General features: G+C 45.4%; 6 protein-coding genes and 1 long non-coding RNA gene across 13 annotated transcripts in view; 4 read left to right on the plus strand and 3 right to left on the minus strand.

Annotated features, from left to right (window-relative positions):
- Positions 1-381: 381 nt before the first annotated feature.
- On the minus strand, positions 382-44660 carry LOC117076046. 2 transcript variants are annotated; one of them, XR_004434213.1, is made up of 3 exons: positions 43689-44660; positions 12008-12119; positions 382-1377 (listed from the first exon to the last, which is right to left on the minus strand). It is a non-coding gene; the product is annotated as an uncharacterized LOC117076046 (long non-coding RNA). The 2 variants fall into 2 exon arrangements; XR_004434214.1 differs by having other exon boundaries at positions 12008-12351.
- On the plus strand, positions 36658-37460 carry LOC117076045 (60S ribosomal protein L14-like). The gene has a single exon (XM_033199010.1). The coding sequence runs from the start codon at positions 36694-36696 to the stop codon at positions 37318-37320; it is 627 nt and encodes a 208-aa protein (XP_033054901.1). The 5' UTR covers positions 36658-36693; the 3' UTR covers positions 37321-37460.
- Positions 44661-44677: 17 nt separating the features above from the next.
- On the plus strand, positions 44678-47348 carry LOC117074179 (protein phosphatase 1 regulatory subunit 14B-like). The gene is made up of 2 exons (XM_033195375.1): positions 44678-45389; positions 47300-47348. The coding sequence occupies exons 1-2, from the start codon at positions 44938-44940 to the stop codon at positions 47346-47348; spliced, it is 501 nt and encodes a 166-aa protein (XP_033051266.1). The 5' UTR covers positions 44678-44937.
- A 2256-nt stretch (positions 47349-49604) lies between these two features.
- On the minus strand, positions 49605-81492 carry ZNF136 (zinc finger protein 136). Of its 2 annotated transcripts, XM_033195405.1 has the most exons (5): positions 81316-81492; positions 76582-76682; positions 52948-53074; positions 52684-52744; positions 49605-52293 (listed from the first exon to the last, which is right to left on the minus strand). In XM_033195405.1, the coding sequence occupies exons 3-5, from the start codon at positions 52979-52981 to the stop codon at positions 50862-50864; spliced, it is 1527 nt and encodes a 508-aa protein (XP_033051296.1). In that variant the 5' UTR covers positions 52982-53074; positions 76582-76682; positions 81316-81492; the 3' UTR covers positions 49605-50861. The 2 variants fall into 2 exon arrangements, with proteins under 2 accessions (XP_033051296.1, XP_033051295.1); XM_033195404.1 differs by lacking the exon at positions 76582-76682.
- Positions 81493-89492: 8000 nt separating this feature from the next.
- ZNF625 (zinc finger protein 625) lies at positions 89493-106587 on the plus strand. The gene is made up of 4 exons (XM_033195412.1): positions 89493-89752; positions 103389-103515; positions 103720-103780; positions 105251-106587. The coding sequence occupies exons 1-4, from the start codon at positions 89750-89752 to the stop codon at positions 106179-106181; spliced, it is 1122 nt and encodes a 373-aa protein (XP_033051303.1). The 5' UTR covers positions 89493-89749; the 3' UTR covers positions 106182-106587.
- A 4008-nt stretch (positions 106588-110595) lies between these two features.
- On the plus strand, positions 110596-121988 carry LOC117074208 (zinc finger protein 20). Of its 5 annotated transcripts, XM_033195411.1 has the most exons (5): positions 110596-111932; positions 117461-117596; positions 117805-117865; positions 119366-120379; positions 120464-121988. In XM_033195411.1, exons 1-5 carry the CDS (start codon positions 111930-111932, stop codon positions 120762-120764), a joined length of 1515 nt encoding a protein of 504 aa, XP_033051302.1. In that variant the 5' UTR covers positions 110596-111929; the 3' UTR covers positions 120765-121988. The 5 variants fall into 5 exon arrangements, with proteins under 5 accessions (XP_033051302.1, XP_033051297.1, XP_033051300.1 ...); XM_033195406.1 differs by having other exon boundaries at positions 110601-111932; positions 119366-121988; XM_033195409.1 differs by having other exon boundaries at positions 110602-111932; positions 117470-117596; positions 119366-121988.
- Positions 121989-138712: 16724 nt separating this feature from the next.
- LOC117074210 (zinc finger protein 878-like) overlaps positions 138713-142729 on the minus strand; it is a 79945-nt gene continuing 75928 nt past the window's right edge. The window contains exon 4 of the mRNA XM_033195413.1: positions 138713-142729. This exon is cut by the window's right edge and continues 178 nt beyond it. Within this exon, the coding sequence (XP_033051304.1) occupies positions 140387-142729 (2343 nt within the window). The 3' untranslated portion in view covers positions 138713-140386.

Below are 142729 nucleotides of genomic sequence, written 5' to 3' on the forward strand. Positions count from 1 at the left end.
CAGGGACGCACCACCATGCCCAGCTAATATTTTTTGTATTTTTAGTAAAGGCGGGGTTTCACCATGTTGGCCAGGATGGTCTCGATATCTTGACCTCGTGATCTGCCTGCCTTGGCCTCCCAAAGCGCTGGAATTACAGGCTTGAGCTGCTGTGCTCGGCCTAGTTTTTGTATTTTTAGTAGAGAATGGGGTTTCACACGTTGGCCAGGCCAGAGTGGTCTCAAACTCCTGACCTCAGGTGATTCGCCTACCTCGGCCTCTCAAAGTGCTGGGATTATAGGCGTGAGCCATCGCGCCCGGCCCCTTTTGATTTCTTTACAGAATATTGTGGTAGTATAACTCTTTTTTCCATGCACTTCATTTTTGTTCCCTTCTTGGCCATTTCCCTGAAAATGGGTAGACTGAGATAACGTGTGAGGAAGCCTTGGCCATCCCACCAGCCGCTTTTCCCAAATTCCTGATCCCCGGAAGACATCTGGGCCCTTCCTCCTGTTCCAGTTCAGTAGCTTCCAGCAAAGGTACTGCTCCATTGGACACGGAGTGTGGAATTGCCTGCTCATACTTGTCCAGGAGGAAGAAACAGAAAGGGCCCAGTGAGTACAGGAAGATGCCAGTGCCCACTGTGGAAAGCCCGGAGCAAGTTTTTCTTAAATGTGAATGCCCCAGTGTGGGGTCACGTCCAAGCTCCAGAAGGAAACCTGGCCTGGGGTGGAGGGGGGCGGCGTGGGAGGGCTGTTGCTAGAACCTGTCAGTCCAGCTCCACACTTCCGTGCTTTCCGTGGCTTCTCCTGAAACCCGGGCCTAGGGAGTGGGGCTTGATCCCTATCCTAGGGGTGCTGGGCAGGGTTGTGTAAATCATCCAATCAGGTGCTCTGCCAGGAGGGTGGGGCCAAGCTCCGCGAGTCTAAGGGGCTCTTGTTCCCCTAACCCACTGAAATCAGCGTTCCAGAGGGCGAGGTGGCTCCACCACAGCTTCTGTCCGGTGGTGACCAGCACTGATCCCCGGAGCCAAGGGAGGACCCGGGACACCTGGGAGCCGGGAAATGGTGAGTGTGCAAGGCTGGGCGGGAGGAGGCGCTGGTTGGGACCTGCTGTGGTAGGACCCGGGCCTCTTAGCAGTGATTCCAGGGTCTGCGGACCCGAGTCTCCCTGGCGCAGCTCGGCCCTGGGTCCCCTCAGCTACAGGGTGGGGCTAGGCCAGCAGCCGGACCCCAGGCAGGAGCCCTCTCGGCAGCACAGCGCTCGCAGCGCCCGCAGCCCCGCGTCTCCCCAGATTGTGTGGGGGCCACGGGAGGATCACGGCGAGAATCCAGACTCATGTGTGAGGTTCTCCTGGGAGGAGCTGTGGTCTGTGGGGTTCCCAATCCCGCCTTTCACCTGTAAAAATTAAAATGCAGCACCCTTAAATATTTAATTATTTTTAGCCAAGGGCAGTTCATGAATAACCCAACCATGGCTTGTTCTTTGGGGTCCCGTCAGGGGGCTTGAAGGAAAGGCTTTTCTAAGGTGTATGAGGAAGCAGACCAAATTCAATCTTTTGATTGGTTATGAGTCGCCTTATTTGGTCTGTCAACCAAAGGTTAAAAAAACAGCCGTTTTATTCTGAGCCAAGTTTAAGGACAATAGCCTGGGAAGGCAGACCCAGTACAAGCAATGTGTCCTGGAGTGGCTACGTGAAGTATTATACGTTGTGTTACATAGAAATGGGAGAGGTGGGCAGTGACCTTATACATAAGATAAAGCAAGTATGTGGTTAAAGTATATGAAAGGTTAACCAGTACACGGGCATCTTAGGGTTTAGAGAGGGATGACTGAATCTGTCCTGCCTTTGCTGCATCTCATAGGCAAGGTTGTCATCAGTACAGGTCAGTGAAATATTTGACTTGCAGGCTGAGAGTTCAGCTTTATTTCATGGGTCTGGTTTCTTTTTTTTTTTTTCTTTTTTTTTGAGACGGAGTCTCGCTCTATCGCCCAGGCTGGAGTGCAGTGGCCGGATCTCAGCTCACTGCAAGCTCCACCTCCCGGGTTCACGCCATTCTCCTGCCTCAGCCTCCGACCACAGGCGCCCGCCACCTCGCCCGGCTAGTTTTTTTTTTTTTTGTATTTTTTAGTAGAGACGGGGTTTCACGGTGTTAGCCAGGATGGTCTCGATCTCCTGACCTCGTGATCCGCCCGTCTCGGCCTCCCAAAGTGCTGGGATTACAGGCTTGAGCCACCGCGCCTGGCCGGGTCTGGTTTCTAGTACCTGTATGTCCAACCTGCAGCCATCTTAGGCCACTTTTTAAAAACAAATTTCTTTCAGTTTTTCCTATTTCTGACAGGTCTATCCAGGTGGAAATGTTCTGGTCCTGTAGTTGGAGGCTAAATTTCATTTTCCTCTAAATTGGTAATTTACAGGCTGCATTTGTGTTCGATTTTGATGTCCTTGGGTAGGAACTCAGGGCACTACAGCCGCTCCAATCTGATTGCCTCTTCTTTTAACACTCCCTAGGGGTACCAATTTTCCCATGTATTTGTTTGCCCTTGCATTTTCCAAATGTGTGGGACACAGGTCTCATATCCACAATTCTGTTTGCTGTACTTAACCCTTCTAGGGTTTGTATGAATTCCAAAATGTCCAATTCCTTCCCCACATTCCCAAGTGCCAGCTTTGCTTCATCGATACAAAATATTACCAACTATTTGTCCTTTACTGTACATTTCAAACAGATGCAGTACTTTATCATTTTTTCACAGAGCAACAGATGGCTCTTTGTAAAATATTTTTCTGTTTGTGAACATTTCACATGAGGAAAACAGAGTAAGTGCATGAAACTCTGCTGCAAAAAACTTTGTGCCTCTCCTCCTTTTATCTTCCCTAGGCACAGACACCTTGCCAGAATGTCTTTGGATTGAGGTTCACTTTTGGAAATTTTACAGGGTGATCTGTCCCTATTCCTGGGTTTCAGACTTCCTGGGGTTGCCCCAGGATGCTCACAGTCGCCAGGTGTCTTGGAGGATCTAGTGAATAGCAGCCCCTGGTTCACTCTGCCTTTTGGGCTCAAGCAACCCTCTCAGCCTCTCAAAGTGCTGAGATTACAGGCATGAGCCACAGCACCCAGCAATTTCTGAATTTTGAATCAGCCTTGTACACCTGTAATGATTCCCACTTGACGGTGGTGTATAGTTCTTTTTCTACATTTTCGGATTCAATCTGTGAATATTTGTTGAGAACTTTTAGGATCTATACTGAGAGTTACTGGTCTATAGTCTTCTACCTTTGTAACGTATCCGCCTAGTTTTGGCAGTAGGATTCTGTTGGCCTCATAGCATGTATTAGGAAGTGTTTACGCTTGTATGTTATAGAAAGATTGTAGTGAACTGGTGTCAGTTATTTAAATGTTTGGCAGAAATGACCAGTGAGACTGTCTTGGTCCTTGTCTGTCCTTTTTTGGACCGTTACTACGTTATTAGCTGATTCACTTTCTTTTAACACATATATACCTATTCATATTGCTTATCTCTCCTTGTGTGTGTTTTGGTAGATTGTCTCTTTCAAAGGATTGGTCCATTTCATCCAAGTTATCAAACTTGTGGGCATGGAATTGTTCATAATAATCCTTTATGGTTCTTTTAATGTCCATGGAATTAATAGTGATGAACCCTCTTTCATTTATGATCAGTAATTTTTTGGGTCTTCTCTCTTTTTTTCTTACCCTGGCTATAGGGTGTGTGTGTGTGTGTGTGTGTGTATGTGTATATATATATTTTATTGATATTTTCACAGAACCAGCTTTTGATATTGTTGATTTTCTTTTTTTTTTTTTGAGATGGAGTCTCACTGTTGCCAGACTGGAGTCCAGTGGTGCCATCTTGGCACACGGCAACCTCCACCTCCTGGGTTCAAGCTATTCTTGTGCCTCAGCCTCCCCAGTAGCTGGGATTACAGGCACGTGCCACCACACCCAGCTAATTTTTGTATTTTTAGTAGAGATGGCGTTTCACCATGTTGGCCAGGATGGTCTCAATCTCCTGACCTGGTGATCCTCCTGCCTCGGCCTCCCAAAGTACTAGGATTACAGGCATGAGCCACCGTGCCCAGCCTATATTACTGATTTTCAATTTCATTGATGTTTTCTGTAATTGTTATTTTCCTGTGTTTGATTTAGATTTATCTTGCTCTTCTTTCTCTGGTTGCCTAAACTAGAAGGTTACATTGTTGATTTTAGACTTACTCTGCTTTATTTGAGACAGGGTCTCACTCTGGCTGGCTGGACTACAATTGCATGATCTCAGCTCACTGAAGCCTCAACCTCCTGGGCTGAAGCAATCTTCCCACTTCAGTATTTACATTTGTTAAGAGGTGTTTTGTGGCTCAAAATGTGGCCTAACTTGGTGAATATTCCATGTAATCTTGGGAAGGATTTGTACTTTGCTCTTGTTGGTTGCTGTATCTTAGAAATACCTCTTAAATCCAATTGATTGATGATGCTGTTGAGTTAAAACTATACCATTAAATTCTCTTTGGGGCCGGGTGCAGTGGCTCATGCCTGTAATCCCAGCACTCTGGGAGGTCGAGGCGGGTGGATCACCTGAGGTCAGGATTTTGAGACCAGCCTGGCCAATATACTGAAACCCTGTCTCTACTAAAAATACAAAAAACAAAAAAACAACAAAAAAAAAGCTGGGTGTGCTACTTGGGAGGCTGAGGCAGGATAATCACTTGAACTCAGGAGGGGGAGGTTGAGGTGAGCCTAGATTGTGCCACTGCATGCACTACAGCCTGGGTGACAGAGCAAGACTCTGTCTTAAGGGGAAAAAAAATTATCTTTGGTACTGAAAAAAAAAAAAACCTACACCATTAATGATTTTCTTCCCACTTGATTTGTCAATTACTGATAGAGGTATGTTGGTGTGTCCCACTAAGAAAGAGAATTTCCTTATTTTTCCTCACAGTTCTAGAAGTTTTTGCCTCATGTATTTTGACTCTGTTATCGTTGCACACCTAATAAGGATTTAAGACAATTGATTTGGCTGGGCACGATGGCTCACGCCTGTACAATGGGAGGCCAAGGTGGGTGGCTCACCTGAGGTCAGGAGTTTGAGACCAGCCTGACCAACATTGTGAAACCCTGTCTCTACTAAAAATACAAAAATTAACTGGGCGTGGTGGTGGGCACCTGTAATCCCAGCTACTGGGGAGGCTGAAGCAGGAGAATCGCTTGAACCCAGGAGGTGGAGGTTGCAGTGAGCCATGAGCATGCCATTGCACTCCAGCCTGCGTGACAGAGCGAGACTCCATCTCAAAAAAAAAAAAAAAAGTTGATTTAAAGTCTTTGTCTAGTAAGTCTAATGTCTAGGGTTTTAGAAATGGTTTATCTCAAATGATTGTTTCCATTAATGAGCTATGTTTTTCTGTTTCTGTGTATTCCTCATAAATTTTGTTGAAATACGGACATTTGAATGTCATAAGGGATGACTCTAGAAGTCAGTTTCTCCCTCTTCAGTGTTGCTATTTTTGTTTGTTGACTTTTCCAAAGTATTTTTGCAGAGAGCGTATTACTTGTTGAGCACAGCCCTTGAAGTTCCTGTTCCTTTAGCTTGTGTTTAGCCTGTGTTTTGACAGCGACTTCCTTGCATCAAAGAGCTAAAGAAGCAGAAACAAAAAATCTCACGGTGGCCGAGTACAGTGGCTCACACCTGTAATTCCAGTACTTTGGGAAGCCGAGGTGGGTGGATCACGAGGTCAGGCGATCAAGACCATCCTGGCTAACACCGTGAAACTCTGTCTCTACTAAAAACACACACACACACACACACAAATTAGCTAGGTGTGGTGGCACGCACCTGTAGTCCCAGCTACTGAGGAAGCTGAGGCAGGAGAATCACTTGAACCCGGGAGGTGGAGGTTGTGGTGATCGCACCACTGCACTCCAGCCTGGGAAACAAAGCAAGACTCTGTTTCAAAAAAAAAAACCTCACACCTTCCAGTTTTTATGGATAGTTCTAGGCTGTGGCATTCCTTTAACACTTAGCAAGCCTGCTTAAAACTCTGCTTCCGCCTTCACTTTCTGCCTAACTGATCCTAGAGATTAGCCAGTGCTGAAAATGAGGGTGTTCTTGGGTCTGTGATGTTAGCTGTGGGTTTTTAATAGATGCCTTATAGCAGGTTGAGGAAGTTCTTTTCTATTCCTAGTTTACTGAGTGTTTTCATTGTGAACATGTTGAACTTTGTCAAGTGCATTTTCTTTGTATATTCTACATATTAACACCTTGGCAGTTCTGTGATTTGCAAACATTTTCTGCAGTTCCATGGGCTGCCTTTTCACTGTGTTCATGGTATCCCCTGAGGGACAGAAGTTTTTAACTTTGAAGTCAAACTTGTCTCTTCTTCCTTTTGGTGACTGGGCATGTGTGATATCGAAGAAATCATTGCCAAATTCAAGTTTGTGAAATTCCTCCCTCCATGTATTCTTCTAAGAGTAGTTTAGTTTAGGTCCTTGCCTCATTTTGATTTCATTTTTGTATATGGTGTAAAGGGTCCAGCTTCATACTTCCACATGTCAAGATTGTTTTCCCAGCACCACTTTTTGCAATAACTTCCTTTTCCCACTGAATGAACCTGGTACCTTGCTGAAAATCATTTAATCATATATGTGAGGATATCTTCTGAGTTCTCTATTCCATTGATATATCTTCTATCCTTGTGCCAGTACTACAGTGTTTTTTTTTTTTTTTGAGATAGAGTCTCGCTCTGCCGCACGGGTTGGAGTGCAGTGGCCAGATCTCAGCTCACTTCAGCTCACTGCAAGCTCCGCCTCCCGGGTTCACACCATTCTCCTGCCTCAGCCTCCCGAGTAGTTGGGACTACAGGCGCCCGCCACCACGCCCGGCTAGTTTTTTGTATTTTTTAGTAGAGACGGGGTTTCACCGTGTTAGCCAGGATAGTCTCGATCTCCTGACCTCGTGATCCACCCGTCTCGGCCTCCCAAAGTGCTGGGATTACAGGCTTGAGCCACCGCGCCTGGCCCAGTGTTTTTATCTATTGTATATTTAAGTTTAAAAAAGAAGAGTGAGACTTCCAAATTTGTTCTTTTTTGTGTTTTCTGAGATGGAGTCTCACTTTGTCACCCAGGCTGGGGTGCAGTGGTGCAATCCTGGCTCACTGCAACCCACACCTCCTGGGTTCAAGCAATTCTCTTGCCTCAGCCTCCTGAGTACCTGGGACTACAGGCACACACCACCATGCGTGGCTAATTTTTTTTTTTTTTTTTTTTTTGAGATGGAGTCTCGCTCTGCCGCCCGGGCTGGAGTGCAGTGGCCGGATCTCAGCTCACTTCAGCTCACTGCAAGCTCCGCCTCCCGGGTTCACGCCATTCTCCTGCCTCACCCTCCCGAGTAGCTGGGACTACAGGCGCCCGCCACCACACCCGGCTAGTTTTTTTTTTTGTATTTTTTAGTAGAGACGGGGTTTCACCGTGTTAGCCAGGATAGTCTCGATCTCCTGACCTCGTGATCCACCTGTCTCGGCCTCCCAAAGTGCTGGGATTACAGGCTTGAGCCACCGCGCCCGGCCTGGCTAATTTTTTTTAGATAGCGTCTCACTCTGTTGCCAGGCTGGAGTGCAGTGGCGCGATCTTGGCTCACTGCAACTTCCACCTCCCAGACTCAAGCGATCTCCTGCCTCAGCCTCCCAAGTACAGGCGTGTGTCACCACACCCAGATAATTTTTGTATTTTTAATAGAGATGAGGTTTCACCATTTTGGCCAGGATAGTCTCAATCTCTGGACCTCATGATCTGCCCACCTCGGCCTCCCAAAGTGCTGGGATTACAGGCATGAGCCACCGTACCTGGCTCAGCTAATTTTTAAAATGTTTTTAGTAGAGACCGAGTTTCACCATGCTCACCAGGCTGGTCTCAAACTCCTGACATCATCAAGTGATCTGCCTGCCTTGGCCTCCCAAAGTGCTGGGATTATAGGCGTGAGCCACTGCACCTGGCTTGTTCTTCTTTCTCAATCGTTTTGTCTATTTGGGGTTCCTAGAGATTCCCTATGAATTTTAGGATGGGCATTTCTATTTGTTTTTTTAAAAAATTCATTGGTGCCAGGTGCGGTGGCTCACACCTGTAATCCCAGCACTTTGGGAGGCCAAGGCAGGTGAATCACCTGAGGTCAGGAGTTCAAGACCAGCCTGGCCAATATGGTGAAACCTCATCTCTACTAAAATAAAAAAGCCGGGCATGGTGGCATGCACCTGTAGTCCTAGATACTTAGGAGGCTGCGACTTGAGAACTGCTTGAACCCAGGAGGTGGAGATTGCCGTGAGCTGAGATCACGCCACTGCACTCCAGCCTGGCGGATAGAGTAGAGTGAGACTGTCTCCAAAAAAAAAAAAAAAAAAAATCATTGGTATTTGGATAGGAATTGCATTGACTTTCTAGACCATCTTCAGTAGTATTGATATCTTAATATTAAATCTTAAAATCTGTGAATGAGATGTCTTTCTATTCATTTATATCTTTAATTTCTTTCAGCAACATTTTATAGTTTTCAGTGTACAAGTTTTTTGCTGCCTTTGTTATTGTTCATGGTATTGTTTCCTAATTTCCTTCTCAGATTATATGTTGTTAGTATGTATAAATGAGACTGATTTTTCTTTAAGGGATGGGGTCTCACTATGTTGTCCAGGGTGGAGTGCAGTGGCTATTCACAGGAGCAACTGTAGTGTACTACAGCCTTGAACTCCTGGGCTCAAGCAATCCTCCTGACTCAGCCTGCAAAGCAGCTTGGACTCATGCCACCACACCCAGTTGAAACTGACTTTTTCATGTTGATTTGGTATCCTGCAACTTTGTGGAATTTGTTAGTTCCAACCATTTTCGAGTGTTCTATGTGTGTTATGCACAATCTTTAGGATTTTCTACCTATAAGATTGTTTCATCTGTGGACAGAGATAATTTTATTTTTTTCTTTTCAGTTTGGATGCATTTCTTTTTCTTGCTTAATCATTATGTGTAGGACTTCCAACAGTGCATTGAGGCAGGTGGTGAAAGCAGGTATCCTGTTTTGTTCTTGATCTTAGTGAAAAGGTTTTTTGTATTTCACCACTGAGTATAATGTTTCTGTGGCTTTTTAATGTATGGCTTGTATTATATCAAGGTAGTTTCTTTCTAGCTCAAGTTCTGTGTTTTTATCATGAATGGGTTTTGTATTTTGTCAAACGCTTTTTCTACACCTACACTGAGATGGTTGTGATGTATTACCTTTTTTTTTTTTTTTGAGACGGAGTCTTGCTCTGTCGTTTGGGCTGGAGTGCAGTGGCATGATCTTGGCTCACTGCAAGCTCCACCTCCCAGGTTCACACTATTCTCCTGCCTCATCCTCCCAAGTAGCTGGGACTACAGGTGCCCACCACCACAACTGGCTAATTTTTTGTATTTTTAGTAGAGACGGGGTTTCACTGTGTTAGCCAGGATGGTCTTGATCTCCTGACCTTGTGATCCACCCGCCTCGGCCTCCCAAAGTGCTGGGATTACAGGTGTGAGCCACCGTGCCTGGCCACTATTTTTATATGTTGAACCATCCTTGCATTTTAGAGGTAAATCTCACTTGGTCATGGTGTGTAATCTTTTAATATGCTGCTGAATATGGTTTGCTAGTATTTGAGAATTTTTGTATCATATTCAAAAAGGACACTTAGCTGCAGCTTTCATTCTTGTAGTGTCTTGTCTTTGGTGTTAGTGTAATTTGGGCCCATAAAATGAGTTTGGAAGTGTTCTCTTCATTTTTTTAAGTTTGGGGAAGATGGGTATTAATATTTTAAACGTTTGGTAGATTTTAGCAGTAAAACTCTTTGGTCTTAGGTTTTTACTGTTTTGTTTTGTTTTGTTTATTACTACAACAGTCTCCTAGAACTGAAGATCTGTTCAGATTTTCTGTTTCTTCATGACAGTCTATGTACATTGTGTTTGTAGACATCTGTCCACTTCATCAGTGTTACCCAACTTATTTCTGTACCCTTAGACTTCTTTAAGTAAAAGGTCTGAGGCATAGTTTTTTCAGTTGTGTTCTGCTGTTATTATGGTATATATTCTGCTGCTATTGATGTGGTGATCAGGTGTGGGACTATGGGAAGCATTTCATGGACCTATGAGTTGACCTCATTTGTAGGAAGCCTGTGTCTCTGTGTTGTGACGCTTTAAAGTATTTCTCCCTCACGTCTGCTTAGTTGAGGCAAAAAAGAGGGCCAAGAGGTTTGCCTCTGGTAAAATCTCAATCTGGTTTTTGAGAAACAGTTTCTTTTGAAGGTAGGTCTTGTTAAGAATAGAATTCTCTAGGCATATTGCAAAATAGTGGCAGGGTGCTTTGGAAGGCAGGGGCAGGAGGATCACTTGAGGCCAGGAGTTTTAGACCAGCATGAGAAGCATAGCTAGACCTCATCTCCAAACAAATGAATAATAAATAAAAATAAATAATAAATTGATAGCTAGAGAGAGTATTGCTTGATGGATGGATGGGCCTTATTTCCTTAAAATGAAAAGGCTTATTGCTGTTTTCCTTGCCTCAGTACATTTCATACGTGCTAGTGTTTAAGGCTGTGTGCCATCCAATTCCCTCATCCATTCCAATAGTTATGGTGCTTGAGCTTCTTCAGGGTTTTTGTTTGCTCTTGGGAAAAATATTGCTCCGATAGTCTTTAAGCACAAATGCACAATAAACTACCTAGAGAAAAATTACTGGGCTGTAGATTATGGTAAAGTTCAAATTACATGAAATAGCAATGGAATGTATCTCTTGACCCCCACTCCTTCATTCATGCATACCTATTTATTTTCTATGGTCATTGCCACTTAGGATTCTCAACTTGACTAATTTTCGTCCTTCTAATCAATGAGAAATATCATCTAGTTGACATTTTATTTGGCTATTTCCTCATTACTATGGAAATGGATATTTTTTCATACATGGTCTTTCATTTTCAGTTAAGTATTTTCTTTATTTTCCTATGTTTTAATCTTGTGTTTGTTTTTACTCTACAAATTAATCCTTTTATATTGCATGTACTACAGGCATTTTTCTCCTACTTTGTTGTTCGTCTTTTACCTTCCTAATTTTAATTTATTTAAATTTATCACTCTGTTCCTTCATTGGTTACTCTTTTATTTTATTTTATTTTATTTTTTACAGAGTCTAGCTCTGTCCACCAGGCTGGAGTGCAGTGGCATGATCTCGGCTCACTGCAAGCTCCGCCTCCTGGGTTCAAGCCATTCTCCTGCCTCAGCCTCCCGAGTAGCTGGGACTACAGGCGCCCGCCACCGCGCCCGGCTAATCTTTTGTATTTTTAGTAGAGACGGGGTTTCACTGTGGTCTCGATCTCCTGACCTTCTGATCCGCCCGCCTCGGCCTCCCAAAGTGCTGGGATTACAGGCGTGAACCATCGCGCCCGGCCTATTTTTTTTTTTTTTTTTGAGATGGAGTCTTGCCGTGTTTCCAGGCTGGAGTGCAGCGGCAGGATGTCGGCTCACTGCAAGCTCCGCCCCCTGGGTTCACGCCATTCTTCTGCCTTAGCCTCCTGAGCAGCTGGGACTACAGGCACCTGCCACCACACCCGGCTAATTTTTTGTATTTTTAGTAGAGACAGGGTTTCACTGTGCTAGCCAGGATGGTCTCGATCTCTTGACCTCGTGATCCGCCTGCCTTGGCTTCCCAAAGTGCTGGGATTACAGGCGTGAGCCACCACACCTGGCCCCAACCAATCTTTTGTGTCGTATGTAAATCAGACACTGCCTCCTCAAGCTAATCTATAAAACTGTCTGCATTTCACTGTGGAAGCAGCAACCCACTTCTCTGGGACCCTTCTCTCTGCAGCAGAGAGAGCTCATGTCTTTCGCCTATTAAACTTCTGCTCAGAACCTCACTCCTGTGTGTGTCCATGTCCTAGATTTCCATGGCGGTGAGACAATGACACCGCTTCAGTGTGAACTCTCATGAACTGAGTCTAGATCCCCAGTGCTGTCCGTCTCACCTGTCCTCCTCTACACATAACTGGGATATGTCATGGCTTGGTGGTCTTTGAAGATATGGCTGTGAACTTCATCCAGGAGGAGTGGGCTTTGCTGGATTTTTCCATGAAGAATCTGTAGAGATGTGATGAGGGAAGCCATCAGCACCTGTCTTCTATAGGTGAGGATAATATTTTTTTCCTTTAGTCAATTAGAGAAGTGCTTCTTGGCCATCAGTGCTATTCCAAAATTTGGAATGTGGAAAGGGGGTATTTTGATGAATTGATCAAGCATGGCTGCAGTGCACAATGAACCTACAATCCAGTAATTCTTCCATACTTTCTAAATGATGATGATTTTTCTCAGTCTACATTTTAGGAAACAAATGGGAAAACCAGAACATTAAAGATCAACAGAAAAACTCTGGGAGAAATCTAAGGTGGTTTGCATTCAAAAGAGGGGAAAAAAAAGTCCCTGAGGGGATCTTTGCATGTTACCAATTTTTAAAACAAAATTTTCAACAAAAATATATACTTAATATAACATAGATGTTGAAGTATTTATAAAATACTTCACTTGGAAACAGAACTAAGAAACTTCATACATGGATATTATTATTTTTATAATAGCTATGGGGGAGCCTTGTTGCAGAGTAATCAGTGCATTTACTTTCAAACAATTCATACATGGCAGAAAACCTGCACCTTCTGTGATACTGGTAGCAATGTATGTTCAAAACCTATTAATGAATATAAGTCTAATTAATGAACCGCTAATAATGGGCTTGTCATTTTTTTTTTTTTAAGACCAAGTCTCACTCTGTCACCCAGGCTGGAGTGCAGTGGCACCATCTCAGCTCACTGCAACCTCCGCCTCCCGGGTTCAAGCGATTCTCCTGCCTCAGCCTTCTAAGTAGCTGGGATTACAGGCACGCATCACCACGCCCAGCTAATTTTTGTATTTTTAGTAGAGACAGGGTTTTAACATGTTGGTCAGGCTGGTCTCAAACTCCTGACCTCATGATCCACCCGCCTTGGCCTCCCAAAGTGCTGGGATTACAGGTGTGAGCCACTGTGCCTGGCCAGGCTTGTCATTTTTCACAGAAGTCATTACATTAGAAAAATTGTGAAAGTAGGGTAGTTGTTGTGGAGAAACCTTCAGCTAGATTCCAAATCTCAATGTGTTTAAGACATGCTCTTCTTTGGTTCTGTGAACATATTTATAATGTACACTTTGAAGTATTTTTCTATTAATCTGCTATCTGTTCTCACAGGCAGTTTCTATTGTCAGCTTTTCTTTTTTCTTTTCTTTTTTTTTTTTTTTTTGATGTATGGGCTGTACTTGTTGCAAATTGGACATTTTTGATAACATACCGAACATTCTCAGAGTATGTTCAATTTCTCCAGGCCTTGTTATTGTTATTTGCTTTATTTTGTTTAGTGACTGATTGGACTATTTTGGTGAAGTCTATCTCTGTAATAGTTAAAGAGGAAAGAAACACAGCTTGATGATTAAATATAGGTTTATTTTAGAAATAACCTGAGAGGGGCTTCTGGCCAATTTTGGTCAGGAGCACTTTTTCTTACAGACTAAGAGTACATATTGGTTTTAGGGTGAGGTGGCTTATTACAAGCTTGGAATGTCTCTGGGCGGAGGGAAGGTTATTTGGGGGCAGACATCTTTCTGGCCGGAGAGGGGTTTCTTGGGGCTGGCATCTTCCCAGCCAGAGTAGGGGTTATCTTGGTGCATGTCTCTGGTCAGGGAGGAGTCTGGAATGTATTTGGTCAGAGGTGTTATTTGTGGTTTATGTTCATGCTGACCTTAGCCATTAAGCTGATGCCCTTTGGATTTAGGCAGCTTTCGATTAAGGTGAATTTTAAAATGAGGTGCTTGCCCATTGGGTAGGAACACTGGCAAGCTGCTTTCTGAATAATCTTCTCTTTTTGAGAACTGAGTGTTCAGTGGTGGGGAGGGACAGCAGCCTGATGTCCTCTTGGCCTGTGTCCTGGTATGGATCCACCACCTCTATGAGCTGAGGCAAAGTTGGTCAGTGTCCTAGCAGTCTGAGCGCACCATGCTCACAAACCATATCCCCACTTTTCAAACATATGCACATAGGATGTAATCTCAGTAATGGGTAGGCGGAGGTAAGATGAGAAAAGCTGAAGTTCTACCCTTCCTAGAGAAAAGCTTTCTGACTAGAGGCTGGGTGACTGAGCAGAAGCATCAACATCATAGACAAGCATCTCATTTTAAAAGTCACCTTGGCTGGGCGCGGTGGCTCAAGCCTGTAATCCCAGCACTTTGGGAGGCCGAGACGGGCGGATCACGAGGTCAGGAGTTCGAGACCATCCTGGCTAACACGGTGAAACCCTGTCTCTACTAAAAAAATACAAAAAAAGCTAGCCGGGCGAGGTGGCTGGCGCCTGTAGTCCCAGCTACTCAGGAGGCTGAGGCAGGAGAATGGCGTAAACCCGGGAGGCGGAGCTTGCAGTGAGCTGAGATCCGGCCACTGCACTCCAGCTCGGGCGACAGAGCGAGACTCCGTCTCAAAAAAAAAAAAAAAAAAAAAAGTCACCTTAATCAAAAACTGCCTAAATCCAAAGGGCATCAGCCTAATGGCTAAGTCAGCATGATCATAAACCACAAATAATATCTCCAACCAAAAACATTCCAAACTCTTCCCTGACCACAGACATTCCAACCCTGCCATAAACTTCTCCCCCACACGGAAACATTCCAAGCTTGTAATAAGCCCCCTCACCCTAAAACCGATATACACTCAGTCTGTAAGAGAAAGCACTTCTGACGGAAATCAGCCAGAAGCCCCTCAGGTTTTTTCTAAAATAAACCTGTCTTTGACAGTCAAGCCGCATTTCGTGTTTCTTTCCTCTGACTCTTACATTTGGTGCCGAAACCCAGGACGGGTGCTGGGGGCAGAGGCTCTCTCGCAATCCAGGAAGCAGTGGGCAATGGCAGCTCGTCCTGAGTTAATTCCTGGATCCTGAAGGTCTCTGGCCACCACTCCATCTCTTCTTTGTTCGCTTTTCTCTCATCCTCCCTTTTCTCTCTCTCTCCCTTGTGCAGCTGCAGTCCAAGAGGCCAACTGGAACATCAACATGAGACACTAATCCAGCTGACTGGTAAGAGCTGCCCTCCCCTGGCTTTCTCATGGTACCCAGAAAAAGTCAGGTCTGCTGTCTTGGTCCTCAGAGGACCAGTGGGACTAAGCCAGAGGAAATCTTGGGGATGCCCAGTTTCTTCTCAGCTTGGCCATCCTCTTTAGAAAGAGGACTCTGGGTCTCTGTCTTTTGTCTGGGGATGCCTAGAACAAAAACAGACACCTTCGGCGGCTTCTTGCCAGTCCACATGGGTGCCAAACAATCCCATGTTCCCACACCTTCTCCCCTGTGCTGTCTCCTTCCTGACCTTACCAAACTTGGCTTAGTCTTTTATTGTAATATGGCCTGGCCCCAATACACATTAGATAATGACAGCTGATGGCCCAAAATGGCACCTTTAACTTCGAAGTTCTCAGGAACCTTAACAACTTGATAACCAGGAACAGCAAATGGCAAGAGGTTCTCTGTATTCACACTTTCTTCTGCTTCTACCTTAAATCCCATCTCTCCCTGTGTCAAGCTTGCACCTCTCATAACATCTTTCTTCCTGGCTGGGCACGGTGGCTCCCATCTGTAATCCCAGCACTTTGGGAGACCAGGGTGGGCGGATCATGAGGTCAGGAGATTGAGACCATCCTGGCTAACACGGTGAAACCCCATCTCTACTAAAAATACAAAAAATTAGCCGGGCGTGGTGGCAGGCACCTGTAGACCCAGCTACTCAGGAGGCTGAGGCAGGAGAATGGTGTGAATCCGGGAGGTGGAGTTTGCAGTGAGCCGAGATTGTGCTACTGCACTCCAGCCTGGGCAACAGAGGGAGACTCCATCTCAAAACAAACAAACAAACAAATCTTTCTTCCTAATGAAAACCCTCTCTAGGTCTCTCCCTCCTCCAAGCTATAAGTACATTCAAAAGGCTTCTCTTCATAAATCTTGCTTTCCTGGAAAAGATTTTTTCCCAGTTAACTGAATTACTTTTCTCCACTCTGTCTTGCCACCCTTGGTGCATGTATAAAAGACCCTAAAATGGCTTCTAGTGGCCTGGGACTCCTTGGGAGAACAGAAAAGGCGCCACAATCCCATTTTGGGGAAAATCTGTTTTCCTTATGGAACCCCTGTAATTAAAGGTAAGTACCTCTCAAAGTCTTTGTCTTCCAGCTCTACTTGTTTATTAGGCCCTGGATACTGGTTTCCTAGCTCTTTTCTTAAAGGACCCCACCCAAAGGCCAATAAGTCAACTGGGAAATTAGCAGAAAAAAAATCTTGTAACTACTAAATCTTCTAGGTTGTCTTTGTGGCTGTATGTGTGCAATGTCTATTAAAATAACTCTAATTGGCAAAAAAATAAGTGCCTAAATCAAATATTTTTAAGGGAAAAGTAAAAGCTATGGGATCTTTCAGTTCACGTGACTTTAATCTTTTTTTTTTTTTTTTTTTTTTTGAGATGGAGTCTCGCTCTGTCGCCCAGGCTGGAGTGCAGTGGCCGGATCTCAGCTCACTGCAAGCTCCGTCTCCCGGGTTTACGCCATTCTCCTGCCTCAGCCTCCCGAGTAGCTGGGACTACAGGCGCCCGCCATGTCGCCCAGCTAGTTTTTTGTATTTTTTAGTAGAGACGGGGTTTCACCAGGTTAGCCAGGATGGTCTCGATCTCCTGACCTCGTGATCCGCCCGCCTCGGCCTCCCAAAGTGCTGGGATTACAGGCTTGAGCCACCGCGCCCGGCCGACTTTAATCTTTAAAACTTACTGGTACAGTAAAGTTAGAAGTGTCTTAAGAGTTGCCAGCATACATTTTCGTTTGCATTTATTAATCAAGCAATTTCATTTTTATCTCTGCCAAATACTATAAAGTATCAAAACAAAACTATGACTCAACCCAAACAAAATAATCTTTAATTTTTTAATAAATGAAACATTAATATTGGTTTAATGAAAATAGCTACATCCTAAGATTTTCATTTAATGAAAATCCTACATCCTAAGCCGTTTAATATCCTAACTTCTACTCTTATGGCCTTAGGCAGTCTAGTCCACAGGTGTGAAGGAAGCTTGTTTTGGGAAAGGACTGTTATCTTTGATATTAAAGGAATTTATATTTTAAAATGTTGTATGGTAAATTTTTGTCCTAAAGTAAATTAACTGGTTGTTTAAAGAGAGGGATGTTTCCAACAAGTCAGAAGGTTCAGGCATGTCAGATTGTGAAAGGCAAGAAAAATTTTATAAACGGAATTTATGCAAGAAATATACAATTTAAAAGTGATTAGGCCTCCTGACTGCTTTATAAAATGCCCCTATAACTCTTACCTGTACAACTTGCCTGCTTTACAGCTAGGTAAAACTTAGGACACACAGAATTAATGCTGGACTAACACAGACCTTATCTGCACTTCTGTGTAGGTCCTAGGCTCTACACCTAGTACATAATTAAAATCCCAAACTTACCAAGGTGTTCAACAAAAGTTTGCTAAAAGTTAATTTTGTGGAAAGATATACTTTTAGTAAAAAGATTATAAGAAGGCATGAGATTGTGGATTTTTTACCTACATTAAAAAGTTAAAGAATTGTCATATGGGAACACTGTGACACTGAGGTTTGGGCTATGGATGAGCCTGTCATCCTGGCAGTGAGCACAGCACCCAACAGGCAGTCCTCAGCCCTCACTCTCCACCATCCCTCCCCCTTCAGCGGTCCCCAGTGTCCATTGCTCCCATCTTTATGTGCCTAACGATTTCTTATGATTTGCAAAAACATACTGCTCATTTCATAAAACTTCTTTAGAGGACTATAACACAGAGAACTGGTTTCCTGTTAAAAATTAGTCATCTGATTTATGAACTATTAAAATATAGTTAATGCAAATTTTCTTAATCATTGTTTATAGTCAATGTTAAGATTCAAAAATTCAGCCTGAGGCTGGGCACAGTGACTCATATCTGTTTGGGAGGCTCAGGCCAAAGGATCACTTGAGGCCACTTCAAGACCAACCTGGGAAACATGGCAAGACTTTGTCTCTACAGAAAAAAAAAAACAAAAAAAAAAACTCCTGTGTGTAAACACACACACACCCACCCACCCAAAACCCAGCCTGAGATTTAGAAGCAGTCTACCTGAAGGCTCACTCTTAGCATGTCCTCTAGCATTCCTGCCTAGTGGCCTCAGGTTCCCAAAGGTAACAATTTTATTACTTTGTCTGTTCAGCATTTACATAAAAAGTAATTTAAACTACATATTTTTCTTTCCTCACTATAAAAGGCAACGTGGTTTACGCACTTTGCTTTTTTGTTCATTTGAAAATAAATCCTGCAGCTTTTTTCATATCCACTGGTGCCTTCCCTAATTTTTATAAAGGTTCACAAGATGGTAGAAGTTGAGCCAGTTGTGGTGGCTCACATGCCTGCAGTCCCAGCGACCTGGGAGGCTGAGGTGGAAGGATCACTTGAACCCAGGATTTCAAGCCTGCAGTGAACTGTGTGTCACTATACTTCCAGCGTGGGCAACAGAGTAAGACCCTGTCTCCCCACAAAAATTTTTTAAATAAATACATTTTTTTAAAAGATGGAAGTTGGGCCAGGCGCGGTGGCTCAAGCCTGTAGTCCCAGCACTTTTGGAGGCTGAGACGGGCGGATCACGAGGTCAGGAGATCGAGACCATCCTGGCTAACACGGTGAAACCCCGTCTCTACTAAAAAATACAAAAAACTAGCCGGGCGAGGTGGCGGGCGCCTGTAGTCCCAGCTACTCGGGAGGCTGAGGCAGGAGAATGGCGTAAACCCAGGAGGCGGAGCTTGCAGTGAGCTGAGATCCGGCCACTGCACTCCAGCCTGGGTGACAGAGCGAAACTCCATCTCAAAAAAAAAAAAAAAAAAAAAAAAAAAAAAAAGATGGAAGTTTATGTAGCTAGTTCTCTATTAAACATGAGTATGTTCCCACTCTTTTACTAGTCATTTCTTGCTGAAATCAAGGTGAACAGCTATAGGTACAGTCTGAAAGACTTACAAATGTGCCCTGAACTAAGGCAGTGAACAATGAGAACTGGGAAGGTAGTTAGAAAACATAGCAAAATAAATATTTGAAAGTTGTTTTTCATGCTTAAAGAATGACTTTATTTTTTTGGTAGAGATGGGGGTCTCACTATGTTGCCCAGACTGGTCTTGAACTCCTGGCCTCAAATGATCCTCCTGCTTTGGCCTCCCAAAGTACTGGGATTACAGGCATGAGCCACCACACCCAGCTGAATTATATTTTTGTAGTGAAATACAGCATACTTACTATAGAATGCATAGGATGTTTCATGTTTAATCATAACTGTAAAATTCTATATACTGGGCACTCAGAATGAACAGACCCTGGGCATGTCTTATCTCCCAGTGCTGCTTCACCTTGACTTTGTTTCCCTCTTGTCCCCAGAGGTGACCACTGCCCTTAATTTTGTGGATATTCTTTACGGCTATACCATTATTTTTATCACCAAGCAGTGTTTTGCTTAAGTTTGCCTCTTTTGCACTTTCTATGGAAGGAAATAATGGATAGGTGTCTCCTTAGTTTTTGCCCTAGTTGTTTCACACATGCTGGTGTCTGAGGCTTAATTTGCTCATCCAGTATCTATAGGACTCATGATGCTTCAATTTTGTGTTTTGTTCTTATGGAAAATGCTGCTCTAATCATATTTCAAGTCCCCATGTGCCTGTGCACAGTAAATTCTCTATACATTAGAAAAAAACGTGCTGGGTTGTAGATCCTGAGCAACTTTTAAGATTGCCACCAAGTCCCAATGGAGTATATGAATTGACCCTCCCACCATTCTTGCGTGTGTATTTAGATAATTCCAATGTTGCTAGTCATGTGGAATAATGTATTTTTACCTATCTAGTTTGTGTGAAATGAGATCACTTTGTGATTTTTTTTTTTTTTTTGAGACAGCATCTTGCTCTGTCACCCAGGCTGGAGTGCAGTGACGTGATCTCAGCTCACTGCAACCTCTGCCATTTGAATTACCACAAAAATGAATTTTCCTTTGTTTGTATCTTTGGAAGCATTTGGTGTTTTATTTTGGAGTTTAGCCATTCTGAGGTGTGTAAATGTTATAGGAATAATGAAAAAAAGAGTTTCGCTTTCTGAAAAACAAGATGAGACCTTCCCTAACATACCTCAAATATTTTCAACTATAGAGAGGGAGCAGAGCTAGATGGCGGAATAGAAAGCTCCCCTGATCATCCTCCTGCAAGGACACCAAATTAACAACTATCACACAGAAAAAAACACCTTTATAAGAACCACAAATCAGGTAAGCACTTACAGTACCTGGTTTTAACTTCATATCGCTGAAAAAGGCACTGAAGCGATTTAAAAAACAGTCCTGAATCACCAACAGACCCCTCTCCCACCCCCAGCAGCAGCGGCATCATGCAGACAGCATCTCTAGGTGCTGTGGGAGGGAGAACACAGCAATTTTGAGGCCTTGAACTCAGTGCTGTCCTGTTACAGCAGAAAGGAAAACCAGACCAAATTCAGCTGATACCTGCCCGTGGAGGGGACATTTAAACCAGCCTTAGCCAGGGAGGAATTGCTGATCCCAGTGGTCTGAACTTAAGTGCCTGCAAACCTCATCACTGAGGGCTGCAGCACTCTCTCTCTCCAAGTCAAGTTGAAAGGCAGTCTAGCCCATAAGGACTGCAACTCTTAGGTGAGTCCCAGTGCTGAATTAGGCCCAGAGACAGTGAACTGACAGGGGCAGGGAGGGGCGGTGACATATGGCATCATCCCTCCCTTAATCCCAGGCTGCACAGCTCTCAGCCCCCAAAGAGACCCCTTCCACCTAAGGGAGGAGACAGTATCGGGGGGACTGTGTCTTACATCTCAGATACCAGTCCAGCCACAGTAGGACAGGGCACTGGTCAGAATCAGGAGGCCCCTGTTCCAGGGCCTACCTCCCAGACATTTCTAGACACACCTGGGGCCAGAAGGGAACCTGCTGCCTTGAAGGGAAGGGTCCAGTCCTGCCAGCATTCATCACCTGTTAATTGAAGAGCCCTTGGACCCTGAATAACCAGCAGCGATATCCAGGTACTACATCAAGGGCCTTTGGTGAGCCTGAGACTTGCTGGCTTCAGGTGAGACTCAGCACATAACCAGTTGTGGTGGCTACAGAGGAAAACTCCTTCCGCTTGAGAAAAGCAGAGGGAAAAGTAAGGGGACCCTGTCTTGCACCTTAGGTACCAGCATGGCCACAGAGGGACAGAGCACCAAGCAGGCTCTTGGGGCCCCTGATTCTAGAACCTGACTCTTCGATAGCATTTCTGGACCTATCCTGGGCTAGAGGGGAGCCCACTATCCTGACAAGCTAACTTAAGAGACCTTTGGCCCTCCAGGAACATCAGCAGTAGCAGTACTCTGACAGAACTCTTTGTGGCTTGGGGCAGTGGCTATGGGATGAGGCTCCTCTGCCTTTCCAGGGAAGAACTTGTATAGTTTGAGTGCCAGCTCAGCCAAGCTGCAATACAACAGGACACAAAGTAGACTTCTAAGGTGTTTTTACTCTAATCCCTGACTACTGGACAGCACTTCTGAACTCACCTGGGCCTTGGGGGACCTCGTCACCCTGAAAGGAAGGACACAGGCCTGGCTGGTTTTGCCATCTGCTGATTGTAGACCCCAGGGGCCTTGAGTGAACACAGGCAGTAGCCAGGGAGTGGTTACAGCAGGCCTTGGGCGAGACACAGCACTGGCTTCAGGTCTGACCCAGTGCAGTCATAGTGGTGGTGGCCACAGGGATGCTGGTGTCATTCCGCCCTCAACCTTGGGTGGCTCAGAACAGAGAGAGAGAGAAACTATGTTTGGGAGAACATAAGGAAAGAGAACAAGAGTCTGCCTGGTAATCCAGAGAATTCTCCCAGATTTTGTCTAAGATCATCAAGGCAGCACCTCTATGAGTCTGCAAGAACCACAGCATACTGGGTTTGGGGTGCCCCCTAAAGCAGATATAACTTAGATATCTGGAAAGTCTTCCCTAAGAAGGACAGCTACAAATAAGCCCAGACAGTGAAGACTACAATAAATACCTAACCTTTCAATGCCCAGACACCAAAGAACATCTCCTAACATTAACACCATCCAGGAAAACATAACCTAAATAAGGCACCATGGACCAATCCTGGAGAAACAGATATGTGACTTTTCAGACAGAATTCAAAATAGCTGTGCTGAGGAAACTTAAATTCAAGATAACACAGAAAAGGAATTCAGAATTCTATCAGATAAATTTAACATAGAGATTGAAATAATTAAAAATTGAGCAGAAATTCTTAAGCTGAAAAATGCAACTGGTTTACTAAAGATTGCATCAGACTCCTTTAATAGTAGAATTGATCAAACAAGAAAGAATTAGCTTGAAGACAGGTTATTTGGAAATATACAGTCAGGAGACAAAAGAAAAAAGAGTAAGAAACAAGCACACCTACAGGATCTAGAAGATAACCTCAAAAGGGCAAATCTAAGAGTTAATTAAAGAAGTAGAAAAAAGGTTGTAGAAAGTTTATTCCAAGTGATAACAGAGAACTTCCCAAACTAGAGATATATATCAGTATCCAAGTACAAGAAGGTTATAGACCACCGAGCAGATTTAACCCAAAGAAGACTACCTCAAGGCATTCCATAATCAAACTCCCACAGTTCAAGGATAAAGAAAGGATCTTAAAAAAGCAGAAAGAGAAAAGAAATAACATACAATGGAGCTCCAATACATCTGGCAGCAGACTTTTCAGTGGAAACTTTACAGGCCAGGAGAGAGTGGCAATACATATTTAAAGTGCTGAAGGAAGTAACTTTTACCCTACAATAGTATATCTGGTGAAAATATCCTTCAAGCCTGAAGGAGAAATAAAGACTTTCCCAGATAAACAAAAGTGAGGGATTTCATCAATACCAGACCAGTCCTACAAGAAATGCTAAAGGGAGCACTTCAATCAGAAAGAAAAGGACATTAATGAGCAATAAATAATCACCTGAAGATTCAAAATTCACTAGTAATAGTAAACAGGAAAACACAGAATATTGTAACATTGTAACTGTGCTATGTAAACTACTCTTTTTTTTTTTTTTAGACGGCGTCTCACTCTGTTGAAAGGATGGAGTGCAATGGTGCAATCTTGGCTCACTGCAACCTCCGACTCCCTGGTTTAAATGATTCTCCTGCCTCAGCCTCCCAAGTAGCTGGGATTACAGGCATGCACCACCACGCCCAGAAAATTTTTGTATATTTAGTAGAAATGGGGTTTCACCATGTTGGCCAGGATAGTATCGATCTCCTGATCTCGTGATCCACTCACGTCGGCCTCCCAAAGTGCCAGGATTACAGGCATGAGCCACCGCATCCAGCCTGTAAACTACTATCCTAAGTAGAAAGACTTAAACAGTGAACCACTCAAAAATAATAAACATAATTTTTCAAGGCATAGTACAATAAGATACAAATAGAAACAACTAAAAGTTTAAAAGGGGGTGAACAGGCCAGGCGTGGTGGCTCATGCCTATAACCCCAGCACTTTGGGAGGCCAAGGCAGGCAGATCATGAGGTCAGGAGATCGAGACCACCCTGGCTAACACGGTGAAACCCTGTCTCTACTAAAAATACAAAAAATTAGCCAGGCATGGTGGTGGGCACCTGTGGCCCCAGCTACTCAGGAGGCTGAGGCAGGAGAATGGTGTGAACTAGGGAAGTGGAGCTTGCAGTGAGCCGAGATTGTGCCACTGCACTCCAGCTTGGGCGACAGTAAGAGACTCCGTTAAGGAAAAAAAAGGGCGGGGGAGGGCGGTGAACCAAGTTGTAGAGTTTTTATTTTCTTTTTGCTTGTTTATGCAAATGGTGTTATCAGTTCAAAACAATGGGTTAAAAGATAGTATTTACAAGCTTCATGGTAACCTTACACCGAAGAAATAATGGATACACAAAAAATAAAAAGACACTGAATCTTATCACCAGAAAAAATCATCTTCACTAGAAGAAGAAAGGAAAAGAGTAAGAGAAGACCACTAAACAACCAGAAAACAACAAAATGGCAGGAGTAAGTCCTTATTTATCAATAATAATATAAATGGACTAAACTCTCCAATTCAAAGACACAAACTGGCTGAATGGATGAAAAAACGAAACCTATTGATATGCTGCCCATAAGAAATACACTTCACCTATAAAGACACACATAGACTGAAAATAAAGGGATGAAAAAAGATATTCCATGCTAATGGAAACCTAAGAAGAGCAGTAGTTGCTATACTTATATCAGAAAAAAAATAGATTTCAAGTCAAAAACTGTAAGAAGAAACAAAGAAGGTCACTATATAATAATAAAGGGGTCAGTTCAGCAAGAGGATATAACAGTTATAAATATATATGCACCCAACACTGGAGCACCCAGATATAAAAAGGAAATATTATTAAAGCTAAAGAGAGAGAGAGGCCCTGATACGATAACAGCTGGATACTTCAACACCCCGCTTTCAGACTTAGATCTTCCAGACAGAAAATCAATGAAGAAATACCAGATTTAATCTGCACTATAGATCAAATGGATCTAACAGATACTTACAGAACATTTCATCCAAAACCTGCAGAATATACATTCTTTCCCTCAGCACATGGATCATTCTCAAGGATAGGCCATAAGTGGGTCACAAAATGAGTTTTAAAACATTCAAAAAGGCCAGGCACAGTGGCTCACACCTGTAATTCCAGCACTTTGGGAGGCCGAGGTGGGCAGATCACGAGGTCAAGAGATTGAGACCATCCTGGCCAACATGGTGCAACCCCGTGTCTACTAAAAATACAAAAATTAGTTGGGCATGGTGGCATGAGCCTGTAGTCCCAGCTACTCGGGAGGTTGAGGCAGGAGAATCACTTGAACCCAGGAGGCAGAGTTTGCAGTGAGTCGAGATTGCACCACTACACTCTAGCCTGGTGAGAGAGTGAGACTCTGTCTAAAAATAAATAAATATTAAATTTTTTAAAAAAAACTGAAATAGGCCGGGCGCAGTGGCTCACGCCTGTAATCCCAGCACTTTGGGAGGCCGAGATGGGCGGATCACGAGGTCAGGAGATCGAGACCATCCTGGCTAACACGGTGAAACCCCGTCTGTACTAAAAATACAAAAAAATTCGGGAGGCTGAGGCAGGAGAATGGCGTGAACCTGGGAGGCGGAGCTTGTAGTGAGCTGAGGTCCGGCCACTGCACTCCAGCCCGGGCGACAGAGCGAGACTCCGTCTCAAAAACCAAACAAACAAACAAACAAAAAAGCCGGGCGTAGTGGCAGGCGCCTGTAGTCCCAGCTACTCGGGAGGCTGAGGCAGGAGAATGGCGTGAACCCGGGAGGCGGAGCTTGCAGTGAGCCGAGACCGCGCCACTGCACTCTAGCCTGGGCGGCAGAGCGAGACTCCGTCTCAAAAAAAAATAAAATAAAATAATAATATCAAGCATCTTCTCTGACCACAATAGAATAAAACTAGAAATAAATAATGAGGAATTTTGGAAACTATACAAATATATGGAAATTAAACAATATGCTCCTGAATGACCAGTAGGTCAACGAATAAATTAAGAAAATGGAACAACTTCTTGAAACAAATGATAATGGCAACTCAACATAGGAAAACCTACGGGATACAGCAAAAGCAGTACTAAGAGGGAAGTTTATAGCTACTACATGCCTATGTCAAAAAAGAGGAAGAACTTGAAACAATCTAACAATGCATCTTAAAGATCTAGAAAATAAAAGTAAACCAAACCCAAAATGGGTAGAAGAAAAGAAATAATAGATTAGAGCAGAAATAAATGAAAATACAAAAGACCAAAATTTTTTTTTTTTTCACACGGACTCTCACTCTGTCGCCCATGCTGGAATGCAGTGGTGCAATCTCCGCTCACTGCAATCTCCGCCTCCCGGGTCCCAGTTCAAGCAATTCTCCTGTCTCAGTCTCCCTAGTAGCTGGGATTACAGGAACGCACTACCACATGTGGCTAATTTTTGTATTTTTAGTAGAGACGGGGTGTTTCACCATGTTAGCCAGGCTAGTCTTGAACTCCTGACCTCAATGATCCACCCACCTCGGCCTCCTAAAGTGCTGTGATTATAGGCGTAAGTTACTGCGCCAGGCCAAAACATCAATTTTTTAAGTTAAACAAAATTGACAAACGTTTAGCCAGATAAAATAAGATAAAAAAGAGAGTCTAGATAAATCAGAAATGAAAGACAAATGATATTGCAAAAATTCAAAGCATTAGTGGCTACTATGAGTAACTATATGCCAATAAATTGGAAAATCTAGAAAAAAATGTAAAAAATTCCTAGATACATACAACCTACTGAGATTGAATCAGGAAGAAATCCAAAACCTGAACAGACCAATAACAAGTAACAAGACTGAAGCCATAATAAAAAGTCTCCCAGTAAATAAAAACTCAGAACCCAATGACTTCACTGCTAAATTCTACCAAACATTTAAAGAACTAATACCAATCTTACTCAAACTATTCCAAAAAACAGAGAAGTAGGGAATACTTCCAAACTCAATCCACAAGGTCACTATTACCTTGATGCCAAAACCAAAGGCACATCAAAAAAACCAAAACTATAGGCCAATATCACTGATGAATATTGATGTAAAAATCCTCAACAAAATACTAACCAAATTCCACAACACATCAGAAAGAGCATTCATCATGACTAAGTGGGATTTATCTCTGGGATGCAAGGATCAACCTATGCAGATGAACCAATGCGATACACTTCATGACCACAATGATGGATAAAAACCGTATGATCGGCCGGGCGCGGTGGCTCAAGCCTGTAATCCCAGCACTTTGGGAGGCCGAGACAGGCGGATCACAAGGTAAGGAGTTCGAGACCATCCTGGCTAACAGTGTGAAACCCTGTCTCTACTAAAAAATACAAAAAGCTAGCCGGGCGAGGTGGCTGGCACCTGTAGTCCCAGCTACTCGGGAGGCTGAGGCAGGAGAATGGCGTAAACCCGGGAGGCGGAGCTTGCCGTGAGCTGAGATCCGGCCAGTGCACTCCAGCCTGGGCGACAGCGAGACTCGGTCTCAAAAAAAAAAAAAAAAAAAAAACAGAACCATATGATCATTTCAACTGATCCTGAAAAAGCATTTGATAAAATTCAACATCCCTTTATAATAAAAACCCTCAAAATAGTGGATATAGAAGGAACATGCTTCAACATAATCAAAACCATATATGACAGACCCACAGCTAGTATCATACTGAATGGGGGAAAACTGAAAGCGTTTTCTCTAAGATCTGGAACACAAAAAGGATGCCCACTGTCACACTGTCATTGAACATGGTATCAGAAGTCCCAGCTAAAGCAATCAGACAAGAGGAAAATACAAAGGGCATCCAAATTGGAAAGGAAGACGTCAAATTACCTCTGTTTGCTGATTACATGATATTATATTTGGAAAAAAACTAAAGACTTCACAAGAAAACAATTAGAACGAATGAACAAATTCAGTAAAGTTGCAAGATATAAAATAACATACAAAACTAGTAGCATTTCTATGTCAACAGTGAACAATGTGAAAAAGAAATAAAAAATTAATCCCATTTACAACAGCCACATGTAAAATTAAATTTTACCGAGAAACCAACTTAACCAAATAAGTGAAAGATCTCTATAATGAAAACTATAAAACACTGAGGAAAGAAATTCAAGAGGACACCAAAAAAATGGAAAGATATTCCATGTTCATGGATTACAAGAATCAATAGTGTTAAAATGTCCATATTACTACCTAAAGCAATCTACGGATTCAATGCAATCCCTTTCAAAATACCAAGGATATTCTTCACAGAAATAGAAAAAAAAAAAATCCTAAAATGTATATGGCACCTTAAAAGACAGAGAATAGCCAAAACTATCCTAAACCAAAAGAACAAAACTGGAAGAATCACATTACCTGACTTCAAATTACACTACAGAGCCATAGTAACCACAACAGCATGGTACTGGCATGAAAGGAGACACATAGACCAATGGAACAGAAGAGAACACAAAAATAAATCCATACACCCACAGTGAACTCATTTTTGACAAAGGTGCCAAGAACATACACTGGGGAAAGGCAGTCTTTTCAGCAAATGGTGCTAAGAAAACTGGATATCCATATAGAGAAGAATGAAGCTAGATCCCGATCTCTCACCATATACAAAAATCGAAATGGATTAAAGACTTAGATATAAGACTTCTACCTATAAAACTACTACAAGAGGCCGGGCGCGGTGGCTCAAGCCTGTAATCCCAGCACTTTGGGAGGCCGAGACGGGCGGATCACGAGGTCAGGAGTTTGAGACCATCCTGGCTAACACGGTGAAACCCCGTCTCTACTAAAAAATACAAAAAAAAAAAGCTAGCCGGGCGAGGTGGCTGGCGCCTGTAGTCCCAGCTACTCGGGAGGCTGAGGCAGGAGAATGGTGTAAACCCGGGAGGTGGAGCTTGCAGTGAGCTGAGATCCGGCCACTGCACTCCAGCCCGGGCGACAGAGCAAGACTCCGTCTCAAAAAAAAAAAACAAAAACTACTACAAGAAAACACTGGGCAAAATCTCCAGGACATTGGTCTAGGCAAAGATTTATTGGGCATACATCACAAGCACAGGCAACCAAAGCAAAAATGGACAAATGGTATCACTTCAGGTTACAAAAGCTTCTGCACAGCAAAAGATACAATCAATAAAGTGAATGTACAATGCACAGAATGGGAGAAAATATTTATTTGCAAACTACCTCTCTGACAAGGGGTTAATCAGAATATATACGGAGTTCAAACAACTCTATAGGAAGAAAACCTAATAATCTGGTCAAAAAATGGGCAAAATATTTGAATAGACATTTCTCAAAATAAGACATACAAATGGCAAACAGGCATATGAAAAGCAACATAGCAAGACCCTATGTCTACAAAATATACAAAAGTGTCTACAAAATACACAAAAATTTGCCAGGTATGGTGGCATGCACCTGTAGTCCCAGCTACTTGAGAAGCTGAGGTGGGAGGATTGCTTGAGCCCAGGAGTTTGGAGGCTACATTGAGTTATGATCATGCCACTGCACTCCAGCCTGGGCAATAGAGCAAGACTCCCTCTGTATTTTTAAAAAACTTCTAAACCATGATCAAGTGAGATTTATCTCCAGAATGCAAACAGTTCATCCTATGAAAATCTGTCAATATAATATAACACATTAGCCAAATGATGGGAAAAATCACAGTAATCTCAATTGATACAGAAAAGGCATTTGACAAAATTCAAGACTCATTCATGATAAACAACAAACTAGGAATGGGAGGAAACTAGGTCAATATAATAAGGCCATATATGAAGAATCTATAAGACTATTATACTTTTTTTTTTTTCTGGAGACGGAGTCTCGCTCTGTCGCCCAGGATGGAGCACAGTGGCCAGATCTCAGCTCACTGCAAGCTCCGCCTCCCGGGCTTAGGCCATTCTCCTGCCTCAGCCTCCCGAGTAGCTGGGACTACAGGCGCCTGCCACCTCGCCCGGCTAGTTTTTTGTTTTTTGTTTTTTTTTTTTAGTAGAGATGGGGTTTCACTGTGTTAGCCAGGATGGTTTCGATCTCCTGACCTCGTGATCCGCCCGCCTCGGCCTCCCAAAGTGCTGGAATTACAGGCTTGAGCCACCGCGCCCGGCCAAGACTATTATACTTATTGGTGAAATACAAAAATGGTGATCTTTTCCCCTAAGATTAGAAACAAGATAGGATAACTGCTTTCAACACTTCCATTCAACGTAGTACTGGAAGAGCTAGTCAGAGGAATTAGGTAAGAAAAAGAAAAGGCATCCAGCTGGGCACAGTGGCTCATGCCTGTAACCCTAGCACTTTAGGAGGCCGAGGCGGGTGGATCACCTCAGGCCAGGAGCTCAAGACCAGCCTGTCCAACATGGTGAAATCCCGTTTCTACTAAAATACAAAAACTACCCGAGCATGATGGTAGGTGCCTGTAATCCCAGGTACTCAGGAGGCTGAGACAGGAGAATTGCTTGAGCCCGGGAGATGGTGGTTGCAGTGAGCCAAGATTGCGCCACTGCACTCCAGCCTGGGTGGCTGAGTGAGATGCCATTTCAGGAAGAAAAAAAAAAAAAAAAGGCATCTAGATGGGCAAGGAAGACATAAAATTATGTTGGCAGATGACGTAATCCTATGTGTAGAAAATCTTAAAGATTACACACACATATATGTACACAAAAACTGAACACATAAAGGAATTCAGCAAAGTTGAAGGGTACAAAATTAACATTTAAAATTACATTTTTTTTTTTTTTTTTTTTTTTTTTTTTTTTTTGAGACAGAGTCTCGCTCTGCCACCCAGGCTGGAATGCAATGGTGTGATCTTGGTTCACTGCAACTTCCACCTCCCAGGTTCAAGCGATTCTCCTGCCTCAGCCTCCTGAGTAGCTGGGATTACAGGTGCCCACCACCAGGCCTGGATAATTTTTGTATTTTTTAGTAGAGACAGGGTTTCACCATGTTGGTCAGGCTGGTCTCAAACCCCTGACCTCATGATCCACCTGCCTCAGCCTCCGAAAGTGCTGGGATTACAGGCGTGAGCTACTGCGCCTGGCCTAAAATTACATTTCAATACAGTAACAGTGAATAATCTGAAAAGGAAATTAAGAAAACAATTACATTAGTAATAACATCAAAAAGAATAAAACAGGCCAAGCAGTGACTCACACCTGCAATCTCAGCACTTTGGAAGGCCAAGGCAGGAGGATCGCTTGAGCCCAGAAGTTCAAAACAAGCCTAAGCAACAAAGTGAGACTTCATACTACAAAAAAATCAAAAAATTGGCTGGACGTGCTGGCCTGCGCCTGTACTTCCAGCTCTGGGAGGCTGAGATGGGAGGACCACTTAAGCCCAGGAGATCAAGACTGCAGTGAGCCATGACTGCAACACTGCACTACCACCTGGTGACAGAATGCGACCCTGTCTCAAAAAAACAAAAACAAAAAAACAGCTAGCTATGGTGACACAGACATTGTAGTCCCAGCTACTGAAGATCCTGAGATGGGAGAACAGCTTGAGCCCAGCAGTTTGAGACCAACCTGGACAACACAGTAAGACGTCATGCCAAAAAATTAACCAAAAAAGCAAAAGACTTGTATACTGAAAGCTATAAAACATCACTGAAAGAAATTAAAGCTATAAATAAATGGAAAGACATTCTGTGTTCATAGTTTAAAATACTTAATTTTGTTAGGTGTCAATATATTACCTGCAAATGCTCTACAAATTCAAAGTAATCATTATCAAAATGCCATGACATTTTTTCTAGAAACAGAAACACTCATCCTAAAATTAACAGGGAATCTCAAAGGACCCCAAATAGCCAAAACAATCTTGAAAAAGAACAACAGGCTGGGCATGCTGGCTCACACCTGTAATCCCTGGCCTTTGGGAGGCCGAGGTGGTTGGATCACCTGAGGTCAGGAGTTTGAGACCAGCCTGGCCAACATGATGAAACCCCGTCTCTACTAAAAACACAAAAAATTAGCTGGGTGTGGTGGTGCATGCCTGTAATCCCAGCTACTCAGGAGGATGAGGCAGGAAAATCGACTGAACCTGGGAAGCGGAGGTTGCAGTGACATGAGATCACCCCACTGTACTCCAGCCTGTGCAACAAGAGCAAAACTCCGTCTCAAAAAAGACCAGCCTGGCCAACATGATGAAACCCCGTCTCTACTAAAAACCCAAAAAATTAGCTGGGTGTGGTGGCACATGCCTGTAATCCCAGCTACTCAGGAGGCTGAGGCAGGATAATCTACTGAACCTGGGAAGTGGAAGGTACAGTGACCCGAGATCACACCACTGTACTCCAGCCTGTGCAACAAGAGCAAAACTCCATCTCCAAAAAAAAAAAAAAAAAGAAAGAAAGAAAGAAAGAAAAAGAACAACAAAGCTGGAAGCCTCACTCTTCTAGCTTCAAAACTTAACTCTAAGTTTCGGCCAGGTGTGGTGGCTCACGCCTGTAATCCCAGCACTTTGGGAGGCTGAGGCGGGCAGATCACCTGAGGTCAGGAGTTCGAGACTAGCCTTACCAACAAGGAGAAACCCCGTCTCTACTAAAAATACAAAAAAATTAGCTGGGCATGGTGGCCTATGCTTGTAATCCCAGCTACTCGGGAGGCTGAGGCAGAAGAATCGCTTGAACCTGGGAGGCGGAGGTTGCAGTGAGCCGAGATTGAGCCATTGCACACACACAAAATTAGCTGGGTGTGGTGGCACATGTCTATAATCCCAGCTACTCAGGAGGCTGAGGCAGGATAGATTGAACCTGGGAGGCGGAGGTTGCAGTGACCCGAGATCACACCACTGCACTCCAGCCTATGCAACAAGAGCAAAACTCCATCTCAAAAAAAAAAAAAAAAAAAAAAAAACAGAAAAAGAAAGAGAACAACAAAGCTGGAAGCCTCACTCTTTCTAGTTTCAAAACTTACTCTAAGTTTCAGTAATCAAAACAGTGTGGTGTTGACATGACATAAAGGCAGACATACAGAGCAATGGAGGCCGGGTGCGGTGGCTCACACCTGTAATCCCAGCACTTTGGGAGGCCAAGGTGGGTGGATTATTAGGTCAGGAGTTCAAGACCAGCCTGGCCAACATAGTGAAACTCTGTCTCTACTAAAACTGCAAAAAAATTAGCCAGGTGTGGTGGCGGGCACCTGTAATCTCAGCTACTTGGGAGGCTGAGGCAAGGAGAATCACTTGAACCTGGGCGGCAGAGGTTGCAGTGAGCCAAGATCGCGCCACTGCACTCCAGCCCGGGCAACAGTGTGAGACTTCATCTCAAAAAAGAAAAAACAAAACAAAACAGAGCAAAGGAGTAGAATAGAGACTTCAGAGAGATACCCTTAATTTAAATCAGACTTAAGCCCACAGTCCTGAAACCCTCTAAAGCAACAACTGCCATGAGGGAGGCCCATAACCATGATGACACTGATTTGAGGCTCTCTAGATGATGAAGGATATAAATATAAGTAGGGTACACAGAACACCCCTCTCCCCTACTCTGGAATCACCAAAAGAAAAAAGAAAAAAATTGAGACAAAGGTCCATAATTTGTTCCAATTAGAAATCCAAAGATGGAGTCTCACTGTGTCGCCCAGGCTGGAGTGCAGTGGCACGACCTTGGCTCGTTGCAACCTCTGCCTCCCACATCTACCCTATTTTATGATCAGGATGAGCATCCAATTCAAAATATGCACTTATTGGCACACTCCGAGCAGTAGCCCAGACAATCCCACAGAAGTTGACTTAGCCATTATTCTCCTGTCACTTTTCTTGATAGGTGGGTCACTTTATCAACTCTTATTATCACACAAGAATTTGGATAATTAATTCTACCATCATGACCCCTGGCCATAGTAGGATTCATTTCAATGCTAGCAGAAACTAAATGAGCCCCAATTGACTTAAAACAAATCAGAACTAGTCTTGGCCTTCAATGTCTACTATCCCTATTTTTCAGAGCAAAATACACTATTATAATAAATGCCCTAACTACTACTATTGTCCTAGGAACATTACCTATCTTCACACTAGAAACATACACAATTTTAGCCAGGCATGGTGGCTCATGCCTATAATCCCAGCACTTTGGGAGGCCGAGGTGGGCAGATCACTTGAGGCCAGAAGTTCAAGACCAGCCTGGTCAAAATGGAGAAACCTCATCGCTACTAAAAATATAAAAATTGGCCGGGGGTAGTGGCATGCACCTGTAGTCCCAGCTACCCGAGAGGCTAAGGCAGGAGAATTGCTTGAACCCAGGAGGCTTGGAGGTTGCAGTGGGCTGAGATTGCACCACTGTACTCCAGCCTGGGCCACAGATCGAGCCTCCATCTCCAAACAAAAACAAAAACAAAAAACAACAAAAAGAAACATACATACACAATTTTGTTATTAAAATACTTCTATTAACAATTTTATTCTTATGAATTCAGGTATCATACTCACGATTTTGGTACGATCAACTTACGCACCTTCTGTGAAAAAGCTGTTTACGTCATATATGAGCCCTATGCATATGACATACCTCAGTGCCCAAGCTGGGCAGTGGCTCACGCCTGTAATCTCAGCACTCTGGGAGCCCAAGCTGGGCAGATCACTTGAGGTCAGGAGTTCCAGACCAGCCTGGCCAACATGGTGAAACCCCATCTCTACTAAATTATAAAAATTAGCCAAGGATGGTGGCCTGAGCCTGTAATCCCAGCTATTTGGGAGGCTGAGGCAGGCGAATCACTTGAACCCTGGATGTGGAGGCTGCAGTGAGCTGAGATGGTGCCACTGCACTCTAGCTTGATAGAGCGAGCCTCTGTCTCAAAAAAAAAAAAAAAAAAAAAAAAATTGGCCAGGTGCATTGGCTCACACCCATAATCCCAGCACTTACGGGTGAATCACCTGAGGTCAGGAGTTCGAGACTAGCTTGGCCAATATGGTGAAACCTTGTCTGTACTAATAATACAAAAAAATTAGCTGGGCGTGACGGCGTACACCTATAATCTCAGCTACTTGGGAGGGTGAGGCAGGAGAATCACTTGAACCCAGGAGGCAGAGGTTACAGCGAGCCGAGATGGCACCACTGCACTCCAGCCTGGGCAAAGAGAGAAATTCCGTCTCAAAAATAAATAAATAAATAGGCCGGGTGCTGCGGCTCACACCTGTAATCCCAGCACTTTGGGAGGCCGAGGTGGGTGGATCACAAGGTCAGGAGATTGAGACCATCCTGGCTAACACGGTGAAACCCTGTCTCTACTAAAAATACAAAAAAAAATCAGCCAGGCATGGTTGCAGGCACCTGTAATCCCAGCTACTCAGGAGGCTGAGGCAGGAGAATGGCCTGAACCTGGGGGGCAGAGCTTGCAGTGAGCCGAGATCGTGCCACTGCACTCCAGTCTGGGCGACAGAGCGAGACTCCATTTCAAAATAAATAAATAAATAAATACATAAAAATAATAAATAAAAGATAAATCAATGCCCATCCTAATATTTAGTATCCCCACCACAAACATAAACAATATGTATGATAAAACAGTTACTTTAATAGAGTAAATCAGTAAGCCATAGAGGTTTAAACCCTCTTATTACTAGCATTGTTAAAAAAAAAAAAAAAAAAAAAAAAAAAAAAAAAAAAAAAAAAAACGAGAGAGAGAGACATGGGGTCACACTAGATTCCCCAGGCTAAGAGTTTAAGAGGTCAAGGGACACCTCCCTCCCTTCCTTCCATGTTTCTTTTTCGTCAGTGCATATACTTCAAGGAAAAAGGGTATTTTCTCTAATGGGACAGTTACCATTTTTTTTCCTCCAGAGAAGCTCAGTTCAGTGTCATCAGAATTAGGGGTCTCCTCCATGGCAATGGTTCCTTCATAGGGTTTAAGAATCTCTAGCCTATGTCAGGTTTAAACTAACCCCTTCATTATGCCACTGGGGAATCATGGATATTGTCCTGTCTATGCCCCAGGGTCAGGATATTTGTTGTGATAAAGGCACCTGAAGCAGAAAGCAGCAACAGCAGAGGTCCTTAAGGTCCTGGTGAGCCCTGTGCCTTTCGGGGTGTGGACTCGGTGCGCCACCTGATGGCTGCCTTTCCTCCCTTTCTCTCTCCTCTTTAAATGAGACTGGTTTCAGGAGCACCTCTTGTACAGGGTGTATACAGACCGCCCTGCACACAGGGCCAACCCAGCATCAGGCACAGCTTCACTCTAAACACACAGATAGATCCAGCATCAACTGAAGGAGGGTTCCAATAGCATATTCCTACTCTTAAATGCCAAAGAATTATTTTTAAAAAGGCGGATTCAGTCAGCGGAATATAGAATCCATACTTGGTAGGGCTCAACATATAACACAGAGCAGCACACTTGAAGCACCAGCTCTCTAGCCAGCAGCAGCTCACCAGACATGTTGGCCATCAGGCAGGTCAGTGGGTTAGCAAATCAGAGCAAGAGAATATCTACAAAAATAACTCAGGCACGGTGATGCACACCTGTAATCCCAGCTACTTGGGAGGCTGAGGCAGGAAAACTGCTTGAACCTGGGAGGCAGAAGTTGCAGTGAGCTGAGATCACGCCACCACACTCCAGCCTGGGTGACAGAGCAAGACTCTGTCTCAAAAAATAATAATAATAATTAATTAAAAAAATAAAGGCTGGGTGCAGTGGCTTACACCTGTAATCCCAGCACTTTGGCAGGCCGAGGCAGATCACGAGGTCAGAAAATTGAGACCATCCTGGCTAACATAGTGAAACCCCATCTCTACTAAAAATACAAAAAATTAGCTGGGCGTGGTGGCACACGCCTGTAGTCCCAGCTACTCAGGAAGCTGAGTCCGGAGAATTGCTTGAACCGGGAAGGCAGAGGTTGCAGTGAGCTGAGATCGTGCCACTGCACTCCAAGCTGGGCAACAGAGCGAGACTCCGCCTCAAAAAATAATAATAAAAATAAAGAGATGGCTTCTACACATGCGCACGGTTGGGCGGGCCTCCTTCCTTCTCGCTTAACGCTGCCAACATGGTGTTCAGGCGCTTTGTGGAGGTTGGCCGGGTGGCCTACGTCTCCTTTGGACCTCATGCCGGAAAATTGGTCGCGATTGTAGGTATTACTGATCAGAACAGGGCTTTGGTCGATGGACCTTGCACTCAAGTGAGGAGACAGGCCATGCCTTTCAAGTGCATGCAGCTCACTGATTTCATCCTCAAGTTTCCACACAGTGCCCGCCAGAAGTATGTCCGACAAGCCTGGCAGAGGGCAGACATCAATACAAAATGGGCAGCCACACGATGGGCCAAGAAGATTGAAGCCAGAGAAAGGAAAGCCAAGATGACAGATTTTGATCGTTTTAAAGTTATGAAGGCAAAGAAAATGAGGAACGCAATAATCAAGAATGAAGTTAAGAAGCTTCAAAAGGCAGCTCTCCTGAAAGCTTCTCCCAAAAAAGCACCTGGTACTAAGGGTACTGCTGCTGCTGCTGCAGCTGCTGCTGAAGTTCCAGCAAAAAAGATGACCACCGCGAGTAAGAAGGTTCCTGCCCAGAAAGCCACAGGCCAGAAGGCTGCACCTGCTCCAAAAGCTCAGAAGGGTCAAAAAGCTCCAGCCCAGAAAGCACCTGCTCCAAAGGCATCTGGCAAGAAAGCATAAGTGGCAATCAAAAAAAGTAACAAAGATTCTTTTTGACATGTTGGCAAATGTATTTAAGCCTTTGGATTTAAAGCCTGTTGAGGCTGGAGTTAGGAGGCAGATTGATAATAGGATTATAATAAACATTAAATAATCAGTTCCTTAAAATAAATAAATAAAGAGATGAAGGACCAACAAGTGGCAATCCGTGTCTGGACAACATGCTCACGGCACCAATCCTTGTGGTCACCTTCAGAGACGTAGTTCTGACGAAACTGATGATGGTCTGGCATAGAGGGGTATTAAAAGGCTTATTGCTCACATTGTTGAGATCTGGGGGAGAGCAGGGCAGACCCATCAAGCATAACTGAAATGGCCTGAGAGAGCAAAGAAAGGAGCCTGGCCTGGTTGTTTACCGTGTGGTTGGGGTAGAGTTGGGCACTATAAGGGCAGGTGGTTGCGTGGTTTAAATCTGTTGCCTATGACAGAGAAGGCAGCCCTTGGACTCATCAGCTTGTCCAGGTGTGGGTCACAAGAAAAAAAGGGAAGGGTGAGTCCTATGTTGTTAGCAAACATTAAATAGGGATTCCAGACCAGGTGTGGTGGCTCACGTCTATAATCCCAGCACGTGGGGAGGCCAAGATGGGAAGATCATGTGAGGTTAGGAGTTTGAGACCAGCCTGGCCAACATGGTGAAACCCTGTCTTTACTAAATACAAAAATTTGCTGGGTGTGGTGGCGCACAGCTGTAATCCCAGCTACTGGGGAGGCTGAGGCAGGAGAGTCACTTGAACCTGGGAGGTTGCAGTGAACCAAGATTGTGCCACTGCACTCCAGCCTGGGCGACAGAGGGAGACTCTATCTCAATAAATAAATGCATTATGGATTTGGGCCTAATCCCTTAAATATAGCAGGAGTTTCAAAGATTATATAAACTTTAGTAGTTTTCCTCACATCAATTAAAACAGGAATTCAATTGTGTTTTCCTCTTACCAATGGAATCAGGAATTCATTTGTCTTAGCAACTGTATACCCTTTCAAATTTCAAAGTTCTCTATGGACATTCACATATAAAAACTGATCTAAAAATGAAAAAAGTAACTGAGAACTTAAATATACCCATCTCGTATCTTGAGGTTCTCTGGCCTCAAGAAACATTTTTAGTTCCAGAATGTTCTTGCCTTACTCCCACCATATCTAACAACCTTCATTTTCAAAGTGAAAGAAATTAAAATCTTACACACTGACACAGGCAATAGAATTATAAAATGATAAAGGAAACCAGAGTTGAAGGGCCATAATATTCAACAGATAAAATAATCCAAAGGAAACATAAGTATTCTAATTAGCTCAGATAAGTAGGCTGCTTCCCCACAATTCACAAGGAAAACCCATATTCGAGAAGTTAAACACCTTAACATGCTTGAGGTCCAGGCTTTCCCTTTGACATGTAACTTCTAGAGTGGAACAGTCCCTGGTGATGAAGGGAAGAGACACTTGAGTAGCGACAGGAATGAACTCCGGGAGCTCCGCACACCCTAACTGGCCCCTGGCAGTGTGAAAACGCTTCCTCTCCCAGGCTTCAATTCTCGGCAGAAGAAACCCTCAGCTGGATACTTTAAGGTTCTGACCCCAAAATAACCTCCGAAATTCATTAGCCCTGTGTCCTGGAGACAGCACTCCTGAATTTCACACACTTTCTCAATATGTTAAGAATTATACTCCAGGCCGGGCGCGGTGGCTCAAGCCTGTAATCCCAGCACTTTGGGAGGCCGAGACGGGCGGATCACGAGGTCAGGAGATCGAGACCATCCTGGCGAACACGGTGAAACCCGTCTCTACTAAAATACAAAAACTAGCCGGGCGACGTGGCGGGCGCCTGTAGTCCCAGCTACTCGGGAGGCTGAGGCAGGAGAATGGCGTAAACCGGGAGGCGGAGCTTGCAGTGAGCTGAGATCCGGCCACTGCACTCCAGCCTGGGCGACAGAGCGAGACTCCGCCTCAAAAAAAAAAAAAAAAAAAAAAGAGAATTATACTCTGAATGCATCAACATCGTGAATGCAAAAGAAACCTCATGTCTAAAAAACACGCCCAAGAAAACTGCAGTTACAACCTCAGAAAGCAACCCCTCCACCCAAAACATGTGCATATGGATCCCCAGCTTTCCAGTGCTCTGTAGCTTCTCTCAGTATAAAGAGTTTAGTGGTATGAACAGGGATGCTCCCCAAGAAGAACCAACACGGCCTTTAATTACTGCTCTTGGCAGGCTCAAAGATGGCCTTAGCTTGGGCAGTAATGTTACTTTGGACCACCACTGAGATTTTATTTTTATTTTGTTGTAAAGACAGGATTTTGCCATGTTGCCCAAGCTGATTTTGAACTCTTGGACTCAAGCAATCCTCCCACCTCATGAGCCACCTAAAGTTCTGGGCCACCATGAGCCATCACATCACATCACCATGAGCCACCACAGCCAGCCTAAACAGATACTTTAAATGAGACAAACCCAATGTTTGAAGAATTCAGCAAAATCTCTCAAATCAAGTATTTATGTGTAAAGTGTTAAGAAAATTGTAAGGCACCTTAGCAAACCAGCCCTAGTCCCCGAAATCCACAAGTGTCTATTGTTTTCAGAAAATGAAATGTCAGTTATTGGGCTGGGCATGGTGGCTCATGCCTGTAATCCCAGCACTTTGGGAGGCCGAGGCAGGCGGATCACAAGGTCAAGAGATCGAGACCATCCTGGCCAACATGGTGAAACCCCGTCTCTACTAAAAATACAAAAATTAGCAGGGCATGGTGGTGGCACCTGTAGTCCCAGCTACTAGGGAGGCTGAGGCAGGAGAATCACTTGAACCCGGGAGGCAGAGGTTGCAGTGAGCCGAGATTGTGCCACTGCACTCCAGCCTGACAGAGCGAGACTCCGTCTCAAAAAAAAAAAAAAAAAAAAGAAATGTCAGTTATTATTTCTATGGCAATAAATGTTCTCATAATCATATTTGGATACTTCTAGGTGTCATATGGCTATGCTCTGAAATTCCATTTGAAATCACCACAAAAAAAAGAACAGACCTCAGAAACTTACTACGCAACCTAAGGGGAAGAAAAAAAGAAAAAAGTGTTTTCCGATTTCAATGTAATACTGAAGTGTTTTATTTTTTATGAAATTCACCTCTTTCTTGCCTCTTTAAAATTTTTTTTCTTTTGATGACATGATGTCATATTTGGGAAAATCTAAAGACTCTACAGGAAAACTGTAAGAATAAACGAGTTCAGTAAAGTTGCAGGATACAAAATCAACATACAAAAATCAGTAGCAGTTCTATATGCCAACAGTGAACAATGTGAAAAATACATTTAAAAAGTAATCCCATTTATAATAGCCACACATAAAATTAAATACCTAGGAATTAACCAAAGAAGTGAGAGATCTTTATAGTGAAAACTATAAAACGCTGACGAAAGATATTGCAGAGGACACCAAAAAAATGGAAAAACATTCCATGTTTATGGATTGCAAGAATCAATATTGTTAAAATGTCCATTTACCCAAATCAATCTAGAGATTCAACGCAATCCCTACCAAAATACCAAGGATATTCTTTACAGAAATAGAAAAAAAAATCCTAAAATTGATACGGAACCCCAAAAGACACAGAATAGCCAAAGCTGTCCTAAGCAAAAAGATCAAAACTGGAAGAATCACATTACCTGACTTCAAATTATACTACAGAGCTATAGTAACCAAAACAGCATGGTACTGGCATAAAGACATACACATAGAGCAATGGAACAGAATGCAGAACCCAGAAACAAATCCACACACCTAGAGTGAACTCATTTTCGACAAAGGTGCAAAGAATACACACTGGGGAAAAGACAGTTTCTTCAATACATGGTACTGGGAACTGGATATCCATATGCAAAAGAATGAAAATAGATCTTTATCTCTTGCCAAATACAAAAATCAAATCAAAATGGATTAAAGACTTAAATCAAAGACCTCAAACCAGGAAACTACCACAAGAAATGGAAAATCTCCAGGACACTGGTCCGGGCAAAAATTTCTTGAGCAATACCCCACAAGCACAGGCAAGCAAAGCAAAAATGGTAAATGGGATCACATCAAGTTAAAAGGCTTCCACACAGCAAAGGATAACAATCAACAAAGTGGACACAACCCACAGAAGGGGAGAAAATATTTGCAAACTACCCATCTGTCAAGGGATTAATATAACCAAAATATATAAGGAGCTCAAACTCTACAGGAAAAAAAATCTAATAATCCAATCAAAAAATGCCCAAAAGATTTGAATAGACAGTTCTCAAAACAAGACATAGGAATGGTGAACAGGCATATGAAAAGGTGCTCATATGAAAAAGTGATCAGAGAAATGCAAATTAAAACTACAATAAGATACAATCTCACCCCAGTTAAAACGGCTTATGTCAAAAAGGCAGGCAATAACAAAAGCTGGAGAGGACATGGAGAAAAGGGAACCTTTGTATCCTGTTGATAGGAATGTAAATTAGTACAACCACTATGGAGAACGGTTTGGCGGTTCCTCAAAAAACTAAAAATTGAGCTACCATATGCCATGCAGCAATCCCACTGCTGGGAATATACCCAAAAGAAAGGAAATCAGTGTAGCAAAGAGATAGCTGCACTCCAATATCTGTAGTAGCACTGTTTCAATAGCTAAGATTTGGAAGCAATGGAAGTGTCCCTCAACAGATAAATGGATTTTTAAAATGTGGTACAACTTTGGGAGGCCGAGGCAGGTGATCACCTGAGATCAGGGGTTCGAGACCAGCCTGGCCAATATGACACAACCCCATCTCTACTAAAAATACAAAAATTAGCCCCGTATGGAGGCACATGCCTGTAATCCCAGTGACTCGGGAGGCTGAGGCACAAGAATCGCCTGTAGGCGGAGGTTGCAGTGAGCCAAGATCACACAGTGCACTCCAGCCTGGGCAACAGAGTGAGACTCTGCCAAAAAAAAAAAAAAAAAAAAAGTGGTACACATACACAATGGAGTACTATTCAGCCATAAAAAAGAATGAAATCCAGTCATTTGCAACATGGATGGAATTGGAGATCATTATGTTACGCGAAATCAGCCACGCACAGAAAGATAAACACCACATCTTCTCACTTATGTGTGGGATCTATTATAAAAATCAAACAACTGAACTCATAGACTTAGAGAGTAAGGTGGTTATTAGAAGCTGGGAAAGGTAGTGGGAGCCTGAGAGAAAGGAGAGTATAGTTAATGGGTGAAAAAAAAAAAAAAGAACTCTACATTTTAAAATAACTTAGAGAGTGTAACTGGATTGTTTGCAACTCAGATGCTTGAGGGGATATCCCTTTCTTCATGATGTGCTTATTTCACGTTGCATACCTGCATCAAAACATCTTATGTACTCCATAAATATGTACACCTACTATGTACCCACAAAAATTAGAAATAAAAAATTATAATACTTTTAATAGCTGTTGATTATATACATTTCAGATACATGAAGAAAATGACACCCAAATAAGTGGTCAAATCTTTTCAACAATACAAAGGCAAGGACGGGCAGTGCCGACCTGAAACTGCTAAAAAGACATGTCACCCAGGGAAGTTTCCAAAGAGGAGCCTCAACCTAAGAGTTCCTGTAGGGTGTCTGTGCTCAGGAGAGATACTGGAAGGAGAGTCATAAGGATTTAAACAACCAAGTATTCTTTGCCTTCCTCGCATGTAAAATATCCGCAAACAAAAAATAAATCTTTTAAAACGAGTCATCCCTGGTTCTCTGGAAAAATGAGAAACACGGCGTCCGTGTGAAATGCACCAGAGGCCAAATAACTGATAATGACGCTGTGAATTGGAGAGGGGACGTCAGACTTTGGGAATGCGAAAAGGGATCCGCAAACTTAGGAATTTTACTGCCAGCCCCAGGAAGAGGTAGTCTGGAGCCAGGATTATGGATTTGACATACTGCTTTCCGTACATTTGGAAACCTCAGGGGAAGATGGGTGACCTTTACAGAGAAAGGAGGGACTGAGGACCACCCGGACCACTGCTCGTCCCACGCACGAACGCCACACACTAGTCGGAAACCTCCCCATGACCCTTCCGGGGCTCCCGCGCAATCTGGGGAGACACGGGGCTGCGGGGGTGGAGTTGCCCAGAGAGGGCGCCGGGGCCTAAGGCGTAGCGCGGGAACGGGACAGGACACCCGGGGTACCGGACGCCGGCCCAGTCCCACTCTGCGGCCGAGAGACCCGGGTCCCAGACTCCAAAGTCGCCGACGGGAGCCCAGGGTGCCGCCACAGCTGGTTCCGGCCGGTTCCAACCTGTCCCTCCTCAGGTCTCAGGACACCGGCCCCGCACACTCACCATTTTCCGGCTTCCAGGTGTCTGGCCGTCCTCCCTCATCGTATACAGCGTTGGCCACGGCGCTCATAGCAGGAGCTATTACGGACATGTGATGGTCGAGGCGCCCAGCAACCTCGCTGCGTAATGGCGTACGACGTCCACCTGTTTTGTGACGCGTTGCCCCACCCACCTTCCACGTGGCGCTTCTGATTGGGCAGTTCACGAAGCCCCGCCCTCTTCACCTGGAGTGACAGAGCTGCGAAAGGTCGTGTCGCTGGGGAAACCCTGCTTCTGTCCAGGCGGAAACCAGTCCCAGGCAGGGGCAGTTGCATAGAAGCTGAACTTGTTCCCAGCCTCTCGATGGACTCCGGCATCCTGTCGCGGCTGTTTCTGAACGCGGGGACACAAGTTTGAGCAGCGAATTCCAGCCTCAGTTGCCAGATGTACTGACCCTTTAAGGCACAAGTCTACAGCAAGAGGGTCACCCAGGCAAGTCCAGATTGGAACAACAGGGTCTGACTCCTCCAGGGGCCAGGGACTTGGCCTGAGTCTAGAGGGCACTGGTGGAACTGTGAGCCCCGTTCACAAACACAGACACTTAAAAATGACCTCACTGTGTGTAATAAGAGTCTAGCTCCATTCTGATATTGACGGCTAACGACATTGAGACCTCCACCCATCTCTTCCCCAATCCCCACACATTTACAATCTCTTTGAAACCCACATCCCTAGCATGGATGCAAGGACGCTTATCAGACTAACCACAGCTGTGAGATATTTCAATTAAACTCTGAAGTGTACATTTCACACTAAAGGAAAATTTATTTTAGATAGGTTACAGATTGTGTTCCCAGAGAACTTTGAAATGTAAACGACTATGATATACCTAAGGTAACTGAATTCCTATTTTCACTGATACAAAAATGAACAATAAAAAGTGATGTAAATTAGGGTATATCTGGAAACTTAGTGTGTTTAACAGATTAGATCAAAAATCTGGTCATCAGAGAAAGCGCTTCGGCGGCGGCAGCTCGGGCGGCGGCCGCGGGGGACAAAGGGCGGGCGGATCGGCGGGGAGGGGGCGGGGCGCGGCCAGGCCAGGCCCGGGGGCTCCGCATGCTGCAGCTGCCCCCGGGCGCCCCCGCCGCCGCCCTCGCCGCGGAGCCGCGCGGAGCTGAGCCGGCGAGCTAACCCGAGCCAGCCGGCGGGCGTCCCGGAGGCGGCGGCGCAGGGAGGGGCCCAACGCGCGCACGTGGCCCCGGCGGCCGCCATGGCGGACAGCGGCACGGCGGGGGGCGCGGCGTTGGCGGCCCCGGCCCCCGGGCCGGGCAGTGGCGGCCCAGGACCACGCGTCTACTTTCAGAGCCCCCCCGGGGCCGCAGGAGAGGGCCCGGGTGGCGCGGACGATGAGGGCCCAGTGAGGCGCCAAGGGAAGGTCACCGTCAAGTATGACCGCAAGGAACTACGGAAGCGCCTCAACCTAGAGGAGTGGATCCTGGAGCAGCTTACGCGCCTCTACGACTGCCAGGTGTGTTCCCACCCCGCGCCGACACCCCAAAATCGGTCTCGAGCCGGTCCGCCTGGGAGCCCCACTATGAGCTTGCCTGTCACCGGAGTCAAAGGGCGCTCTACTTCCCTGCGCGCTCCCCTCCCCTCTGCACTCCCTGCCCCCAATATATACTCTTTCTTCTTTGAAAAAAAAAACAAAAAAACAAAAATCTGGTCATATTTATTTGAAAAGCTATATAAAAATGAAACACTACACAATGCACCCCTTTTAAGCATACAATTCAGTAAAGTATATTCAAAGATGCAAACAGATAGTCATCACCACAGTCAATTATAGAACATTTTTTACTTTTTTTTTTTTGAAATGGAGTCTACTTTGTCGCCCAGGCTGGAGTGCAGAATGCAATGGTGTGATCTTGGGTCACTACAACCTCCGCTTCCCGGGTTCAAGCGATTCTCCTGCCTCAGCCTCCAGAGTAGCTAGGATTACAGGTGCACACCACCATGCCTGGTTGATTTTTCTATTTTTAGTGGAGACGGGGTTTCACCATGTTGACCAGGCTGGTCTTGAACTCCTGACCTCAAGTGAGTTGCCTGCCTCAGTCTCCCAAAGTGCTGGGATTACAGGCATGAGCCACTGCACCTGGCCTAAAACATTTTCATTACCTCAAAAAAGAAACTCCTGGCAGGGCACGATGGCTCATGCCTATAATCCCAGCATTTTGGGAGGCCAAGGCAGGAGGATAGCTTGAGCCCAGAAGTTTATGATCAGCCCTGACAAAAGAGCAAAAACCCCATCTCTGAAAAAAAAAAAAAAAATTAATTGGCCATGGTGGTACACACCTGTGTTCTCAGCTACTCGGGAGGCTGAGATGGGAGGATTGCTTGAATCCAGAAGTTTGAGAGTGCAGTGAGCCATGACAGCCTGGGCTACAGAGCAAAACCCCATCTCTTAAAAAAGAAAACATTAAAAACCACAAACAAAAAAACAAAGTGGCTGCTCTATTTTCCATTCTCACCAGCAGTGTATGAGGGTTCCAAATTCTCCATATCCTTGACATGTGTTATCTTACTTTTTCATTCTACCCATCCTAGTGGGTTTGAAGTGGTATTTCATTGCCTTTTTGTTTAGCATTTACTTAATGATGTCCAGCATCTTTTCAGGTCCCCTTGCTCAGTTGTTTATCTTCCTTAGAAAAATGTATATTCAGCTGGGTGCTATGGCTCACACCTGTAATCCCAGCACTTTGGAAGGCCGAGGTGGGCCGATCACTTCACCCTAGGAGTTTGAGACCAGCCTGGCCAACATGGCAAAACCCATCTTGACTCAAAATACAAAAATTAGCCAGGTGTGGTGGCACATACCTGTAATCCAAGCTACTCCAGAGCAAGACCATGTCCCCTCCACCTCCAGAAAAAGTTAGCTGTAAAACAGGCTCTGGCAAATCCTTCAGGAAGTATTCTGAAAGGTTTTTTTGTTGCGGTTTTTTGGGGTTTTTTTGAGACAAAGTCTTGTCCTGTCACTGGAGGCTGTGGCAGGAGAATCACTTGAACTGGGGAAGTGGAGGTTGCAGTGAGCCGAGATCACGCCACCGCACTCCAGCCTGGGTGACAGAGTGAGACTCTGTCTCAAAAAAAAAATTACCCAGGGTAGAATTAAGTTCACCTCTTCACTACATCAAATACAGAGAAATTTTTTGCTTCCTTAAGTAGGAGTCAAGCAACCTAAAAGCAGCATAAATCCTGCAATAAATTCTTTTAACTACCCTCTTATTGATACACCTCACAGTCATTACTGTTTTGTGGTGGTATTTTTTTTTTAATTTATTTTTTGAGACAGTCTCACTCTGTTGCCCAGGCTGGAGTACAGGGGCGCGATGGGCTCACTGCAACCTCCACTCCCAAGTAGCTGGGATTACAGATGTGTGCCACCACACCAGGCTAATTTTTGTATTTTTAGTAGAGACAGGTTGTTGCTATGTTGTCCAGGCTGGTCTCCAATTCCTGGTCTCAAGTGATCTGCCTGCATTGGCCTCCCAAAATGCTGGTATTACAGGTGTGAGCCACCCGTGCCCGGCCTGTGGTAGTATTACCACAATTTATTACATCCTGTTTGACAACAGGTACGTTCCTGATAGTCGTTGGAAAGAAATCACTCACAACATGATTTGACTTTTGGTATTATGCATATGAAAAACTACTATCATCATAAAAGTTGTAATCGAATAAGCATGAAAACTAGAATTTATGAGAAAAAAGAGGCCTGAAGTTGTAAGCTCACAGTAATGTTGACTCACAATGTTGGACAAAGAGCTTAATTATAAAGTTTATCTGATCCATGATTGGAATGGGTATTTTAATATATATTCTCAATAAATACAAAACTCACTAGACAGTAAGCAAGTTGTTTGCACACTGTTAGTATTTCTAAGAAATGTGTGAGAACTTTTGTTTGAGGAAGACATGTATATTGTTTGTAATCATATATAATCAAACATAATTCAAAATAAACTGAGGGACTACATTCAGCTATGAATAACAGGACACACCCACAATGTTTCTGTAATGAATAAGGTGCTTATTCTCACATGAAAGAATGGGGTGAGACCCATCTCTGCATAATGCGGCAGAGCAACAAGCTTCATGTAGGGTTTTTGGTTTTGTTTTTGGATAGTGCCATTGTAGATCTCAACCTGTATCAGTAACACTCACTATCCCTATGGACAAAAATGTTTATGTACAAACTGGACCGTACAGGAACCAAGTCAGATCATCAGACTATTCCCAACAATGACAATATGAACTGATTACTTGGCAGATACATTAGGGCTTTCAGGGATATCCAAATGGCAGCTGAATCTTGGATATGAAGCTTGTAAGAACGTCTATGGAAATCTGTAACTTTGAGAACATGGAGGTGAAGTGGCTGGTGGTGGATTAGAGAATACTTTTTTTTTTTTTTTTGAGACAGGGTCTCATTCTGTACTCGTCACCCAGGTTGGAGTGCAGTGGCGTGATCTTGGCTCACTGCAATCTTCACCTCCCCGGCTCAAGCAATTCTTCTGCCTCAGCTGGGACTATAAGCATGCGATACCACACCCAGCTAATTTTTGTATTTTTAGTAGAGACAGGGTTTCACCATGTTGACCACGCTGGTCTCGAACTCCTGACCTCAGGTGATCCGCCCACTTTGGCCTCCCAAAGTGCTAGAATTACAGGTGTGAGCCACCACATCCGGCTGAGGATACTCTTGATTGGCAGGGCAAAGAATCAGGAAAATGGGCTAGATGACCATGTCCAAACAGCCCATATGAATCTGTCTCTCCGTATGATGCCTCCAAAATCTGACTAATGCCTTCTTCACTTCTGCGTTCTAACCTTCTGGGAATTTAGGCTTTGATGCACTCTACATGTAACCATAAAAGAAAGAAATTCTGGGCCAGGCACAGTGGCTTATGCTTATAATCCTAGTGCTTTAAGAGGCTGAGGCTAGAGGGTAACTTGAGGCCAGGAGTTTGAGACCAGTCTGGGTAACACAGCAAGACACCATCTCTACTAAAAAAAGATTAAAAACCAAAACCAAAAACATTAGCTGGGCTTGGTGGCACATACCTATAGTTCCAGCCATTTGGGAGGCTGAGGCTGGAAGACTATCTGAGCTCGAGAGTTTGAGGTTACAGTGAGCCACAATTGTGCCATTGCACTCCAGCCTGGGTGACAGAGTGAGACCCCATTTAAGAAAGAAAGAAAGAAAAAAAGAAATGAAGTCTGAAAAGTTTAGTTCCCATTACCCAGATTGACATGACACAATTCATGAAAGGCATCTCCCATTCTAGATTTTATTATCCTATCATAGCTGTCTCCTTATCCCAAAATCAATTATACAAAGAACAGCCAGAATAAATAACGAGTAAAGAACAACAGGTTGAAATAATAATTCACGAGACTACAGTCTATGATAAACTTTACATATTTAGAATGAATACTAACTCTTTAATAGGAAGGAAAATAAAATTCTTTGAGCCAAGAAAAAAAAAAATGGGCTAAGTGTGATGGCTTACACATGTAATCCCAGCACTTTAGGAGGCTGAGGCGGGTGGATCACTTGAGGTCAGGAGTTTAAGACCAGCCTGGCCAACATGGTGAAACCCCATCTCTACTGAAAACACAAAAAAATTAGCCAGGTGTGGTGGCACATGGCTGTAGTCCCAGCTTCTTAGGAGGCTGAGGTGGGATAATCACTTGAACCCAGAAGGCAGAGGTTGCAGTGAGCCGAGATTGCGCCACTGTACTCCAGCTTGGGCAACAGAGCACAGAGCGAGACCCTGTCTCAAAAAGAAAAAAGGAAAAAAAAGGAGTTGTTCCAATAAATATGATGGAATATATATAATGAGGGAAGGGAATCAAGAACCCGCTAAATGAAGCAAGTAGGTTCATACCGACATTTATTAAGACTTTTTTTCAGTGGTCCTCAATCACAGAACAATTAAGCAACCATATACAATTTAACAGACCTGAATATGAGAAACACATTTAAATTCATCGTTGGATTAAACACATTTCAAAATGGAAAGACAAATATTTTAAATACTGACCTAAAACAACACTACCTATGAAATTCATGCACTATTGCTTTCAGATTACTTACAGGATTATATCAACTTAACATTTCTTTGTGAGATTAAGCATTTGAAATCCATAGAGAACTATTTTAAATATGAGCCACTAATTAACAAAATATACATATAGCTTCTACATTTCTATCAGGTTATTATGTATTTTCTAGAGACTACATGACCCGCTATGCATGAGGCTTTTTGAAGTACTTACATTTATAGGATTTTGCTATATTTTAAGTCTTTGAATGACTTTTTTTTTTTTGAGATGAGGTCTTGCTATGTTTTGCACACTTGAAACTCCGTCTCAAACTCCTGACCTCAACTGATCCTCCTGCCTCAGCCTCCCAAAGTGCTAGGATTACAGGTGTTAGCCACCACACCCAGCCAGAGCCGAAACACCTGTTCAGATTCAATACCTCAACTAATGAGGCCCTGCTGGGATTGAAACCCAGCATCTCCTGTTTGCCAGACAAGTACTTTAATCCACGAAGCCACAGAGCCCTCAAATGACTTTAAAAGTATATTATAATAGAAAACTTTCCTCGTGGTTTTCACATTTATAGTGTTTTGATCCAGAGTGCATTCTTACATGTTGTTGAAAGCATGTGGGCTGGTTAAAAATGTTTGGACATTGCTTATATTCAAGAGCTTTCTCTCCTCTGTGTGTTCTTTCATGGCTTCAAGTGGAACTAAAATGACTAAAGGCTCTCCCACACTCTTTACATTTACCAGGGTTCTCTCCACTATGCATTCAATGTGTGACAGGATTGTGTGATGACAAAACCTTTCCTACACTCTTTACACAGGATTTCTCTCAAATATGTGTTCCCTTCCAAAAAGCATTTGTTCGGTTTTCTCCGTGATGAGTTATTTCCTGTATCTGAAAGGAACTAAAATGATTGAAAGCTTTCCCATGTTACTTACATTTATACGGCTTCTCTCCAGAATTCTTTCTTTCATGTATTAAAAAAGGCACCGACAGAATTTCATGCTTTCCCACATTACTTACATTCATAGGGCTTCTCTTCAGTGAGTATTTTAATGTATCTGACATGAACCCAGAGCATTAAAGGCTTTCCCACATGCATTTATAAGGTGGTCCATCTTCAGCATGTGTTAACATGTGTCTCTGAAAGCTGGCACGGCAAGAATAGGCTTTCCCACATTCCTTACAATGATAGGGTTTCTGTCCAGTGTGAGTCCTTTCATGTAGTCGAAAGGAACTCGAAGATCTAAAGGCTTTACCACATCGCTTACATTCAAAGGGTTTCTCACCAGTGTGAATCATTTCATGTGTTCGAAAGGAGTTGAGATAACTGAAGGCTTTCCCACATTGCTTACACTCATAGGGTTTCTCTCCAGTATGAGTTCTTTCATGTATTCGAATTGATGTCGAAGAAACGAAAGCTTTACCACAATGTTTACATACATAGGGTTTCTCTCCAGTGTGAGTTCTTTCATGTATTCGAAATGGACTCAGAGAATGAAAGGGTTTCCCACATACCTTACATTTGTAAGGTCCTTCTCCAGTATGCTTTATCATGTGTCTTCGCATACTGGGGATGCAGCTGAATGCTTCCCCACATTCCTTACATTCATAGGGTTTTTCTCCAGTGTGAGTCCTTTCATGTATTTGAAAAGTACTGGCGGATCTAAAGGCTTTACCACATTGCTTACATACAAAGGGCTTCTCACCAGTGTGAATTCTTTCATGTAGTCGAAGAGAGGGGAGATAACTGAAGGCCTTCCCACACTGCTTGCATTCATAAGGTTTCTCTCCAGTATGGGTTCTTTCATGTATTCTTAAGGTTGGGGAACAACTGAAGGCTTTACCACATTGCTTACATTTAAAGGGTTTCTCTCCAGTGTGAATTCTTTCATGTACTTGAAATGAACTCAGAGAATGAAAGGGTTTCCCACATACCTGACATTTATAAGGCCCATCTCCTGTGTGCTTTATCATGTGTCTTCGAACACTTGTGATACAAGTGAAGGCTTTTCCACATTCCTTACATTCATAGGGTTTCTCTCCAGTGTGACTTCTTTCATGTGTTCGAAATCGACTGGGATAATCAAATGCTTTTCCACATACCTTACATTTATATGGTGTATATCCACTGTGTGTGATAATGTGTCTTCTAATTCTTTTGAGAGAAAAGAAGGTTTTTCCACATTCCTTACAATCATAGAGTTTCTCTCCAGTGTGAATTATCTCGTGTGTTCGAAAGGAGTGGTGAGAACTGAAGGGTTTCCAACATTGGTTACGTGTATCTGGCTTCTCTCCATATTCCTGATATTCCTTTGGTTCATGTCCACTGTGATCTCTGATGTGTCTATTAAGGGATGACTGACCCATGCTGACTTCTCCATATACAAAGCTTTCACAGAGTTTCATTCCAGGAATTTTCTTGCTCAGATTCTGATTTGCAAACTGGCTAAAAATTCCTCCACGCTGACTACCATCTTTACTTTGATAGAATCTTTCTAACATATGACTTCTGTAAAAAATGAGAAGGACGTTACTAAGGATTTGTTAACCATTTTATATTAACAGCTATTAAACTTGCATTTTCAATATTATCAGGTAAAGCGTAGACTTGATGCCAAGTCTGATTTGAGTATGAATGGATTCAATGCTCTGCAATGGGCTTGACCACAACTATCACTCAAACAGTGGTACTAAATAGACTTTCTTAATTCTCTTGCCAAATGAACGTTTTTATAAAAACTGAACATCTGTTTACACTGAAGAATATGTATTTGGGGAAACTATTCTAAAAATAAATCAATTTGAAGCTTGGCTTATCAGTTATGTTTGCCTGTTTTTAAAATTTCATGACATGCTGAGATACTTTCAATGGAATTTGCTTTGTCGGAGTACAGATTACCTTAGATTTCTCCTTCGGTGTTTGTAGTGATCTTTAATGTTCTGGTCCTTCCATTTTTTCCCTAAAACAGAGACCCAGAAAAATTCTGAATTAGTGCAAAATTATAGAAAAATTATTAGATTCTAGGTTCATGTTACCCTGTGACTATGCCTGTTTTAGCCCCCCAAGTATTCTTCCTCCATGATGCAAACCATGGAACAGCATCACTGCACAAGAAACACTTCTTCTCCAATTGACTAAGTGATGGAAGCATATAATCCTTACCTATAGAGGCCAGATTCCTCATGGTTTCCCACATCACATCTCTGTAGAGATTCTTCTGGGAAGGATCCAGCAAAGCCCACTCCTCCTGGGTGAAGTTCACATCTACATCCTCGAAGGCCACCGAGTCCTGAAGCATCCCACACATGTGGAGAGGAGAATGGGTGAGACAGACAGGGCTAGGGAACTTTACTCAATTCCTAAGAAGTTCACGTTTCAGGGGTCTCCAAACATTTACTCCACTGTTTGGTCAGCATACTCACTTCCTTCCACACAGCAACTCTCATACTAGTATTGAACTACTGGGTAGAGCAATAGCAGTGTCTGATATCTTTCTTGGTGGTGGTTCCAAGGAGTAATACATGCTGCCTGAGTCACATCTAATGTCTGCTTGTACAGTGGACCTGGAGAACCTGTCGTAACAAAGTCCTACCACCTAGTGAGGAAAAGAGTTTATACTAGCAGTGCTGAGACTGCTTGCCCTTAAAAAAAGGCTCCTCATTCCTGACAACGTTCATCTGAGGTAGGAGACCAACAGGACTTGTTTTCTGATCACAACCCTCCTGGCCAAAACAGGATCTGGCACAGGCAGGTTAAAGTAAAGAAAGTGGCCAAAACCAGATGACGAGAACGGAGATCTCTAGAGGCTCTAGCTGCTCATTAGCATAAAACACTCCCACCAATGCTATGACAGTTTACAAATGCCATGGCAATGACCTGAAAGTTATCACTCCTTCCTTAGAAAGTTTTAAATAACCCACCCCTTAATTTGCATATAATTGAAAGTGGGTATATACGTAGTTGCCAAGAGCCCATATGTTGCTGACTCTGGGTGTACTGCCTATGAGTTAGCACTGATCCACAAAGACCAGTACTGTCAAATAAAAGACTGCCATCTAACACCACTGGCCTGCCCTTGAATTCTTCCCTGGGCAAAGCCAGAAACCATACTGGGATAAGCTCCAATTTTAGGGCACACCTGTCCTGTATCACATCCATTCCTGGTATCTGGCAAATGGATTTGGGGAAGGAGCCCAATGACCTATAATAAGAGTAGCTTAGTGCCTAAACTTTTTATGGAAAAAATATGAAAATTTCTGGTCTCCCACCTTCCAAGAGTTTGGGATTTTGTTACACGCATAACCCATACTGCCCACCTGATGAGCCCCCAGAAACACTCCAGGAAGCATTTCACAGTGTTCTCACAATTGGTAACTGGGAAAATTAATCCCATCTTCTGTTGTTACACTGAGAGAGAATACTCACAAGCTCGTACCTATCCTGCAGATCAAATATAATTAAGTACTAAATGAAGGATTTTTTACCATCTTTTTTTTTTTTGAGATGGAGTCTGGCTCTCAGTCGCCCAGGCGGGAGTGCAGTGGTGCAATCTCGGCTCACTGCAAGCTCCGCCTCCCGAGTTCAAGCCATTCTCCTGCCTCAGCTTCCCGAGTAGCTGGGACTACAGGTGCCCGCCACCACGCCCAGCTAATTTTTTGTATTTTTTAGTAGAGACGGAGTTTCGTGTTAACCAGGATCGTCTCAACCTCCTGACCTCGTGATCCACCCACCTTGGCCTCCCAAAGTGTTGGGATTACAGACGTGAGCCACCATGCCCGTGCCCGGCTTTTTTTTTTTTTTTTTTTTTTGAGACGGAGTCTAGCTCTGTCGCCAGGCTGGAGTGCAGTGACCGGATCTCAGCTCACTGCAAGCTCCGCCTCCCGGTTTATGCCATTCTCCTGCCTCAGCCTCCCGAGTAGCTGGGACTACAAGCGCCCGCCACCTCACCCGGTTTTTTTTTTTTTTTTTTTGTATTTTTTAGTAGAGATGGGGTTTCACCGTGTTAGCCAGGATGGTCTCAATCTCCTGACCTCGTGATCCGCCCATCTCGGCCTCCCAAAGTGCTGGGATTACAGGCTTGAGCCACTGTGCCCGGCCTTTTTTTTTTTTTTTTTTTTGATGGAGTCTTGCTTGGTCGCCCAGGCTGGAGTGCAGTGGCAGGGTCTTGGGTCACTGCAACCTCTGCCTCCCAGGCTCAAGCGATTATCCCGCCTCAACCTCCTGAGGAGGTGGGAGTACAGGCATGTGCCACCACACTCAGCTAATTTTTGTATTTTTAAATAGAGATGGGGTTTCACCATGTTGGCCAGGCTGGTCTCAAACTCCTGACCTCAAGTGATCTGCCAGCCTCGGCCTCCCAAAGTGCTGGGATTACAGGCGTGAGCCACCGCACCCAGCTTCGTGAATCTTCACTAAATTGGTAAAAATAAATTGGTGAATTCACCAATTTATCTACCTATTTTCTCATCAAAATGTATTCAGTGGCCAGGTGAACAGGCTTGTACCTGTAATTCCATCACATTGGGAGGCTGAGGCAGAAGGACTGTTTGAGCCCAGGAGTTCAAGATCAGTTTGGGCAATGCAGTGAGAACCTCCGTCTCTACAAAAAAATTTTAAAAATCAGCCAGCAGTGCTGGTGCATGCCTGTAGTCCCAGCTACTCAGGAGGCTGAGGTGAGAGGACTGCTCAAGCCCAGGAGTATGAGAATGCAGCAGGCTAAGATGGGTGCTACTGCACTCCAACTTGGGCAAAAGAGGAAGACCCTATCTCAAAATAGATAGATAGATAGATAGATAGATAGATAGATAGATAGATAGATAGATACATAGATAGATACATAGATACATAGATACAGTTATGTGAAGCCATAATGAAGAGTGATTCTCCCTATTTCTCTGAGCTTTTTCTCTCTGTAGCCTTCTCAAGGCTAAACTCTAGGATTCTATTTGAAATCACAAAAAAGGGGCTGGGAGTGGTGGCTCACGCCTAAAATCCCAGCACTTTGGGAGGCCAAGATAGGAGGATCACTTGAGCTCAGGAGTTTGAGACCAGCCTGGGCAACATGGTGAAACCCTACCTCTACAAAAAATTAGCCAGTTGTGTAGTCTGCACCTATGGTCCTAGCTACTGAGGAGGCTGAGGTGGGAGGACTGCTTGAACCAGGGAGGTGGAGGCTGCAGTGAGCCATGATTGTGCCACTGAACTCCAGCCTGGAGCCAGACTGTGTCTCAAACAAACAAACAAAAACAACAACAAAATCAAAAAAAGAACAGACTGAGAAACTTACTGCATATTTTTCTGGGGGAAAAAAATTAAATACAAATTTTTAACAAATATAAGGGTAGATATTTATTTTTCTGAGATCCACCTCTTATCTCTTTGGAAATATTTTAGCCTAACTTTCAAGCTTTAATGGTAAAATACATTTTACATGACAAAGTAAGTAAACAAATCTTCTTAATGTGACAAAATCAGGGAAAGCCACTGCTGACCTGGAACACAGAGAAATCTGACTTAACTGCCCAGTCAGGTCATCCTACCACATGGGACATCTCCCCAACCCCCACCCTGGTGCTGCTCACTGACCCTTCCCAGAGACAGTGGATTGTGCCCCCACCCCCATGCCTCAGTGCATTTTGCTTTTCAAGTTCTTGCATAACCTGGCAGAGGTGGGTTTTCCTTGTCTTTTGGGATCATTTTTCTCGCTTCAAGTACTCTGAAGGAATCCAGAGGGCAAGAATCATTTTCTGTCTTTCCCCTCAATACCTCCATCCAATTAGCTGACCACAAACGTGTCTTCAAAGAATGAAAACTGGGGCTGGAGAAAAATAAGCTGAGTATCCCAAGGGGTGAGCTTTTCAGAGGAAGGGTAAACCATGTCACTGCTTCCAGGCCCAAGGCATCCAGCGGGCATCCAGCTCATGAGGGGCCGCATGAACTGATATTCACTAGACCCTTCAAGAGACATGGAAGCTATGGGCTTCTTGGGGCAGCCCCAGTCAGTTCTGAACCCCAGGACCAGGAGAAGAGAGGGCAGGCTGAGGACAATCAACCCTGCAAAGTTTCCAAAGGGGAACCTCAACTCAAAGGCATTCTGATAAGGGTTTGCACTTGGGGAAGATAAAGGAGAGACACAAAGGTTTTTGACAATGGAGTTTCAGGTGGTTATTCTCTGCTTACCTCTCAGGCGAAAAGGTCACAAACACAAAATAAATCTTTATAAAACAGTCATCCACTGCTTTCTGTAAAAATGATAAACTTAAAATATGACATCTGTCTCTAATGGAGAACGAAGGATAAATACCTTGGTGTGGTGGTTCATGCCTGTAATTCCAGCACTTTGGGAGGCCGAGGTGGGTGGATCACTTAAAGTCAGGGGTTTGAGACCAGCCTGGCCAACACAGTGAGACCCCATCTCTACTGAAAAATACAAAAAAAAATTAGCCAGGCGCAGTGGCGGGCGCCTGTAGTCCCAGCTACTCTGGAGGCTGAGGCAGGAGAATGGTGTGAACTTGGGAGGCGGAGCTTGCAGTGAGCCGAGATCGCGCCTCTGACCTCCAGCCTGGGCGACTCAGTGAGACTTGTCTCCAAAAAAACAAAACAAAACAAAACAAAACAAATTAGCTGGGCGTGGTGGCAGGCGCCTGTAATTCCAGCTATTGGGGAGGCTGAGGCAGGAAAATCGCTTGAACTCAGGAGGCGGAGGTTGCAGTGAGTGGAGATTGCGCCACTGCAGCCTGGGCGACAGAGTGAAACTCCATCTAAAAATAATAATAATAAACCAGACAAATAGTTGATAACACTGTGCATTCAAGAACAGAGGTTGGTGTTGGGGACTGCGGAAATTATACCTACAATTTAGGAGTTTGCTGTTAGATCAAGGACAGTTAGGCTGGGGGTGGGGAGCTTGGGGGTGGATTTCATACCCTGCTTCCCACACATTTGAGCAACTCAGATGAAACAAAATCGGATGCTGATAGCGAGGAGGCCTGGGCCCCTCCAGCCATGTCGGACCCTGGGCCCCTGCACACTTGCCATTTCCCATACTCGCCATTTCCCATCTTCCGGGCTCTCCTGGGTCCTCCCTCCGGCTGCCACGGCCAGCGCAGAGCACTGGTCTCACTGGCAGGGAAGCCAGGAGCCAGAAGAGTAAGGTAATGCAGCCGGTGCAAGAAAAGAAAATTCATAAGATCGAACAGGGTGGGGTAAGGTTGGGGGCAGACAGGGCTCGGAGAAGCGCCTGATTGGTCAATAATATGCCATCCTGGCGTCCCTAACTGGATATAACCTCAGGCTCCGCCCCCTGTGGCTTGAGGGGCAGAACACTGAAGATGTCTCAACAGGGATCTGACATGGTTCTAGCACACACTCTATGTAGTGGTGCCCTTACCTCCAGGTTCCAGATACCCATGTCCAAAGTCAAGGTCACATATGACACTAAAACTTTTAACCAATGCAAAAATGATCATAAACCATACCTATATGTTTATGGGGAATCATTATTGTTAACCTCAAAAAGGCAGGACTGTCTATATTGCTATGTACTATCTACATCCACACTTAAGCAGTTCCTGAATAGTGCTGAAGACATAGTAGAGGTAGAAATATAAATGACCAATGGTGACATTTCTTCACTCACTGATGTCGCCACCCTCTATAGAGAACATACACACCCTCAGCTTCCATATTATCTCACACCATCATTTTCCTTCAAAGTGCTTATTTCCTTCTTATAAACCAGTCTTACCATTTTTTTCAACCCCTCTCCTTTCTCACAAAAATATAAGCACCAGGATTTCAATAATTTATTCACTTCGTGTTCCTGTATCAGAGTCTTGAGTGCCTGCATCATTCGTGCTTAATTCTAGATGTTTTGAGTCTACAGTTCTGGCATATGAGGCATATTGAAAAATCAGCATCAAGAGCATATCACCTGAGCAAGAGAGGCTTGATTAGAATAGTGATCATGTCTCTCTCCCTTGCTAGGTTTATATTCTCACAACTTTCCTAGAGCTATTAGCCTAATTTGACTAATAAGGGAGACTTTAAAAAATTATGAGTAGTTGACTGGGCGCTGTGGCTCATGCCTGTAATCTCAGCACTTTGGGAGGCCGAGGCAGGTGGATCATGAGGTCAGGGGATCAAGACCATCCTGGCTAACATGGTGAAACCCCGTCTCTACTAAAAATACAAAAAATTGGCCAGGCGTGGTGGCGGGCACCTGTAGTCCCAGCTACTCGGGAAGCTGAGGCAGGAGAATAGTGTGAACCCAGGAGGCGGAGCTTGCAGTGAGCTGAGATTGCGCCACTGCACTCCAGCCTGGACGACAGAGCCAGACTCCGTCTCAAAAAAAAAAAAAAAAAAAAAAAAAATTTATCAATAGTTAGAATTTATGTATTTCAACTGAGGTATCTTATGGGAAGCCATGTCTAATTCATCATAAGAAATATTTCAGTGTTTAGGTAATAAATTTAGCACTACATCTTTTTTGCTTCTAGGTAAGAACTATCACAATAACTAAGGCCAGAAATAACCTTGCTTCTTCATAGTATACAATCCAGAGAAGTTTCTTGCTTCTTTGAATAGCAATCGATATACCTAAAGCAAGCAGAAGTCCTATAAGAAATTCTTTGGGGCCAGGTATGGTGGCTCACGCCTGTAATCCCAGCACTTTGGGAGGCCAAGGCTGGCAGATCACCTGAGGTCAGGAGTTCGAGACCACCCTGGCCAACATGGAGAAACCTCGTCTCTATAAAAAACACAAAAATTACCCAGGCATGGTGATCTGTGCCTGTAATTCCAGCTACTCTGGAGGCTGAGGCAGGAGAATCGCTTGAACCTGGGAAGCAGAGGTTGCAGTGAGCCCAGATTGTGCCACTGTACTCTAGCCTGGGTGACAGAGCGAGACTCCATCTCCAAAAAAAAAAAAAAAAAGGCCGGGCGCGGTGGCTCAATCCTGTAATCCCAGCACTTTGGGAGGCCGAGACGGGCGGATCACGAGGTCAGGAGATCGAGACCATCCTGGCGAACACTGTGAAACCCCGTCTCTACTAAAAAATACAAAAAACTAGCCGGGCGAGGTGGCGGGCGTCTGTAGTCCCAGCTACTCGGGAGGCTGAGGCAGGAGAATGGCGTGAACCCGGGAGGCGGAGCTTGCAGTGAGCTGAGATCTGGCCACTGCACTCCAGCCCCGGCGACAGAGCAAGACTCCGTCTCAAAAAAAAAAAAAAGAAAAGAAAAAAAAAAGAAATTCTTTTGAGCTCTCTCCTACTGATACACCACACAGTCACGTATGGTTTGCTATCGTATTTATGACTTTTTTTTATACCTTCTTTGACAAGAGGTATGGTCCTTATGATCTTTGGGAAAAGGTTAAAAGCTTGATTTAACTTTTGGTATCATAAGTGAATGAGAAGTAATTCTTGTGATACAAACTGTGACTACATGAGCATGAAAATTTATGTGAAAAAAAACACACCTAAAATTGTATGCACAGAATATTGATTCACAATTTTTTGTGTGTGTGTGAGACGGAGTCTCACTCTGTCACCCAGGCTGGAGTGTAGTGGCATGATCACAGCTCACTGAAAGCTCCGCCTCCCAGGTTCACACCATTCTCCTGCCTCAGCCTCCCGAGTAGCTGGGACTACAGGAGCCTGCCACCATGCCTGGCTAATTTTTGTATTTTTAGTAGAGACAGGGTTTCACCATGTTAGCCAGGATGGTCTGGATCTCCTGACCTTGTGATCCACCCACCTTGGCCTCCCAAAGTACTGGGATTACAGGTGTGAGTCACCACGCCCAGCCCAATTCACATTATTTAACAAATAACACCACAAAATTATAAAGTTTATTATAAAGTTGATCTGATCCATGATTGCAATGGAATTTTTTTTTTTTTTTTGAGACAGAGTCTCGCTCATCGCCCAGGCTGGGGTGCAGTGGCATGATCTCGGCTCACTGCAAGCTCCACCTCCCGGGTTCACACCATTCTCTTGCCTCAGCCTCCTGAGTAGCTGGGACTACAGGCGCCCGCCACCACGCCCGGCTAATTTTTTTTTTTGTATTTTTAGTAGAGATGGGGTTTCACCATGTTAGCCAGGATGGTCTCGATCTCCTGACCTCGTGATCTGCCCACCTCGGCCTCCCAAAGTGCTGGGATTACAAGCGTGAGCCGCCGCGCCCAGCCTGCAATGGAATATTTTGATATAACTTAGCAGCAAATGAAAAAGACATTAACATTTGTTAGCATACATGCTGTTCGAAACCAGTTAGTAAACTATTTCTAAGGAACATGTCCAAAAATGTTGCTTGAGGAAATAAGGCATACTATGTTTGATCACACACAATGAAACCTAACTCAGGGACTACATTCAGCTGTGAATAACAGGAAAGGCCCACAATCTTCCTGATATAAGGAAGGTGCTTAATCTCACAAGAGTTCTGGGTGAAAGCAGACACTGCAGAAAGAGTACATAAACGGCCGGGCGCGGTGGCTCAAGCCTGTAATCCCAGCTCTTTGGGAGGCCGAGACGGGCAGATCACAAGGTCAGGAGATCGAGACCATCCTGGCTAACACAGTGAAACTCCGTCTCTACTAAAAACTACAAACTTGCAGTGAGCTGAGATCCGGCCACAGCACTCCAACCTGGGTGACAGAGCAAGATTCCGTCTCAAAAAAAAAAAAAGAGTACATAAACAAGTTCCCATGTAGCTGTTTTTGACAGCACCATTGTGGATGTGGATGTCAAACTAAAAGGCTTTTCAGCACAGCAAAGGACACAATTAACAGAGTGGAAGGGCAGGCAACACACGGAGTGGGAGAATACACTTGCAAACGTGATATATGATAAGGTGTTAAAATCCAAAATATATAAAGAATTCAAACAGCTCAATAGCAAGAAAAACAACCCAATTTTAAATTTTACTTATTTATTTATTCATTTATTTATTTTTGAGACTGAGTCTTACTCTAACACCCACGTTGGAGAGCAGTGGTGTAATCTTGGCTCACTGCAATCTCTGCCTCCCAGGTTCAAGCCATCCTCCCACCTCAGCTGGGAGTAGCTGGGACCACAGGTATGGGCCATCATGCTCAGCTAATTTTTTTGTATATTTGGTAGAGATGAGGTTTTGCCATGTTGCACAGGCTGGTCTCAAACTGCCGACCTCATGCAATCCACCTGCCTCAGACTCCCAAAGTGCTGAGATTACAGGCATGAGCCACTGGGCCTGGCCTCCAAGTTTTTAAATGGGCAAAGGATCTAAACAGACATTTCTTAAAGAACACACATAAATGACAAAGACATTCATGAAAAAATATTTAACATCCTGAATCATTAGGGAAATGCAAACTAAAACCTCAATGAGACAACACTTCACACCTGCTAGAATGACTGTTACCAAAAAGATTTTTAAAAAGGCTGGGCGCAGTGGCTCATGCCTGTAATCCCAGCATTTTGGGAGGCCAAGGCAGGCAGATCACGAGGTCAGGATTTCAAGACCAGCCTAGCCAACATGGTGAAATCCCATCTCTACTAAAAATACAAAAATTAGCTGGGCATGGTGGTGCATGCCTGTAATCCCAGCTACTCAGGAGGCTGAGGCAGGAGAATTGCTTGAACTGCGACCTGGGAGGTGGAGGTTGCAGTGAGTGGAGATCACGCTACTGCACTTCAGCCTGGGCTACAGAGCGAGACTCCGTCTCAAAAAAAAAAAAAAAAAAAAAAAAAAAATCCCATACTCAAGTGAGATGTAGTCCAGAAAAGCAAAATTGTCTTCACATTTGAAAATCACAATATTAACAGAATCAGTATCAAAAACATTTGACAAAGGTCAATATTCTTTCAATACCTCTTCCACTATGAAAACACTCAGTAAACCGGAAATGGAAGCGAACTTCTTTAACCTGAAATAAGGTATCCAAGAAAACCTCACTATAACATCATACTGATGGTGACACTGAATGTTTCCCCCTAAGATCAAATACAAGACAAGGATGTCTGTTTTTGACACAGCTATTCAACATGCTAAAAGAGGTGCTACCAGGGCAATCAGGCAAGAAAATGAAATAAAACCATTCCAGATTTTAAAGGGCATACAAACATAGCCTCTGTCTCCCTATCAAACATACAAAATCACCCATATTTTGTCACTGCACATATAGGTGGATACACCCAGGCAGACACACAAATCCTCAGAGATAACACTTCAGAGACATAAACAGGTGCTTGCAGAGACAAACACAGCTCAGGCCTCTCCACTCCTTCCCAGCTCTCTCTCTCTCCTTAGGACTAAGCACCACCTGACACACTGCATATTCTACTTATATCTTGTTTCTTGTCTCCCACCCTGCTTCAGGCAGATAGGGTTATTTGTTCAGCTCTGTTTATTTTTTTTATTTTTTAATTTTTTATTTTTTTGAGACGGAGTCTCGCTCTGTCGCCCAGGCTGGAGTGCAGTGGCCCGATCTCAGCTCACTGCAAGCTCCGCCTCCCGGGTTTACGCCATTCTCCTGCCTCAGCCTCCCAAGTAGCTGGGACCATAGGCGCCCGCCACCTTGCCCGGCTAGTTTTTTGTATTTTTTTTTTTAGTGGAGATGGGGTTTCACCATGTTAGCCAGGATGGTCTCGATCTCCTGACCTCTTGATCCGCCCGTCTCGGCCTCCCAAACTGCTGGGATTACAGGCTTGAGCCACCGCGCCCGGCCCCAGCTCTGTTTAATGCAGCACCCACTAGGAGGTCTGTTACAAAAAAGGAGATTAATACTCATGGAAAGGCTGGGCCCGGTGGCTCAAGTCTGTAATCCCAGCACTTTGGGAGGCTGAGGCAAGTGAATCACCTGAGGTCAGGAGTTTGAGACCAGCCTGGCCAACATGGTGAAACCTCATCTCTACTAAAAATACAAAAATTAGCTGGGCATGGTGGCAAGCGCCTGTAATCCCAGTTACTTGGGAGGCTGAAGCAGGAGAATCGCTTGAACCAGGGAGGCAGAGGTTGCAGTGAGCTGAGATCATGCCACTTCACTCCCACCTGGGCAACAAACTCCGTCTCAAAAAAAAAAAAGTACTCATTGAATCAGGAGATCATACACACAGAGGGGTTTTACACAAACCTCATCATAAGCCCACGTTTACTTGATTTTCAGAGTGATTCTTCAAAACCCATCCTATGTGGCAGAGGGGTGTCTCTTAACCTCCAGACCAAAGGTAAGTTTATCCAAATGAGCTGAAAATTTAGGTCCAGGCAAACACTTGTACACAGATGTTTACAGCAGCATTATTCATAATTTTCAAAATTTGGAAGCTACTAAGATGCCTTACAGTAGATAATGGATACGTAACAGCTACCTCCAGACAATGGAGGTACTAAAAATAAATGAGCTAAAAGGTAATGGAAAAAGCTAAAATGTGTATTACTTTTTAAAAAAAATTTCATGATCACATGCCCGCAAATGTTTATTACTAAGTGGAAGAAACAACTTTGAAAAGACTACATACTGTATGATTCAAACTACATAACACTGCAGAAAAACAGTACAAAAATCAGTGGTTGCCAGAAGTCAGGGGGGAGGAGGGATAAATAGGTGGATGAGAGGGTTTTTAGGACAATGAAACTACTCTGTATTACACCATAGTAGAAATGTCACTGTATAGTTAGGTGACAAAACTCACAGAATGTACAACTGCAAGAATAAATTCTAACATAGGCTAGACTTTGGATGACAATGATGTCTCAAAATAGGTTCATCAATTGTAACAAATGTACAACTTTGGTGCAGAATGTTGATAGCTGGAGGGGTTGTAACTGAGTGGGAACAGGGGGCATAAGGGAACTCTGTACTATGTGCTCAATTTTGCTGTGAATCTAAAACTACTCTAAAAAGCAAAGTATAAGGCCGGGCGTGGTGGCTCACACCTGTAATCCCAGCACTTGGGAGGCTGAGGCAAGTGAATCACCTGAGGTCAGGAGTTTGAGACCAGCCTGGCCAACATGGTGAAACCTCATCTCTACTAAAAATACAAAAATTAGCTGGGCATGGTGGCAAGCGCCTGTAATCCCAGTTACTTGGGAGGCTGAAGCAGGAGAATCGCTTGAACCAGGGAGGCAGAGGTTGCAGTGAGCTGAGATCATGCCACTTCACTCCCACCTGGGCAACAAACTCCGTCTCAAAAAAAAAAAAGTACTCATTGAATCAGGAGATCATACACACAGAGGGGTTTTACACAAACCTCATCATAAGCCCACGTTTACTTGATTTTCAGAGTGAATTCTTCAAAACCCATCCTATGTGGCAGAGGGGTGTCTCTTAACCTCCAGACCAAAGGTAAGTTTATCCAAATGAGCTGAAAATTTAGGTCCAGGCAAACACTTGTACACAGATGTTTACAGCAGCATTATTCATAATTTTCAAAATTTGGAAGCTACTAAGATGCCTTACAGTAGATAAATGGATACGTAACAGCTACCTCCAGACAATGGAGGTACTAAAAATAAATGAGCTAAAAGGTAATGGAAAAAGCTAAAATGTGTATTACTTTTTAAAAAAAATTTCATGATCACATGCCCGCAAATGTTTATTACTAAGTGGAAGAAACAACTTTGAAAAGACTACATACTGTATGATTCAAACTACATAACACTGCAGAAAAACAGTACAAAAATCAGTGGTTGCCAGAAGTCAGGGGGGAGGAGGGATAAATAGGTGGATGAGAGGGTTTTTAGGACAATGAAACTACTCTGTATTACACCATAGTAGAAATGTCACTGTATAGTTAGGTGACAAAACTCACAGAATGTACAACTGCAAGAATAAATTCTAACATAGGCTAGACTTTGGATGACAATGATGTCTCAAAATAGGTTCATCAATTGTAACAAATGTACAACTTTGGTGCAGAATGTTGATAGCTGGAGGGGTTGTAACTGAGTGGGAACAGGGGGCATAAGGGAACTCTGTACTATGTGCTCAATTTTGCTGTGAATCTAAAACTACTCTAAAAAGCAAAGTATAAGGCCGGGCGTGGTGGCTCACACCTGTAATCCCAGCACTTTGGGAGGCTGAGGCGGGCAGATCACCTGAGGTCAGGAGTTTGAGACCAGCCTGGTCAACATGGCGAAACCCTGTCTCTACTAAAAATACAAAAATTAGCCGGGCGTGGTGATGCGGGCCTGTAATCCCAGCTACTCAGAAGGCTGAGGCAGGAGAATCACTTCAGTCCAGGAGGTGGAGGTTGCAGTGAGCCAAGATGGCATCACTGCATAGGCGACAAAGCAAGACTCTGTCTCAAAAAAAAAAAAAAATTGAAAGAAAATAGAATCTCTCTCTCTACCCTTCAGCTGACCTCATTTCACCTGCTCTCTTTTCTCTGCAAGGCAGACCATAGAAACCAAAAATACACTCTAATCTACCTCGCCTTTCTGTCTTGGAGCTAGTCAACATGGCGAAACACTGTCTCTATTAAAAATACAAAAAATTAACTGGGCCTGGTGGTGCAGGCCTGTAGTCCCAGCTACTCGGAAGGCTGAGGCAGGAGAATCGCTTGAACCGGGAGGCAGAGGTTGCAGTGAGCTGAGATCACATCATTGTACCCCAGCCTGAACAACAGAGCAAGAGTCTGTCTCAAAAAAAAAAAAAAAAGAAAGAAAGAAAGAAAGAAATTAATGCTTGTTGTTTCAGGCATCCAATCTGTGGTTATTTATTACAGCAGCCAAACATGACTAAGATAGCGAAGTTCTTTCTCCAACATACATCAAGGATTTGAAATCTATAGTAATCAGGAGAGTATGGTATTACCAGAGAGATGGACAGACAGACCAATGAAAAATAGCAAAATCTGAAACAAGGGCATCTATTTAAGGCACAAGAACCTGTGACAGAACAGGCATTGTCAGGCAGTGATAGAGATGACAGATACTTTAACACAGGGGCAGGGGTTATCTACAAGAGAATATTCAACCCCCTGCATATCATCTAAGTGAAAAAAAAAACACCCTACTATTCCCCTCACACCACAATAATCAACACAAAAGGCTTCTGTGACCAACTGTGTGGGGTTTCTCCACATCAAAAAGCAAGTAATAGGCCAGACGTGGTGGCTCACACCTGTAATCTCAGCACTTTGGGAGGCCGAGGGGGGCAGATCACCTGAGGCCAGGAGTTCAAGACCAGCCTGACCAACATGGAGAAACTCCGTCTCTACTAAAAATAAAAAAGTAGCCAGGTGTGGGGAGGCTGAGGCAGGAAAATCACTTGAACCCGGGAGGCAGAGCTTGCAGTGAGCTGAGATCATGCCATTGCACTCCAGCCTGGGCAACAACAGTGAAACTCTGTCTCAAAAAAAAAAACAACAAAAAACAAAAAGGCCAGGCGCGGTGGCTCACGCCTGTAATCCCAGCACTTTGGGAGGCCGAGGCGGGCGGATCACAAGGTCAGGAGATCAAGACCATCCTGGCTAACACGGTGAAACCCTGTCTCTACTAAAAACACACACAAAAAAAATTAGCCGGGCGTGGTGGCAGCACCTGTAGTCCCAGCTACTCGGGAGGCTGAGGCAGGAGAATGGCGTGAACCCGGGAGGCGGAGCTTGCAGTGAGCTGAGATCCGGCCACTGCACTCCAGCCTGGGTGACAGAGCGAGACTCCGTCTCAAAAAAAACAAAAAAAACGGCAAGTAATGATTTGTGCAGCATATAGCCGCTGGGTATCTATCTGCCAAACTGATTCGATTATGAAGCTACCTACCTGGGGACAGCAGCAGATGCCACAGGTTGAGGGCTCAGTCCTAAGAGACTGACCCCACATATCCAACAGCAGTGGCAAGACCAGGCCTCTGGAACTTCTGACCAACAGCCTTCAAATTGAGGTTCCCATGACACTCTTTTTCGGCTGAATTAACTTGCTAACACAGCTCACAAAATTCGGGAAAATACGTTTACCAGTTTATTAAAAAGTCTATTTTAAAGGCTACAAATAAATAGCCAGGTAGAGATACATAGGGCAAGATCTGTAAGGGTCCCAAGCACAGGAGCTTCCATTCCGGTAGAGTTAGGGTATGACTCGCTCCTGGCATGAGGATGAGTTCTTGATCACCTTCCTATAATACAAGTCTCCCTGAGTTTAGCTGTCCAGAAGCTCCCCATACCCCATCCTCTTGGGCCTTTTATATAGACATCATTCAGTAGGAATGATAAAAGCATGGCTTTTAGGACAGACGTCGTTCAACAGGAATGATAAAAGTATGGAACACCTCGTAGAAGTGCAATTGGACAACGAGGGTATGGACTAATACTAATAGTGGGAAAACCAGTAAGGCCTGTCTGCTCACTCTTCTTAGTCTCTGTGTACATTCTTTCCTCCTGGGTATAGGGTAGGATCCTTTCTGAAGTGAGGGTCTTAAGACCTGCAAAGAGGCAAGATAAGTCAGAAAATTTCTTTATGGCCAGCTCCAAGACAGAAAGGCAGGGGAAGATCAGAGAATATTTTTAGTCTCTATGGCCTGTCTTGGGGAGAAATAGAGGCTATGAAAGGACTGTGGATGAAAGCATATATATATATATAAATATAGCTGTTATATATAAAAATCACAATCTATGTAATAATCAGTTAATTGTAGACTTGCCTATTATCCTGAATTCATATAATTTTATGTTACTTCAGTAACCATCTTATTAGGTTGGAGCAAAAGTAATTTTTTTGTTTGTTTGTTTTTTTGTTTTTTTTTTTTGAGATAGAGTCTCGCTCTGTTGCCCAGGCTGGAGTACACTATTGCCATCTCGGCTCACTGCAACCTCCACCTCCCAGGTTCAAGAGATTCTCCTGCCTAAGCCTCCTGAATAGCTGGGATTACAGGCATGCGCCACCACACCCAGCTAATTTTTGTGATTTTTAGTAGAGATGGGGTTTTGCCATGTTGGCCAGGGTAGTCTCGAGCTCCTGACCCCAAATGATCCACCTGCCTCAGCCTCCCGAAGTGCTGGGATTACAGGTGTGAGCCACCACGCCCAGGCATTTGTCATTCCTTTTACTATAGGCTTAACTTTCTCATACCAGAAGCAGGGCTCAACCACCCTTGGTACCATTTGCAGTTCTCTACTTCCTCCCAGTTTCTCCATGTGGTTGATCCATTCATCTGCCTTATAGATCGCCTCCCTATGGAACACCTAGATACAATTTACTTGACTCTTCCACTGACACCCACACTCCTATGGACTGAACCCACACGCTGCAATGACTGCCTGACAGTCATGGTGTGACTCCATGTAACTCGTGCCTCCTTCCTCTAAACACACCAAAACCTCCCAAAGAGAAGCTGGGTTAGGTAACACCCTGTACCCCAATAAAGGATTTGGCCTGCAATTTCCTCTTTCCCTTATGCCCCACTGACAGGTTGAGGGTACGTGTCACAAATAGCTCCACCTACCTGCTGGCCTACAAGGCATGCTACCCTCCTTTCTCTGGGATTTTTTTTTTTTTTCCCGGATGGAGTCTCACTCAGTCACCAGGCTGGAGAGTAGTCGCACTTTCTCGGCTCACTGCAATCTCTGACTCCCTGGTTCAAGTGATTCCCCTGCCTCAGCCTCCCGAGTAGCTGGAACTACAGGTGCACCCCACCACACCCAGCTAATTTTTGTATTTTTACTAGAGACAGAGTTTTACCATGTTGGCCAGGATGGTCTCAATCTCCTGACCTCGTGATCCACCTGCCTTGGTCTCCCAAAGTGCTAGGGTTACAGGCGTGAGCCACCATGCCCGGCCTCTGGAATTTCTAAGTAATAAACTCCTTCTATTATTTCCTGTGTTTTGTTGAGTTGTCTCCTCTGAGTCTCACCTAATTGCCTAATTGACACATCTGACTACTGTTTGAACCTACCTACTATCATAATCAGGGCTCTCTTGGTAGAAACAGAGTAGCAGTGTTCACTAGCCACTAATAGATACCGGATTAGTCCGGATTAGTGGCTACTCTTGGATTAAACTGACAATGGTTAGACAAGAGCTACAAGGTGCCTGCTTGTACAGAGCAAGTATAAACAAGTTTGCTGTTGCAAGTGTGCTGTTGAGAGGGACACCTGGTCATGGGTATGACATTTAGGCAAGTAGATCATTTGAGGTCAGGAATTCGAGATCAGCCTAGCCAACAGGGAGAAACCCTGTCTCTACTAAAAATACAAAAATTAGCCGGGCATGGTGGCTCACTTCTGTAATCCCTGTTACTTAGAAGGCTGAGGCACTGGAAATGCTTGACCCAAGGAGGTGGAGGCTGCAGTGAGCCAACATGATACCACTGCACTCCAGCCTGGGTAAGAGTGAGTTTTTTTTTTTGTTTGTTTGTTTTTGAGACAGAAGAAATAAAAATTTAAAAAAAAATTTTAAAGTAGCAAACTTTCATAAGTTACAATTTTTTTTCCAACTTCACTGTAGGGAGAGTGTTCTTTATTTAACCTGGGAGCACAGATTCAAGTTGCCTGAAATATATACTCCCTAAAGTGTTCTTTTACAAGAAAATTAAGTACGCCTCAAAGGAAGAGCCAAAGTCAACTCAATTAAAATCAAGAAGAGTGGCCGGGTGCGGTGGCTCAAGCCTGTAATCCCAGCACTTTGGGAGGCCGAGACGGGTGGATCACGAGGTCAGGAGATCGAGATCATCCTGGCTAACATGGTGAAACCTCGTCTCTACTAAAAAATACAAAAAAACTAGCCAGGCGAGGTGGCGGGCACCTGTAGTCCCAGCTACTCGGGAGGCTGAGGCGGGAGAATGGCATAAACCCGGGAGGCGGAGCTTGCAGTGAGCTGAGAGCCCGCCACTGCACTCCAGCCTGGGTGACAGAGCGAGACTCCGTCTCAAAAAAAAAAAAAAAAAAATCAAGAAGAGTACCCTTCCCCAACCTTGATGATGGTGCATGCAGAAGGCAGCCAAAAAAAGCAAACAAACAAAAAAATGTAAAAGAGTCCATCAAAATGTAGACTGGAGTGAAAAGGTAAATCACTCCCTGCAAGAAAATATTAGCAATCCCTACAAATGAAAAAGAATTAGTCTACAGAACATGTTAAAAAAAGAAAAAAGGAAGAAAGAAATGAAGCAATAAATATACAAATGACTTTAATGTGACAAGATGACTGAAAATTATTTTACAGAAGATGAAAGTCCACATAGAAAAAATGCTCAATCCCACTGTAAAAAGCAACATGTAATCACACAGAGAAAAATAAAGAGAACTATGTATAAGGAGTAAATACACATGCATACATGGTCAGAGGGTTAATCCATATATTCCACTGGCATTCCCAAGTCAATCTGAATTTATCTATAAGCTATATCCCAGGGATTTTTTTTTCTAATGTATAAAATATTTACAAAGCGGCCAGATGCGGTGGCGCACACCTCTAATCCCAGAACTTTGGGAGGCTGAGGTGGGTGGATCACAAGGTCAACAGATCAAGACCATCCTGGCCAACACGGTAAAACCCTGTCTCTACTAAAAATAAAAAAATTAGCTGGGTGGGGCAAGGCGCGGTGGCTCATGCCTATAATCCCAACACTTTGGGAGGCCGAGGTGAGTGGAGCACCTGAGGTCGGGAGTTCGAGACCAGTCTGACCAACATAGAGAAACCCCGTCTCTATTAAAAATACAAAATTAGCCAGGAGTGGTGGTGCATGCCTATAATCCCAGCTACACTGGAGGCTGAGGCAGGAGAATCGCTTGAACCCAGGAGGCAGAGGTTGCGGTGAGCCGAGATTGTGCCATTGCCCTCCAGCCTGGGCAACAAGAGCGAAATTCCATCTCAAAATAAAAAAAATTAAAAAAAAAATGCTGGGTGTGGTGGCATGAGCCTGTAAACCCAGCTACTCGGGAGGCTGAGGCAGAAGAATCGCTTGAACCCGGGAGGCAGGGGTTGCAGCGAGCTGAGATTGTGCCACTGCACTCCAGCCTGGCCTGGTGACAGAGTGAGACTCCGTCTCAAAAAAAAAAAAAAATTTTATGAAGCATGGCGGGCCACAGTGGTTCACACCTATAATCCCAGTACTGAGCCCAAGGGTTCAAGATTAGCCTGGACGACATGGCAAGATCCCATCTCTATAAAAAAATACAACCATTAGTCAGGCGTGTAGCACACGCCTGTAGTCCCAGCTACTTGGGAGGGTGAGATGGGAGGATTGCTTGAGCCTGGGAGGCCAAGGTTGCAGTGAGCCATGATCGTGCCACTGCACTTCAGTCTGGGCAACAGAGGAAGACCCACCTCCAAAAAAAGAAAAAAATTTATGAAGCATTAGCACTTGGAGACAAAAATAACAATTACATTGGCAACAAGTAAAATACTAACAACTCAAATCAAGCGGTGGAATGGTTAGTAACCTGGGTGACCCACAGCCTCAGACAGCAGCATGTGTGCAATGGATTTAGGTAAAGAAACCACAAAAATACCTTTTCAGCATATTGTTAATATCAACTTACTGAAAACTTACAAGTGGCAAAACTCTATGACAAAGCAACAATAAAGCTATAAAGAATAAAAGATGCAGTGCATGGTGGCTCACACCTATAATCCCAGCACTTTGGGAGGCTGAGGAGGGCAGATTGCTTGGGCTCAGGACTCAAGGGACGAGCCTGGGCAACATGGCAAAACCCCATCTGACAAAAATACAAAAATAAGCCAGGCGAGGTGGTGCGCGTCTGTAGTCCCAGCTACTTGGGAGGTTGAGGTGGGAGGATGGCTTAAGCCAGAAAGGTAGAGGCTGCAGTGAGCCAAGATTGCGGCACTGCACTCCAGCCTGGGCAACAGAGCCATACCTTGTCTCAAAAATAAATAAATAAATAACAACAAAAAAAATCAGAATCAGGGTCGGGCGTGGTAGCTTACCCATGTAATCCTAGCACTTTGGGAGGCCGAGGCAGGTGGATCATGTGAGGTCAGGAGTTCGAGACCAGCCTGACCAATATGGTGAAATCCCGTCTTCACTAAAAATACAAAAATTAGTTGGGTGTGCTGGTGTGCGCCTGTAGCCCCAGCTACTTGGGAGCCTGAGACAGGAGAATTGCTTGTACCCAGGAGGAAGAGGCTGCAGTGAGCCAAGACTGTACCACTGCACTCTAGCCTCAGTGACAGAGCCAGACCCTATCTCAAAAAAAAAAAAAAAAGCCGGGCGCAGTGGCTCACCCCTGTAATCCCAGCACTCTGGGAGGCCGAGGCGGGCAGATCACGATGTCAGGAGATTGAGACCATACTGGCTAACACAGTGAAACCCTGTCTCTACTAAAAATACAAAAAAATGGCCACGCGCGGAGGCTCACACCTGTAATGCTCACACCTGTAATCCCAGCACTTTGGGAGGCCGAGGAGGGTGGATCACGAGGTCAGGAGATGGAGACCATCCTAGCTAACATGGTGAAACCCTGTCTTAACTAAAAATACAAAATATAGGCCGGGCGCGGTGGCTCAAGTCTGTAATCCCAGCACTTTGGGAGGCCGAGAGGGGCGGATCACGAGGTCAGGAGATCGAGACCATCCTGGCTAACACGGTGAAACCCCGTCTCTACTAAAAAATGCAAAAAACTAGCCGGGCGAGGTGGTGGGCGCCTGTAGTCCCAGCTACTCGAGAGGCTGAGGCAGGAGAATGGCGTAAATCCGGGAGGCGGAGCTTGCAGTGAGCTGAGATCCGGCCACTGCACTCCAGCCTGGGCGACAGAGCGAGACTCCGTCTCAAAAAAAAAAAAAAAAAAAAATACAAAATATAGCCAGGTGTGGTTGCAGGTGCCTGTAGTCCCAGCTACTCGGGAGGCTGAGGCAGCAGAATGGTGTGAACCCCGGAGGCGGAGCTTGCAGTGAGCCGAGATCGCTTCATTAAACTCCAGCCTGGGTAACTGAGTGAGACTCCATTTAAAAAAAAAAAACAGAATCAGTACTGTGGTCATCTCTGGGTACAGAGAAGGAAGGTAAAATCAGGGAGACATGCCAGAAATGCCCAAGGCTTATTTGTTTACCTTTACCCACATTCAAAAGTTCACTATACTCTCACTGTGGAGATGCAGCCCAGAGTGGCTCCTCCTAGGCAGTGAGGGAGGAATATCTGAGTAATTAGAAAACATAATCCTCGGAGCACTACTCACTCTACTGTCCCCTCCTCAGTGTGGAAATGCTCCCTCCTCCAGGGTCTTAATTCTCACCAGCAACCACTCACTAGGAGTTGATGTAAGTCATTTTTTCTGACAACAAATGCGTGGAGACTGCTCAATATCAACTAACTTTCCAACACCAGCTGGGGATCCAGTAATTCAATTCTGTCATCACCTGGCATTAGCCCAGATCCCACAAGTCCAGGGCTCACCCCAGGACACAGCCCCCACTGCAGATGCCAGCCCCAGCCTTGATGTGCTGGCAGGGTGGTACAGTGGGCCGGGGGTGGGGGGTGGAGGCACCGTTAATTCTAACCAACTGCATATAAATCCAACAAACCCTCCTCGCTTTTTTTTTTTTTTGAGAAATTTAAAAGAGGCCAGACATCGTGGCTCATGCATGTAATCCCAGCACTTGGGAGGCTGAGGCTGGTGGACTGGTTGAGCACAGGAGTTTGAGACCAGCATGGGCAACATGGCGAAACCCTGTCTCTACCAAAAAAAAAAAAAAAAAAAAAAAAAGGCGGGTGTGGTAATTTTAGCTGGGTCTAGTCCCAGCTACTCAGGAGGCTGAGATGGGAGGATCCTTTGAGCCTGGGAGGCAGAGGTGGCAGTGAGCCAAAATTGAGTCACTGTGCTTCATTCAGCCTGGGCGACAGATTAAAACCATGTCTCAAAAAAAACTCAAAGTCCATACGATTCCTATTGCAAATGAATTGCCACTTGAACTAAAGGAAAATGTACTTGACCTTTTTTTTTTTTTTTTTTGAGATGGAGTCTCACTTTCTGGCCCAGGCTGGAGTGCAATGGCGCGATCTCAGCTCACTGCAAGCTCCGTCTCCCGGGTTCACGCCATTCTCCTGCCTCAGCCTCCCAAGTAGCTGGGACTACAGGTGCCCGCCACCATACCCAGCTTTTTTTTTGTATTTTTAGTAGAGACAGGGTTTCACCGTGTTAGCCAGGATGGTCTTGATCTCCTGACCTCATGATCCACCCGCCTCAGCCTCCCAAAGTGCTGGGATTACAGGCGTGAGCCACTATGCCTGGCCACAAACCCTCCTCACTTTCAATAATTTGCTAGTACTACTCACAAAACTCAGAAAAACACAAGTTTACCAGTTTGTCATAAAGGATGACCCCTATAATCTCAGCACTTTGGGAGGCTAAGGTGGGTGGACCACCTGAGGTCAGGAGTTCGAGACCAGCGTGGCCAACATGGTGAAACCCTATCTCTACCATAAATACAAAAAAAAAAATTAGCTAGGTGTGGTAGCAGGCACCTGTAATCCCAGCTACTTGGGAGGCTGAGGCAGGAGAATCACTTGAACCCGGGAGGTGGAGGTTACAGAGAGCCGAGATCTTGCCATTGAACTCCAGCCTGGGAAACAAGAGTGTAACTTTCATCTCAAAAAAAAAAAAAAAAAATGACCCAAGAATACCCAAATGGAAAAGATGTATAGGACCAGGGAAGTGGGGGTCCCCTGGAAGGCCCCGGCCCTCTACTTCAACTGTCCTCTGGGAGGAGTCACACAAGGGCTAATATTCACTAGACCCTCCGGGGAAGGGAGTATAAGACCCCCTTCCCTACAGGACTTGAGTTCCACCCTCCCAGCACATCACTGTGTTCACCAACCAGGAAGCTCTCAGAATGTCTTCATTCCAGAATTTTTATATTAACTGAATTCAATATCCAGCCTCTCCCCCTTTACTGTGGTCAAAAATGGGGCTTGGGGGGGCGTGGTGGCTCATGCCTGTAATCCCAGCACTTTGGGAGGCCATGGTGGGCGGATCACCTAAGGCCAGGAGTTGGGGACCAGCCTGGCTAACATGATGAAACCCTGTTTCTACTAAAAATACATGGCTGGGCATGGTGGTATGTGCCTATAATCCCAGCTACTCAGGAGGCTGAGGCAGGAGAATTGCTTGAACCCAAGAGGCAGAGGTTGCAGTGAGCCGAGATCGCGCCATTGCACTCCAGCTTGGGCAACAAGACCGAAACTCCATCTCAAAAAAAAAAAAAAAAGAATGGGCATTTGTAGTCACTATCTGGCTTTCTGATTTAAAGAAAAAAACACTGTGAAGTAATGGAAAAGGTATCTTTGCATGAGTCTGCTTCTGCAAAACAGAAAGGACTGAGTGGTTAATGGGGTAGTGATTTCTGTGACCGTATCCATTTAACTGGATTATAGGGCTTGAGTAAAACTCAACATTATTAGCAGTTTGGCTTTGCTTCCACAGAATTGGTTTAATTGTAGAACAAATTGTACAAATTGGGAAAGTCTCTGAGGGGCAGACTTAGATGCTTTTGCCTCTTGGAGAAAGGGTTTAGGTAGAGATGGGGCGTGGTGGCAGGTGCCTGTATTTTTTTTAGTAGAGACGGGGTTTCTCCATATTGCTTAGGGTGGTCTTGGCCTCCCAAAATGCTGGGATTACAGGCGTGAGCCACCGTGCCCAGTGTTATATTTTCTTTTTTTGAGACAAAGTCTGGCAATGTTGCCTGGGCTGGTCTCAAACTGCTAAGCTCAAGCTATCCTCCGGCCTCAGCCTCCCAAAGTGATGGGATTACAAGCGTGAGCCACAGCATCGGGCCTACAAATGCCCATTCTTTGCTTCACAAAACATTAGCTGAACAGTTTTGTGTTCACTGATCAGTGGGAACAAAACATTTGTTAACCAAACATACCTTAAATTTGTGTCTCTGACACAGACCATCAAAGATTTGGCTTCATGACTCCTCAATGTACTAGAATGAGATTCTGCTTCATAGGTGAAAAGCCACAGGACCTACACATATCATACAGATAATTACTCCAAAATATGGAGAAATACAGATACAAGCCCTTGACTTGTAAATTTCCTCCACGTCCTTAACTTTGACCCACTCTCAGCCTGAACAAACAGGCAACGCTTCCTAAGAAGAGAATAACCTCAGAATAAAACATGCTCTGATTTAGGTCTCATTTTGCACCCTCCATCCTGCCTTCTTCCTCTTCATCTTCTTTCTAATTTTGTTTGCCCCTTCCTATGAAAGAAAATGCTTTTCTACCTAAATTTTCAGATCTTTGCAGATCTTATATTTGGTTGATGCCTTCCATTATGCAGTACTCCTTTGGATTGGCCTCAGTTTGGAGTCACTGGCCTCAGGCCTCTGCAGCCCAGTCAAGGCTACCCACTTCCCTTTACACACCTTATGTGGATATTTAAAGAAAATACCCATGTTTGATGACTCATGTTTGATGAATCTAGCAAAATCAATCTCAATGTTTATGGGAGGGAAGAAAATTAAGGCACATTTATATAATAGCTGAACAGAAAAAGCATAAGAATCTACAATCTATTCTTTTCAGACAAAGATGTTACTTAATTACTATTTCCATGAAAAAAATAATTTAGTAAACAAAAATCCTATTACAGGATTCCTAGTTGTTGCCAGGTCCTGCTCCCTAAGATTTAGAATTAATCTGCCAAGTTCCAACAACAAGAAATAGAAGTTATTCACTGTCACAAATTCTCCACCTTGCAAGAGAAATTGATGTATTGGTGAATCTTTGTAATTCCCCAATTTATCTACCAACTTTCTTGTGAAACCATATTCATTTTTCTGAAACCACAATAGGAGAGTTGGTTCTCCCCACTCCCATTTATTTTCCCTGATAATATTCTCAAGGTTAAGCCCCGGAATTCCATTTCAAGTCACCCAAGAGAACACAGATCTGACAAACATACTACACATATACTACACATGCTCTGGGAAAGAATAAAATAAAATAAGAATTTGTTGTTGTTGGCCGGGCGCGGTGGCTCAAGCCTGTAATCCCAGCTCTTTGGGAGGCCGAGACGGGCGGATCACGAGGTCAGGAGATCGAGACCATCCTGGCTAACACAGTGAAACCCCGTCTCTACTAAAAAATACAAAAAAAACTAGCCGGGCGAGGTGGCGGGCGCCTGTAGTCCCAGCTACTCGGGAGGCTGAGGCAGGAGAATGGCGTAAACCCAGCAGGTGGAGCTTGCAGTGAGCTGAGATCCGGCCACTGCACTCCAGCCTGGGCGACAGAGCGAGACTCCGTCTCAAAAAAAAAAAAAAAAAAAAAAGAATTTGTTGTTGTTATTGTTGTTAAGCAGTTAAAATTTTGAGACAGAGTCCTGCTCTGTCACCTAGGCTGGAGTGCAATGGCACAATCTCAACTCACTGCAACTTCCACCTCCTGGATTCAAGTGATTCTCCTGCCTCAGCCTCCTGAGTAGCTGGGATTATAGGCGCCCACAACCACACTTGGCTAATTGTTGTATTTTTAGTAGAGACAGGGTTTCACCATGTTGGCCAGGCTGGTCTCAAACTCCTGACCTCAGGTGATCCACCCACCTTGGCCTCCTAAAGTGCTGGAATTACAGGCTTGAGTCACTGGGCGTGGCCAGCACTTTAAATTTTATTGACCTTTCAGTTTTTTTAAAAAAGTTTAAGGTCACACTGCTAAGTCTGACGTGCTACATACAGATGGTGCAGAATATGAGTATGAAGAGATACACATTGGTCCATGCCCCAAAAGATTACAGAATCATCTCCATAAATACACAAAGAATTCTTGTGAAGACACAAGGGCACTGTCCAGGTTTTCTAAGACACTTTTCTAAGTGACTTGAGGCATAAAATCCACACCACTGTGAACACACACATTGTAGACTTTCTGTCTCTGACACAGACCATCAAAGATTTGGCTTCATGACTCTCTCAAACGTACTAGAATGAGATTCTGCTTCTTAGGTGAAAAGCCACAGCACCTACACATATCATTTAGATAATTACTCCAAAATATGGAGAAATGCAGATACAAGCCCTTGAAAATAAGAATTTTTAAAATGTGGAATATAAGACTAATTTCTTTCCCCCTCAAAGAAATTACCACCTCTTGGGAAATACATTATCTTCTCTATGAAGCTCTACTGATAAAATGCACTTTTAACTAAACGAAATACTCAAGCTGAACTTGTTGTTAAGGCAACAATCCCTTAACAGGGAGAAGCAATGTTGACCTGGAATACAGACATTCATCTGACTCCAGTGTCAGCAGAGGTCATCCTATTTATCAGTTGGGACATCCCTCTACTCATCGTGCTCATTGAAATGCTCAATGACCACCTGCCTAAGAGACACTGCATTATGCCCCACTGTGTACCCGAAGTGCATTTTGTTTTTCAGGTTCTTCCACCACCTTGCTGAGATAGTTTTTCTCCCTTCACAAGGCTGAGAGAATCCAAAGGACAGGAATCATTTCCATCTTTTCCCTTGCCGACCTAAAAAGTAGAGGCTGAAGCACAAAACATGACCCAAAGTGCCTGAAAAAGGGGGACAGGAAGTGGGCTGATACAAAGTTGTTTGTCAGGAATTAACATTGATAAGCGCGTGGCTATGAACTGTTAAGCTATAGGGTGTGGGTTCCAGTGTCCTGTGCTGCATTAGTAAGTTAATTATACCTACTTGTGGCAATAGCAGTTTCAAAAGATGAATTCATAGCTTCAGGGAGTTAGAAGGTGATTGCTGTATCATTTGAATGTCTCTACGGGCCCATTCATTTAAAAGGATCCGCATTTATCAGACAAAAATTATTTTTTTGAGGTCGGGTGTGGTCAGGCCTGTAATCCCGGCACTTTGGGAGGCCAAGGCAGGCGGATCACGAGGTCAGGAGATCGAGACCATCCTAGCTAACACGGTGAAACTCCGTTTCTACTAAAAATACAAAAAATTAGCCGGGTGTGGCGGCGTGTGCCTGTAGTCCCAGGTACTGGGGAGGCTGAGGCAGAAGAATCGCTTGAATCTGGGAGGCGGAAGTTGCAGTGAGCCGAGATCGCACCACTGCACTCCAGCCTGGGCAACAGAGTGAGACTGTGTCTCAAAAAAAAAAAAAAATTATCTGGGAGTGGTGGCGCAAAACTGTGGTCCCAGCTACAGAGGAGGCTGAGGCAGGAGAATCGCTTGAACCCAGGAGATGGAGGTTGCAGTGAGCCAAGCTCACGTCACTGCACTCCAGCCTAGGCGACAGAGCAAGACTCTTTCAAAACACAAAAAATCTTTTCTTTTCTCAATCCTCAATACCAGCATCTGATTGGCAGACCACCAATGTGTCTCCAAAGGATGGAAACAGGGGTTGAGGAAGGAAAAGCTGAATGCCCCAGGAGTGGGCTATTTAGAAGCAGGGTATGCTAGATTTATCCTAGTCCCGGGGCATTCTCCCAGCCTTCTATTTCTTTTTTTGAGACAGAGTCTCGCTCTGTTGCCTAGGCTGGAGTGAAGTGGCCAGATCTCCGCTCACTGCAAGCTCCGCCCTCCGGGTTCATGTCATTCTCCTGCCTCAGCCTCCTGAGTAGCTGCGCCTTGTGTTTTTAGTAGAGACGGGGTTTCACAGTGTTCGCCAGGATGCTGTCGATCTCCTGACCTCTTGATCCGCCCGCCTCGGCCTCCCAAAGTGCTGGGAATACAGGCGTGAGCCACCGCGCCCGGCCCCAGCCTTCTATTTCAACTGTCCTCTGGGAGGAGTCACCCAAGACCCAATATTCACTAAACCCTCCAAGAGACTTGGCAGCTGTGGGCAGCTTGAGTCAGCTCCAGACAGTTTTGAAACCCAGAACCAGGAAAAAATAAATAGGAGGGGGCGCTGAAGGCATATCACCCTGTAAAGATTCCAAAGGGGAACCTCAATTCAAAGTCATTCTGATGAGGTGTCCGGACCTAGAGAAGATAAAAAGAGAGGCACAAAGGTGTGTTTTCTTTTCTTTTTTTTTTTCCAGCGGAGTGTCAAGGCTATGAACAGAAAACAAATCTTGATGAAAGAGTAATCCATTGCTTTGTTGAAAAATAAACAATGAAAAAATGTTTGAAATGTAGAATATAGGAGAAACGGTTGCTAATGTTGTCGTGAATGGGAGGGGAGAGGGTGGCGTTTGGAAAAGCGAGAAGAGAACCGGAAATTTGGGGATTTACTGAAGCCCTGAAAACAGCAGGCGGGGGGACGGAGTGAGGATTTGGGACTCTGAATCCCATATACTTAGAAAACTCAGGAAAAAACGGGTGTCCTCCGTGGAGAGAAAAGGAACTGGGAACCTCATAGACCACAGCTCCTTCCACGCACAAGTCAGGATTTCCCCCACCCCATGACCCTCGCGTGGCCCCCGCACAATCTGGAGAGACTTGGGGCTCCGGGGCCGCAATCGCGGCACAGGGCGGGATAAGGACGCCCGGGGTCCCGGCTGCCGGCCCAGCCCCACCCGCGGCCGAGGGTACCGAGGGCTGAGCTGCGCCAGAGGGACTCTGTACGCAGACCCAGAATCGCCCACGGGAAGGCCCGGGCCCCGCCACAGCCAGTTCCGGTTGTCCAACCAGCCCCTCCTCCCTGTCTCGGGACGCAGGGCTGGACACACTCACCATTTCCTAACTCCCGGGTGTCCCGGCTTCCTCCCTCCAGATCCCAAGGCCGGTACGGGGAAGAGCGCCACACAGACTCCAGCCGAGGCACTCAGGGCCTCTGGGACTAGTGAAGCGAAACCAAGTACGGCAGACGCGAGAAATGAAAATCCCGCGAGAAGGTTGAACGTCTGCAGCTGCGTCCCCGGCGGCGCGCCTGATTGGACTGATCGCAAAGCTCCGCCCCGGCGCCCCTGATTGGGTACCGCTTCGGGCTCTGCCCCCTGCATCTTGACAGATGTGAATGACAGGAGATGTGATACACAGATGAGTGGAGCGGGAATGAGGATTCTTGACCTCAGCCCTCAAAGGCAGGGTGCACTTCTTCCCCTCGTCCCCTTTACTGTACTTGGTCTGCGGGGGATGGGGAGATGGGAGATACTTGCATTTTAGCAGAACTTAATCCAGGTTTACCAAAGAAGATACTTCCTGTACTCAATGGGTCATTTCTTCATCCACCTCTTGCATGAGGAGTCACAGGTGTCGCAGGGAGTTCCAGGCAGGACTGGAACAGAACAAAGGGCGTGATATTCCCAGGGATCGGAAATTTGGGTTGAGGATATGGGAAGTATGCCCAAGGCTTTCTCGTACCATACCTCTTTCTCTCTCTTCTATTTTTTACTTTATTTATTTATCACTTAATTAATTAATGTATTTATGTATCTATATGAGACAGGGTCTAGCTCTGCCACCCAGGTTAGAGTGTAATGGCATGATCATAACTCACTGCAGCCTCCATCTCCTGGGTTCAAGCGAATCTTCCGCTTCGGTCCCCTGAGTAGTTGCGACTGCAGGTACATGCCACCAATCCCAGCAAATTCTTAAATTTTTTGTAGAGACAGAATTTCGTTTGTTGTCCAGGCTGGTCTTAAACTCCTGGACTTGAACTCCTTGAACTCAAGTGAATCTCCCACTTTCGCCTCCCAAATCAATCTACTCATTTTCACCCAAGAAAATAAAAAACTGCCAACAAGTGAATAAAATTATTAAATGTATGGAAAAACAAGTTCTATTTCCGTAATATTCTGTAAAGAAATCAAAAGGGAAGTAAAGCAAAAATTTGAACTAGCTCAGATAAGCAGGGCACTTCAGAACGTTTAAAAAGGAGAAGGCGGCCGGGTGCGGTGGCTCAAGCCTGTAATCCCAGCACTTTGGGAGGCAGAGACGGGCGGATCACGAGGTCAGGAGATCGAGACCATCCTGGTTAACATGATGAAACCCCGTCTCTACTAAAAAATACAAAAAATTAGCTGGGCGTGGTGGCGGGCGCCTGTAGTCCCAGCTACTTGGGAAGCTGGGGCAGGAGAATGGCGTGAACCCGAGAGGCGGAGCTTGCAGTGAGCTGAGATCTGGCCACTGCACTCCAGCCTGGGCGACAGAGCGAGACTCCGTCTCAAAAAAAAGAAAAAAAAAGAAAAGGAAAAGGCGAAGTCAGAAGGTAAAACATATTCCCAAGCTTGAGAGTCAGTGACTGCTGAGGTGAAGCCACAGCGTACATTAGACCCTGGTGATGAAGCAGGAAACCTAAGGATTTAACTCTGGGAGCTCAGCATGCCTTCCTGTCACAGCATCACAATGTGGGAACACTCTCTCCTTCAATACCTGAGTAATTTACACCAGCAGAAAACTCTCGCCTGTGGTCAATTTAAGCCCTTTGCAATTCCGACCTCTCCAGCTCATAAACCATTTCTCTGGAACCCTACCTAAATGAGTCTCCAAATATGACCTTTACATATTTTCTTCATATATACAAATTACAGCCTGACTGCAGCAACTCTATACATAGAAAAATCAAGGCCGGGCACAGTGGCTCACGCCTGTAATCCCCAACCCTTTGGGAGCCCGAGGCGGGCAGATCACTTGAGGTCAGGAGTTCGAAACCAGTCTGGCCAACATGGCGAAACCCCGTCTCTACTAAAAATACAAAAATTAGCCGGGCGCCTATAATCCCAGCTGCTGGGGAGGTTGTGGGTGCCTATAATTCCAGTTGCTGGGGAGGCTGAGGCACAAGAATCGCTTGAACCTGGGAGACAGAGATTTCAGTGAGCCGAGATCACGCCACTGTACTCCAGCCTGGGCGACAGAGCAAGACTCCGTTTCAAAAAAAAAAAAAGAAAGTAAAGAAAAGAAAAAGAAAAAAAGGAAAAATCAAAATGTTTTCCAGAAAACTTCCGTGGGAAAATAGAGGTACAACCTCAGAAAGGAGAGAAACCTGCACGTGCATTTGCCTGTGAAGTTCCTGCTTTCCAGACTCTGCAGCTTCTCAGAATCCACACTCCTGGAGCTGTTCTGAGCAACTGGAGGCTACCTACAGGGGAAGGCAGGCTGCCCAGGAAGCACTCAGGGGAGCTCCCTTTCCCTCCCTTTGCAGGCTCCAGATTGGTCTTAGTGTGGATCACTGGCCTCAGGCTATGCTGCCCCTTGAAAGTTTTCCACCTGCTTTTCGCCCACAATGTTCAGTTCCGTGAGGCAAACACCCTCAATCCCAGTGTTTGAATGAAAATCCAGCAGAGTCCCTGCTTTCCTCCTGTGTTTACCATAAAGTAGAAGAGAAAAATTTCAAGACACTTTAAGTGGATTTTAAAACTGGCAAATAATTATTCCTTTGAGAAAATGAAGACAGCAAACTATTATTTCAACATTAATAAACTGTTATGTAAAACCACTAATGAAGGCCGGGCGCGGTGGCTCACGCCTGTAATCCCAGCAACTTTGGGAGGCCAAGGCGGGCAGATTACCTGAGGTTAGGAGTTTGAGACCAGCCTGACCAACATGGAGAAACCTCGTCTCTGTTAAAAATAAAAAATTAGCCGGCCGTGGTGGCGCATGCCTGTAATCCCAGCTACTCGAGTGACTGAGACAGGAGAATCGCTTGAACCCGGAAGGTGAAGATTCCGGTGAGCGGACATCACGCCATTGCACTCCAGCCTGGGCAACAAGAGCGAAACTCAAAAACAAAGCAGGCCGGGCGCGGTGGCTCAAGCCTGTAATCCCAGCACTTTGGGAGGCCGAGACGGGGGATCACAAGGTCAGGAGATCGAGACCATCCTGGTAACACGGTGAAACCCCGTCTCTACTAAAATACAAAAACTAGCGGGCGAGATGGCGGGCGCCTGTAGTCCCAGCTACTCGGGAGGCTGAGGCAGGAGAATGGCGTAAACCGGGAGGCGGAGTTGCAGTGAGCTGAGATTGGCCACTGCACTCCAGTCCGGCGACAGACGAGACTCCGCCTCAAAAAAAAAAAAAACAAAAAAACAAAAAAAAACAAAAAAAAAAAAAACAAAGCAAAACAGCCGGGCGCGGTAGCTCACGCCTGTAATCCTAGCACTTTGGGAGGCCGAGGCGGGCGGATTGCCTGAATTCAGGAATTCAAGAACAGCCTGGGCAACACGGTGAAACCCCGTCTCTACTAAAATACAAAATTAGCTGGGCGTGGAGGCGTGCGCCTGTAGTCCCAGCTACTTGGGAGGCTGAGGCAGGAGAATTGCTTGAACCCGGGAGGCGGAGGTTGCAGTGAGCCAAGCAAGATCTTGCCACTGCATACCAGCCTGGGCGACACAACGAGACTCCGTCTCAAAAAAAAACAACCAACCAACCAAACAAACGCTAATGAATTATTAACTCCCTTCTACTTCAGCAGCTCCGTGACCTTCACAGTCGATGGTTGTCACCAGGTGCTCTGTGTCAGGAGATGTGCATGTGCAGTTTCGTGACTGAAAATTCTCTCTTAAATCGGGCACGGTGGCTGCGCCAGGGGGACACCAATCCACCAGTCCCAGAGTCGCCCCGGACAGGCCCGGGTCCCGTCACAGCAGGTTCCTGTAGGTTCCATCCAGCACCTTGCTCCACGGTCTCAGGACGTCCCCCACAACACTTACCATTTCCTGGCTTCTGAGGTGTCTGTGGTTCTCCTTACGACTTTCGTGTTCATTGCAAGTCACAGCTGGAAAGAAGCTGCAGCAAAGCCACCTCTGGTGCCCCTCAGAGCAGCATACACCTGACACCCACCGTGTGAGCGGAAAAGGAACGCCTCGCAGTTTTGTGGAGCTTCACGCCGTCCTCCCGGAGCCGCGCCTGATTGGACAATTTGCACGGCCACTCCACGCCGCTCCTGATTGGATACTGCCACAGGCCCCGCCTTCTGGGGGGCGGAGTGAGAGGAGAAGAATTTAACACCCGGCTGAGTGGAAATTGAATGAAAGGTTCTAGGCCCGACATGTGGCTCACACCTATATAATCCCAGGACTTAGGGAGAGCTGGAAAGGAGGACTGCTTGAGGCCAGGAGTTCAAGACCAGCTTGAGCAACGTAGTGAGACCTCATCTCTAAAAGAAAAAAGGCTGTGCGCTGTGGCTCATGCCTGTAATCCCAGCACTTTGGGAGGCCGAGGCTGGTGGATCACGAGGTCAGCAGATCGAGACCATCCTAACACGGTGAAACCCTGTCTCTACTAAAAATACAAAAATTAGCCAGGCGTGGAGGCTGGCACCTGTAGTTCCAGCTACTCGGAAGGCTGAGGCAGGAGAATGGTGTGAACCTGGGAGGTGGAGCTTGCAGTGAGCCGATATTGTGCCACTGCACTCCAGCCTGGGTGACAGAGCAAGGCTCCACCTCAAAAAATAAAAAAAGAATAATAATAAATAAAAATAAAAAATTAACCCATCCTGGTGGCCCTGAAACTATAGTCCCAGCTACTTAGGAGGCTGAGGAAAGAGGATTGCTTGAACCTTGGTGGTAGAGGCTGCAGTGAGCTATGGTCACGGCACTGCACTCCAGCCTGGGTGACAGTAATACCCTGTCTCAAAAAAAAAAAAAAAGAAAAAGAAAAAGATAGGCTCTAGCCACAGCCGGATTTCCTTTCTGCACTGCAACCTGGCCCCCACCCTGGGGATACTGGCATTTCAGGAGAACATGCTTCAGTCTTTCCAGAGCTGACACTGGTGTCTTCTTGTACTCAGTGTGCTCTTCTTTCAGGGGAGGTGGGTGTGAGGGGAGGGGAGTTGGGGTGGGGAGGTCGTCTGCCTCAAGGTCTGGTCAGGCCAACACTGGAAGAGGAAGAGGCCTGATGTCAGAGATTACAAATTCGGATGAGGGATGGCCAAGGATTTTTCATACTTTATCTCTCAATCAACTCATTTTCTTTTCTTTTTTTTTTTGAGACGGAGTCTTGCTCTGTCGCCCAGGCTGGAGTGCAGTGGCCGGATCTCAGCTCACTGCAAGCTCCGCCTCCCGGGTTCACGCCATTCTCCTGCCTCAGCCTCCCGAGTAGCTGGGACCACAGGCGCCCGCCACCTCGCCCGGCTAATTTTTTGTATTTTTAGTAGAGACGGGGTTTCACCGTGTTAGCCAGGATGGTCTCGATCTCCTGACCTCGTGATCCACCCGTCTCGGCCTCCCAAAGTGCTGGGATTACAGGCTTGAGCCACCGCGCCCGGCCAATCAACTCATTTTCACTCATGAAAACAACACACCAAGAACAGAATGAAGCTAAGTGCATGGAAAACCTGGAATTATATGGCAGTTTTATTTATTTATTTATTTATTTATTTATTTATTTATTTTTTTGAGACCGAGGCTCCCTCTGTCACTCAGCTGGAGTTTGATTTCAGTTCACTGCAACCTCCATCTCCCAGGTTCAAGCGATTCTCCTGTCTCGGCCTCCTGAGTAGCTGGGATTACAGGCGTGTGCCACCATGCCTGGCTAATTTTTGTATTTTTAGTAGAGACGGGGTTTCACCATGTTGGTCAGTCTGGTCTCGAACTCCTGACCTCGTGATCTGCCCGCCTTGGCCTCCCAAAGTGCTGGGATTACAGGCGCGAGCCGCTGTGCCCGGCCGGCAGCAATATTTCATAAAGGGATCAAAAGAAAAGTAAAGCAAACATTTGAAGTAGTTCAGATAAGCAGACTGCTTCGTGCACAGTTCACAAGGAAAACCCACTGTCAGAAGGCAAATGATATTTCCAAGCTTGGAAGCCAAACTGTGACTGCTGAAATGGAGCCCCCCAGGGTGGATCAGTCCCAGATGATGAGGCAGAGAAAATTAAGGATTTATCTGGGAGTTCGAAATGCCCTTTTGTCCCCTCCTCAGTTTAGAAATGATTCTCTCCTTTAAGACCTTTATTTTCACCAACAGGAAGCTCTCTACTTGAGTCAGTTTAAGCTAAAGTTACTGTTAAATTCATAAACCCTTTCTCCAGGAGACATCCCAAATGGTTCTTGCTCTAATTCTGACCTTCACAGATTTTTTTGTTTTGTTTTGTTTTTTGAGAGAGTCTCGCTCTGTCGCCCAGGCTGGAGTTCAGTGGCGCGATCTCAGCTCACTGCAAGCGCCGCCTCCCGAGTTCAGGCCATTCTCCTGTCTCTCAGCCTCCCAAGTAGCTGGGACTACAAGTGCCCGCCACCATGCCCGACTAATTTTTTTTTTTTTGTATTTTTTTAGTAGAGACGGGTTTTCACCATATTAGCCAGGATGCTCTCTATCTCCTGACATTGTCATCCGCCCGTCTTGGTCTCCCAAAGTGCTGGGATTACAGAGCCACTGCATCCGGCCGATTTTCTTTGTGTTTACAAATTACAGTCTCATTCTAGTGACTGTATGCATAATTAGAGAATTTTTGTCTGAGTAAAGTGAGTTCTTTCAATTATCAGGACCAGAGAGATATTAAAATGGACAATATTAATTTAATTATAATTATTTACAGCAGACAATAATCTGCTGTAAATACTGGAATTCTTAGCACAACTCTGAGAAATCCACACCCACAGAGGGTGTGTGGATGTTAATGACGGCTGGCTCACCACCAAAGAGCTTCACTGAGTTTTTCTGGAAAATGTCTCAAAGCAGTTAACCGGAAGAGTTTGTTTCTGTTTTTTCCTTTTTTTTTTTTTTGAGACAGGGTCTTCTCTGTCTCATCTGTCTTGGAGGCTAGAGCTCAGTAGTGCCAGCTGGGCTTACTGCAGCCTTGACCTTCTGGGCTCAAGCCATCCTACCGCCTCAGTCTCCAGAATAGTTAGGACTACAGATGCAGGCCACTATCTCTGGCTAACTTAAATTTTGTGTAGAGACAATCTCTCTATATTGCCTAGGCTGGTCTGGAACACCTGGCCTTAAGTGATCCTCCCACCTTGCTGGCCCAAAGCGCTGGGATTACATGTATGAGCCACTGCACCTGGCTCCCCTTGGAAGACTTTTATATAGGGACATACAATTGATAGAAGTAAATATCTTTTTTTTTTCTTTTTTTCTTTCTTTTTTTTGTTTTTTGAGACAGAGTCTCTCTCTGTCACCAGGCTGGAGTGCAGTGGCACAATCTCGGCTCACTGCAACCTCGGTCTCCTGGGTTCAAGCAATTATCCTACCTCAGCCTCTGGAGTAGCTGGGACTACGGGTGCGTGCCCCTATGCCCAGCTAATTTTTGTATTCTTAGTAGAGACGGGGTTTCACCATGTTGGCCAGGATGGTCTCGATCTCTTGACCTCATGATCCTCCCATCTCGGCCTCCCAAAATGTTGGGATTACAGGCGTGAGCCACCGCGCCCAGCCGCAAAGGTTTTTAAATAATAAATACGGGGATCTTCCTGTGTTGACCAGGTTGGTCTTGAACTCTTTGCTTTAAGTGATCCTCCAGTCATGGCCTCCCAAAGTGCTAGGATTACAGGCGTGAAACACCGCACCCTGCCTGTTTTCGGGTCACAATCTCTTCTAGATTGGATAAAGGGAAAGAAATAAAGAGGGAGAGAGTATGGTTTCATCAATGGAGATTCTCTGCAGATGCAAATTTCTCCCCTCCAAAGGCAGCTTTGCCAGGCCACTTTTGTTTGCAGCCGAGCCACAGTCATTTCACAATTTGTCAAATAAATATATTTTGGCGTAAAATATTTTATTTTCCTTCACCTCCACTGGACTCTGAGTCTGGAATTTCCCGTGCAGGATAAAGGAGCAGGGACAGCCCATTGAGTGAGGAAGACAACGGTGCCCCCTCTAGCAATTCGGAGCAAATTTGGCTGAAATGCAAATACCCAAAGGGCAAGACGTAGGATGGAAGCTCGCTTAGATAATCTGTGATTGGAACAGGTCAGATTGGTTCTGCAGGGCCCTGTTACCCAGGGCTTCCGCTGTCACTCAGGACCGATGGGACGGGGACTGGAGCCTCATCCAATCAGGGGCGCTGGGGCGGGGTCCTGCCAACTGTCCATCCGGGGAAGGGGAGGCCGCATTCCCGCTCTCCAGACTCCCAGGCGTTTTGCACCAAAGGGAGGTCGGAATCTTGGTTTTCCGGCCCCGAGAGGGACCAGGTGTCTCCGCCATAGCTTCTGTCGCTCCGTCGCCTGCGCTGTGACTGGACTGTTAAGAGACATCCGTGGAGAGGAGGCCAGGACACCTGGAAGCTGGGAAATGGTGAGTGTACGGGGCCGGGGGTCCCGAGACAAGGGAGGGGCTGGGTGGAACCGGCCCGAACCGGCTCTGGCGGGATCCGGGCCTCCCCGCGGCAACTTCGGGTCTGCAGAGCAGAGTCCCCCTGGCGCAGCTCGGCCCTCGGTCCCTTCGGTCGCAGGGTGGGGTTGGGCCGGCAGCCGGGACCCCGGGCGTCCTGTCCCGCCCCTGCGCTGCGACTGCGACCCCGACCCCGGAGCCCTCTCTGGGCAGCTCCGCGCCCGTAGCCCAGTGTCTCCCCAGATTGTGCGGAGACCACAGGAGGGGCATGGGGGCAATCCTTCCTCGGGTGTGGGGTTCGTGTAGGAGAAGCGGTGGGCTGTGGGGTCCCTAGTCCCGCCTTTTTTCCTGAAAAACTAAATGGAAGGCCAGGCGCAGTGGCTCACGCCTGGGAGGTTGAGGCCCTGGGGGGATTGCTTCAGCCCAGAAATTCGAGACCTGCCTGGGCAACATACCGAAACCCTAGTTTCTATCAAAAATAAATTTTAAAAAAATGAGCGGGGCGTGGTGCCTCCCACCTGTAGTCCCAGTTACTGGGGAGCTGAGGTGAGAGGATCGCTTGAGGGAGGAGGTTGAGGCTGCATTGAGCTGAGATCGCGCCACGGCACTCCAGCCTGGGCAACAGAGCGAGACCCTGTCTCAAACAAAACAAAACAAAAACAACGACAACAACAACAGCAACAAACTAAACTGAGGCCTCTTAAAAATTAAAGAGTTTTGGCCGGGCGCGGTGGCTCAAGCCTGTAATCCCAGCACTTTGGGAGGCCGAGACGGGCGGATCACGAGGTCAGGAGATCGAGACCATCCTGGCTAACACGGTGAAACCCCGTTTCTACTAAAAAATACAAAAAACTAGCCGGGCGAGGTGGTGGGCGCCTGTAGTCCCAGCTACTCGGGAGGCTGAGGCAGGAGAATGGCGTAAACCCTGGAGGCGGAGCTTGCAGTGAGCTGAGATCTGGCCATTGCACTCCAGCCTGGGCGACAGAGCAAGACTCCGTCTCAAAAAAAAAAAAAAAAAAATTAAAGAGTTTTGTTTCTGAGAATAGGAGTTTGGAAAAAATGAATGAGAAATGTTTCCTGAATTAGAAACACCCAGTCATGGCTTGTGATTTGATAACGGAAAGAGCAAAACTCTGCAAAATAACTTGAACTATGTTCTACGCCGAATATGAGAGAACACCACCAAGGAAACAACCCCATGTAGCCTCCAGTAAGTGGTCCCCAGGATGTTCGATGGCAGTTTGGTTTTATTCATTTCAGCGAGACAGGAATTGCAGGGAAAAACATGAATCAAGGCATGGAAGGCGGAAAGGGCAGGACACATATAAGCGGGGCTTAGAAGGTACAAGTGGTTGATGGATTCTGTAGATGGCAGTTGGTTGAGTGTGAAGTTGTGTCTAAAATTTGAAAGGGGTAGGAAGGAATGTTTAAGCGAAGGGAGTCTGTTATCTGCCATGTGATTCCATCCCTGCCAAAAAACAGATCTGTTTCATTAGATTTTATGAATTCTAAGACGTGACTTAACCCTTGCCTTGCATGGCTTTATGGCTTTAGGTCTTGCAGTTTAGTATTTATCGGCAGGAAGGGTCTCTTTGCAGGTTTTTTTTTTTTTTTTAACAGAGTTTCACTCTGTTGCTCAGCCTGGAGTGCAGTGGTGCAGTCTCGGCTCACTGCAACCTCCACCTCCTGGGTTCAAGCAATTCTCCTGCCTCAGCCTCCCAAGTAGCTGCGATTACAGGTGCACCCCACCATGCCCGACTAATTTCTGTGTTTTTAGTAGAGACGAGGTTTCACCATTTTGGCCAAGCTGGTCTCGAACTCCTGACCTCAAATAATCTGCCTGCCTCTGCCTCCCCAAGTGCTAGGATTACAGGACTGAGCCACTGTGCCCGGCCTCTTTGCAGGTCTTATGTCTATTTTAACATGGATGTGGGTCAGTTGCTGCATCTAAACTCCAGAAGGGAGTGTGTAGTGTCTGATCTCCCTTACTGACATAACTGGGAACTTTCAGGTTTTGGGGGGGCCTCCCCTTGGTAAAGAGCCAGTCAGTTGACTTGATTGGGGTGGGATGGGGAGCTTAGGTTTTTATTCTTAGTTTACAGGTTGAAGGATAGGCTTTTATATGGTGCATTAGAATAAAAATCAAAAAAATACTTTGTTGGTTACAGTGATGTAGTCACCTTATTTGGATTTTTCTCCCTTAAATAATTGAAATGATCAGATTCCTATTATAAGGAGATTATTCAAGCAAAAATCTGAGAATTGCCATTCAAGAAAATACACACTCTAGGGAAATGGGCTTAGAACCCTAGAGCTAAAAGTTAAAACTCTTGCCGGGGGCAGTGGCTCACACCTGTAATCCCAGCACTTTGGGAGGCCGAGGCGGGCAGATCTCGAGGTCAGGAGATCCACACCATCCTGGCTAACACGGTGAAACCCCGTCTCTACTAAAAATACAAAAAATTAGCCAGGCGTGGTGGTGGGCGCCTGTAGTCCCAGCTACTCGGGAGGCTGAGGCAGGAGAATGGCGTGAACCTAGGAGGCGGAGCTTGTAGTGAGCCGAGATAGCGCCACTGCACTCCAACCTGGGCGACAGAGTGAAACTCTGTCTCAAAAAAATAAATAAATAAATTGAATTAAATAAATAAATAAATAAATAAAATAAAAGTTAAACTCTTGACCTAGTGTCGTGTCCCACACCTGTAATCCCAGCTTTGTGAGACTAAGGCAGGATGATTGCTTGAGACCAGGAGTTGGAGACTAGCCTTGGTAATACAACAAGACCCATCTCTAGAAAAGAAAAATAGAAAAATTAGACAGGCATGGTTGCACCCACCTGTAGTTCCCGCTACAAGGGAGGCTGAGGCAGGAGGATCACTGGACTGTAGGAGTTTGATGCTGCAGTGAGCCATTATCGAATCTGACATTCCAGCTTAAGACATTGTGATGGCCATGAAGTCTTTGTGTGAAAAAGATACGAGGAGAGTTAATCTATAATGAAGATCAAGAGAAAAGAGGCCCTTCCTGGCTCTGTTCCGGCATTTTCAATATTTTACAAAAGAATATAGGTAATAAAGAAGGCCAGTCTATACTTAGGGACAGGAAGGTTCCAGCTGGCTATGCTACTACTGCCAGGCAGATGATTCAACCCAGAATCCCATTGCTTTAAACCTCAAGATAGGTTTTACATTTTCACCAGCATTTGGTGATGTCAGGGTTTGGATTTTAGCCACTCCACCCAACAACAATTCAGTGGTGCCTCATTGTTTTCATTTGCTCTTCTCTAATGGCATGCTATTTTTTGACTGGTTGGTTGTTTTCTTATCGAGTTTTGCAAGTTCTTTCTATCTTTTGGGTAGCAGTCCTTCATCAGATAGGTGTCTCGCAAATATTTTGCTCCAGTCTGCAGCCTGTATTTTCATTATGTTAAGTGTGTTTTCCAAACAAAGCTTTCTGTTATTTTTATTTATTATTGCTATTTTTTGAGACAGGATCTCACTTTGTCACCCAGGCTGGAGTGCAGTGGTACAGTCTTGGCTCATTGCCACCTCAACCTCCCAGGCTCCAGAGATCCCCCTGCCTCCGCCCCACAAGTAGCTGGGACTACAGGGGTGCACCATTGTGCATGGGTAATTTTCTTTTTTTTTTTTCGTCGAGAAGGTATTTTGCCATGTTGCCCAGGCTGGTGTCCAACTCCTGAGCTCAAGTGATCTGCCTGCCTCAGTCTCCCAAAGTGGTGGATTACAGCTGTGAGCCACTGCACCTGACCCAAAACAGAAAGATATAATTTGAATGAAGACCAATGTATTAATTTTCTCATTCACAGATCATGCTTTTGTGTTGTATGTGAACACTTATTACCAAATCCAAGGTTGTTTCTTTTTGTTTGTTTGTTTGTTTTTTGTTTTTTTGTTTTGAGACAGAGGCTTACTCTATTGCCCAAGCTAGAGTACAGTGGCATGATCTCAGCTCACTGCAGCCTCAGCAATTCTCCTGCCTCAGCCTCCCAAGTAGCTGGGATTACAGGCGCCTGCCGCTGCACCCGGCTAATTTTTGTATTTTTAGTAGAGACAGGGTTTCACCATCTTGGCCAGGCTGGTCTTGAACTCCTGACCTTGTGATCCTCCTGCCTTGGCCTCCCAAAGTGCTGGGATTATAGGCGTGAGCCACCACACCCGGCCTAATCCAAGGTTGTTTTGATTTTCACATGTATTATGTTCTAGAAGTTGTGGATTTTGCATTTTCCATTTGAGTAAATGATGCATTTTGGGTCAGTTTTATGATAGTCGTACATTCTGTATCTCATTCATTTCATTGCATATCGTAGTCCAGGTGTTTCAGTATCATTTGTTGAAAAGACTGTAGCATATCTATTGAGTTGCTTGGCTCGTTTATTAAAGATGTGTTTATTTTGTTGAGTTTATTTATAAGTTCTCCATTGTGTTCTGTGATGTATTTATGCGGTCTTTCGAAATACCACACTGTCCTGATGACTGTAGGTTTATATGAAGTCTTTTTGTCAGATGTTGTTTATAAGTATTGTGTTGACCATTTTGGGTCTTGATATGTTTTGGATATTTGACCCCTCCAAACCTCACACTGAAATCTGATCCCAGTGCTGGAGGTGAGGCCTAGTGGGAGGTATTTGGGCAATGAGAGTGGAACCCTCATGAATGGCTTGGTGCCCATCCCACAATAACGAGGGAGTTCTTACTCTGCTGGTTTACAGGAGAGCCAACTGTTTAAAAAATGGTGACTGGGCACGATGGCTCACGCCTGTAATCCCAGCAATTTGGGAGGCCAAAGCGGGCGGATCACCTGAGGTCAGCAGTTGGAGACCAGCCTGGCCAACATGGCGAAACTCTTTCTCTTCTAAAAATACAAAAATTAGCCTGGCACGGTGGCAAGCACCTATAATCACAACTACTCGGGAGGCTTAGGCAGGAGAATCGCTTGAACCGGGAGGTGGAGGTTGCAGTGAGCTGAGATCATGCCACTGCACTCCGGCCTGGGCGACAGAGCCAGACTCCATCTCAAAAACAAAAACAAAAAAAATACCATGGCATCTGCTCCACCCTTTGTTCCCTCTTTTACATGTGATACCCTAACTCCTCTTGCATTCCATCAGTAAAAGCTTCCTGAGGTCCTCACCTAAAGGCAGGCAAACACTAATGCCATGCTTCTTGGACAGCCTGTAGAGCCATGAGCCAAATAAATTTTTCTTTACATATTATCCAGCCACAGGTATTTATTTATAGAAATATAAAACTGGCCGGGCGCGGTGGCTCAAGCCTGTAATCCCAGCACTTTGGGAGGCCGAGACGGGCGAATCACGAGGTCAGGAGATCGAGACCATCCCGGCTCACACAGTGAAACCCCGTCTCTACTAAAAAATACAAAAAACTAGCCGGGCGAGGTGGCGGGCGCCTGTAGTCCCAGCTACTCGGGAGGCTGAGGCAGGAGAATGGCGTGAACCCGAGAGGCGGAGCTTGCAGTGAGCTGAGATCCGGCCACTGCACCCCAGCCTGGGCGACAGAGCAAGACTCCGTCTCAAAAAAAAAAAAAGAAATATAAAACTAAGATAAGTCTTTTGCCTTTTTGTATTTCTGCCTCAGTTTGTACACCGGTATGGGCAGTGACAAAGTCTATATGCCTGCCAGAATCACTGCATGTATTTTTTTTTTTTTTTTGACACGGAAACTCGCTTTGTCGCCCAGGCTGGAGTGCACTGGCACAATCTCAGCTCACTGCAACCTCCGCCTCCCGGGTTCAAGTGATTCTCCTGCCTCAGTCTCCCAAGTAGCTGGAATTATAGACCTGAGCCACCATGCCCGGCTAATTTTTGTATTTTTAGTAGAGACAGGGTTTTATCATGTTGGCCAGGCTGGTCTTGAACTCCTGACCTCAGGTGATCCACCTGCCTTGGCTTCCCAAAGTGCCGGGATTACAAGCATAAACTACTGCACCCGGCCGTGCATGTGTATTTACTATAAATCTGGAAGACTTTTTTTTTTTTTTTGAGACGGAGTCTCGCTCTATCGCCCAGGCTGGAGTGCAGTGGCCGGATCTCAGCTCACTGCAAGCTCCGCCTCCCGGTTTACGCCATTCTCCTGCCTCAGCCTCCCGAGTAGCTGGGACTACAGGCGCCCGCCACCACGCCCGGCTAGTTTTTGTATTTTTTTTTTTTTTTTTTTTTTTTTGAGGCGGAGTCTCGCTCTGTCGCCCGGACTGGAGTGCAGTGGCCGGATCTCAGCTCACTGCAAGCTCCGCCTCCTGGGTTTACGCCATTCTCCTGCCTCAGCCTCCCGAGTAGCTGGGACTACAGGCGCCCGCCACCTCGCCCGGCTAGTTTTTGTATTTTTAGTAGAGACGGGGTTTCACCGTGTTCGCCAGGATGGTCTCGATCTCCTGACCTCGTGATCCGCCCGTCTCGGCCTCCCAAAGTGCTGGGATTACAGGCTTGAGCCACCGCGCCCGGCCTGTTTTTTGTATTTTTTAGTAGAGACGGGGTTTCACCGTGTTAGCCAGGATGGTCTCGATCTCCTGACCTCGTGAATCCACCCGTCTCGGCCTCCAAAGTGCTGGGATTACAGGCGTGAGCCACCGCGCCTGGCCTAGACTTTTTTTTTTTTTTTGAGATGGAGTCTTACTCTGTCCCCCAGGCTGGAGTACAGTGGTGCAATCTAGGCTCACTGTAACTTCCACCCCCCAGATTCAAGCGATTCTCCTGCCTCAGCCTTCCGAATAGCTGGGAATAGCTGGGATTACAAGCGCCTGCCACCGCGCCCGGCTAATTTTTGTATTTTTAGTAGAGACAGGGTTTTATCATGTTGGCCAGGCTGGTCTTGAACTCCTGACCTCAGGTGATCCACCTGCCTTGGCTTCCCAAAGTGCCGGGATTACAAGCATAAACTACTGCACCCGGCCGTGCATGTGTATTTACTATAAATCTGGAAGACTTTTTTTTTTTTTTTTGAGACGGAGTCTCGCTCTATCGCCCAGGCTGGAGTGCAGTGGCCGGATCTCAGCTCACTGCAAGCTCCGCCTCCCGGGTTTACGCCATTCTCCTGCCTCAGCCTCCCGAGTAGCTGGGACTACAGGCGCCCGCCACCACGCCCGGCTAGTTTTTGTATTTTTTTTTTTTTTTTTTTTTTTTTTGAGGCGGAGTCTCGCTCTGTCGCCCGGACTGGAGTGCAGTGGCCGGATCTCAGCTCACTGCAAGCTCCGCCTCCTGGGTTTACGCCATTCTCCTGCCTCAGCCTCCGAGTAGCTGGGACTACAGGCGCCCGCCACCTCGCCCGGCTAGTTTTTGTATTTTTAGTAGAGACGGGGTTTCACCGTGTTCGCCAGGATGGTCTCGATCTCCTGACCTCGTGATCCGCCCGTCTCGGCCTCCCAAAGTGCTGGGATTACAGGCTTGAGCCACCGCGCCGGCCTGTTTTTTGTATTTTTAGTAGAGACGGGGTTTCACCGTGTTAGCCAGGATGGTCTCGATCTCCTGACCTCGTGAATCCACCCGTCTCGGCCTCCCAAAGTGCTGGGATTACAGGCGTGAGCCACCGCGCCTGGCCTAGACTTTTTTTTTTTTTTTTTGAGATGGAGTCTTACTCTGTCCCCCAGGCTGGAGTACAGTGGTGCAATCTAGGCTCACTGTAACTTCCACCCCCCAGATTCAAGCGATTCTCCTGCCTCAGCCTTCCGAATAGCTGGGAATAGCTGGGATTACAAGCGCCTGCCACCGCGCCCGGCTAATTTTTGTATTTTTAGTAGAGACGGGGTTTCACCATCTTGGCCAGACTGGTCTTGAACTCCTGACCTTGTGATCCACCCGCCTTGCCTCCCAAAGTGCTGGGATTACAGGCATGAGCCACTGCGTCTGGCCTAGTCTTTTATTTTCTGACCTGGTTGGCCTAGTAGCATCTCCTTTCCCAAGCTGAGTAGAAGGCATGAGAGCAGACATCCTTGTCTGTGTCTTATCTTTGAGAGAAAGCAGTTAGTCCTTCACCATCACGAATGAGGGTAGTTTTGCATTTTTTATATATACCTTACAGTAGGTTAAGGAAGTTACTTTGTATTATTAGTTTATTGAGTGTTTGTTTGTTTGTTTGTTTAAGACTGAGTCTTGCTCTGTCACCCAGGCTGGGGTTTACAATGGTGCGATCTCGGCCCGCTGCAACCTCCGCCTCCTGGGTTCAAGTGATTCTGCCACCTCAGCCTCCCGGGTGGCTGGGATTACAGGCGATGCCACCACGCCCGGCTAATTTTTTGTATTTTTAGTAGAGACGGGATTTCACCGTGCTGGCTAGGCTGGTCTCGAACTCTTGACCTTGTGATCCTCCCGCCTTGGCGTTCCAAAGTGTTGGGATTACAGGTGTGAGCCACTGCACCTGGCCGAGTGTTTTTATCATGAAGAGATGTTGAGGTTTGTCATACGCTTTTTCTGCATCTATTAGGATGTTCTTGTGTTGTTTGCTGTTGATCCTATCCTATTATGGTGTATTGCATGAATGGATTTTCAGAGGTGAGAGCAGCATTGCTTTCCTGAATTGAATGCCACTTCGTCACGGGGTATGATATGTGTTACAGGATTCTCTTTTCCAATATGTTGGTGAGGTGTTTTCTGTTGAAATTTAAAGGAGATATTCATGTACAGTATTTTAATAGAATCTCACATTATCTAGTACAGGATATAGTGCGTGTGTGTATATATACACATATACATGTACATATGCTGCATTTGTATATAGTATATAGTTTAGTTATGATAGGTAATTGGTAAATATTACATGTAACATGGATATGATATATAAGTGCCACATATAAATGGTATTAGACTATATCGCATTATAGTGTTATAGTGTAAACTTATATACTTTTATCCTCCATAGCATAGTGAGTTTCATTTCCTTATGAACCTGCAGAATACACCAGTCTCATCCTCCTCTGGGAACAAAGGAGAACCTCACCCTCTTGTTGCTACAGAATGTGCCACCCAAAAATATTCATGATCTTAGGTTTAGGAAGAAGATTCTATCATATGACGAGAGAAACACTAGGAACAAAGAAAAAGTATGTAATTTTGACTACATTAAAATTTAAGCTTTTCTGTTTTGAAAGACACAATGAAGAAATACAGGAGTATGGTCAAGGTTAGTGGCTCACATTTGGAATCCCAGAACTTAGAAGGCTGAGGTAAGGGGATCTCTTGAGCCCAGGAGTTTAAGACCAACCTGGGAAACATAGTGAGACCGTGTCTCTACAAAAAGTAAAAAAAATTACCCAGGTGTGGTGGCATGCTCTAGTGAGCCCAGGTACTCAGAAGGCTGTGGTGGGAGGATTGCTTGACCCCGGAGGTTGAGTCTGCAGTGAGCTGTCATTGCACTACTGCACTCCAGCCTGGATGACGGAGTGAGACTCTGTCTCAGAAAATTAAAAAAAGAAAGAAAGAAAGAAATACAAGAGTATAGGGTCTTGCCACTCAGAAGGCAGCTGATCTTAGCAGCTGAGCAGATTCAAGCCTGGTTACTGCATGGTTTGTAGAATGCATGAGAATACTGCTTGCTATAGGCTTTTCTTAAAAAAAAAAAAAAAAAAGAAGAAGAAGAAGAAGAAGAAAGAAATTGCAAAGAGTATTCACCAAATGGAAGAAAAACTTGAAAAGTCTACACCTGAGGCCGGGCGCGGTGGCTCAAGCCTGTAATCCCAGCACTTTGAGAGGCCGAGACGGGCGGATCACGAGGTCAGGAGATTGAGACCATCCTGGCTAACACGGTGAAACCCTGTCTCTACTAAAAAAAAAAATACAAAAAAAAAACTAGCCGGGCGAGGTGGCGGGCGCCTGTAGTCCCAGCTACTCCGGAGGCTGAGGCAGGAGAATGGCGTGAACCCGGGAGGCGGAGCTTGCAGTGAGCTGAGATCCAGCCACTGCACTCCAGCCCGGGGGACAGAGCAAGACTCTGTCTCAAAAAAAAAAAAAAGAAAAGTCTACACCTGGTCCTCACATATATCCATATCAGTTGGAACCCCAGTCTCCTTTATGACACAAGGTTAGGGCTGAATTGGCAGACAGGACTCCCAGGCATTGCGTCCCATCACTGTAGGAGGTGAGCTCCACCGTGGAACACTGTCTGGGTAATGGTGTATCCACAGTCTCCCATCTCACCCAGTTTATGGAGTGACAAGGAGTGGTCATGAGGAGAGAAGTCTGACCCAGAGTTTTGGATTTGTGAGTGGGAGATACTCTCAGGACACCCTCCTTCCTTCCTACAGGGAGACAGCATATTATCCCCTATGCATTCGAGACTTGTGAAGCAGGGATTCAGGTCTAAGTCCCTGTCTCTTGTAAAAAGAGACTGTACTGAAATCATGTTAAAAATGTCAAAGAAGGCTTTATTCAGGACAGTTGTGATGTGGGTCATGAGAACTGTGATATGGGAGAGAGATTGACCTCAACCTTGCATGCAGCAACAACAGTATTGAACCTAGAGCTCAAGGGTAAAATGAGGGAGAGGATGGAACTTGGTGAGGTATCAAGGGTTACAGAAGAGAAAGTGGATGAGTTTTCATGAATAGGGGTAACAGAACTTCACTGGGTATCAAGTTTGGAGGGGCCGGGGTGGGGATTCTCTGAACTCCCTTAGAAGGATCTTTGCTATAACTGGGCTTTGTAGGACAAGGTCAAAGCCTTGTCAGAGAGAGAGTCCTTGAGACCCCCACAGCTACCTTTTCATGGGGATGACAACAAATCCTTAAATTTCTGATTGCTTTCCCACATTCCAAAGCAGCCACTTCCCTCTCTAATCAACATCTTCATCAGTGTGTCCGCCATGATACATTTGAAAGAGCTGTAGTATTTTGTTTTTCATTTTTCCACAGATCCATCAATGATTGCATTGGAAACTTTTCTCTTTTGTTTATGAATACTTTTCGTGAGAGGAAAGCACTCAATAACCACCTGAAACTTTGTTGTGTAAAATACTTAGGCCAGGCAGGGTGCGGTGGCTCACGCCTGTCATCCCAGCACTTTGGGAGGCCAAGGCAGGCGGATCACCTGAGGTCGGGAGTTCAAGACCAGCCTAACCAACATGGAGAAACCCCATCTCTACTAAAAATACAAAATTAGCCAGGCGTGGTGGCACGTGCCTGTAATCCCAGCTACTTGGGAGGCTTAGGCAGGAGAATCGCTTGAAGCTGGGAGGCGGAGGTTACAGTGAGCTGAGAGCGCGCCATTGCACTCCAGTCCGGGCAACAAGAGCGAAACTCCATCTGAGAAAAAAAAAAAAAAAAAAGAAAGAAAATACTAATGCCGAATGATTCCTGATGTTGAACCCTTTTTCATGTGCTTACTTGTCACTTGTATGTATCTTTGAGAAATGTCATTGAAATACTTTGCCCACCTTTAATCAATTAGGTTTTTACTTGGCATAGTATTTTATTAATTTAAATTATTATAAAGTAAAAAACTTAAATTTTACCAGCTTATGCAATTTTAACTGTACAGTTGATTTAGTTAGACAACTCTACATAACTTATCTAAGTGAATCATACTGTACTTTTCTTTTTGTGAGTACCTTGGCTGTTAGCATAGCATCCTGAATTTTCATGCTTGTTGTAACAAGGGACAGGTTGTTATTTTCAAAGATTAAATAATATTCCATTGCATATATATATATATATATACCCCACAGTTTTGTTATGTATTCAGCCATCAATGAATGGACAAGTGGATTGATGCAGCTCTTGTTTTTTTTTTTTTTGAGACCAAGTCTTGCTCTGTCGCTAGCCTGGAGTGCAGTGGTGCGATCTCAGCTCACTGCAACCTCCGACTCACTTGTTCAAGCAATTCTCCTGCCTCAGCCTCTCGAGTAGCTGGGATTACAGGCATATGCCACTGCCACCACACCAGCTAATTTTTGTATTTTTAGAAGAGACAGAGTTTCACTATGTTGGCCAGGATGGTCTCGATCTCCTGACCTTGTGATCCATCCGCCTTGGCCTCCCAAAGTTGGCTGTTATTAACAGTGGTTTTCATATGTGTCTTCAAGATCTGGATTTCAATTTTTTTTTTTTAATTGAAAATAAGTAGACACAAAAGTGGGTTGCTGAAAGATACGTTAATTTTGCCTGGGGTCATTGGCTCACGCCTGTAATCTCAACACTTTGGGAGGCCGAGACGGGTGGATCATGAGGTCAGGAGTTCAAAACCAGCCTGGCCAAGATGGTGAAACCCCCTCTCTACTAAAAAAAAATACAAAAATTAACCAGGCGTGGTGGTGGACACCTGTAATCCCAGCCACCCAGGAGGCTGAGGCAGAGAATTGCTTGAACCTGGGAGGCTGAGGTTGCAGTGAGCCAAGATTGCGCTACTGCACTCCAGTCTGGGTGACAGAGTGAGACTCCATCTCAAAAAAAAAAAAAAAGATATGGTAATTATATTATTTTTTCAGGTACCATCATACTATTCCATGGGGCTGAGCCATTTACCATCCTTTGGACAGAGCACATGGGGTTCATTTTCTCTCTTGATGGTGTTCTCTCACACCATTTCTTTTTATTTATTTATTTATTTATTTATTTTGTTTTTGAGACAGAGTCTAGTTCTGTCACCCAGGCTGGAATGCAGTGGCACCATCTCAGCTCACTGCAACCTCCTCCTCCCAAGTTCTAGTGATTCTCCTGCCTCAGCCTCCTGAGTAGCTGGATTACAGGCGTCCACCACCATGCCCAGCTAAGTTTTGTATTTTTAGTAGAGACAGGGTTTCACTATGTTGGCCAGGGTAGCCTCAAATTCCTGACCTCGTGATCTGCCTGCCTCAGGCTCTCAAAGTGCTGGGATTACAGGCGTGAGCCACTGCGCCCAGCCACTCTCACCCTATTTCACACAAAAGTTTTTACATTTGATAAATATTTGCCAAAAAAAAAAAAAGATAAATATTTGCCTTTTTGTTGAGACTGGACACCCTGGAGTTTTTGCCTCTCAATCTTATTGCCGTTCAACCTTCAGCAATTCATCAATTATCATTCAGGCTTTTCTACCCAAGCACAGTTTCCAAGAAAGGTTTCTGCTCTTGATTTTTTGTTTTAGTTAGTTACGACTCTTATCAGTCAGATTGGTAGGGACTCTGCCAGGCATGGTGGCTCATACCTGTAATCCCAGCACTTTGGGAGGCCGAGGCTGGCGGATCACTTGTGGTTAGGAGTTCGAGACCAGTCTGTCCAACATGGTGAAACCCCGTCTCTACTAAAAATACAAAAATTAGCTGGGCATGGTGGCAGGCACCTGTAATCGCAGCTACTTGGGAGGCTGAAGCATGAGAATCACTTGAACCCGTGAGGCGGAGGTTGCAATGAGCCAAGATCATGCCACTGCACTCCAGCCTGGATGACAGAGTGAGACACTGTCCAAAAAATAATAATAATTTAAAAAAAAGAATTTCTTTCTGGAAGAGAGTGAGTGTTGACAGAGTAAAAAGTCTGATGACTAAATCATGGAATAAATGTTTGGAGTCCATAGCACCATGGGAACTTTGTAGGAATAGAGTATAGGAACCCAGTGCTGTCAGTCTCACCCATGTTTCTTTACACATGTGGAATGTTTCAGGATTCAGTGGCCTTTGAGGATATAGATGTGAACTTCACCCAGGATGAGTGGGCTTTGCTGGATCCTTCCCAGAAGAATCTCTACAGAGATGTGATGCAGGAAACCTTCAGGAACCTGGCTTCTGTTGGTAAGGATAACAATATTACTTTCCTCAGTGAATTAGAGAACAAGTGTTTCTAGTTTGTCAGTAGTATGGAGTGATATGGAGTGTGGGCAGGGACTAGGAATATGAATAAACGTGACAAGGCTGCAGTGTACCATGAACTTAGAATCTAGTACTTTTTTCATAATTTTACTAATTCACGACTATTTTTCTGGTTCTGTATTTTAGGAAAAAAATGGAAAGATCAGAAAATTGAAGATGAGTGCAAAAATCCCAGGAAAAACCTAAGGTAATTCATGCTCACAAGAGAAAGCAGTGTCTCTCTAGACAATCATAGAATGGAAGAAAATGTTAAAAAGAAGCAAACAAGAAATAAGCCAAGGCCGGGCACAGTGTCTCACGCCTGTAATCCCAGCACTTTGGGAGGCTGAGACGGGCGGATCACGAGGTCAGGAGATCAACACCATCCTGGCTAACACGTTGAAACCCTGTCTCTACTAAAAATACAAAAAAATTAGCCGGGCGTCGTGGCGGGCGCCTGTAGTCCCAGCTACTCGGGAGGCTGAGGCAGGAGAATGGCATGAACCTGGGAGGCGGAGCTTGCAGTGAGCCGAGATCGCGCCACTGCACTCCAGCCTGGGCAACAGAGTGAAATTCCATCTCAAAAAAAAAAAAAAAGAGAGAGAGAAATAAGCCAAATTCCACTGTATTTATTCTTATAAAATTTTCTCTAGGGCTAGGCGTGGTGACTCACGCCTGTAATCTCAGCACTTTGGGAGGCCGAGGTGGGGGGATCATGAGGTCAGGAGATTGAGACTATCCTGGCTAATATGATGAAACTCCGTTTCTACTAAAAATACAAAAAATTAGCCGGGGGTGGTGGTGGGCGCCTGTAGTCCCAGTTACTTGGAGGCTGAGGCAGGAGAATGGCGTGAACCCTGGAGGCAGAGCTTGCAGTGAGCCAAGATTGGGCCACTGCACTCCATCCGGGGCGACTGAGCGAGACTCTGTCTCAAAAAAAAAAAATTCTCTAAAAACATATATTTAAGTGTGACACAGGCTGAACATCATGGCTCAAGCCAGCCCTTTGGGAGGTTCAGGTCAGAGATTGCTTGAGCTGAAGAGTTTGAGGCTACACTCGGCCATGATAGCACCATTACACTCTAGCCTGGGTTAAAGGGCAAGACCCTGACTCAGAAGCAATAACATTGACAAAGACGGTTAGTACTTGTAAAAGAGTTTATCTGAAAATAGTGTTGGCAGTGCCCAGGTGCATGCCTGTAATCCTAACACTTTAAGAGGCCAAGGTGGGCGGATTGCTTGAGTCTAGGAGTTTGAGACCAGCCAGGGAAATGTGACAAAACCCCATCTCTAGCAAATATTCAAAAACTAGCCGGGCATGATGGTGTATGCTTGTAGCCTCAGCTAATCAGGAGGCGGAAGTGGCAGGATGGCTTCAGATAGGGAGATGGAGGTTGCAGTGAGCTGAGATCTCACCACCACACTCCAGCCTGGATAACAGAGGGAGACCCTACCTCAAAATTGTTTTAAAAAGTACTAAGAAGCCCTATATCAATATTATCTTTCTCGAAAACAGGTATAGCTGGGCCATCTTGTAGAGCATGTGGTCTGTTCATGTTCAGACAGGGCAGAAAACCTACACATTGCTGGACAGTGTTAGAAATGCAAGTATAATGACTTGTTAATGAATATCAAATCAGTGATAAACCCATTATGATATACTTCTCATTGTTCACAGAGGTCTTATGGGAGAGAGACTCTTGGAAAGTAAAAAAGATCATCAGCATGGAAAAATTTTGACCCAGGTTCCAGATGACATACTGAAGAAGAAAACTCCTCCTCAAGTAAAATCACGTGGAGAAGTCAGCATGGGTCATGCATCCCTTAGTAGGCACCACAGAGCTGACACTGGACACAAGACATATGAGTATCAGGAATATGGACAGAAGCCATATAAATGTACATACTGTAAGAAAGCCTTCAGTGATCTCCCCTACTTTCGAACACATGAATGGGCTCACACTGGAGGGAAACCTTATGATTGTGAGGAATGTGGAAAAAGCTTTATTTCCCGTTCAAGCATTCGAAGACACAGGATAATGCACAGTGGAGATGGACCCTATAAATGTAACTTTTGTGGGAAAGCCTTGATGTGTCTCAGTTTGTATCTTATCCATAAACGAACTCACACTGGAGAGAAACCATATGAATGTAAACAGTGTGGGAAAGCCTTTAGTCATTCTGGTAGCCTTCGAATACATGAAAGAACTCACACTGGGGAGAAGCCTTATGAATGCAGTGAATGTGGTAAGGCATTCCACAGTTCCACATGCCTCCATGCACATAAAATAACTCACACTGGGGAGAAGCCATATGAATGTAAACAGTGTGGAAAAGCCTTTGTTTCTTTCAATTCCGTTCGATATCATGAAAGGACTCACACTGGAGAGAAGCCCTATGAATGTAAGCAATGTGGGAAAGCTTTCAGATCTGCCTCACACCTTCGAACACATGGAAGGACTCACACTGGAGAGAAACCCTATGCATGTAAACAATGTGGGAAAGCCTTTGGATGTGCCTCGAGCCTTAAAATCCATGAAAGGACTCACACTGGGGAAAAACCCTGCAGTTCCAACACTTTGAAAGGCCAAGGCGAGAAGATCGCTTAATTCACATAAGATTCCTTGAAGCTACTGAATCCAATCATGGTAAAAATGTGTTTCCCTCAAATCATGGGAACCATCGCAAAATTATTCTGAAGCTTCTGCAGTCACTATCATCTGACAGCATTCAGAAATAAATGCCAGTGGCCCAGGAGCAAAAAGTTTTTGGGGTAGTTTAGCTGAGGCCTCACTCAGAGACCTAGGACACAGAGTTGGAAATAACTCTTAAGAGAGACAAACTTCCAGTAAGACTGTAAGACAGTTCTGTCATAAAAAAAAAATAAGGTTTGGCTGGCACAGTGGCTCAAGCCTATAATCCCAGCACTTTGGGAGGCCGAGGCGGGCAGACCATGAGGTCAGGAGTTTGAGACCAGCCTGGCCAATATGGTGAAACCCCATCTCTACTAAAAAATACAAAAATTGGGCCGGGCGCGGTGGCTCAAGCCTGTAATCCCAGCACTTTGGGAGGCCGAGACGGGCGGATCACGAGGTCAGGAGATCGAGACCATCCTGGCGAACACTGTGAAACCCCGTCTCTACTAAAAAATACAAAAAACTAGCCGGCGAGGTGGCGGGCGTCTGTAGTCCCAGCTACTCGGGAGGCTGAGGCAGGAGAATGGCGTGAACCCGGGAGGCGGAGCTTGCAGTGAGCTGAGATCCGGCACTGCACTCCAGCCCCGGCGACAGAGCAAGACTCCGTCTCAAAAAAAAAAAAAAAAAAAAAAAAATACAAAAATGGCCGGGCGCGGTGGCTCAAGCCTGTAATCCCAGCACTTTGGGAGGCCGAGGCGGGCGGATCACGAGGTCAGGAGATCGAGACCATCCTGGCTAACACGGTGAAACCCCGTCTCTACTAAAAAATACAAAAAACTAGCCGGGCGAGTGGCGGGCGCCTGTAGTCCCAGCTACTGGGGAGGCTGAGGCAAGAGAATGGCGTGAACCCAGGAGGCGGAGCTTGCAGTGAGCTGAGATCCGGCCACTGCATTCCAGCCTGGGCGACAGAACGAGACTCCGTCTCAAAAAAAAAAAAAAATACAAAAATTAGCCAGGTGTGGTGGCACGCGCCTGTAGTCCCAGCTACTCAGGAGGCTGAGGCAGGATAATCGCTTGAACACAGGAGGCAGAGGTTGCAGTGAGCTAAGATTGCGCCACTGCACTCCAGCCTGGGTGACAGAGTGAGACTCCGTCTCAAAATAATAATAATAATAATAATAATAAGGTTAGCCCAGAAAAGTGGCAGGGGTATATATACAGAAAGGTCAGAAAAATCTGTTTCCTCCTGTTGAAAGCCCAATACCTAAGTGGCAAGCCCTCATTTTAAGAAACTCATTGAAGGGATAACAGAAGTGTCATTGTCAGACCCACTGCCTCAGAAAGGCCTTTATCAAAACAAAAGGCTAAAGTTCCTATTCAAAAATATCCTGTAATAAATGGCTGGCTATTGGGTACACTACGTATTTTATGCCATTCCTTCTCATGAGTTTTTTTTTTTTTTTTTTTTTTGAGACGGAGTCTGGTTCTGTCACCAGGCTGGAGTGCAGTGGCACATTCTCAGCCCACCACAACCTCTGCCTCCCGAGTAGCTGGCTTTACAGGCATGAGCCACGATGCCCAGCCTCTAACCTTGTTTTTTTTTTTTTTTTGAGACAGAGTCTCACTCTGTTGCCCAGGCTGGAGTGTGGTGGTGCGATCTCGGCTCAGTGCAACTTCCACTTCTTGGCTTCCCAGGTAGTTGAGATTACGGGCACCCACCACCACACCAGGCTAATTTTTTATATTTTTAGTAGAGACAGGATTTCACCATGTTGGTCAGGCTGGTCTTAAACTCCTGACCTCAAGTGATCCACATCAGGGTCTCCCAAAGTGCTGGGATTACAAGTGTGAGCCACTGCACCCAGCTTTCTAATCTTTTTCCCGCCTTCTAATCTTTTTTTTTTGAGACACAGTCTCACTCCAGGCTGGAGTGTAGTGGTGTGCTCTCGGCTCACTGCAGCCCCCACCTCCCGGTTTTAAGTGATTCTGCTGTCTCAGCCTCCTGAGTAGCTGGGACTACAGGCGTGTGCCACCACACCCCACTAATTTTTGTATTTTTAGTAGAGACAGGGTTTCACCATGTTGACCAGGCTGGTCTTGAACTTCTGACCTCAGGTGATCCACCTGCCTTGACCTCCCAAAGTGCTGGGATTATAGGCGTGAGCCACTGTGCCTGGTCATTTTTGTATTTTTAGTAGAGATGGGTTTCTCCATGTTGGCCAAGCTGGTCTTGAACTCCTCACCTCAAGTGATCCATCTGCCTCGGCCTCCCAAAGTACTGGGATTATAGCTGTGAGCTACTGCGCCAGGCCTAATCTCTCTCTCCCTCTTTTTTTTTTTTCTTTTCTTTTTTTGAGATGGAGTCTTGCTCTGTGGCCAGGCTGGAGTGCAGTGGCCCAATCTCGGCTCACTGCAACCTCTGCCTCCCAGGTTCAAGCGATTCTCCTGCCTCAGCCTCCTGAGTAGCTGGGACTACAGGCATGTGCCACCATGCCCAGCTAATTTTTGTATTTTTAGTAGAGATGGGGTTTCACCATGTTGGCCAGGATGGTCTCGAACTCTTGACCTCATGATATGCCCGCCTCAGGCTCCCAAAGTGCTGGGATTATAGGCATGAGCCACCACGCCTGGCCCTAATCTCTTTTCAAAGTACTTTTTTCTGTAATGAATGGCATAAATCAAAACCTTTTTTTCTAATGACAAACATTTTTCTTTTTTATTTTATTTAATTTTTTTTAGAGACTTGGTCTTGCTGTGTGGACCCGGCTGGAGTGCAGTAGTATTCACAGGTGTGATCTTAGTGCACTAGAGCTTCATATTCCTGGGCTCAACAATCCTTCTACCTCAGCCTGCCAAGTAGCTATCACTACAGGTGCCAGCTGCTGTGCCTGGCTTCCAATTTTTTTTTTTTCTTTAATCAGTTCCTTTTAAAGACCAAAGAAAACCTGTCCTCTTGTGTGGCCTAAGTTGATCTGTGAACATTATTCGCTATGACCCAGAAAATCCCACAAACTTGTGCATGTTAGAAGGATGAAACCCTCATGTTCACTGTAAGAACTGTGAAGGTGCTCAGGCCATCACAGGTATGCCTATATGAAAAGCCACCAAGTATCTGAAATATTTTCTTTTACAGAAATTATGTTTACCATTTCAGTCTTAGAAAATGGAGTTGGTAGCTGTACCCAAGACAAACATTGGGGTTGAACTCACCATCAGTTGTCCAAAAAAGGTACTGAAATTTGCTTACAAGTGCAGAGTTATGCCGAACTTAAGGGTATAGATGTAGATTCCCTGTTTATTGAGCACATCCAGGGAACAAGGCACCCATAATGTACCACCTGACTTAACAGAACTCATGGGCAGATGAACCCATCCACAAACTCCCCTGCCACATCCAGATGATGCTTAGTGAAAAGAAACACATTGTTCCATAAGCAGAAGAGGAGGCTGCATGGAAGAAAAAGATAACCCAGAAGAAACATAAACTTAAGAGACAAAGAAATTCAGCCAAAAGAAAATGCAAATAAAAGTTCAAAACAAAAAAACCAACTCTAAAATTCATAAAACACAAAATATCATACTCTCTTAAATATGCCTGTATGATATCTCTCTGATAAAAGTTGGCTGTACTTGAGAAAATGAAAATAGGTGTTGGTGACTGGCAGATTCTGGGTCTATGATGAATCAGAGAAGGATGGTTTTCACTTTGTTTTACATTTTTTTAATGCCTGATGTTGACTTGGTAGAAAGATGATAATAAAGAGATTCTTCTGTCTATGTGTTTTAGATTACTCATGTTGACTGAAGAAAAAAATTAAATTTGTTAAAGAAAATTAATTTAGGATTGATTTAGGACAATAGCCTGGAAGCAGTTCTGATTTGGAAGCAGTTTGATTTAGGATTGACTGAGGACAATAGCCTGGAAGCAGTTCTGACAGATGGCTGCTATGCAGTATTTTGGTTTACAGTTTATAAGAGACAAGTGGGCCCTGTGCTCTATCTTGTTTTTTCTTCAAAGCATATTTCTGGAGAGCGCAGAGTCCCAGAGTCAGGAATGTTATAAAGTCAGGCTGGAAACCAGAAATAAGTAACATGACTAAACATTTGTATTTTTTTTGTTTTGTTTTGAGACGGAGTCTCGCTCCATTGCCCAGGCTGGAGTGCAGCGGTGCAATCTCGGCTCACTGGAACCTCAGCCTCTTTGATACAAACGATTCTAATGCCTCAGCCTTCCAAGTAGCTGGGATTACAGGTGTACACTACCACACCCGGCTAATTTTTGTATTTTTAGTAGAAATGGGATTTCACTATGTTGGCCACGCTGGTCTCCAACTCCTGATCTCAGGTGATCCACCCACCTCGGCCTCCCATAGTGCTGGGATTACAGGCTTGAGCCACAGCACCCGGCCACTACTGCTTCACTGTCATGCAGTTAAATAATCTTAGACACTTCCTCCTCGACTTTATACATACACACTGGAGGAGGGCTCTGCTCCTGTGTTATTTTCGCAGTGTGTTTGAGGATGTTTGTCTCATGGAAACTGGTGATGTGAGAAGCAGGCGAATAGCCTGCAGGGGGCAGCAGAGACCAACGCCAGGGACTGGACGGGGAGGCCAGTATGGATCCTGCCAAGGAAGAAAGTGGAGCTCTCCTGGATGCTTCCTGGGCAGCCGCCCTCCTGCAGGTGGCTTGCAGCTGCTCAGAGCAGATCCAGAAAGAGTGTGGGTTCTGACACGCTGCAGCGCCCTGGAAAGCAGGAGACCCACTGCACACACGTGCAGGTGCACTTCAGGGGTTTTGTCCTTTCTGTGGTTGTACATCTGGAATCTGGGGCCGTTTTCAGGAGCAGTGCTTCGGGTTTGACATGCAAAGGGTCCCTGGGGTCAGACTAATTTGCATATCTGAAGAAAATCTGTGAAGATCAAGTTCAGGGAAAGAACTGTTTGGGACCTCTCCTGGAGAAGGGGCTTATGAAGTTGACAGTTTATTTAGGTCAGAAGCTTAAAATCACCAAATGAGAGTTTTCTGCCAATGAAGATGAAGGTCTGGAAGGAGGGAGCATTTCCACACTGTGAAGTGGGGTGAGATATGTGAAAGCCTGGCCATGTCTCATCCCTAATTCCAGGCCCCTGAAGGACAACTGCCTCTCCTTCCTGGTTCAGTCGTGCCTGGCCTGGTCTGGGCACCCCTTCCTGCTCTGAGGTCAGCAGATCGCTCCATTGGACACTGAGTCTGAAATTCCCTGCATACACTTAGGACCCTGTGCAGGACGAGGAAGCACGGACAGCCCATTTAATGAGGAATAAGATAGTACCCTGTCTAAAAATCAGGAGCAAATCTGGCTGAAAAAATATCCAATGATCAGGGCTCAGGGAGAGAGTTGTCCCTTAGAGAGAAGCTGTGGCTAGAACTGATGAGTCGGGCCCTGTAGGGCCCGTTACCCAGGGCTTGTGCCGTCACTCAGTTCTGAGGGGGCGGGGCCTTGCACCTTGCCCAATCAGAAAGCGCTGGGGCGGGGCCCGGCCAACTGTCCATCCGGAAGGAGGCGGCCCATTCCGCCTCTACTTTTGATGCTATGTGGATTGTTGTCGGGATACTAGATTTCCTACTCCGAGAGGCCCGGGTCCCTTCGCCACTTCTGTCGCTCTGCCGCCTGCACTGTGACCTGCACTATTCACGGGAGCCCTAGAGAGGACCCCGGGACACCTGGAAGCCGGGAAATGGTGAGTGTGTGGGGCCGGAGTCCCCAGACGGGGGAGGGGCTGGGTGAAACCGGCCTGAAGCGGCTGTGGCGGGACCCGGGTCTCCTCGCGGCGCCTCCTGCATCTGGGACCCGAATCTCTCTGTCTCAGCCCGTCCCTCCGTCCCCTGGGCCGCAGGGTGCAGCTGGGCCGGCAGCCAGGACCCCAGGCATCCTGTCCTGTTCCTGCGCCGGCGACTGTGGGTCCCGGCCCCGGAGCCCTCTCTAGGCAGCTTCGCGCCCACAGCCCCGGATTCTGCGGTGACCACGGGAGGGTCATGGGGGAATCCCTCGGGGTATTTTTCTGTTAAAAGTTAAAGAGTTTGGGCCCGGCGCGGTGCCCACGCCTGTATTCCCAGCACTTTGGGAGGCCGAGGCGGGCGGATCACGAGGTCAGGAGATCGAGACCATCCTGGCTAACACGGTGAAACCCCGTCTCTACTAAAAATACAAAAAATCAGCCGGGTGTGGTGGCAGGCGCCTGTAGTCCCAGCTACTCGGGAGGCTGAGGCAAGAGAATCACAGGAACCCAGGAGACCGAGGTTGCAGTGAGCCGAGATCGCGCCACTGCACTCCAACCTGGGCGACAGAACGAGACTCCGTCTCAAAAAAAAAAAAAAAAAAATTAAAGAGTTTGAGCAAACAGCGATTCATGAATGAGAAACACCCAATCATGATTTTTGGTTTGTTACCAAAAAACTTTAAGAAGAATTGCATTTTGTTAACGGTGGAGAGTGTCTAGGTTCTTGGCATCTTGAACAAAGAACTGGACAAAATGCATAAAACAAGGAAGGAATGAAGGGATTAACGCTCCACAGTGTGCGAGCGGGGCTGAACACAGGGGCTCAAAGGCCACGTTACAGAATTTTTGGGAGTTTACCCCCTGGAGGATTCCATTGTTTACTTGGGGTATGCCCTATGTCAAAGAAGAGAATGAAGTAAAGTTATAAAATCATTTACTGGCCAGGCGTGGTGGCTCAAGCCTGTAATCCCAGCACTTTGGGAGGCCGAGACGGGCGGATCACGAGATCAGGAGATCGAGACCATCCTGGCTAACCCGGTGAAACCCCGTCTCTACTAAAAAATACAAAAAACTAGCCAGGCGATGTGGTGGGCGCCTGTAGTCCCAGCTACTCGGGAGACTGAGGCAGAAGAATGGCGTAAACCCGGGAGGCGGAGCTTGCAGTGAGCTGAGATCCAGCCACTGCACTCCAGCCTGGGTGACAGAGCGAGACTCCATCTCAAAAAAAAAAAAAAAAAAAAATCATTACTTGGCTTAAGCCCTATGGAGTGGGTATTTCCTTTCATAGCTGAAGTGTGAATAGGCCTTATGTTCCCTGCCTGCAGACCCTATTTTCCTACCTCAACTTGAGTTTGATTTTGATGTCTTTAGGTAATTACTTATGGCACTAAACACACTTCAATCTAATTGCTGCTGCTTTAAATTTGTTCACACTACCTATAGGGACTGGCTTCCTCCTGCATTTTCCTAATCTATGGGATGCAGGGTCTCAAATCCTCTACCCTGCTAGCCCACCCTAACTCTTCAGTGGTTTGCTGTAACATCTTTTTTGGTTTTTTTTTTTGAGACGGAGTCTCGCTCTGCTGCCCAGGCTGGAGTACTGTGGCCTGATCTCAGCTCACGGCAAGCTCCGCCTCCCGGGTTTACGCCATTCTGCTGCCTCAGCCTCCCGAGTAGCTGGGACTACAGGCGCCTGCCACCACGCCCGGCTAGTTTTTTTTTTTTTTTTTTTTTGTATTTTTAGTAGAGACGGGGTTTCACCATGTTAGCCAGGATGGTCTCATCTCCTGACCTCGTGATCCGCCCGTCTCGGCCTCCCAAAGTGCTGGGATTACAGGCTTGAGCCACCGCGCCCGGCCTGCAGTAACATCTTAAATTTTCAATTACTTTCCCGCATCTCCAAAAATTAACTCCCCTTCTCCAACTCACAGTATTATCAACTTTCTTTTTTTTTTCTTTTTTTTTTTTTTGAGACAGAGTTTCACTCTTGTTGCCCAGGCTGGAATGCAATGGCACCATCTCGCCTCATTGCAACCTCCGCTTCCCGGGTTCAAGTGATTCTCCTGCCTCAGCCTCCTGTATCAACTTTCTTTATTGTATAGTATATTTCTTCATCCTTTCTTTCACATAGATGCAGTATTTTAGTAGTTTGTCATCTTTTCACAAGGTCACGGATGACTCTTTTTAAAATATTTGTGTTCTGTTTCTGAACATTTCACGTAACAGGAAAATAGAGAATAACCACTTGATACTCCAGTGAAAAACCCCTGTTCCTCTCCTCTTATCTTGCAAGGCACAGACACCATCTCAGAATGCCTTTGGGTTGTTTCCTTTTTTTGTTTTTTTGGTTTTTTTTGAGACAGAGTCTTGCTCTGTCGCCTAGGCTAGAGTGAAGTGGCACGGTCTTGGCTCACTGCAACCTCCGCCTCCCAGGTTCAGGTGATTCTCCTGCCCTCAGCCTCCCGAGCAGCTGGGTTTACAGGTATGCGCCACCACAGCCGGCTAATTTTTTTGTATTTTTAGTAGAGATGGGTTTTCACCATGTTGGTCAGGCTGGTCTTGACTTCTGACCTCAAATGATCTGCCCGACTCAGCCTTCCAAAGTGCTGAGATTACAGGCGTGAGCCACCATGCCTGGACTGTTTCCTTTTTGAAAACTTTACAGGGTGATGTGTCTTCAGGAGTCCCAATCTATCTTTTCCTGGTCCTGGGTTTCAGAACCGTCTGGGGCTGAGCCAAAATGCCCACAGCTTCCATCCCTCCTGGCCTATTGAATATCAGCCCCTGGGTCAGTCCTCCCAGAGGAGGGTATGGGGCCTCCCAAAGGAGCAGCTGAATTTCCCAAATGGGAGGAGACTCCTGGTACACTCTTCATCTAGATAGCCAACCCCTTGGGATGCTCATTTTTTCTCCCCCAGTCCCAGCTTCCATTACTTGGAGACACATAGCTGGTCAGCCAGTTGGATGTTGCTATTAAGGGAGAGGTGTAGGTTAGGTGAGTCACAGCAGAGTCATCTCAACAAAGCGATGACATAACAGTGCATTACTCACAATTCCAGAGAGATGAGGGCAGCATGCCTTGCAGGGCAACACAGAATGAGGGGAACATCCAGGATGCAGATTCAGCCAGCAGGTGGGGAGAAAGACAGACAGGGACCTTTGGGCCAGAGTTTTTCTTGGGGTCCAGGGCAATGCCCAAGGAGGTTTCTCTCAGGGAGTTGTTTCTGGTAGATTTAGAGCAAGAAGGTGCTAGTTCTGTGAAGTCAGGCTGTGATTAAAAAGTGGTCTGTGCCATCCTAAGGGTAAGTGGGGCAAGTCAAGTTGATCTATGAAGCTGTTCCACAGTGAGTTGGTCACCAGGAGGCAGCCGTGTAAGTCACATATGTGGGTTAAGCACATGCAGGAACTGGGAGGAGGTAGAGAACTGGGAACTGTTGAGGTCGAGTGCAGCTTTCTTCTTCTTCTTCTTTTTTTTCTGAGACAGTCTTTCTTTGTCGCCCAGGCTGGAGTGAAGTGGCGCTCTCTCAGCTCACTGCAACCGCCGCTTCCCGGGTTCAAGTAATTCTGCTGCCTCAGCCTCCCAAGTAGCTGGGATTACAGGCATGCACACACCCAGCTAATTTTTGTGTTTTTTAGTAGAGAAGGAGTTTCACCATGTTGGCCAGACTCTTCACCAGACTCCTCACCTGAAGTGATCGGCCTGCCTTGGCCTCCCAAAGTGCTGGGATTACAGGCGTGAGCCACTATACCCGGCTGGAGTGCGGGTTTCTTCTGTTATAAGAAAGTGAAACCCATAATGAAAATGCATGGTAAGGTAACATAAGAACTCACGATAACAGGCAACTCTAGAAGTAATTCATGTGGAGATGATGGGCCAAAGATTGTTTGTTCTCCTGTAGATAACCATCTGTCCCTGTCCCTGTTAAGTGAGGACCACTTGCATAATTGGCTGGTGATACCTGCTTTGTCATGGTTTCACTGTTTTCAGAATCTGCTGTTTTCCATTAGTCTATCTTTCTATCTGTTAACACCATTTTCTCTTGATTAGTATAGATTTTATTTATTTTATTTATTATTATTATTTTTTCAAGACAAGAGTTTCGCTCTTGTTGCCCAGGCTGTAGTGCAATGGCGCAATCTCAGCTCACTGCAACCTCCGCCTCCTGGGTTCAAGTGATTCTCCTGCCTCAGCCTCCAAGTAGCTGGGATTACAGGCATGCACACACCCAGCTAATTTTTGTGTTTTTTAGTAGAGAAGGAGTTTCACCATGTTGGCCAGACTCTTCACCAGACTCCTCACCTGAAGTGATCGGCCTGCCTTGGCCTCCCAAAGTGCTGGGATTACAGGCGTGAGCCACTATACCCGGCTGGAGTGCGGGTTTCTTCTGTTATAAGAAAGTGAAACCCATAATGAAAATGCATGGTAAGGTAACATAAGAACTCACGATAACAGGCAACTCTAGAAGTAATTCATGTGGAGATGATGGGCCAAAGATTGTTTGTTCTCCTGTAGATAACCATCTGTCCCTGTCCCTGTTAAGTGAGGACCACTTGCATAATTGGCTGGTGATACCTGCTTTGTCATGGTTTCACTGTTTTCAGAATCTGCTGTTTTCCATTAGTCTATCTTTCTATCTGTTAACACCATTTTCTCTTGATTAGTATAGATTTTATTTATTTTATTTTATTATTATTATTTTTTTCAAGACAAGAGTTTCGCTCTTGTTGCCCAGGCTGTAGTGCAATGGCGCAATCTCAGCTCACTGCAACCTCCGCCTCCTGGGTTCAAGTGATTCTCCTGCCTCAGCCTCCCAAGTAGCTGGGATTACAGGCATGTGCCACCATGCCCAGCTAACTGTGTATTTTTTTTTTTAATAGAGACAGGGTTTCTCCATCTTGGTCAGGTTGGTCTCGAACTCCCGACCTCAGGTGATCCGCCCGCCTCGGCCTCCCAAAGTGCTGGGATCACAGGTGTGAGCCACTGCGCCTGGCCTATTTATTTTATTATTATTTTTTTGAGATGGAGTCTTGCTTTGTTGCCCAGGGTGGAGTGTGGTGACGCAGTCTCGGCCCACTGCAACCTCTACCTCCTGGGTTCAAACCCTTCTCCTACCTCAGCCTCCCGAGTAGCTGGGACTACAGGCGCCTATCACCATGCCTGGCTGATTTTTATATTTTTAGTAGAGACGAGGTTTCTCCATGTTGGCCAGGCTGGTCTCAAACTCCTGACCTCATGTGATCTGCCTGCCTCAACCTCCCAGAGTGCTGGGATTACAGGCGTGAGCCACCGCGCCTGGCTGAAGACCCTCTCTCTTGACAAAAAAAGGCTTGGTTTGTGGGAGAACATGAGTATAGACAGAAAGTAAGAGTTGTGATGACCAAGTCATGGGATAAATGTTTGGAGTCCACAGTATCATGGGAACTTCTTAGGAATAAAGAATAAGCCTCCAGGGCTGTTAGTCTTACCTGTCCTCCTTTACATGTGTGAGATGTTTCAGGATTCTGTGGCCTTTGAGGATGTGGCTGTGAGCTTCACCCAGGAAGAGTGGGCTTTGCTGGATCCTTCCCAGAAGAATCTCTACAGGGATGTTATGCAGGAAACCTTCAGGAACCTGACCTCTGTAGGTGAGAATGACAATATTACTTCCCAGTGAATTAGAGAACAAATGTTTCTAGGTCATCAATGCTGTTCATTGATTTGGAACATGGACAGAAAATACTTTGATGAATAAATCAGACATGGCTACCATGTACCATAAATACAGAATCTAATGATTTTTAAATAAATTCATACTAATTCTGGATCTGTGTTTTCTCTGGGTCTGTGTTTTAGGAAAAACATGGAAAGTTCAGAACATGGAAGATAAGTATAAAAATCCCAGGAGAAATCTAAGGTAATTTTCTCTTACAAGACAAGACAATGCCTCTAGAAAATCTTAAAATGTGAGAAAATATTAAAAAGAAGCAAAAGAGCCGGGAGCGGTGGCTCACGCCTGTAATCCCAGCACTTTGGGAGGCCAAGGCGGGTGGATCACGAGGTCAGGAGATCGAGACCATCCTGGCTAACACGGTGAAACCCCGTCTCTACTAAAAATACAAAATAAATAAATAAATAAAACTAGCCGGGCGTGGTGGCGGGCGCCTGTGGTCCCAGCTACTTGGGAGGCTGAGGCAGGAGAATGGCGTGAACCCGGGAGGCGGAGCTTGCAGTGAGCCGAGATCACGCCACTGCACTCAAGCCTGGGCGATAGAGCGAGACTCCATCTCAAAAAAAAAAAAAGAAGCAAAAGAAATAAGCCCAGTATCAAATTTATGTATTCATAGAAAGTTTTCCTAAAAACATATGTTTAAATGTAACATAGGCTGGGCTGGGCACTGTTGCTCATACCCAAAATCCCAGTCCTTTGGGGCGTTCAGACCAAAGGATTGCTGGAGGCCAGGAGTTTGAGGCTGCAGTGAGCCATGATGGTATCACTGCACCCCAATTTGGACAACAGGGTGAGTTGAGACCCCAGCTCAAAAAAAAAGACACACATGTTTAGTATTTGTAAAATAGTTTACTGGAAAATAGGATTATGAAGCCCCATAGAAAAACTAATTTTTTAAAAATATATATACCCAGACCATCTTGCAGAGCATATAGTTCATTAGTATTCAAACAATTCAGACAGAGCAGAAAGCTGACACTTTGCCGGGCAGTGTTAAAAATGCAAGTGCAATACTTGTTAATGAATATAAATCATGATTTTTTCTTCTTTTTTGAGACAAGAGTCTCACTCTGTCTCCCAGGCTGGAGTGGAGTGGTGTGGTTTCAGCTCACTGCAACTGCCACTGCTTGGGTTCGAGGTATTCTTGTGCCTTAGCATCCCAAGTAGTTGGGATTACAAGCCCACGCTGTCACACCCAGCCAATTTTTATATTTTTAGTAGAGACAGGGTTTTGCCATGTTGGCCAGGCTGATCTCAAACTCCTGGCCTCAAGCCATCTGCCCGCCTCAGCCTCCCATAGTGCTGGGATTACAGGCGTGACCCACTGCACCCAGCCAATATAGATCACTTTTTTTTTTTTTGAGACAGAGTTTCGCCCTTGTCACCCAGGCTAGAGCACAATGGCGCTATCTCAGCTCACTGCAACCTCTGTTTCTGGAGTTCAAGCGATTCTCCCACCTCAGCCTCCCAAGTAACTGGGATTACAGGCACCTGCCACTGTGCCCGGCTAATTTTTGCATTTTTAGTAGAGACAGGGTTTCACCCTGTTGGCCAGGATGGTCTCGAACTCATGACCTCAGGTGATCCGCCCATCTCAGCCTCTCAAAGGCGTGAGCCACTGCGCCCAGCCCTATATGTCACTTTTAATCAAACCATTAATAATATGCTTCTCATTTTTCACTGAAGTCTTATGAGAAAGAAACTCTTTGAAAGCAAAGAAAGTCATCACTGTGGAGAAAGCTTCAACCAGATTGCAGATGACATGCTGAACAAGAAAACTCTTCCTGAAGTAACACCGTGTGAAAGCAGTGTGTGTGGAGAAGTTAGCATGGGTCACTCATCTCTTAATAGGCACATCAGAGCTGACACTGGACAGAAGTCTTCTGAGTATCAGGAATATGGAGAGAATCCATATAGAAATAAGGAATGTAAGAAAGCCTTCAGTTATCTTGACTCCTTTCAGTCACATGATGAAGCTTGCACTAAAGAGAAACCCTATGATGGTAAAGAATGTGCAGAAACCTTCATTTCCCATTCATGCATTCAAAGACACAGGGTGATGCACCGTGGAGATGGACCTTTTAAATGTAAGTTTTGTGGGAATGCTTTCTTTTTTCTCAATTTGTGTCTTATCCATGAACGAATTCACACTGCTGTGAAACCATATGAGTGTAAACAATGTGGTAAGACCTTTACTCGTTCCACTACCCTTCCAATACATGAAAGAACTCACACAGGAGTGAAAGCCGATGCATGTAAGGAATGTGGGAATGCATTCAGTTTTCCTAGTGAAATTCATAGACATAAAAGGTCTCACGCTGGAGAAAAACCCTATGAGTGTAAGCAATGTGGGAAAGTCTTCATTTCTTTCAGTTCCATTCAGTATCATAAGATGACTCACACTGGAGAGAAACCCTATGAATGTAAGCAATGTGGGAAAGCCTTTAGATGTGGCTCACACCTTCAAAAGCATGGAAGGACTCACACTGGAGAGAAACCCTATGAATGTAGGCAATGTGGTAAAGCCTTCAGATGTACCTCAGACCTTCAAAGGCATGAAAAGACACACACTGACGATAAACCCTATGGATGTAAGCAGTGTGGTAAAGGCTTTAGATGTGCTTCACAACTTCAAATTCATGAAAGGACACACAGTGGAGAGAAGCCCCATGAATGTAAGGAATGTGGAAAAGTATTCAAGTATTTTTCTTCCTTGCGTATACATGAAAGGACGCACACTGGAGAGAAGCCCCATGAATGTAAGCAATGCGGAAAAGCATTCAGGTATTTCTCTTCCTTGCATATACATGAAAGGACACACACTGGAGATAAGCCATATGAGTGTAAGGTCTGTGGCAAAGCCTTCACTTGTTCCAGTTCCATTCGATATCATGAAAGGACTCACACTGGGGAGAAACCCTATCAATGTAAGCACTGTGGTAAGGCCTTTATTTCCAATTACATTCGATATCATGAAAGGACTCACACTGGAGAGAAACCCTATCAATGCAAGCACTGTGGCAAAGCCTTTATTCGTGCCAGTTCATGTCGAGAACATGAAAGAACTCATACCATTAATATATGAGAAATCCTGTTAGTGGAAGAAATAGGAGAAGCTTTCTGTTGTCCCACTTCCTTTGAAACACGAGAAAAGAGAGTGGTGAAAGAACCTCTGGATAACTGCCTTTTGAATTGAGAAGAGAGACCTGCAAAAGGACAATAAAATCTAGAAGAACTTGGATGGTTCTGTAATCCAATTCACCTATAGCCAATCTTGCATGAGATTTCAAAGGCACAGAAAAGGAAGGCATCAGTCACATATTAGAGGCAGCATACAGGAAAAGAGGTGTGTGGCTACCTGCTTCCAGCCCATTTTCCTGATTCTTTCACTTGTTAATCGAGAATATCCCCCAAATCACTTGTCTCTGTTCCTCAGAGCTGTAGGTCTCCAGAGATGTCCCCAGGTGCTGCACATTAAAGATACATGCCCACTTTGCTATTTCTTCAGAAGTGTTAAAATGTTTACCAGAGAACTAATAAATGTTCTTATGGCTGGAAATACTCCCTGATGCCCAACTTCTCTATAGATTGAGTTGGTTTAAGAGGTCTATGTATTGCAAGCATTGTTGTTTCTACGGATAGTGACCCTGTTCTTGATTAAACCAACTAGATGGGAGCTTGTTCCTCTGCTGCATTGTGCAGTGATTGGTCTCACCAAAGGCTTTTATGTGAGAAGAGCCACCTTGCTCTTACCAGGAAACTTCAAGCGTTTGCTGTTATTCACAACTGAATGTAATGTCTCCCTTCATTTTTAACTTTTTATGAGTATACCTGACTAAAAACACTAATGTGGTTTCCTGGCAACAAAGACTTTTGTTCATGTATTTTAGAAATAAGCTTATTAAGTGTTTATAACAACTGCATACTAACAATTATTATTTTTTAATTAAGAAGCTATATTACAACATCCCATTAGCATCATGTATTAGATCAAGTTGATAGTGTTACCATGTTATCCCGTGGACACTGTGAGTCAGTGTTGCCATGTGGATGTCAGGCATATTTTTCCTCATGTAGATTTTACTTTTCATGCTTATATTCTTAGTTTTTATCTGGATCATGACTTTTCATTTATTCTAAACACTAAAGGTCATCTCATGTTCTTATGAGTGACTTCTGACCAAAGACCACCAGTGGCATAACTGTTGTCAAAGAGGGTGTAACATACTGTAGTAATGAATATGACCAAAAGCCATAGATGACTGTGAGATGTATGAGAATTACAAGGTAGTCATATTCATGAGAAGAGCAAAATTTGGCGTATCTTTGTAATTTAAAGTGTTTTCTTCTGTCACATTTTGAGACATGGTTAAAGAATGAGTTATTTTTGTACTGATCCATCATGGTCACTGAGGAGCATCATCTTGTGTTGCAGGTGTATGACATGTGCCTGTTCAGGGTCAAAAGACTTGGCCTTCTGGTGAGGGAAGGCCAGCCATCAGACTTCTGGACCGGTTTTTGCCATACTATTCTCTAAATCCTGACATATTCCCTACAATTTATGGACATTGTTACCATAACATACCTCAGTTAAAATATATAAATTCACTTCTCATCAAAGTATATACTATGATTTTATTTATTTTTTGTAGATGTGGAGTCTCCCTGTTTCCCAGGCTGGTCATTGACTCCTGGATCATGTGATTCTCCCGTCTCCATCTCCCCAAGTGCTGGGATTACAGACATGAGCCGCCGCAATCGGCTAGTACTTTTGTTTAAAAAATCACCTTGGCTGGGCGCGGTGGCTCACGCCTGTAATCCTAGCACTTTGGGAGGCCAAGGTGGGCGGATCACGAGGTCAGGAGATCAAGACCATCCTGGCTAACAAGGTGAAACCCCGTCTTTACTAAAAAATACAAAAAATTAGACGGGCATGGTGGCGGGCGCCTGTAGTCCCAGCTACTTGGGAGGCTGCGGCAGCAATATGGCATGAACCCAGGAGGCAGAGCTTGCAGTGAGCCGAGATTGCGCCACTGCAGTCCAGCCTGGGTGACAGAGCGAGACCTCATCTCAAAAAAAAAAAAATTCACCTTGAGTCCTATGGTGCCAATATGTTTTTGAAAACTGAATTTCCTGTCCAGTAAGGAACAAAGTCAGCATCACGATTCCAATCAAGTCTTTCTTTCTCTGGTAACATGCTGTTGATGCAAACTTGTCAGGAACCCCCTTATGCTAATACTATGAAGCTAATGACATCATGGAAAAGTCATGCATGGAAAATCCAATCATTTCCTTTAAGGCGTCATGGGTGCTTCTCTTCACAAAAGCTTATTTGAGTCTCCCTAGAGTAAAAATCCCAGGTCCCAGTAGACATAGAAGCAATCACTGACTGACCAAACCTTAACTATGTGTGATGATATATGGAAAATACCTTGATTTGTGAGACATGATTTTTTTTTTTTTTTTTTTTTTTGAGACAGAGTCTCACTCTGTCACCCAGGCTAGAGGACAGTGGCGTGATCTTGGCTCACCGCAACCTCTGCCTCCTGGGGTCAAGTGATTCTCCTGCCTCAGCCTCCCAAGTAGCTGGAATCACAGGCACCCACCACCACACCTGGCTTTTTTTTTTTTTTTTTTTTTGAGATGGAGTTGCTCTGTTGCCTAGGCTGGAGTGCAGTGGTGCAATCTCAGCTCACTGCAAGCTCTGCCTCCCAGGTTCACGCCATTCTCCTGCCTCAGCCTCCCGAGTAGCTGGGACTACAGGTGCCCACCACCACGCCCGGCTAATTTTTTTTGTATTTTTAGTAGAGACGGGGTCTCACTGTGTTAGCCAGGATAGTCTCCATCTCCTGACCTCGTGATCTGCCCGCCTCGGCCTCCCAAAGTGCTGGGATTACAGGCTTGAGCCACCGTGCCCGGCCAATTTTTTGTATTTTTAGTAGAGATAGGGTTTCACCGTGTTGGCCAGGCTGGTCTCAAACTCCTGACCTCATGTGATCCACCTGCCTTGGCCTCCCAAAGTGCTGGGATTACAGGCGTGAGCCACCATGCCTGGCCAAACATTCTTATTTTAACTATCCGTGTCTTATTTTTGCACTTTTTCACAAGGCAAGGTCAAAAAGCAAAGGAAAAAATCCTTTTAAGATGGCCGGGCGCGGTGGCTCAAGCCTGTAATCCCAGCACTTTGGGAGGCCGAGACGGGCGGATCACGAGGTCAGGAGATCGAGTCCATCCTGGCTAACACGGTGAAACCCCGTCTCTACTAAAAAATACAAAAAACTAGCCGGGCGATGTGGTGGGCGCCTGTAGTCCCAGCTACTCGGGAGGCTGAGGCAGGAGAATGGCGTGAACCCAGGAGGCGGAACTTGCAGTAAGCTGAGATCCCGCCACTGCACTCCAGCCTGGGCGGCAGAGCGAGACTCCGTCTCAAAAAAAAAAAAAAAAAAAAAGATCAATGTACTTAGGTTGAAAATGTGTTTTTTCTCAGGAAAAACTTGTAATTTGATAATTAAAATCCTCAGTTTATATGCAGCATCACCAAATTTTCTTAAAATTACATATTTCAAATGTGAACTTAAGATATATGTTTTTCGGCCGGGCGCGGTGGCTCAAGCCTGTAATCCCAGCACTTTGGGAGGCCGAGACGGGCGGATCACGAGGTCAGGAGATCGAGACCATCCTGGCTAATACGGTGAAACCCCGTCTCTACTAAAAAAATACAAAAAACTAGCCGGGCGACGAGGCGGGCGCCTGTAGTCCCAGCTACTCGGGAGGCTGAGACAGGAGAATGGCGTGAACCCGGGAGGCAGAGCTTGCAGTGAGCTGAGAACCGGTCACTGCACTCCAGCCGGGGCGGCAGAGCAAGACTCCGTCTCAAAAAAAAAAAAAAAAAAAAGATATATGTTTTTCTCATTATTTACATTTTGCTTCCTACCTATAGGCCTTTTTTTTTTTTTTTTTTTTTTTTTTTTTTTTTTTGAGACGGAGTCTGGCTCTGTCTCCCAGGCTGGAGTGCAGTGGCCGGATCTCAGCTCACTGCAAGCTCCGCCTCCCGGGTTTACGCCATTCTCCTGCCTCAGCCTCCAGAGTAGCTGGGACTACAGGCGTCCACCACCTCGCCTGGCTAGTTTTTTGTATTTTTAGTAGAGACGGGGTTTCACCGTGTTAGCCAGGATGGTCTCGATCTCCTGACCTCGTGATCCGCCCGTCTTGGCCTCCCAAAGTGCTGGGATTACAGGCTTGAGCCACCGCGCCCGGCCTTTTTTTTTTTTTTGAGACGGAGTGTCGCTCTGTTGCCTAGGCTGAATTGCAGTGGCACCATCTCGGCTCACTGCAACCTCTGCTTCCGGGTTCAAGTAAGTCTCATGTCACAACCTCCCAAGTAGCTGGCACTACAGACGAGCATCACCATGCCCAGTTAATTTTTGTATTTTTTGTAGAATTGGGGTTTCACCATGTTGGCCAGACTGGTCTCAAACTCCTGGCCTCAAGTGATCTGTCTGTCTGCCTTGGCCTCCCAAAGTGCTGGGATTACAGGCATGAGCCAACATGCCTGACTCCTCTAGGCCTTTTAAATCTTTTACTCATGATATTGGTCAGCCCACAGTCAAAATAATTAATAAAAGATATACACAAAAATTCAATACCACAGTGAAAGTTAAATTCATTTGTTGAGAACCACTCAAGCAACTCAGGTGTACACAGATAGACCTGTGGCAACTGGTAAACAATTAAATGGCACAGAAGTGGCTGGGTGCGGTGGCTCATGCCTGTAATCCCCGCACTTTGGGAGGCCGAGGTGGGCGGATCATGAGGTCAGGAGATTGAGACCATCCTGGACAACATGGTGAAACCCCGTTTCTACTAAAATACAAAAAGTAACCAGGCGTGGTGGCACATGCCTGTAATCCCAGCTACTCAGGAGGCTGAGGCAGAGGAATCCCTTGAACCCGGGAGGCAGAGAGTGCAGTGAGCTGAGATTGTGCCACTGCACTCCAGCCTGGTGAAAGAACAAGACTGTGTCTCAAAATAAATAAATGGCATAGAAGTTGCAATAATGACCTCTACTGTGCAGTACTGTCTTGGCAGAGATACACAAGAACTCCAATAAGGCCCTCATATGATATGCAGAACTGCCTCAAACATCATGTGACCATAGAACTTTGCCAAGGATAGTCTTATGTTTACAACTCTGCACTGGCTTACCCAAAGATTCGACTGTGCTCGTTTCTCAAGCCATTGTTTACTGAACATTCTTTGTAATGTATGAGGCAAAGACGATTGCCTAGGTGTAATTTCCTAATCATTGGGGTAGGTCTGGTTTCTGAGAGCCCAGTAGAGGAACTCAGTTCACAAAAATGGCTTTCCATAGTTTCTGCTTGATACTTCCTATTCTGCCATCTTTCCAGAATCCTCTCCCGGGACTTCATATACTAATACATCATTTCAGATCTCATTACAGATGTCACCACCTCAAGACACTGTCTTCTTCCCCCACCACCCCGACCCCAACTTGAAACTCAAGGGCACACTCTCTCACCCATTACTCCTATTTCATTTAGTGTATAGAATCTTTTCCACACACTTGTCAGAATCTGGAACATAATGTTCACAGGGTTGATTGCTCTCTGTTTAACAAGGTAAAAAAGTTATGTAGGCCGGGTGCGATGGCTCACGCCTGTTATCCCAGCATTTTGGGAGGCCAAGGCGGATGGATCACAAGGGCAGGAGATCGAGACCATCCTGGCTAACATGGTGAAACCCCATCTCTACTAAAAATACAAAAAACATTAGCCGGGCTTGGTGGCAGGTGCCTGTAGTGCCAGCTACTCGGAAGGCTGAGGCAGGAGAATCGCTTGAACCTGGGAGGCGGAGATTGCAGTAAGCTGAGACTGCACCACTGCACTCCAGCCTGGGCAACAGAGCAAGACCTTGTCTCAAAAATAAATAAATAAATAAATAAATAAATAAATAACTCCAACAGAGTCCTTTGAGCCATTTTCCAGAAAGGCAACGTCAGTGAAGCTCCCTCTTGTGGTGAGGGTAGCATTAACATCCACACACTGTCGTGACTGGATTTCTCAAAATTGAACAGGGATCTAAGAGTGGAAAAACTCAAAATGTTTTTCCTGTGCATTCACACAATGCAATACCTCTGTGACCAAATATGTGGAGGATTTTCTCACACAGCAAACAAGCTATCCATTCTGCACTGAACACCACTTGAGTGTCCTCTAATTCACGTGTCCCCAACTCTGGGGCTACAGACGGATACCTGTCCATAGCCTGTTAGGAACTAGGCCACATAGCAGGAGGTAAGCAGAAGTGAGTGAATGGTACTGCCTAAGCTCTGCCTCCTGTCAGAGCAGCAATGGTATTAGAGTTTCTTAGGGGCGAGAACCCTATTGTGAACTGCACATGTGAGAGATCTAGGTTGCATGCTCCTTATGAGAATCTAATCCCTGATGATCTGAGGTGAAACAGTTTCATCCAAAAAACATCTCCCCACCCTCATCTGTGAAAAAATTTTCTTCCACAAAACTGGTCCTTGGTGCCAGAAAGGTTGGGGACTGCTGCTTTAATGCATTTCCCACATTACCTACCCTCATAAAAAGTACAAAACTGTCTCAGAAATTATCTGACTGGACTGGGTGCGGTGGCTCACACCTGTAATCCCAGCACTTTGGGAGACCGAGGTAGGCGATCACCAGAGGTCAGGACTTTGAGAGCAGCCTGGCCAACACGGCAAAACACTGTCGCTAATAAAAATACAAAAATTAGCCAGGTGTGGTGGCACACACCTGTAGTCCCAGCTACTCAGGAAGCTGAAGCAGGAGAATTGCTTGAACCTGGGAGGCAGAGGTAAGCAGTGAGCCAAGATCACACCACTGCACTCCAGCCTGGGTGACAGAACGAGACTCTGTCTCAAAAAAAAAAAAAAGAGAAAAAAGAAAAAAATTATCTAACCATATATTCTGGTTTCCCAAGGACAGGCCTTGATTGTGACTTTTGTCCCAGCATAAGTTTTTGTTTTTGTGGTTTTTTTAGAAGAGGTTTCAGTCTAGTCGCCCAGGCTGGAGTGCAATGGTGTGATCTCAGCTCACTGCAACCTCCGCCTCCCAGTTCAATTGATTCTCCTTTCTCAGCTTCCCAAGTAGCTGGGATTACAGGTGCACACCACCATGTCTGGCTAATTGTTTTGTATTTTTAGTAGAGACAGGGGTTCATTCACCATGTTAGCCAGGCTGGTCTCCAACTCCTGATCTCAGGTGATCCGCTCGACTGGGCCTCCCAAAGTGCTGGGACTTGTGATGTGAACCACCACGCGCCCAGTCTGTTTTTTTGTGTGTTTGTGTGTGTGTGGTGTTTTTTTTTTTTTTTTTTTTTTTGAGACAGAGTGTCACTCTGTCGCCCAGGCTGGAGTGCAGTGGTACAAATCTTGGCTTACTTGCAACCTCTGCCCCCCAGGTTCAAGTGATTCTCATGTGTCAACCTCCCGAGTAGCTGGGACTATAGGCATGTGCCACCATGCCTGGTTAATTTTTGGTATTTTTAGGAGAGACAGGGTTTCACCATATTGGCTAGGCTGGTATCAAACTCCTGACCTTAAGTGATCTGCCCACCTTAGCCTCCCAAAGTGCTAGGATTACAGGCGTAAGCCACTGCACCTGGCCCCTGCATGCTAATATGTAGCTATCTGTGACCTCTCTCCGTTGAACATGCTCACCATCTCGCAGTCTGTACAGTCTGATCTGCATGCATGCATGGGCCTAAAGCCCGTGTTATGAACTTCTTTCCTGTAGCCCTTGCTATGTATTGAATTTAGTCTCCCACCAAATTCATACTTTGAATCTCTATACCCCAACATGATGTCATTTGAAGATGAGCACTTCAGGAAAATAATTTGGGTTACATAAGGTCACAAGGTTGGACTCTCATGGTGGCATTAGTGACTTCCAGTGAAGGCTGGGCACAGTGGCTCACGCCTGTAATCCCAACACTTGGGGAGGCCAAGGCGGGCGGGAAGAGAGAGGGAGAAAACACTCACTCTTTGTTCCATGTGAGGGTATACCAAGAAGGTATCTATATCCCAGCCAGGAACTTTGTCTTTACCAGGAATCATATTGCCTAGCAGCTAGATTTTAGATATCTCATGCTGGAGAAATGTTTAAAAAATAAAAAATAATGTCTGCTGTTTGAGAAACTCAGCCCATGGCATTTCATTAGCACAACCTGAGCTAAGTCACCCCAATGGCCTCATTTTCCTATGTTAACCATACATCATTGTAGGACTGCAGCATATGAATCTACTTGAAATGGCCTCGTATCTTCCACTTTTGCCTAACACACTGCATCTTTACATGTTATTGAGACTTCCGTTTTGGACAGAGATCAGGAAGGAAGAGTATAACACTCAAAAGTGTAGTTAAGTGAGATAAATTATTATTTAAAATAGAGAACCAATAGCATTACAGGGCGCCTGTGATATACCCACAAGAGGAGCAGTCCACCAACAGCAGGGAGCAAAGCACATCACTAGGCCTGAAGCAGAGACAAGATGGAGCTGTTATCAGACCCCAGGAACAACCTGAGCTTTAGCAGAGGATGATTCAGCAGGAGCAGAGGAAAGGATGACTGCCAACCCCTCAGAACAGGAAGGTGGCAGCCAACAGACTAGAGGTCCTGATTTTCTCTCCTATTACCTGCTTTCCTGCCAGCACCTCCCATGAGTTGGGCCAACTGAAAGCCAGAGGCTATGGGAACCTGACTGCTGTGGTACTTGGAAGTCAGCTTCCGGGGCCACAGAGCAGGGTAGGTAAAGAATGTGGACCTCCCTGGCTAGGTGCAGTGGCTTACGCCTATAATCCCAGCACTTTGGGAGGCTGAGGCAGGCGGATCACGAGGTCAGGAGATGGAGACCATCCTGGCTAACATGGTGAAACCCCATCTCTACTAAAAGTACAAAAAATTAGCTGGGCATGGTGGCAGGCGCCTGTAGTCCCAGCTACTCAGAAGGCTGAGGCAGGAGAATGGCGTGAACCCGGGAGGCAGAGGTTACAGTGAGCCGAGATTGCGCCACTGCACTCCAGCCTGGGCAACAGAGCGAGACTCCATCTCAAAAAAAAAAAAAAAAGAAAGTGGACCTCCAGGACCCAAATGAGTAATGACGGCAATCATTCAAAGTGGGGTTTGGTCTGAGAAATTAGCTAATTTTGTAACACATAAGATAATATCTGACAGGGTTAGTGATTATGCCTCTCTGAACTATGGCCAGATGTACTCTTGCACCCAAACTTAGATGAGATTTTTCACATAATGAATCCTCACCATCTGTACATGAGCTGAACCAAAATACTGCATAGGAGCAGTGAGACGGAACTGCTCCCAGGTTATGGATATTGGTCTGTAGTCCTCAGTCAGAATTCTAAATCAAACTTACTTTTTTTTTTTTTTTGAGACGGAGTTTTACTCTTTTTGCCCAGGCTAGAATGCAATGGTGCGATCTCGGCTAATTGCAACCTCTGCCTCCCAGGTTCAAGTGATTCTCCTGCCTCAGCCTCCTGAGTAGCTGGGATTACAGGTATACACCACCACCCTGGCTAATTTTGTATTTTTAGTAGAGATAGGGTTTCTCCATTTGGGTCAGGCTGGTCTTGAACTCCCAATCTCAGGTGATCCACCCGCCATGGCATCCCAAAGTGCTGGGATTACAGGAGTGAATCACTGCACCTGGTCCAAACTCACTTTTATTGTCTAACAAACTTTTTTTTTCATTAGTTCAGATCAGTAATGTAAAAGAAACAATTAGAATCTTTTTTCTTTAGACAGAGTCACGCTCTTGTTACTCAGGCTGGAGTGCAATGGCGCGATCTCAGCTCACCGCAACCTCCGCCTCCCACGTTCAAGTGATTCTCCTGCCTCAACCTCCTGAGTAGCTGGGATTACAGGCACCTGCCACCACGCCCACCTAATTTTTTGTATTTTTAGTAGAGACAGGGTTTCACAATGTTGGCCAGACTGGTCTCAAACTCCTGCCTTCAGATGATCCACCTGCCTTGGCCTCCCAAAGTGCTGGGATTACAGGCGTAAGCCACTGCGCCCAGCTGACGGAATCTCTTTATTACCATCTCACTAACAAGTAAACACCACGCAATAAGAAATGTAAAACAAAGGGGAAAGTGTCATGTAACACATGGACCCAGAACCTGCCAGTCAGCAATATCTAACTGCATTTTGTCTGTCACAGCCAACTTTATCAAAGAGGTATCATACAAAGATTTTTTTTTTTTTTTTTTTTTTTTTTTTTTTTTTTTACAGAGTCTCACTCTGTTGCCCTAGCTGGAGTGCACTGGCACAATCTTGGCTCACTGCATCCTCCGCCTCCCGGGTTCAAGCAATTCTCATGCCTCAGCCTCCTGAGTAGCTGGGATTACATGTGCCTGCCACTATGCCTGGCTAATTTTCATATTTTTAGTAGAGACGGGATTTCACCATGTTGGCCAGGCTAGTCTTGAACTCCTGACCTCAAGTGTTCTACGTGCCTCGGCCTCCCAAGGTGCTAGGATTACAGGCATGTAATCGGCCACCACACCCAGCCCATAGATATTTGATACAGTATTTGATTTCGATTTTTGTAAGGTTTGGGGTTGGTTTTTTTTCTTTCTTTTTGAGTCAGAGTCTCGCAGTGTCACCCAGGCTGGAGTGTAGTGGTATGATCTCGGCTCACTGCAAGCTCCACCTCCTGGGTTCAAGCAGTTCTCATGCCTCAGCCTCCCGAGTAGCTGTAATGAGAGGCGTGCACCGCCACGCCTGACTAATTTTTTGTATTTTTACTAGAGAAGGGGTTTCACTATGTTGGCCAGGTTGGTCTCGAACTCCTGACTTCGTGATCTGCCTACATCGGCCTCCCAAAGTGCTGGGATTACAGGCGTGAGCCACCGCACCCAGCCTGTGGTTGGTTTTTTAACTTGTGTTTGCATTTCCTCTTGGCTGAATTTATTTCTGGGATATCTTTTTTGTTTTTTTTCTGTGCAGGCTCCTCTTTTAGTTTAGGTACCCATGTGTTTCTTTTCATTAAGGATCATCTGGATGTGGCAGAGGAAGTTCATGTATGGGTTCCTTTGCCCATGGGCTCTGTTAAGTCATCATGGGCACTTTGTTCCCTGGGATGTGCTCAATGATCACAAAATCTACATCCACATCCTTTAAGTTCAGCATGACCCTGCATTTTAATGCAAATTTTAGTACTATTTTTGGGACACTGACTCTGAGTCCAGCCCCAACGTTTGGCCTGGGTACACCTACCAACTCCACATTTCTAAGAATGGAATGGCATACATCATTTCTGTTGGGGGCATCTTTCAGATACTTGGTGGCTTTTCATATAAGCATACCCTTAATGGCCTGGGCACTTCCATGGGAGTTCTTAACATGAACATAAGGATTTAAACCTCCTGATTTGCATAATTTTGTGGGGTATTCTGGGTCATAGTGAGCTACTTTCACAAATCACCTTAGACTACATAGAAGAAAGGTATTCGTTGGTTTTTAAAGGAAACTAATTTTTTCATCCTAATTTTACAATTTTTCCTTTTTTTTTTTTTTCAGTTTCTTGGAGATGGAGTCTCGCTCTGTTGCCCAGGCTGGAGTGCTGTGGCATGATCTTGGCTCATTGCAACCTCCACCTCCCGGGTTCAAGTGATTCTCCTGCCTCAGCCTCCCGAGTATCTAGGATTACAGGTGCATGCCACTACGCCCGGCTAATTTTTGTATTTTTAGTAGAGGCAGGGTTTCACCATGTTGGCCAGGCTGGTCTCCAACTCCTGACCTCAAATGATCCACCCACCTTGGCCTCCCAAAGTGCTGGGATTACTGGCATAAGCCACTGTGCCCAGCCCTAATTTTACAATTATTAATAGTTCCTTTAATTACAAGCCAGGCATGGTAGCTGGCAGCTGTAGTGTGAGCTACTTGGAAGGCTGAGGTGGAAGGATGGCTTGAGCCCAGGAGTTTCAGGCTTTAGTGCACCATGATGACACTAGTGAATACCACTGCACTCCAGCCTGGGCCACAACAAAGCCCATTCTCTTTGTTTTTTTTTTTTTTTTTTTCAGATGGAGTTTCGCTCTTGTTGCCCAGGCTGGAGTGCAATGGCGCGATCTTGGCTCACCGCAACCTCCGCCTCCTGGGTTCAAGAGATTCTCCTGTCTCAGCCTCCTGAGTAGCTGGGATAACAGGCATGCATCACCACACCAGCTAATTTTGTATGTATGGATGGATTTATTTATTTATTTATGAGACGGAGTCTCGCTCTGTCGCCCAGGCTGGAGTGCAGTGGCGCAATCTCGGCTCACTGCAAGCTCTCCTCCCGGGTTCACACCATTCTCCTGCCTCAGCCTCCAGAGTACCTGGGACTACAGGCACCCGCCACCACTCCTGGCTAAGTTTTTGTAATTTTTAGTAGAGACAGGGTTTCACCATGTTAGCCAGGATGGTCTTGATCTCCTTACCTCATGATCTGCCCACCTCGGCCTCCCAAAGAGCTGCTGTGATTACAGGTGTGAGCCACTGCACCTGGCCTAATTTTGTATTTTTAATAGAAACGAGGTTTCTCCATGTTCGTCAGCCTGGTCTCGAACTCCCAATCCACCTGCCTCTGCCTCCAAAAGTGCTGGGATTAGAGGTGTGAGCCACCGCGCCTGGCCTGCAAAGCCCATTCTCTTAAAACAACAACAAAAAAATGTATTTGTGGTTAGAATTTTTTTTTTTTTTTTTTTTTTTTGAGACGGAGTCTCACTCTGTCGCCTGGGCTAGAGTGCAGTGGCTGGATCTCAGCTCACTGCAAGCTCCGCCTCCCAGGTTTACGCCATTCTCCTGCCTCAGCCTCCTGAGTAGCTGGGACTACAGGCACCCACCACCTCGCCCGGCTAGTTTTTTATATTTTTTAGTAGAGACGGGGTTTCACCGTGTTACCCAGGATGGTCTTGATCTCCTGACCTCGTGATCTGCCCGTCTCGGCCTCCCAAAGTGCTGGGATTACAGGCTTGAGCCACCGCGCCTGGCAGAATGTTTTTATTTACGACAGTTAACAAAAAAGTTACTTTAAAAAAAGATTAGAAACAGCCGGGCACGGTGGCTCACGCCTGTAATCCCAGCACTTTGGGAGGCCAAGGCGGGCAGATCACCTGAGGGCGGGAGTTTGAGACCAGCCTCAACATGGAGAAACCCCGTCTCTACTAAAAATACAAAATTAGCCAGACGTGGTGGTGCATGCCTGTTAATCCCAGCTGCTCGGGAGGCTGAGGCAGGAGAATTGCTTGAACCTGGGAGGCAGAAGTTGCAGTGAGCCGAGATCACACCACTGCACTCCAGCCTGGGAAGCAAAAGTGAAACTCCGTCTCAAAAAAAAAAAAAAAAAAAAGATTAGAAACAAACTTTAAGAGGAAGTTGAGTACAATACACAGTGTATACCACAGCCAACAACTCCCCATAGGGTACTGCTGAATAGGAACTTCAGATTTTGGTTTTGATAAAGGTCCTTCCAAGGCAGTGAGTCTGACTATGATACCTCTGTTGTTTCTACTCCATAATAAAGAACAAATCGTTGATAATACTGTGAATTGGAGAAAAAGAGTTAATGTTTGGAGATTTGGCAAAGAAATGGAAATTTTCCTAACATTACTGCAAGAGTTAGGCTAGGGTCACAGGGTTGAGGATTTGAGACCCTGCATCCCATACATGAGGAAAATGCAGGGAGAAACCAGTCCCCATGGGCAGTGTAAAGAAATTAAAAGCAGCGGCCGGGCGCGGTGGCTCAAGCCTGTAATCCCAGCACTTTGGGAGGCCGAGACGGGCGGATCACGAGGTCAGGAGATTGAGACCATCCTGGCTAACACGGTGAAACCCCGTCTCTACTAAAAATACAAAAAACTAGCTGGGCGAGGTGGCGGGCGCCTGTAGTCCCAGCTGCTCAGGAGGCTGAGGCAGGAGAATGGCGTGAACCCGGGAGGCGGAGCTTGCAGTGAGCTGAGATCCGGCCACTGCACTCCAGTCCGGGCGACAGAGCGAGACACCGCCTCAAAAAAAAAAAAAAAAAAAAAAAGAAATTAAAAGCAGCAATTGGACCGAAGTGTTTGTAGTACACTAAGGTTCTACCTAAGGAAGCGAAATACAACTAAAATGCAATTCTTCTAAATTTTTCTGGTAACTACAAACCATGACTGGGTGATTCTGATTCATAAGTCGCCATATGCTCAAACTGTTTAATTTTTAACAGTGCCTCAGTTTAATTTTTTTTGTTGTTGTTTACCTATATATTATAAAGGACATTACAAAGGATATAGATGAACAGCCAGATGATGAGAATGATAGAGCAAAATGTGAAGTTGGGGGATAGAGAGCCTCCCTGCTGTCTCTGGGCGTACCACCATCCCAGCCTTGCCATGTGTTCAGCAATCCAGAAGCTCCTTTTTTTTTTTTTTTTGAGACAGAGTCTTGCTCTGTCACCCAGGCTGGAGTGCAGTGGCGTGATCTCCGCTCACTGCAAGCTCCGCCTCCCAGGTTCACGCCATTCTCCTGCTTCGGCCTCCCAAGTAGCTGGGACTACAGGCGCCTGCCACCACACCCGGCTAATTTTTTGTATTTTTAGTAGAGACGGGTGTTTCACCATGTTAGCCAGGATGGTCTCGATCTTCTGACCTCGTGATTCACCCGCCTCAGCCTCCCAAAGTGCTGGGATTACAGGCGTGAGCCACCGTGCCCGGCCCAGTTTAATTTTTAACAGGAAAAAAAAGTACTGGGGGCCCCACGGACCGCAGTTTCTCCCACACGAACCCTACACCCAAGGCAGAACTCTCCTTATGTCAAGTGTGGCCCCCGCACAACCTGGGAAGACGCGAGGTTGCAGGTGCGGAGCTGCCCAGAGAGGGCTCTGGGGCCGCAGTCGCCAGGCAGGGATGGGACAGGACGGCCAGGGTCCCGGCTGCTGGACCAACCCCACCTTGCAGCCAAGCTGTGCCAGAAGTCGGGTCCCAAACCCCCAAGTTGCCTGCAGGGGACCTGGGGTCCCGTCACAGCCGGTTCCGGCCGTTTCCAACCAGCCCCTGCCAGGTCTCGGGTAGCTTGCCCCGAACACTCACCATTTCCAGGCTTCCAGGTGTCCTGGCTTCTTCTCTAGGGCTCCCATGACTAGTGCAGGTCATAATGCAGGCGACAAAGCGACAGAAGTTGTGACGTAGGGACCTGCTCCCTTTCACAGTGGGAAAGACTGGATCCCAACCTCAGTGGCACAATCAGATCACCAAGGTAGAGCGGGAACGCGTCCCCCACGTTCCCAGGATGGACAGTTGGCAGGGCCCCGCCCCAGCACTCCTGATTGGACAGGGGTCCAGGCCCCCATTCCCTCATCCAGGAGTGACAGTAGAAGCCCTGGGTAACTGGACCTGCGGAGCGGGAGGGGTTCTAGCCACCATCTAAGGGCCAGCTCCCTCCCTACAACTTGGTCACTGGATATTTTCATTTTAGTGAAATTTGCTCCCGATTTTTAGACAGGGCACTATCTTTTTCCTTACTCAAAGGGTTGTTCCTGCTCCTTTGGTCTCCATTGGGGTTACTAGTGTGTACTGGGAATTCCAGACTCAGTGTCCAGCAGAGCAGTCTCGTCACCTCAGAGCCCGAGGGAAACCAAGACCAGGCCAGGCATGATTGGACCAGGAGGGAGAGGCAGGTGTCCTTCATGGGGTGGCAACTGGGGATGAGACATGGCCAAGGCTTTCTCTCATAGCCCCCATCCCCTCCTCACAGCGTGGAAACGCTCCCTCCTTCCAGACCTTCACATTCACCAGCAGGAAACTCTTACCAGGTGACACTCTAAGCTTCTGAGCTAAACAGTCAACTTCATAAACGGTTTCTCCAGGTGAGGTCCAAACAATTCTGTCTCTGAACCTGACCTTCAGATTTTCTTCATATATACAGATAAACGTCTGGCCCCAGGGACCCTCTGCATGTCAGAACCAAAACACTGTTCCCGAATATGGCCCCAGGCTCCAGAGGTCCAACCACAGAAGGGACAGCACCCTGCCAAGGGCATCTGCACGAGTCTCCTGCTTTTCAGGGCTCTGCAGCTTATCAGAATCCACACTTCTGGAGCTACTCCGAGCAGCTGGAGGCCACTTGCAGAATAGGTTGGGCCACCCAGGAAGCACCCATGGGAGCTCCATTTCCCTCCCTCTGCAGCCTCCATTACCCCCTGCAAATTCACAGTGGTACCCGAAGGGAGGGGCCGTGGATGGGTGGGGGGAGAGGCCACTCGAACCGTTGGCAGGCCAGGCCTTTCAACAACTACCTGGGAGGCCAAGTGCCATGGCTCAAGCCTGTAATTCCAGCACTGCAGGATGCCAAGGTGGGAGGATTGCTAACAACCCAAAGTTCGAGACCAGCCTGAACAAGGTAAAACTCCATCTCTACAAAAAATACAAACATTATCTGGGTGTGGTGTCACATGCCTGTAGTCCTAGCCACTTGGGACACTGAGATAGGAAGATCGCCTGAGCCCAGGGAGGTCAAGGCTGCAGTGAGCCATGATCCCGCCATTGCACACCAGCCTGCGTGACAGAGTAAGACTGTCTACAAAAGCTATTAAAAGGCCGGGCGCGGTGGCTCAAGCCTGTAATCCCAGCACTTTGGGAGGCCGAGACGGGCGGATCACGAGGTCAGGAGATCGAGACCATCCTGGCTAATACGGTGAAACCCCGTCTCTACTAAAAATACAAAAAAAACTAGCCGGGCGAGGTGGCGGGCGCCTGTAGTCCCAGCTACTCGGGAGGCTGAGGCAGGAGAATGGCGGAAACCGGGAGGCGGAGCTTGCAGTGAGCTGAGATCTGGCCACTGCACTCCAGTCTGGCGACAGAGCGAGACTCCGCGTCAAAAAAAAAAAAAAAAAAAGCTATTAAAAGACAAATTTTTAAATAATTTAAAAAATTAGCTGGCCGAGGTGGCCTGTGCCTGTACTTCCAACTACTGAAGAGGTTGGCAGGGCCAGGCACAACGCCTCACACCTATAATCCCAGCACTTTGGGAGGCCGCAACAGGAAGACTGCTTGAGCACAGGAGTTCAAGACCAACCTGGGTCACATGGCAAAACCTCATCTCTACCAATAATACAAAAATTAGCCAAGTGTGGTTGCGAGCACCTGTGGCCCCAGCTACTCAGAAGGCTGAGGCTGGAGGAGCCCAAGAGTTCAAGGCTACAGTGAGCTATGATTGTACCACTGCACTGCAATCTGGGTGAGAGGGAGACTTTCTTTAAAAATGAATACCCATGAGGAGAGTGAAAGCTATGAACAATTCACCAGTGGCAACAGGTCTCCTTCCTGTATGTGTATAATACCTGAGTTTACTTATTGGAGTAGTTCTCAATGAGTTACATTCCACCTTTTGGAGTTACCACAATTTTTGTATTACTTTGACCAGGGTCTGATTTGAGTAAAAGGTTTAAGAGGCCTGTAGAGGCCGGGCACAGTGGCTTACACCTGTAACCCCAACACTTTGGGAGGCCAAGGTGGGGGGATCATGAAGTCAGGAGATCGAGACCCTCCTGGCCAACATGGTGAAACCTTTTCTCTACTAAATATACAAAAATTAGCTGGGCGTGGTGATACACGCCTGTAATCCCAGCTACTCAGGAGGCTGAGGCAGGAGAATTGCTTGAACCAGGGAGTTGGAGGTTGCAGTGAGCCGAGACTGTGCCACTGCACTCCAGTCTGGCGACAGAGACTGTCTCAAAAAGGTGCGGGGGCAGGGGGGGAAGAGGCCTATAGAAAGGGAGACATGTAAATAAAGAGAAAGAATGTAACTTATAACTTAGGTTCACATTCCCAATTACTACACCTCTTACATAAAATTTGGTGCTTTGCAAATAAAGTGAGTGCTGATTTTGTGGGATCAGATTTAAATAGCAAGTGTTCTTAATCACATATAATCAACCATAAATAAGAATAAACTGAGGCATTACAAAAAACACTCAAAATTCCCAGATTAAGAGCAAGGTGCTTTTTCTCACATGAAAGTCATGGGTGACACCAGTCACTACACAATGCAGGAGAGAAACAAGCTCCCATCTAGTTGGTATTCAGGGAAGCATAGTAAATGTCAGGCTGAATCATGAACAGGGTCACTGCCACTATAACAATGCTTGCAAAAGAGTATAGACCTTAACTCACTCTATAGATTAGGGAGTTGACCATCAGAGTATTTCCAACCATGACAGTTTGAATTAGTTCTCTGGTAATCATTTACTAATATCTGAAATAAAAAAGCCAACTGGAAATGTACCTTTAATGTGAATCATCTGGCAACATCTCTGGAGAACTACGACTCTGAGAAAAGGAAAGTCAAGGATTTGGAGAATACTCTTAATTTGCAAGCAAGAGAATCTGAAAAAATGGGCTGAAGCAGGTGGCCACACACTGCTCTCCCTGTGTGGTGCCTCTAATATGTGACTGACATCTTCCTTGTCTGTGCCTATGAAATCTCATTAAGATTGGCTATGAGTGGCAGGGTGCAGTGGCTCACACCTGTAATCCCAGCACTTTGGGAGGCCGAGGTTGGTGGATCACTTGAGATCAGGAGTGTGAGACCAGCCTGGCCAACATGGTGAAACCCCATCTCTAAAATTAGCCGGGCATGATGGCAGTTGCCTATAATCCCAGTTACTTGGGAGGCTGAGGCAGGAGAATTGCTTGAACCCGGGAGGCAGAGGTTGCAGTGAGCTGAAATCATGCCACTGCACTCCAGCCTGGGCAACAGAGCAAGACTCCATCTAAAAAATAAAAAAATAAAAAAAAGATTGGCTATAGATGAATTGTATCAGAACCATCTAAATATCTACATACATCCAGATTTAATTGTCCATTCACCGGTAGCTCTCTTCTCAACTCAGAAATCAATTATCTCACAGGTCTTTTCCCTACTCTTTTTCTGTGTTTCAAAGGAATTGGGATAATTGAATGCATATTAACAGAATGTATCTCTTCATGTCGCTGACAGGAACTGGAACAAATGAAAGCTTTGCCACATTGCTTGCATTCACATGGTTTCTCTCTGGTGTGTGTCCTTCCACGATTTTGAAGGTTCTTGGCAGATGTGAAGGCTTTCCCACAATTCTTACATTCATATGGCTTCTCTCCAGTGTGCATCCTTCCATGTATAAGTAAGGAAGAGAAATTACTAAATGCTTGTATACACCCCTTACATTTAGCATTTCTCTGTAGTGTGTCTTTTCATGCATTCAAAGCTCCATGGAAGATATGAAAAATCCTTTCCCACGTTGTTTATTCATAGGGCTTTTTGCCAGTGTGTGTCCTTTCATGTCTACAAAGGGAACAAGAAAAACTGAATACCTTCCCACATTCCTTACATTCATAAGACTCCTTCCTAGTGTAGTTTCTTTTTATGATGTAGAAAGGAACCAGAATTATAGAATGATTTCCCACATTCCTTACATTCATAAGGCTTTTTTCTAGTATAAGTTAGTTCATGTATTCAAAGGCTACTCCAATAACGATAGACTATACCACACTGTTTACATTCATCGGGTTTCTCCCCAGTGTGAGTCCTTCCACGTATTCGGAGGCTTGAGGCACATCTGAAAGATTTCCCACATTGCTTACACTCATACGGTTTCTCTCCAGTGTGATTCATTTCATGATATCAAATGGAACTGGGTAAATTAAAGCCTTTGCCACATTGCTTACACTCATAGTGTTTCGCTCCAGTGTGACTCAACTGATGATATCGAAAAGAAATGGGAGAAACATAGGCTTTCCCACATTGCTTACATTCATGGGGCTTCTTTCCGGTGTGACTCCCTTGATGACGTTGAAAGGCACTGAAATAAATGAAGGCTTTCCTACATTGCTTGCATTTATAGCGTTTCTCTCTAGTGTGAGATTTTTCACGTGCTTGAAATGAACTGGGAGAATGAAAGACTTTTCCACATATCTTAGATTTATGAGATCTCTCTCCAGTATTCATGTGTCTAGAAAAGCTTCTAAGATGAGAAAATCCTTTGCCACGTTGTTTATGTTCATAGCGTTTTTTACCTATGTGTGTCCTTTCATGTCTCCGAAGGGAACTGGAAAAACCAAATACCTTCCCACATTCCTTACATTCATAAGGCTTCTCTTTTCTGTGACTCCCTTCATGCTTTTGAAAGGATGTAGGATTATCAAATGCTTTCCCACATTCCCTGCATTCATATGTCTTCACTCTAGTGTGGACCCTTTTATGATTCTGAAAGAAATTGGAACTATAGAATGATTTCCCACGGTTCTTAAATTCATAAGGCTTTTTTCCAATATGAGTTAGTTCATGTATTCGAAGGCCACTCCAGTAACGACAGACTTTACCACCCTGTTTACATTCATAGGGTTTCTCCCTAGTGTGAGTCCTTCCATGTGTTCGAAGGTGCGAGGCAGATCTGAAAGCTCTCCCACATTGCTTACATTCATAGGGTTTCTCTCCAGTGTGAGTCATTTCATGATATCGAATGGAACTGAACAAATTGAAGCCTTTGCCACATTGCTTACACTTACAGCGTTTTGCTCCAGTGTGACTCAATTCATGACACTGAAAAGCAGTGGAAGAAATATAGGCTTTCCCACATTGCTTACACTCATAGGGGTTCTCTCCAGTGTGGCTCCTTTGATGACGTTGAAAGGCACTGAAATAAATGAAGCGTTTTCCACATTGCTTGCATTTATAGCATTTTTCTTTAGTGTGAGATCTTTCACGTGTTTGAAATGAACTGGGAGAATGAAAGACTTTTCCATGAATCTTACGTTTATGAAGTCTCTCTCCAGTGTGTATCTTCATGTGCCTAGGACAGCTTCTACGAAAAGATCCTTTCCCACGTTGTTTACATTCATAGGGTTTTTCAGTGTGTGTCCTTTCAAGTCTCCGAAGGGAACTGGAAAAACTGAATACCTTCCCACATTCCTTACATTCATAAGGCTTCTCTTTTCTGTGACTCCTTTCATGTTTTCGAAAGGATATGGGATTACCAAATGCTTTCCCACATTCCTTGAGTTCATAAGGTTTCTCCCTAGTGTGGATCCTTTTATGATTTAGAAGGAAACCGGAACTATAGAATGATTTCCCACATTCCTTACATTCGTAAGGCTTTTTTCCAATGTGAGTTAGTTCATGTACTTGAAGGCCACTCCAATAACGACAGACTTTACCACACTGTTTACATTCATAGGGTTTCTCCCCAGTATGAGTCCTTCCATGTATTTGGAGGCTTGAGGCACATCTGAAAGCTTTCCCACATTGCTTACATTTATAGGGTTTCTCTCCAGTGTGAGTCATTTCATGACATCGAATGGAATTGGGCAAACTGAAGCCTTTGCCACACTGCTTACACTCATAGTGTTTCACTCCAGTGTGACTCAACTGATATCGAAAAGAAGTGGAAGAAATATAGGCTTTCCCACATTGTTTACGCGCATAGGATTTCTCTTTAGTGCGAGTCCTTTGATGGTATCGAAAGGCACAGAAACTAATAAAGGCTTTCCCACATTTCTTACATCCATAAAATTTCCCGCCAGCATGAAGCATTTTATGTCTGTGATAGAAACCAAAAAAACGGTATGTCTTCCCAGAACCCTTACATGCACGATGCTTCCCTCCTCTGTGCATTCTTTCATGTATTTGAAAGGAAGATACGTTATTAAATGCTTTTTCACATTTCTTACATTTGTAAGGTTTCTCTACACTATGAGTCCTTGCATGCATTTGAAGTTCTGAGGTGCATCCAAAGGGTTTTCCAGATTGTTTACATTCATAGGGGTTCCCTCCAGAGTGAGCTCTTTTATGTCTATGAAAAGAAATGGAAAAACTAAATGCCTTCCCAGAATCCTTACATTCATAGAGTTTTTCTCCAGTGTGTGCAATTACATGTCTGCGAAAGTAGGGGAGGTAGCTGAAGGCTTTCTTACAGTATGTACATTTATATAGCTTCTGTCCATATTCCTGATACTCATATGGCTTGTG

This window comes from Trachypithecus francoisi, unplaced genomic scaffold, assembly GCF_009764315.1.
Source record: "Trachypithecus francoisi isolate TF-2019V2 unplaced genomic scaffold, Tfra_2.0 Lachesis_group5, whole genome shotgun sequence".
In the NCBI taxonomy this organism is placed as follows: Eukaryota; Metazoa; Chordata; class Mammalia; order Primates; family Cercopithecidae; genus Trachypithecus; species Trachypithecus francoisi.

Coding starts and splice junctions, on each gene's coding strand:
- LOC117076045 (XM_033199010.1), top strand. CDS start 36,694: ATGGTGTTCAGGCGCTTTGTGGAGGTTGGCCGGGTGGCCTACGTCTCC.
- ZNF625 (XM_033195412.1), top strand. Junction 103,516..103,719: donor CAGGAACCTGGCTTCTGTTG/GTAAGGATAACA, acceptor TCTGTATTTTAG/GAAAAAAATGGAAAGATCAG. Junction 103,781..105,250: donor AATCCCAGGAAAAACCTAAG/GTAATTCATGCT, acceptor CATTGTTCACAG/AGGTCTTATGGGAGAGAGAC.
- LOC117074179 (XM_033195375.1), top strand. CDS start 44,938: ATGGCGGACAGCGGCACGGCGGGGGGCGCGGCGTTGGCGGCCCCGGCC. Junction 45,390..47,299: donor AACAAAAAAACAAAAATCTG/GTCATATTTATT, acceptor GTTTGACAACAG/GTACGTTCCTGATAGTCGTT.
- LOC117074208 (XM_033195406.1), top strand. Junction 117,597..117,804: donor CAGGAACCTGACCTCTGTAG/GTGAGAATGACA, acceptor TCTGTGTTTTAG/GAAAAACATGGAAAGTTCAG. Junction 117,866..119,365: donor AATCCCAGGAGAAATCTAAG/GTAATTTTCTCT, acceptor TTTTCACTGAAG/TCTTATGAGAAAGAAACTCT.
- ZNF136 (XM_033195404.1), bottom strand. Junction 52,745..52,947: donor GAGGAATCTGGCCTCTATAG/GTAAGGATTATA, acceptor TCTCTGTTTTAG/GGAAAAAATGGAAGGACCAG. Junction 52,294..52,683: donor CACCGAAGGAGAAATCTAAG/GTAATCTGTACT, acceptor CATTTTTTACAG/AAGTCATATGTTAGAAAGAT.